Genomic DNA, 117,500 nt, shown 5'->3' on the forward strand with positions numbered 1-117,500 from the left:
TCTTTATATTCTGAAGAATTCTCTGAAGAAACTAATTTATTTGAACGTCATATTTCTCTCCTCGCTTTTTTCCTCTTTTTCCTTTTTCCAAAATAACTGACTCCAATCTTTTAATCTAAGGGCTGCATTCCCTAGTTATCAGTGTCCTTAATTTCTGGGATTACGAATCATAGTTATAGCGTATTTCAGACTGTTCATAACTCTAACAACAATAGCAGATTCTACTAGCACAATGAGTCACTATTGAGCTAGCCTAAATAGCCACGGTTTCCAGTAATCATACTGGAGTAAATGTACAATGTCGGCTTCTGAAATGTACACTTAAGTAGAAGTAAAAGTATTGAAAACTGGAACCACTCTAGTGAGATACAAAATGGGACCCTCAAAATGAACTCAAGTAGAACACTTGAGTAAATGTACTTCGTGACCTTGGCTTCCACCACCGAACCCCGTGCAGGCGGTTATCTTCCTTGTTTAAATTCCTAAGCAGGACAAAATCTCTAAACAAAATGCTTACGGAGCAGACTACACTATCCACTGACATGTACTTGGGTCAAAGTACCAAAAACAAAAATGGTATCGGAGTGGAGTGAGACACCAACGTGAGAAGTGTTTAACATGCAGCCTGTCCCCATTCACAATTTCTCAGATTTAACATGCACAAGTTTCCTTTTGAAAATAGCAGATCCACAAGCGCGAAGTGCTTGAGATGAAATATCTTGTGAGCTTGTAGATCGGCAATTTCCAAATGGCTGAGCTGTGTGCAGGGCTGAAGTGGTACTGCAGCAATTATCAACATCTGCAAAGTAAACAGTAACCAATGTTCTCAAGGTGTTTTGCAGGGGCAGAAGCACACTGTCTGCCTCTGAGATGTATGCAGTGGAAGTAAAAATACAGGTAGCTGTAAGGGCTATTTAAAGTAACAATACCTCAAGACTGTACTTAAGCACAATACTGGACCTCAGGAAGAATACTCTCCACTAAGGTGTAGACTAGTGGATGCTCCTTAAAAAACAAAACAAAAAAACAAACAGGACTTTCATTCATTCGGATGACGTACATATAACATACATAAAGACAACATATATGACACACTGTAGTACTATTTAGGGGTCATTCCTGGGCTGCAGAGCCAGCCTTTCAACGTCTAAACATACAAGACATAGTGTATAATTCATACACTATGACCCCTGAAAGGGTGTACCCTTTCAGGTCGCAGTGAATAGTTTTTGTCAAGACTGCACTGACAGTCTAAACCTTCTCGGTCGGACGTTGAAGCACAGTGTATAGTTTTTGTCAAGACTGCACTGTCAGTCTAGACCTTTCGGTCACAGTGTTAGTTTTTTTCAAGACTGCACTGACAGTCTAAACCGGTCGCAGTGTTAGTTTTTGTCAAGACTGCACTGTCAGTCTAAACCTTCTCGGTCGGACGTCGCTACATACAAGACACAGTGTAGTTTTTGTCAAGACTGCACTGTCAGTCTAAGTGTATAGTTTTTGTCAAGACCGCACTACCAGTCTAAACCTTCTCGGTCGGACGTCGGAACATACAAGACGAAACATACAAGACACATTTAGGCTAGGTGCTATCTTTTCCTATGAACCCGGCGTAGTTTGCGGATTAGAGAGCCGTGTACACACAGCTAACGTAGTGTCTCAGTAAACTATAGGATCATGAATATAGAGAGACAGTGTAGTGTCTCAATAAACTATAGGATCAAGGAATACAGAGAGACAGTGTAGTGTCTCAGTAGACTATAGGATCATGGAATACAGAGAGACAGTGTATTGTCTCAGTAAACTATAAGATCATAGAACACAGAGAGACAGTGTAGTGTCTCAGTAAACTATAGGATCATAGAATACAGAGAGACAGTTTAGTGTCTCAGTAGGCTATAGGATCATAGAATACAGAGAGACAGTGTAGTGTCTCAGTAGACTATAGGATCATAGAATACAGAGAGACAGTGTAGTGTCTCAGTAGACTATAGGATCATAGAATACAGAGAGACAGTGTAGTGTCTCAGTAGACTATAGGATCACAGAATACAGAGAGACAGTTGCTGGGAGGATCGACTCGGTCCACCCAGCCACGCTAACGGGACATCATGGGGTATAGGAAGTACAGAGCCTAAGTATTAATACACAAAGGTCATTCAATCTGCTGTTCAGGGGTGACTTCACATGCAAAAATACATTACACATTATTTTTAACAATTGACCTTAATTTGATATAATACAATTCACATATAGCACCGCGTGTACCCTTCCTGGGGCCTCAAGGAATTGTAGCACATAGTGTATGGGCGAATTGTTATTTGGATCTTATGGATCCAGCGGTCGTCTGGACTGGACAGGGTCACGGTCGGGGTCACCAGCTGATGTGCCGTGGCAGACCTGTCACTCTTGGTTCAATAAAACCCTAAAGTCCAGTTTATAGACGACATACACAGAAATTACCGTTCACATGCGCAAGGCATCTTTATTGACAAACAAGGGAGATTCCCTCTATACTATGTGAATAAAAGAACAGCAAATTAATGATATTAAAACAATACGACCTGATATATTACGAAGGCAATTCGCTCCACATCAAAGTCTGCATGCAAACAAGCGCTCGGTTGAGCGCCTGGAGAATTCTGAAGTTCTTATCTATTACATTCAGTATATCAACGCTGTGGCTATCAAGGCCTGTCTTCTGACTGCACTCTATAAAGTAAAGGTTGACGGCCCAAGGCCCCCTTATCATTCCCATTCAGGACAGGTAATAGACACATGGCTGCTACTGCTGATTAACAGCTCATTTAAAAGGGAAGCAAGCTGGTAGTAGCTTGCTTTGCCCCTTTTCCCCCTACTGTGGTTTAGGTGTGGGGGATGTAGTTGTAGGCTGGCACATATTCTGACTGCTTTTCTGATTTTGCAGGTGTTTGGCAGTGGAATTGCGCCCCCCCACCCACCTGTTGAACAGCATTTCATGCAGAGGTGTGGTGCTGTGTTCGGACGGCTCCCATTCGTTCCATAGTAGGCCGCTGGCGACATATCAAAGCCTATACCGCTTGCGCTAAAATCACGCCCTACCTCTGTGACGAACGGGGAACTGCCTCTCGTCTACCAAAAACCACGCCCGCTTCTATGACGCACACAGAACTGTCTCTCGCCTACAACAAGTTTTTGATCGCGACGGAGGGGCGCCGTCTCAAGCGAACTTGAGCCACGAGAGGCACCGCCAAGCGAGCCAAAGCGAGCGAGTCGCCGAACGTTACGAAGTTTGCTCGAGCTGACTCAGCGCCGTCCGAGTTACAGTATGTACCATAGGGACAGAATCGTAAATCATGTTTTGGGGTGAACATTTGCCTCAACTGTCACTCAAAGTGGCTACTGGCCAATCACAGCGTGTCTTTGCACAAGTGCTATAGGCTTTGGGATGAGGCAGCTCGCTGTGGTGCGGATCAGTCAATTAAAGAGCGTATGGTGGCTTCTCTTAATGCCTTCCTCCTGAGTGTGGACTCTACTGGCACACCCCGGCTGCACTGGTAAGGTAAGAGTGATCAATGCCATTTTAACCTTTTTAGCTATAGGCTACACAGATTTGAAACGTATTGTGATAATAAAGAACTACTTTTTAACTTGACTTTTACCTTGCACCTTTAAATCATTAAGTATTAGTATCTACCCTGAGCAAAAATAAAATAAAATCCTTTGAACTGGAAACACACGTCTCTGCTCCCCTTTTTACTGAACCTGATGTTGGGTCTTCTGAACTGTGACTTGATGTGGTATTCTCTGGGTGAAACTCCCAGGGTGGCATAGTCTGGTACAGTTCCGGGCTTTAGAGCCCTGGTTACAAAATTAAACTCAAATTCACTTTATAAGATTAACTATCCAGGCATTTTGGGCATTTCAGTAAAGAAAAGGTTTTCTTCAAAATGAGCAAAAAGGAAACTGACATGATAGCCTACTCAGTACCGACTAGGTCTACAAGCTAGGTATTGGACTAGGCATGTAACGATTCACTCAACTCACGATACGATTCGAATCACGATTCGAGGTTCACGATACGATTTTTCACGATTTTTAAGCACATTTATTTTCGAGACAAATTACTGGAAAACCTTGATTATTTCTCTTACAAAAATCATGTATTTTTTAACAACTGTATTTTCTCTTATCCTCTTTTCAATATATGAAATTAAGCCTTTTTTTATTATTCATGAGGTACATGCATTAACTGTAAGGTACACATTAAGACATATACTTTTTTATCTGTAAAATAATAACTTTAAATATATAAGTATTATGAAATAAATGAATTTTAAAACATATATCCCAGATGAAATAAATTATAAAGAAAACCTTCAAATAAACAAATTAAGGCTTAGCCTTTGTTCCAAGCTTGGGATTTACAAGTAATTTTTTATCTATGATATATTCAAAGCATTCTGTACACATTTATGTAATAAGGGAAACTGTTTTAAACTGCTCCAAATGAGATTAGATAAAAAATGTATTGATTAATATCAATGTAATTCGCTATATATCTGACAGACAGTGTTGAAAGGAGTTTGACGTTGTCAGCAGTCTGATACAATTGTTAAATTATTATTATTCATATAGATTATTATTCATTGTACTCTGCAGCGGCAGCCGCACCGAGGCGCTCCAGAATTAGCCGTTTTCATTAGAAGTCTATCAGTTGTATGTTTCCTACAGAGTTTAAATCAGACAGGCTAACAACAGCTAACAACATTGTCAGATGGGGGAGGGGGTAAACGGTATAGTTTGGGCTATTCATCAATCAAATAAACATGTTTACATGCGACGCACATTTCCCTCTTTATGCAGTGCGATCGCCTAGTTGTTTAGATTTCATAGCCTGAGAGGACGTGAACCCAACTCTGCCGTTCATAGCCTGCCGTTGAGTGAGTGAAGAAGAGACCGACAGGCAGCTATGGTGGCCCTGAGGGGACAAAATAGTAGGCGGATAACAAGGAATGGAGTCTGACTCCCTCTGCTGGTTGCATCGCGATGTCATATTTTATTGCATCGATTTAAATCGTCACCACTTTGAATCGATTTAAATCGATATACGATAAATCGTTACATGCCTATATTGGACACTTGGGCAGGTTATGAGACAATCGGCCCCTGCCTGTACTTCTACAGGATCAAGAGTGCACATACTGTACACACGTAAGCTTGCGGATTAGTTAATTTCGATGTGACGTGATACTGCCGTATGACGAAGTATAAATCAGGCTTAAGACACTTAAATGGTATCATGATGGTTTGTTTCTTGTGACAAATCTTCATCTTCAAAGTGAATGTTTATAGACTATTCCTTTCAGCAGGACTTTGGGGAATCTTTTAATGGCATGATTTTGTCTCAGCTCTTTGACAAGAAATGTAAATTTAATAACCACAAGCAAAGGCTTTGGCTTAGAGGCCCCCTGAGCTCTTGGGCCTGTGGGCCATGGCCCAGACCCTTCGCTAATCCAGCCCTGCCGGTAGCTAAATGCAAGAAATACATTAGCATTTTGAAGGCTAACATACAACACTTCAAAAGCAGCCAGGAATTGGCCTACTGTTCTGTGTGTTGGTGAAGTTGTCTAGTTTTGAGGCAAACACACTAAAGAACACTTCAAAACAACTAGGGGACATAACAGTATTAAAGTATGATCACAGATATTCCATGTTTGAATCCCAGACCTGCTTTTTGAGGCTAACATACAAACATCAAATAAAAAAATCACAAACACTGATGAAGGGTGACTACTGTAGCTAAAACGTGTCCGTTTGTTCTTGTCCCAGTGAGGCAAATACAATTAATAAAGGACATGGTTAAGTGCTGGCTTCTCTGTGATACTGTTTGGCCATGACCCCTAAGCCTCTTTAACCATGAGTGTTGCGTACACTGTGGTTTCTCTTATTTTGTAAGTTAGTCTCAACATTTAACAGCCAACCGGGACTTGACATGGAAACTCTGTACTGAGAAGCTGCACCCTAGACCACTGAACAGTACTAAACAGTTGTCTCCGAGTGCTTTTGAAGTGTTGTTTGCCTTCAAAATGTTGAAGTACTCCAGCATTTAGCGATAGGAGGCCTGGGACTAAAACAAGGAATCCCTGTGCTGAAAGACAGAGCACTGGACCTCTAGACCAAAGCACCGTAACACTACAAAATGTCACCTAACGTCACCTACTGTATTAGTTTTGAATTTACTTTTAAATTAAATTTAAAAATGAATTACATTTAAACAACTTTTATATGTTATAGTCTCAAAAGTCAACTGCATGAAAAGATGGACTCCTGCAATGCAAATAATGATGAGAATAAGGTGAAGATCTGTCAAATTTGTCTAAGGTTCGGGTAACTTTCTATTTACTATATATACTGACCATACAGACATACTGACATGATATTGACCACACATGCTCCACACACACGCATACAGTATACATACATACAAACAGACATGGACATAAAAACTGAACGCCCATAAATTGACTCTAAATGGCAGAATTATAGCTGTCCATCAGTATGATGTCAACTTTGAATGTCGTATAGCCAGACTCTGTCATTATGTTGTCACCCATCTCACACGCCACAACAAAACACATCACATCAGCAACACCATCTACGCACGCACACGCACACACACACACACACACACACACACACACACACACACACACACACACACACACACACACACGCACACACACACACACACACACACATGCTCGCACACACGCATGCATGCACACACACACACACACACACACACACACACACACACACACACACACACACACACACACACACACACACACACACACACACACACACACACACACACACGCACACACACACACGCACACACGCACGCAAACATGCATTGCTCGCACGCACGCACGCACGCACGCACGCACGCACGCACGCACACACACACACACACACACACACACACACACACACACACACACACACACACACACACACACACACACACACACACACACACACACACACACACACACAATACCAAGCTGATAGATAATATCCTTGTTTAACTGACTTGTAGCGGCTTTATCAGATATTCCTGTCATAATGCCCTGAGCTTTTACAGGATGGTAACACAAGCCTGTCACTCACTTCCTGATAGCCATGATTGACTGCTGAGATACACTATCAGTAGACAATTGACAGTCCCGAGACACAGCAACGCCGGACAGAGGCTCCCGGGAAACTGAGGGGGAGGAGGGTTGTCATGGCTGGGTTCATTTGAGAGAGTGCACAGGCTTCTGAATGTCCTCTGAAAAGGCACCCGTCTAAATGTGACATGTGTCGTACATTGAGCCGATCATGCAACACTGAACATAATTAGTCCTGTCAGTCAGTTGCAGAGATGCATGATCTAACAGTAGGCCTACAGGCTGCCCATTGCAGCTCTGCAAACTCTTCACGTTAAAGCCTCTGACTGCTGTTACAACGGCTCTAATTCCAGCTATAATGAAGTCCTGTCGCTTAGAGCTACAGCAATCCTAGGATCATTGTTTATGACGGCAAACCATGAATATTTCCAATCACTTTCAACATTCCTTGCATCAAATCCACAGGAAATGATCAGGAATATTATGAGGCGGGTGGACCGCCGCTCGGCTCGGCAATAATAACATAGGTGGAACACGAAGAATGATTGATGGCAGTTATGCGAGGCCCAAGGAGTGTGGGCGTTGGCTGTCTGGTTACATTAGTCTTGGTCTATGTGTGGGACAGCTAGTGCTGAGGAGAGTAGTGGAAGGTGATGGAGAGTTCTGTTGGAGCCCAGGGCCACAGACTTATAAGTTCCTTTCCCCGTCTATCTGCTCGTCAATCTGACCTGGCATGCACTCCCGGGCCAGAGATAGCCTACTTCTGCTCTAGAAAACAACGGTTCTCCTTTGTCCGTTGTGTATGTGTGTTTTTACTTCACTGTTGTTTACTTAAGCATAATGCTGGTTGGTAACAGAGAGATGTTGAAGGCAGCAGGCCACACAGTAAGGGTGCCTTCTGATTTAGGGCCTATATGTTGACAGACTAATGATGGGGAAATCACCAGCTCATGTTCACAGCTATGCCTTGTCTTGCACCTGCGACCAGGTGTGAAAACCCCACAGGCTGTGTGTGTTGTAGTCAATGATAGTATCCCCTCCAGATCAACAGTATGACAACACGCAGTGCAGTAACACTGGCAGAGCCCACAGGGGGCGACGTAGACCTCCAGTTAACCACTTTCAACCAGGGTCCCTATTTTGGGCATATCAATATGGCCTACATTTTTTGAATATTTGCCTATTAGGCAAACATTTAAATACACTTGATAATTATTACAATTTTTACCCAAATGTAATTATTTCAAAAAATGTAACCCAAAATGTTCAAAATGTTTCAATGTTTTTCCAATAATAATAATAAGCTTTAAATAGCAAATATAGGAGATCTACAAGCACAATGCAACACACTGTTTGCAGATTGGCTATTTTTTGCCACACAATAGCATGGCACGTCAAAGTATGAAATAGAGCTTAAAACTAGTCCTCCAGAAAACATGTGTGAGCATATTCTCCTCAGACTGATCTGCCCTGTGACAAAGAGAGACACGGTTCAAACTCCTTGACGTTAATGAAACAGTCAAATCCCCAAAACGTCCCTCAGATCCCCCGCAGGCATGAACTGGAGTTAAGACAACACATAATAACGACAAAAGTGATCCATCTCACTGTCTGTGGCAGGAAGGGTGAGGAGTGGAGCACCATCTATCCATCAGTACTGTGTGTGTGTGTGTGTGTGTGTGTGTGTGTGTGTGTGTGTGTGTGTGTGTGTGTGTGTGTGTGTGTGTGTGTGTGTGTGTGTGTGTGTGTGTGTGTGTGTGTGTGTGTGTGTGTGTGTGTGAAGGAAGTGACAGTTATTGCCTACATTCATCAATCTCAGTGTTGTGCCAAACTGTGACTTTCTGTTGGCTGATCCATATCGTGTCTCTGTCCATGGGTGTCCATGGGATCAGGGTGGTCTCTGGAGCATGTCATAAAGGTTAGTAGAAGAAGAAGAAACCTTTGTAATGTGTCACAAGAAATATATTTAGAAATATGCATAAACTAGAAAACTCCTCTGAGCGCAGATCCCCGCCAGGCCGGCTTGCCTACCAAGGGCCCGCCTGCAAACTTTGGAAGGCAGTCATAGCCATTGGAATGGAATCCGCTAAATATGACTGATACATCTTTATCACATGACTCCAGAGATAATGTGTACCGTTGTTGTCACAGGGCAGCCGCAGCTCGTGCCCCATAGACACTAACAGACACTGCACACACACACACAAGTTAACATGGCAGCTTCCAATTAATGAATACAAGAAGACTCACTCCAAAACCAACTCACCCCAACTCAAAAAGGAAAACTCACCCCGGGGGAGACGCACTGTGATTGGCCAGTAGTCACTTTGAGTGGCAGTTGGGGCAAACGCAGTCAGTGGGGAAAACGCAGTGAGTGGGGCAAACGCAGTCAGTGGGGCAAACGCAGTCCCCACCAAAAATATTTACTATTCTGTCCCTATCGTACATAACTCGGACGGCGCTGATTCGACTAGCAGACCATCGGCTGGTCGTTGCAGGCACTCGCGCCTGGAGGCGCTCCGGCGCAACTCCTCAGCCTCAAGGTCTGCTGAGTCGGCGCGCCTCCGTCATGGTCCAAAACTATACTTTATCGGCGAAAAAAAGAAGTCCGCGGATGACTGAAAAAGTTTTACCCCAAGCATTCTGTGAAAATGGAAAGCTCAAAGTTAAAAACCATTGGGGTGAGTTTTCCGGAGTGAGTTTTCTCAGGTCCTGGGGTGAGTTTTCCTACCCCCGAAAATCTTGGGGGTGAGTTTTCCTACCCTGTGGGGTGAGTTTTCCGGAGTGAGTTTTCCTAGCAATGGGGTGAGTTGGTTTTGGAGTGAGTCTTCTTGATACCCAATTGAATGACCAACAAGCCGGCTTGGAAGTGACTGGTTGGTGTGACTTTTGCAATATTATAAGTGTATTTTTGATATGTGAGAACAAAATGGGAGGCATTTGTGTTGTACCACTCCTGTGGTGTTTAGCTGATTAATAGGACATGTGTGTAGATTAGTTAATTGATTGCTAATCTGTGTACTGGGTGTGGCTCACCCGTTATAAAAAGAGACTCCAGATGGAGAGTCTCAGTTTAGTAACACCACCAAGGGTGGAAAGCATAGCTTGTTTGCATTTTCTTGAGTTCTTTGTTTGTTGTGTTTCCTTAGTTCATTTCTTATTTCCAATTTTTTTGGAACATTATTTTTGGCCAGCTTCATTTTTGGTCAAGTTGTCATCTCGTCTCGCTCTGTGAAGACTGCACTGATTTTTAGTGGTGTTTGTGGAGGTAAATAAATATAATAATCCCTGCATTCCTGGACTTTGACCATTCTTGGAGTCTTGACCATCCGGCCAACTGTTAGTTATCATGACAGTATCATGGTCAGTATCATGTCCGTATCATGGTCAGTATGAAGTCAGTATCATGGTTAGTATCATGGTCAGTATCATGGTCAGTATCACGTCAGTCGTCGGTATCATGGACATGGTCAGTATCATGGTCAGTGGCGATTTGAGTGAGTTTTGGACAAACCTTGTTGGAGTAGTAGCTAAAGAGGTCAAACCAAAGGTTTAATTCCTGGCAAAAGGTAGCCTGGCAGTGGCAGGCACTCCAGTGAACACTTTTACAACGTTCACGGGAGGGAATCCAGCACTGGACTGTCTTTGTTGCGGCACTAGCACACCCTACTGGTTAGTACACATTCAACAGGAGGGGGAACAGGGGGACATAGCTTGAACCTAGTCGACTCTGGGATAAACTTTTTTGTTGTTGTTGCAGTGTTGCTTTCTGATCCAGTCTAGAGATAATCAGCAGATATGGTCATGGTCTGTGCTCCCAAAAATAGTTCCCCGGAATGATGTCATAGTGGTAGGGCCTATCCCTAAACCCATGAAATTGTGAGTCAAGCAAGTTTATTCATACTTCTTGGTATGCTTCGTTTGTATGTCCATGTTTTATTCTAATTTGTGGCGACTGGCAAGACAAGGCTACTCGATTCAGCATTTATGTGGGGGAACAATAACATTGCAGCGCCCAACCATACACAGATATTAGTAGACGGTCTCTATAGCAGTAGCCTCGGGTTCCCATGTGTTAGCTCAAGACCCAAAAGAGAAACTTGACATTTCCCCAGGACCCAAACTAGTGAAAATAGCAGATCTAGCAGATGTTCTTAAACTTTCTTAAATTATTATTTATGGAAATGATTTAAATGTTTTCATTTTAATTATGAAATACTTGAAAAAATGTTGGAACACTGAAGGTTGAAAGCATAAAGCAATGCATTCCTCCACAGTGGAAAGCCTGGTGACGCGAGGTCAGCGTGAAGTGTGTGTGAAAAGGAGGCTGGTGACTCCATGTGTATTTTAGGACAGTGGTTCTCAACCTGTGGATGTTTTTGGAGGGGGGTCCCCAGATGACAGTGAAAGTTTGGGGACTTTTAAGACCTTTTTAATACCTAGAAAAAGAAAAGAAAAACTCTATTACTTCATCAAAAGTAGGGGGGGGGGGGGCACGGCCCTCTCAACCTGAAAAGGTTGAGAACCACTGCTTTGACAGGTGGACATGTGTGGGAAAAAGGCAATATATCATTATCAAAACACATACTGAACCTATATTGAAGTATTCCAGCAGGGCACTACAGCAGTACAGAGCTTGGGAGCCCCTGACAGAAAAAGTATAGTTTCTCCTCCCACTATAATCAGCAAATGATTCATCTCTGAGTTAGCAGCACACTTGTCATAAAAATGTTCATTTGTCACAGCCCTTGTCAACGCACATCTTTGTTAGCTGAACCCCCATCCACCCCTTGAAAAAGAAAAATGATAACATTTATCATGACATGTCTTGGCTGAGCTTTACAAAACAAGCCTGTTCTCATATGCAGAAAGAGAGAAAGTGAACCTCCATAATCATCCTCAGTTGAATAACACCGTCAAAGATTGTTTTGTGTGTCTTTGACAGTCACAGAAATGTTAACCAATTAAGCCCTATATGATTTAGATTGCCATATGACAAACAGTGAATATAGCCAAACCACAAGCTCACAATGCATTGTGATGTGCTATGCTATCGCCTTGCTTGTAGAACGGCTATTTTCAAAAGTTTCCAAAAAAAATAGAAAAGTTTAGATGTATTTATTTTTCTTTAGTTATGTATTTTATTATCATTTAATTGATATGCCCAAATTGGGACATCAGGTTTAATTAGGCATTGTATCCATCTTTCAAAACACCAGGGCAGTATAACATTTTACTAGTAAAGTAATGAAGGACACACAACAATAGCAGTTGAGTTATATCAACATGATCTATATTTGTTTGAACAGAAGAAGAGGAAACGGTTCCATTATTGTGTTTTCCTCTGTGCTGTAGCTATTTGCTACAGTAAATGAATGCACATGCCGCACAGGATACATTTGTTTCCTTTGTATTGAATTCCATCATTTATATGGTCCATAAATTCATAAATATTACAGAGCTGGAATGTTATCGTATCTGGTGAAAAAACTAAGATGACATGATAAAAGCAGCTAATTGAATTACATCAAAGAACATGGAAAACAGATATTTCACATCATCTGAATACAATAGAATTACAATATTATTCTCTTACAAATACAATAACAAAGAGGGGGAAATAAGAAAAGAACCCAGTCAGTTGCTTTTTAACCAGCTATGGACAGAAACAGACACAGGTTAAACGATTCTTCCGAGAAAGACAACATGTTTTGATATTATGAGACTTGACAGCTTGTCATGATAAAAGACTCATAGCTCTTCCTAAAAAGTGAATTACACGCTAATAATTCACAAATGTCTGACTGTTTTAATGCTGGGAGTATTACCCTGGAATGAACCAAGTGGGAGGACAAGTTTGCTCTAGAAAGATGAAATGATTTCAAAGGTCATTAGTCCTTCATGCGATCCCATGAATGGTTAACCCCATGAACCCTAGTGTCCCTATTCTAGGGCGAATAAGTTCAAGCTTGCAGTGAATAGCAACGCATAGCTTGTAGATCGGCTATTTTCGGTGAAGAGATTTGGTGTTGAGGGAAATACTAGCGGACCTAGTATACTGTAGAACCCTGGGGAACCCCAGTCAAGTAAGGATATGGGTTTTAAGTTGTTAATGCTCAAAAATAAATAAAGCGAAAAGCTATGACCCTAACCAACCATTGTTTGGTCAATGCAGCTATATCTGCAGCTGCAATCGGGCCATGCGTTGAGCGGTACCAGGGCAATTACACTGTGTGTATACCGAACAATTCATCTCACAATTATCCATTATGCATTCAGCCGAGCAGGATGTGCTGCCTGCGCGTTATTGTGTCTCATGGTCCTATAAATGACTGAAATCTGGGGAGCCAGATAAGACCATTGGCCGTGACTAACGGCATCGTCCATTCACAAAATGCTCTAATGAGGTCATTCAGCTGCTGGACATTAAGGGGGGAGAATCAGGAGGCTATCAGGAGAGCTCAGGATGTTGTTTTTACTCCCTGGTAGTAACGTGGTTCCTTCCTCCCCCCCCCAAAAAACAAGTGACAGGCTAAGAAAATGTCAAGGAAAAAGAGAAAGGACATGAGGAGCAGTGGGTTTGCATGCTTCTTCAGTGTGTGTGTGTGTGTGTGTGTGAGCATGCGTGCGTGCGTGCGTGCGTGCGTGCGTGCGTGCGTGCGTGTGCGCGCGCGTGTGTGTGTACTTGTATATTACTATACTTATGAGGGCCAAATGTCCCTGCACAAGTACAGTAGAATTTGAGAAATAGACATTGTCAGTACCATTTTCCTGGTTCTCATAAGATAAATGGTTGTTTGATGAGAAAGGTTTTTAGAGTTAGAGTTACAATTAGAATCAGGTTGGGGTTATGGTTAGAATCAGACATTTAGAGGTTAGGTTTAGGGGTTATGGTTGGAGTTATGCCTGATTTATACTTAGTTGGGCCCCAGTGTTATGCACCGAAAATAGCTTCTAAGATACGCTGTGAGCTTGTAAATCGGCAATTTCCAGCTTTAAGGTTAAAAACGAAAACTTTCTTTTTTTTTAATGTAATTCACAAATTTGCCTTCCTAAAACGTTGATGTCCTCAGAAGTATAGCATTACAAGTGTGTGTGTGTGTGGTGAAGGGGGGTGTTTCATGCTCAAGCACGAGTACTGCAGGTGTGTATGCGTGTGTGTCTTGTGTAAATAATTGACCACGCAGTGCGTATTGTTGTTGTGTGGCTCACAGCTGTGCAGGAAGGAGACCCTCTTTAGGTTATCAGCGGTCTGGCCGGACACTCGACTCGACACGTCACGCTGACCCAAGTACAGCACAGATGTGTAGCTGCGAGGCCGGAGTGTGTTTTCCCTGCCTCCGTAGGGAGAGCCAACAGGAAAAGGCGCCAAAAGGACAGGAACGTGACACAGTAGAGAAGAAGCAAATAAATAAAGACTCTTTCATGTGTTAACTCTGGCCTGGGAAACAATTCCTCAAAACTGCAGCTTTTAAGTGAAAACCACAAAGCGACTGAAGTTCATTTGACGGAGCAGGTCAGTGCAGTGGTGGAAAAGTAACTAAGTACATTTACTTACTTGAGTACTGTACTTAAGTACAATTTCGAGGTACTTTTGCATTACTTTTTTTAATTCATATTTTATATTTATACTCCACTACATCATAGAGGCAAATATTGTTCTACTTTTTACTCTACAATTATTTGACAGTTTCAGTTAGGCTACAATTTATTTGAAAACTTACATTAACCAATTAAGCCCTATACTTCGGCTATTTTCGAAAGATTTAGACAAATGTTGAAAAAATTATAACAACAACAATAATAATAATACTTGTGAAATGGTACATTCTGCCTACTGACTACTTTTACTTTTGGTACTTTAAGTAAATGTTGATGCTAATTCTAATATCTTGAATGTAGGCCTTTTATTTGAGGGAGTATTTCTACATTGTGGTATTGATACTTTTACTTAAGTAAAAAAGTGGAGTACTTCTTCCACCACTGCTGGATGGAGCAGGGCAGTGCAACATCCTTGTCGGCCCAGCCCTCCCTGCAGGGCAGAAAACAGAAGGTCTGTTGGGCTTTACAGTAGCAAGAGTCACTGAAGGTTGCTAGAACACACTCCAAAGCAATTACGTGTGGATAGAAAACGAGAAAGAAACTCCTAGGCACTGGCAGTTATATTGTTGAGGCAACCGTAACTAAGGGGAAGACAGAACTTGTCCTGTCAGGATTAGCCCTCAGAAAGTTTTACAAGAGTTATTTTTGTCTGCTGTAGAAGCATGGCAAAAACTAAATGCCAATTCCACTAATCATCATACAATACACAATATAACTGACCATATTAGATATTCGATTTTTATTTTGTGAATTCATCCTTAAAATATGAATACCACCCCTGAAGAGTGTGTGTGTGTGTGTGTGTGTGTGTGTGTGTGTGTGTGTGTGTGTGTGTGTGTGTGTGTGTGTGTGTGTGTGTGTGTGTGTGTGTGTGTGTGTGTGTGTGTGTGTGTGTGTGTGTGTGTGTGTGTGTGTGTGTGTGTGTGTGTGTGTGTGCATGCGTGTGCATCTGTTCATACACAACTTTTAGAGAAAGTTGTACATAAACAGCTTGGTGACTATGAAAATCAACAACCTACTTGAAAGTGACAAGTCAGGTTTTCAGCCATGCTACAGCACAGAAACAGCTCTAAAGAAAGTCAGTAATGACATTTTTTTTGCAACTGATACAGGACAATGTTCCAATTTGTTCCTCCTTGAACTTTGTGCTACAGATACAAATGATCATGCCATCCTTATTGACCACCTTAAAGGTTTTGTAGGCATATCAGGCAATTGAACAATTATCTATTTTCGGACCGATATTATTCTCACTCTACATGCATCCACTAGGCAACAGTAAACACATCAGCAATTTCCACTGTTATGCTGATGACACACAACTCTACCTGTCCATTCACTCTCAGGATTCTGGTTGCCTAACAACGCTCAAAGCCTATTTAGATTATTTACACTGTTGGATGGCTCAAAACAGTTTACAGCTAATAATAGCACATCAGAAGTCATTCTAGGCAAGAAACATCTCTAAAATGAAGTCTTTTGTAACTCCTGCTGTTCTGCAAAACGTTATCCAAGCATTTAACCCATCTACATTATTGGTACTCTATCTATATACTCTGGCTTCAAAAAGAAAAACCTATCCAGTCTTCAATTACTTCAGAACGATTACGTTTAATGCATGACTTCCTACAGCATAGACCTTTTAACCCCATAAAAGCAGGAGCACAGCCTGAGGTCCTCCGGCAGGGCCCTTCTGGTTGTTCCAAAGTCTAGACTGAAGGCAATGCGGTCAGGCCTTTTGCAACCAGGACCCCTAGACTTTGGATTGGCCTGCCTGAGGAGAACAGGCTGGCAAGTTCACAGTTCTCTTTTAAACCACTTCTCACCACATCTTTTTATGCTCTTATTATGTTTCTAACATCTTTGATGCAGTGTCAAGCGCTTTGTAACTCTGTTATAGTGCTATATAAATAAAATGTATTATTTTTTATACACACACATCATCGAGGGTTCACATTTTATCCACATTTAGATAAGGAATTAAAGTAAAATCTACAACAACAAAATGTCTTTGTGTTTGCTTTTGTGTGTGTGCTTATTTGTGAGAGAGAGAGAGAGAGAGAATGTGTTTATTTAGTTGCTGTAAACAGCAATTCATAACTCAGTTTGAAAGGGAAGTTGGAGTCACATCCTTACTCTCAAAATGCAGAATGAAGACAAAGGATGTTTGCTAGATCCTACTGGACTGGGAGAGATAACGTCTCCCTGTGCAGAATGCAAGGAGGAACATCAATCAGGAATTAGGACATGGAGAGTGAATGAAATGAAAATAAAGCGGTGTGCCTCCTCACTGTCAAAACATCAAAGAGCTTCCGTCTCTCAGTAGTGAACTTCATTTTGTGAATGTATCATTTTATTTGTGAATTCTTTAAATCAACACCTTGTGAGATGAAGGTCTTCATGCGTGAAAATGATTATAATATTTGGCAGGAAATAGCTGGCTGTGTTCAGGTGTTGAAATCTTTGAATGACAGCGCGCTATGTCCCCCGTTTACACAGCATCTTAAATACTGTCACAAGCTTGTTATTTAGTGTGAAGGAACGACAAAGCATAAACCAGGATGAAAGACAACGGTAGAATTGTGGTTGTCAAAGGCCGGAGGTACTGTATGTCTTTGGCTCAAGACCTTCAGGCGTCCTTTGAAGTTTAAACTAGCTGTTAAAACTGTGGTTACAAAGAATAACAAGTGTTATTCTACAGTGTGTAACCACAGATCTGACTGTAGGGCTGGCGGGACCGATAAAACAATAATACATAGCGCATGTTGTAGCCTACCACTGACAGTGTCACGCTATGAAACGCAAACACAGTAATCATTTTACAGCTTTGTGCGACCTGAAATAAGTTCAACAGCATGGAGAGCTGGGGTTTTGGGGGATGTCACAAAGCTCCAGCTAGTATTAACCTGAAACTCCTGCGCTGTAAGTGTCAGATCACAGAGACTCTATTAAACAAATGCATCTGGGGGGGGGTGTAAGCCATGCCCACATCAACATTAATTGTTTCACCTCCCCTATGACCTTGACCTTTCTGACCTAAAATTGAATCATCTCTTCAGGGCAGCCTACTGATCATCCCCACTAATTTTCATGGATATCTGCCCATCTGTCATCGATTTTGACCCTGAGCCTGACTGTGACCTTGACCGTTCAACTTTTTGACCCAAAAGTCTGTTTGGGGCAGCTAGTACTGATCATTCTCGGCAACTTTCACGAACATCTCCCAAGTAGTCTTATAGCACACAAACAAACACAAACATAAACAGACATACCGGTATTACAATAATATCCTGCCACACATTGCTGCATGGGCCGGACAGGCATCTCCTCGTATCTCCAGGCGCAACTACTTTGCAAGCTTCCAACACTTTGTCAACACTCTGTCCATCATTGTCATATAATATACTGCCAATAGCTTTGGTTTAAGACTGTACACTAAATCCCAAATTAATGACTTGAACCCTGACTCCCAGCAAACAGATGCACTCCTTCTGGCCATGAAAGAGCTGTAATAAAAATGTAGAATGTCCCTGGAGCAAAACAAAAAGTATGGATGAGTGTTAAAAATATTGGCCGTTCGGGCGATGCAGAGGTATGTACCTCTACATGTACCTGTCCACCACCACAGAGTTTGAATCCACCACAGTGTAAAAAAATAAAAAGAATCCATGACCCAAACATAACAAAGAACACGATGAGTTTTTATTACACACTAAACAAGGCAGATGTTGCTCCGTGGCTGATCTAACAATACAGGACCCTGCTGCTCTGTATGTGCACATATGGACTTGCTACAGGCATGTACTGTACTGTCCACATGAGCATTTAACTACGGTACGATTCAGCTCTCAGCGTGGTAACTGATGATTAGGAATATATTTCATTAAAGTTTGCTCTGAACCTTTATTCCCTCGCAAGTCAGTCTTTGATAAAGCTTTCTCATAAAGAAAAAAAGATGTTCAACACTTTAGTGAGCATCAGTAAATGTGAGAGCGATTGGTTGGTAGGATGTGTTCATATTGAAATGGTTACGCTCAGGGTGTAACCATATGTAACTAAGTAACTGTTGCTCAGAGTAGTCTTTAAAAACTACCTTTGTACTTGAAAGTACAACATATGTGATTTATTATAATTAAAGCTCTGTATTCCGATAATAATCATATAGACTGTTTGTTCAGTAACAGGGGTCTACATGTCATTCCAGCTTTTTAGTAAACAGAAAATACATTTTCAGGTCGGCACATCAATTTGATCCAATCAGGAGAGCGAACCCCACAAAGATCATTATTCCAGTTCCAATATCTTTAATTTTCTTTTTATTGTATTTGTTTCATCACTTACAATTTCACTTGTTTGACCTATATCCTGTATGAGTTCTCTCTCCTGAAAATGTTTGGTTAAGAGCTGGAGAGATGGGGAGACCCCATACTGAACAAAAACTATGCAGCAATGATTGCTATCAGAAAATAGAGCTAACATCTACAAACCAAACAAATATCACTTATCACAAGTATTCTAACTTCTACTCAGTTAACGTTTAAGTCAAATGATAATACTTCTACTTGTGAACGCCTGCTCAGTTGTTCCTCATCTTGTTTGGCTTTGTCTAAGAGGTTGGATGGACAGTCCGTGACAGGCGAGTCTATCCTTATCAGTCAACACCAACTTGTTCAGAAGTAGTCAACCCAGAGAGGCTGCCCAGAGGCTAGCATTAGCCTCTGCATGGGGCCCCATCGCTCTTCACATACTGTAGGTCACTACAAGTGCTTAAAGGGGAGATTACCGGTGATGATACTCGTCATCATTATTGTCATCACTCATCGCTCCCACCACCAAAAACAAGCACACTTCCTGCAGACTGTTAATAATACCCAAATGTTTTGACAGTGTACTAGTCGGGGGTAAAGGTTTATGAGGAAAATACTTCTCTGACACCTCTGTCTACCCCATGCCCTGTTTACCAAAGAACATGAATAATAAATGGTTTACATGCTCAGGAACCACTGCAGAAGAGGAATTCCATTTAAAAGGTGAGGGGAGAGTTTACTGCTGGGAGTGGGATGGCACAGATGTCAGCCCAGCGGCTATGTGGATTTACTATGGAGAGAATGACATGAAAACAAGCTGTCTTGTGTGACAGCGTCGGGCCAACAAACATCCTGTAGGCTAAACATAAAGGACGGCTGTTCGGAGCCCACCTCTTTTTTTTTTGTGCCAGAAATTTCCACCCATATGGAGAGATATGGATAAGAAGTGAAAGAGTTTAATTAGTTTATGCATCGAAGGATTAATTCAACCGCACAGATACATTATGTCCATGAGTCTGTCTGTGAAATGGGGTTTACAGTATGGTGAATCAATTGGCAGCTGGTCCGGTACTGTATATTGTCCGTCCAAATCCCTCAACAACCTGGTCACATTAGTCATGGGTTTCGGGTTACACATAATACTGTATGTGTGGCTGCCCCAACATGGCTGCTCAGGCCTCACACTCGTGGTTTTCCACGATGACCTCTTCAGCCCGGTCATGCATGCTCTGTGAGGCCATCTCCCCCTGTACACGTGTGTGAGTGACCAGTGTGTGTGTGTGTGTGTGTGTGTGTGTGTGTGTGTGTGTATGACACGTGTGTGTGTCCTTGTGTTACTGTACTCGTTTGGAACAAACATGGGCCACATGGACTGTTTAGCAGAATTTGAGAAATAGAGAAATTTGTGAGGAGACTTTTTTTTGTTTTGTCTTTTTGTGAGGAGACAAGAGAAATGGTTGTTTTTATGGTTAAAAAAGATTTGGGGAGCTAGGCTTACAATTAGGTAAGATTCAGACTGGGGTAAGGGTTATGCATTTTATTTAGAGGTTAGGTTTAGGGGTCGGGTTATGTATACTTAATGTATACTTAATTGCGTGGCGGTGCACCGAAATAGCCGAGCTTGTAGATCACAATTGCTGTCCTAAATAAAAATTGCTGTCCTAAAACGTTGATGTCCTCACAAATATAGTAATAAAAATGTGCACGTGCGTGTGTGTGTGTTTCTCATTTACACCATGGAAGGGGTTAAGGGACTATCAGAACCAGCTTGTATGAATTCCAGAGTTGAGTGCACACATCACTCGTGCCCTGTAAAAACACACAGCAGTGATGCCTATCGCAGCACATCAATAGACCTGAGAAATGCTGGAAGGAAAGTAAGTTATCATTCTTCAGTGTCTAAATACATTGGATTTATCACTCGCCCAGAAGTGAAAGTGCTGGATTATTCTTCAGAATTCCAAGATGATTATGTTGTTTATTCAAGCCATCAAGGCTCAGGGTTTCAAGGTTGTGCATTATTGTTATATCTTGTGTACAGGTACATAAGAGTAAAGCTTATTTTTTTGTAAGGCTTCCTTCCCTACTGAGGGAAGAAGAAGAAGAAGAACAACAACAACAACAACAACAACATGATGTTGTTTTTTATTTTTTATATATATATTTACCTATGATGGCATGCCCAAAATAGGGACACCAGGTTGAAAGTGGTTAAGGGGTGCTTTATAAATGAATAAGAACATGTGTTGAACCTTATCATAAAAGATAAACTGATGCGTGCCATATAGCTATCACCAATGATAAACCACAGCGCAGAGTGGCTAACTGTATCTAAAGGTTTTCAGGTGGAAACTGCTGAATGACCATAAATTATGTCTCAATAGTCTAAAACCGAGATAAATCTAGCTTATACTCTTCCTCCTCAACATAGGAAAGCAGGGTTTGTTTCTATACAAAAAGCCAAGTTTAGAATGTAGCCTTTAAGTAAGATTGTTAACATGAGTCTTGCCATTTGATTAGTTAGTCAGTCCACTTTCCACAGTCTGTTTGCACTCTTCAGACATTCTCCACACATTCTCCACAGACCTTTACCACTGCACAAGAACTTTTCCATATGGGCACAAAAGGGAGACAGACAGACAGACAGACAGACAGACAGACAGACAGACAGACAAGACAGACAGACAGACAGACACACAGGCGGTTACAGGCGGTTACAGGCGGTTACAGCAGGTACTCTGACAACGGGTATAACGGGTATTGCATAACAGGGTGGGGCATGCATTCGCAGCATTCCCTATTTGCATCGTTCCCAACTGGCATCGTTCCCAAGTAGGCCGGTACCCCACGGGCACCAGTGTATGCAAATGCCCAGATGCTTATGAGGGACTCTACAAATCATGATATGTACTGTAATCAATGTTCTGAGCCCTAGAGAACAGCATTCAGGTAGTCTTATCAGTATTAAACACCAATTTCAAATCCATGAGTTGCAATATTTAAAGGTAGGGTAAGTGATTTTCTTTGGTTAAAATAAGTGTTAAATAGCTCTATATTCTGATAGTACTCATTGCTATAGAGTGTTTGTTCAGTAAAAGGAGTCTCCTTGTCTCTCCAGCTCTTTATAAAACAGAAAATGCATTTTCTTTCAGTTTCAGTTTCATTTCCAATTTTATCCAATCAGGATAGAGAACTCAATCAGGATATAGATTAAACAAGTGAAATTGGAAGTGATGACACTATGAAATGAGCAGGCAAAATTGGAACTGGAACACTATAAAAATGTAGCTTAAAATGGGTACTTTCTCCTGATTGGCTGAGATTTTGACACCTACCGGAAAATGTATTTTCTGTTTATTAAAGAGCTGGAGAGACGGGGAGACTCCTGTTATTGAACAAACACTCTATAGCAATGATTACTATCAGAATATAGTGCTTTAACCTTTTAACAAAAAACTTTTTGTTTTAACCAAAAAATATCACTTACCCTACCTTTAATTGTGCAACAACAGGGGCATATCTATATAAGGTGCTGTGTAAGTCATGGGTGAAATAGTTTCTATGACATAGGATGCAACTTTTTGCTCCAAGTGTTTTTAAAGGTGCACTCTATAGAGGCCCCTCAACATCTGATTTGTGGTTGGTTGGATCATTGTCACATGACTCCTAAGATCATGTGTCCCTGATTTGGTGAAGATTGGTAAAAAAAAAAAGAGAAGAAGAAAATATATATTTCTAAAAGAACAGAAATCATGTTTCAAACAATGTCACATTTGTGCATTGGCCCTTAAGGGTCTAAGTAAAAGCTTTTGACTTTTTTTGTGGCCCCTCAAGCAGATCTACATGTATGCTCACAACGCATCATCGTGTTGTGAGCTTGTAGATCGGCTATTTTCTGCGGAAATATTTGGTGTGGAGGCAAAGAATGAGGGGACCTAACTGTATAGACTGGGAGACTCTGGTCAGTATACAGTATGGGTTTTACGCATCTTAAGTGAAGTTGTGCTCCTTTTGTTTCTAGTAAGTTTAGATCATATTTACCAGTTCCCTTTTGAAGACGATGTACATATAGGCAGTCTTCCATGTTCAGGGAATTATGCGATGTGAGAGTGCGGACTAGCCAACACCAACTCCTGGATCGCTGCCCTCCACTCCCTCTGGTCTAGCATCAGGGTCTCTGCAGTGTTGCTAGCTCCACTGTCACAGAGTGTCTACGTAGCTACTGGGAATGATATTTGATGTCATATATTAATTTAAAAAATATTTGTTTAAAATCAGAATGCCAAAGTAGTCCCAATTCCTGCTTGACAATGATCCTTGGGTATTACGCTTTACTGATATTATAATCCTGGAAGAAGAAAAATAATTGCATTTCATAAAGCTGTCATTGTGGGAACACATCCAAGAAATCAATAAGAAATGCTGACCATTTCTCCACACGTAAAGTGCATACAGGGGGATTAGTCCAGTGTTTCCTAAAGAATGGGTCGGGACCCATTTTTATGGGTCGTGACTAAATACCCCCCTTTTTTGTTTCATTAGCTTCAGAACTGAAAAATCTTCAACATGATCTAAATATATTAAAAGACATGGTGAACTGATAATGATGAATTGTACTTAAATGCAATGTTAGCCTACGGTCTGTACTTCTTAAATCACAATTTGTTTATTTTAGCTTGACCTTTACTCTTAGCTGTATACATATCCTGTGTTTCACTCTTGCTGTTGCTGCTATGACACCTGAATTCCCCCACAGGAATCAATAAAGGTTTATATTATCTAATCTTACACATGCAACCTCTAGGGCTATGCAAACTAAGGCACTTTATTTAAATGAAATGACCTTTGTTAGCAATGCATTTATCCCTAAATTGTTTGAAGGCTGATGGAATGTCCTAAACAGTATGAATTGCAGACTTTGTGCTAAAGATTGTGATCTGCGTTCCACATCCGAGGAAACTGGAGATTAAAACGAAACCGAACACCTTGTTCTTTGTGACCCCTCACACCAGCAGCTGAATCTTTGATGACTGGACAGGTGAGCCCAGTGCAACGCACAATTAGACTTTATGCGTTGCCTCACAGAGCAATGCAGAGTTTGAAAGGGCTTCATGGTTCCAAACATTTATGGATCAGTTTATTTTAATGATCAATCAATCGATCGTGTTCCGGCTTGGATCAATGGAACTATCGGTATCACAATGGAAACTTTTTTTTTTTAAAGAAAAAAATACCATGATATATTTTTTAAACATACATCTTTTAATATTAATGTTATATTAACATTAAAATAAATACAAGTTTTGCCAATTATTTGGGGGCCCACTTTCAATATCCTCCCCGGCCCACAGGTTGGGAGTTGTTGGTGTAGCCTATACGGGCTCAGTATCTCCACCCTAGCTGGGAAATAATTATTATGTAGAGTGATCTCTGCCGATACTTCCCAAAATGCTGGTATCGCTATCGGCGAGTATGTAATTTATGTAATTTACAGTAATCAATTATTTTGTATTTTGAATGGTTCAGTTAATGTTGCACTACTGTTTATACTCTTACTGTACTATTTACATTATTATTTTACTAACTTGTAGCTGCACTTTAACAATCATTAATGGAATTTGCATTTATTCCTAGATCAGTGGTTCTCAAACTTATTTTAATTTTAAAGGTTTCATGACGTTCAGTTTTACCACACATTAAAAGTCTTTGTCATGGTCCTTCAAACGTGTATAAAAAGTTTTAACAAAAAATTCCACTCCATTGATCCATGGCAGGTGTTTTTCTCTCACATTTCTAAAGCCTTTTCAACTGCAATGAAAAAATTAATCTTTGCCTGCGGGTGTCGCTGTTGAGGGATTTTGCCTGTCAATCATCGCGTCTGCTCCACCCCCCCCCCCCCAAAGGAAAGGATAAGGGAGGGGAGGGGCGAGGAGGAGAGTGGGCGGGATTAATGGCCTGTGACTTCACTGCCGAAGGGCCAAGCTCAGATTACTTTTCAGCCTAATTATTCAGAAAACCCCAGACCACAGAAAATCCACTGAATGTTCAAAGTTCAGATTTTTTGGGTGTAATTGAGGTCATAAAACCCCCCAAAAAACATTTTTTTAAAAAAAGGGAAAATGAATGTCATAGAACCTTTAAGGACCCCCATAACTCTGAGAGTGTATACTCTCAGAGTTACAGACCTGTGAGGGTCCATTTGGAACCCCCTCAAGGAACACTGAGGGTCTCTGGACCCCACTTTGAGAACCACTGTCCTAGATTGTTTTTAAATTACACACTTGTATCAGATCGGTTGTGCGCAAAGTTGTGGGCGTTGGAATCGGTATCTGGAAGGGAAAAAAAATTATCGGTACATCTCTACTTAAATATGTACGGAAGGACGTACGGACATTCCAACATTGTAAACGCAATATCTCAGGAATGCCTCGAGGGGATTTCATACCATTTGGCACAAACAGTGTTGATGTTTGACTCATAAACTTACAACTGCTCACTGTAATGTTTTGGCCCGTGAAGATGACACACGTCTCATATGAAAGAATGATGAATTACCCACCTGTCAAAACTATCACCCTGCCCGTGTTCAAGTGAGCCTTTAATCCAAGCTATGCCTCCATACTGAAATATGAAGCGATGCCAAAATACAGCTAGTCTCCAGTTTCCATGGTGCTCTGATGAGTTGAGTATGCAAATAATCTCTGTCTGTCAGAGTGCGAGGTCAGATGTGGAGCAGTGATTATTACTATAGGGCCTACATCACATATCTCCTTTCATCACTGCTAATGAAGGCTAGTGAAAACAATCCTCCTGTTAAGACTTGACACGGGAGATCAGGTCCTTGAGTCTTGCCACTATCGCTTATCCAAAACACTACGTTCCGCCGTGTGCATGAATTCAAGGTTAGGCAATTACACAACTATTTATGTAAGCTCCACAGACCACCGCAAACCACAAAGAGATCAAGCACACGGTTCTTACATTACTTCAATCCTTCGACACAATGGACTTACATTAAATTACCACTGGTATATGTACATGTCGCGTTCATGTTAAACACTGTAAAAAAAAATCACCATTGAACTGCATAAGTGACCACCAAACAGCAAACACTTAACCATTTTCAACTTGGCATCCCTATTTTGTCCCTATTTATTATGTCATTATAGGTGAAAATCTAAAATGTATTCTAAATGTATAAATTTTTTTCACAATTTAAAGAAAAGTAAAAATAGTAGATCTACAAGGTCACAACACATGCATCGTGATTTGTGACACATTGTGAACTTGTAGATCGGATATATTCGCTATTCTTCTACGAGTGTGACAACATAAGGTTACAGGTGACACCGCCACTTGGACCCTAGCATCCCTATTCAAAGGGCAAACATTCAGCGAAAATAGCCAATCTAAAAGCTCACAACGTATCCCAACTTGAAGAGATTTGGTGTAGAGGGAAAAACTAGAGGACCTAGTGTAGAGCCCTGGGGGACTCCAGTCAACTAAGAACATGGTTTAAGTAGTATTTTAACATGAAAAACATGTTATTTTCAGGATTTATAGCTCCCATGTGTCTTTCCTGCCCGAAGAATCACGAAGGGGACTCCAAAGTCGGACACAAGGACCACGCGAGGAAGTGCGTGTTCCTTTAGATAAAACGGTGCCTGTCCTTCCGCCTCGCATCCTCGGTACACCACCAACCCCTCCCCTCCCATACCCGCACCCACCGAACCCACCGCTAGCCCTGCCATCCAGTTGTGGTCTCGATATCTCTGAGCTCCTGACTGCCAGGTCGTGGTGGCGCCCCCTCTTTGGCCCCTGGGTGCACCTCGCTGCCAGCCCCCCACAAACGGGGGTGCATGCTTCCTGAGCAGCCGCTGAAGAGCAGGAAGTGGTGGTGTCCCCCGTAAACTATAGTCAATGCATGGCACCCACCTTTCAACGTCTACTGTAACTGTTTGAAAGTGAGCAGGGACTTGTACAGTAAGTGAGAACATCTCTGGTACTGTACATCTGCCACAACAAGGCACATTCTATGCACTGTTCATGTACGGTATATATGTACGATACATCATTTATGAAACGCTGTACCTGCTGAATAATTAAGCTGAGACCTAATCTAAGGTAGGGTTTACGTAGTGGTGGAATGTAACTACTTTAACAATATGGAGGTCATTTTCGTGAGTATTTCCATTTTTCAATACATTGCATTTCTACAATTCTTTTGTTTTTACTTTTGCTTCACTGCAATTATTCGACAACTTTCATTACTTTGCAGATTTTGACTATTAGCACAAAACATCCTTTAACTGATAAATAAAGATGTATTATTATTGGCTAAGCTACTCAACAGCACATATAGTCATTAAATCAGCCCGACCTTTATGATCTGCAACATACTACACTGCAAAAAATGGCCTTCCAAAAATAAGTAAGAAAATATGTAATACAAGTGTATTTTGATTGAAATAAGCAATCTAATCTGCCAATGGAACTAGTATACTTTAGCTTGTCAAGATGTCTTGAAATAAGATGTGATATGTGGGCTATCAAGATAAAAATACATCTTGGAATTAGTTGGAAAAACTAATTGTGAGCTATATTAACTAATATTAAGTTCTATAATAGATCAAATATGTCTTGAAGTTAGCTGGAAATACTCAAATTAAACAATTGTTACTAGTATTAGGAAATGCTTTTTGTGTCATAATAAGACATTTTGTCCTGTTTAGCAAGCCTATTCATTTCAAATCAAGCGTATGCATCTTATTCTAAGCTCTACAAAAGTGATATTGTTCTAGATATAAGACCCATCACCAAGTTTGGCAAGCCTATTCATTTCAATTCAAGCGTATGCATCTTATTCTAAGCTCTACAAAAGTCATATTGTTCTAGATATAAGACCCATCACCTACTTCAAATAAGACTGAAATAATTCAAATAAGTCTTGCATTAAACAAATAAAAGATTTATTTTCTCTATACCCTTATAAAATACAGCAGCACTTGCAGGGCAGTGCATCACATGGCAACTTCTTCACAGTATACATACAGTAGTGTGACTGGAGCACCAGTCACCCTCCAACCATTGACAGAGGCCTCTAGTTCACAACATCATTCACAACATAAAAAAAAAAACATAAAATATAATATTGCACTGGCATTAGATGCCTTCAATACTTTGTGGCTCACAGTGTGTACTGAATTGAAATACAAAACAATTATACTGAACAACAATGTGACAATATTGAATATTGATAAACTTTGTATAACATTGAGGTAGTACCTGAACATGTTATGACCAATGTCATGTCTCTCAATACACGTACAAAGTGCTTACTGTATATTTTAACATTTAAAAGGGCATTGTTTCAAAAGGGCGAGAACACGAGGTAGGGTTGTGCAGTTGCTATTGCCATGATGCAACTCCAAGCTGGTCAATAAACAGCTGAAAATATAACAGTTTTCCTCAAAATAATAGTGCAGTATAATAATCCAATTAAACACTGTTTGGATAAAATGTTCTGCTGGGTTAACAAGGCCCTACATAGAATTGAAGGCCGTGGATTGCAGCAGCCTAGAATGCAATATCAGACTGGATTATAGCAAGGGTGGGGAACTTCTGCACATCTGAACATTGGAAAGCTTTCATCGGCCACTAAAGCTAATCGGCATGGCCTGTATGACAGAACATATGGTGTCCCCCAATACACAAAGTGCTTACTGATATTTTAAGATTCAAAATAAAGGCATTGCTTTTTCCTCAATATAAAGTCCAGTGTATTAACATTCAAATTAAACTTCTGGGCTAACAAGGCTACATAGAATTTAAGGCTGTGGATTATAGCAGGGATGGGGAGGGGGGTACTTAAGTCCACATCTGACCATAAGCTTTAGTGGCCGATGAAAGCTTTCCAATCGGCCATGGCTTTCTTGTAAGATGGAGTGAGGTCTCCCTCATGGATTTCGTCCAAGAGGACCTCTGTTTGTATGACAGAAAGTAGAGTGGCTACACACTTGGGGTACCTAAGGTGTAGGGCATAATAGTAGGCCATGAGGTACAAAACACCCTCTGCTACCTCACATTTTGGGAGTGTAAGTATGGGCTCATCTCCTATAGCCAGGAGGCAGTCAGACTCACTCACAATCAGCACAGGAGAGGATAGAGGACGCTTCTTCAAGTACGCATTGGGGTCTTCTTTTTCCTTTAACACAAAACACACATCCATCTATCAGTTAATGCACTTTTGTTTCAATGATGTTTTTTAAACCTAAGCCAGCTAAATCCTGATGAAGTTATATGCAGGACCTTCAGCTATAACTATTTCAACACATCAGATTGTGTTGCTTTTGACATGTGAATATATACTGTAGTGTTGTACACAGCTCACCTCCAGGACATGCACCAGAGCCTCACTTGCATCTCCTAGCCTCTTCGGAGCAGCAGTCGTAGAGGGGAACAGTGATGGCAGTGCACGGAGGACCATGAGAGCCTGTTGAACTGTTGAGAAAAAGATTCATTACATTTATACTTTGTTTAAGTGCACAATAATTGATCTACAATAGATATCTTTATGAAAAAGAAAGATAAGACACTTGCACATTAACTTGATATATCCACCCAACATAAAGTGCTTACTTTTGGTCATTCCCATTGGAGGTTTCATCATCTTTTTCGACACGCCATAAAACTGCACCTTCTGGCAGAAGTCGTGCCATCTTCCTTTCAGTTCATCAATGTAGTCGCCGTTATTCCTGTCCAAGATGCGGCGAAGTTCCTCCATCACCTATGAAATATTCAATATATAACACAGACATTTGAATAGATAGAGGGCGAAATTGGCAAAACATTGGTTAATGTTTTGAATTATGCCTTGTCATCAATCACTTACATGTCCAATGACCTTGAAGCAAGGATATGCCTCTATAATTGTGTCGTATTTGTCCTCCTCGCGAACGGCATCTGAATCGATGAATGCTCTTCTGGCTTTGAATTCTGAATCCAGGAGCTGAGAAACCGACTCGTGGTTTGGATTTTTCTTGTTGAACAAAGCCTGTAGGGTTTTGTAGTGCTTGGCCATGGTTGCTGGACTGTCGGACTCGGGATCAGGACTGTCGATGTCTGCCGGCTTGTTAGCTATAAGACACAAAAATACATAATTTAAGTCAAATAGCTCTATATTCTGATAACAATCATAGTGTGTTTGTTCATTAACAAGGTTCTCCTGTGTCTCCATCTCTACTAAACATAAAATGCATTTTCAGGTTGGGATACCAATTTGATCAAATCAGGAGAGAAATCATACCGGATAGAGAATAAACACGTGAAATAGGAATTGATGACACAGTAGTGAGGAGACAATTTTAACTAGGACGCTATCAAATTCAAGCTGAAATGGGTACACACGATATTGAATGCTTCAGGTCTCTAATAACAGTCAAAGCGGAATGCACATTTGCCAATACTAACCCTTCTAGAGTGCATCATGAAAACCAAAATGTTTAAAATGTGAAATGGGTTAATTAGACCTGTAAACATCACAAAAATATGTACCCCTTACACAGGTAAATGAGTAAATATAAATTTGAAGGTCACCTCTTTCTGCGGTTGTATTCTCCTCTGAGGAGCGGTCTAGAATGATGGTCGAGTCACTCGAAGAATCGATTTCCTCTGTGTCAGGTGGCTGCTCAAGACGGGGCATCATTGGCTGCGGGCGGTGCTTCTTTGAAGGTCTCCCATCTGGAAAGATCTTTTGGGGGGATCTCACGTTCTGCAATCTTTTGAATAGCTGTCCATACACAGTGGCCTGTACAAGACAAAAGTAAAGCAGTCTAAACTCCACTTAAAATGCCAAACACTTTAGTCATCAACTGGATACATTTCACTTACCCATGTATTCTTATTGTTCAGGTCCTGCAGCATGGGGTAGTACAGGACTATTCTTTTTGCCATAGCTGTGACTTCTGGTTGTGATGGGTATCGGTCAGATTCAGCATCCCCCTTTGCCCTCAGGATTGCGATCATACTGGTCATGGTGTTACGGATGAGCCGGCATCTGAGGTCCTTGGACATTTCACAGTTCCGCTCTTCACCCTTCTTCGCCAACTCAAAGTATTGTTTTCGGACGTGCTCAAGTTCAGTGTCCGTGTGTACTACGTAGTCTGGGATGGATATCTTCACAACCATTTCAGGGGTTGTGTAGTTTGCAGCTGGACATCCTCTAACAGGTGTGGAAGTCTGTGACCGTGGTGACTTGTTAGCAGAAGTAGAACTGCCTGAGTCTTCTCGGCCAGATTCCTATAAAATAGAAGATTATGAAGTACTGGCAAAACTAACATTTCCTTTTTACTGTGTTAAACTGCACGGACAACTTAGCACAAGTATGCTACGTTTCATTTTGGAGGTTAAATCTTGCGCCAACTAACGAATCTCTGAACCAGAGGATATTGGAGTAATGAATTAACAAGCAGAACAATAAACAAACAGTTGTGTTGTATAATAAATCAATAAAAGGTAGGCTTGGAGAATGCCTAATGGTGTTACAGCCTAAACATGTACCAATGCAACAAAGTTAACTTAGTTAGTGTGAATTTAAAAACAATGTAACAACTGAACACTTCTATAAGCCATCATGACTATGCCGCTTCTAAGTTATATAGGTTGGCACTTAATGCTGTGTTATTGTAGAAACTGACCTCGACATGAACATGACCTGAAGACTGCCAGACTGCTTTTCTCCTCAAGAAGTTTTCTGGACCTGGGAAAAGATCCCGCAAGTCTGAACGAGTCAGGGTGCACATCATTGCCTCACTGATGCTTGCAGCTATAGGAACATAGGAAAAAAAAACAATGTCAAATATTGCCACCTGGTTGCTGGGCCAACTGGAGTCTGGGGACTGTTTATTGATCAATTGATTTAATTAATACAAGTGGAGCTGCAAATATAGATTATTTTCTTAGCAATAACTCTATCAAGTATTCTAATATTTTTTAGAAGTGTTTTTCTTATTATAATATCAATTAAACTGATTTGATCCAGGGGGTCATCAGCTAAATGACTGATAATTAGGAACCAAATGGACCCTTACTGGTCCATTTGTACACTAGTTAACAGGTCTGTAACCGTCTGAGTTACTGCTGCATCCATAAATACAACAACAAGCAACTAGGTAGCTTTATATCTAAGCATCTACATAAAATATATAGAATTCCAAATATTAGCCCTACAAAAGTATATCAAAATAATGTTTAACTATAACTTTGTCACATCACAATATTACAGGTTAATAGATTGAATATAATTATTTTTGTATACTAGCCTGCATGTCCCAGCTATCCAAAGGTTTTGGCATAGAGCTTATTAAATCAGCCCCACTAACTTAATTCTAAGTAAAAAAATAAAAAATAAAAAATATCATGTATTTTCCAGTGGTGTAAAGTAACTAAGTACATTCACTCAAGTACTGTACTGTACTTTTACTCCACTACATCTCAGTCAAATATTTAACTTTTACTCCACTACAATTTGAAAACTTTAGTTACTACTTACTTTGTACTTTGTAGATTGATCACAAAACAATCACAAAACAATACACATTAACCCTATATTGAAAATAGCAGATCTACAAGCTCACAATCACGACACATTGTGAGCTTGTAGATCTGCTATTTTCAAGAGATATTTATACATTTGAAAACTTGTGAAATGGGACAGTCTGCATAAAGAGTACTTTTACTTTTGGTACTTTTAGTACAATTTTATACCAATACTTTTGTACTTTTACTCAAGATTTTTTTAAATTCCAGACGTTTGCTTGCAATAGAGTATTTCTACATTGCAGTATTGATACTTTTACTCAGGGGTGGTAAAAGTACTCAATGTTTTACTTAAGTAAAAGTATCATTGCTGCAATGTAGAAATACTCTGTTACAAGTAAAAGTACCAGTATGCAAAAGTATTGGAATCAAAATATACTGAATTACTAAAAGTAAAAGTACTCATTATGTCCCACTTCACAAGTTTCCAAATGAATACAATCATTTGAAAATAGCAGATCTACAAGCTCACAAGTATCTGACATTATGTTTAGAAAATATTTGCATGCATATTACCCCTAAAAGTCGCCACAGTGAAGTCATCTAAGTCATCCATGTTGTTAGCAGAGATAGCTAGCTGGTTAGCCACTTAGCCCAGCTGCTGGCTTCGTTCTGCAAGTGTGTAAACACAAGCATTTTAGACATAAATAACGTAAAAAAAAAACGTTAACGTCATCAACTTCAAAAGTCAAATCTAATGTTGTATGTACTTACCAGCAATAACGTGTGGTTTCAAATCAGGTTCGTTGGTAAACTTTGGTAAAGTTGCAGGAAAATAAAGACAGTTTTCTCATCAACTGCCACTGGGAGCTGTAATCAAGCAGCACAGCTGTGTGGGATGAGATCAAAGGAGCCGCGTCCTGTGGCCGTGGGTTGCTACCATTTCCAAATGGAAGGGGGGTTGTGACACTAATTAATTCCTAAATCAATTGAAAACACTTATAGTTTCTTAATTTATGTGGATTTTATAACATATATGTACGTAAATATTCGTTTTTGTTCCCTACATTTTGTGCAGTGGAATTAAAATGAAAATATAAGAAAACTGAAATATCACTATACCCTACATAGTCTGGTATAGTATGGACCGGCAGTGGTGGGAAAAGTACTCATTGTTTTTTACTGAAGTAAAAGTATCAATACTGCAATGTAGAAATAAATACTCTGTTACAAGTAAAAGTCCGGAATTCAAAATTTACTTAAAAGTACAAAAGTATTGGTATCAAAATGTACTTAGAAAGTACCAAAAGTAAAAGTACTCATTATGCAGAATGTCCCAGAAAGTTTTCAAATGTATAAACTGTATACAAAATCTTTTGAAAATAGCCGATCTACAAGCTCCGACGCATTGTGAGCTTGTAGATCGGCTATTTTCAAATGGCCTAAATGTATATAGGGTTGAATGAATACAAGTCAGGTGGGTAGGCCTACTAGAGACATCAGGGCACCCATAGACTGGGCACATGGACAACTGGGCACTAGGGACATGTTGGCACCTGGACAACTGGGCACTAGAGACATGTGGGCACCTGGACAACTGGGCACCAAAACCATCTGGGCACTAGGGACTAGGGACACCTGGACAACTAAGGGGGTCCCTATTTCATCTCTCTCTCTCTCAGCTAAGGGGGGCCCTGCTTCATCTCTCTCTCAGCTAAGAGGGCCCAGGTGGTTTTGGTGCCCAGTTATCCCTAGTGCCCAGATGGTTTTGGTACCCCCATGAGCGGTTACCATTTCGAATGGCATCAGTGGTACTCCAGAGTTTGGTCTTGTGAAAAACATTTATATTGTAAATTCATCATTGTATTGTTTTGTATGCCAACCTATCTCTACTGTTGGGTGGAATGATCAGTATTTAGTGTATGAGGTAGAAGTTCCTTACCAGGCTCAAGACAATATTTTTGTTGATCCTGGAAATCTTGTTGATTATATGCCATACTACTATGTGACATTCAATAATAGAAAGTACATTCCGGTTAAGTATGATCTCACAGACGTCATTGCACATACTTAATATTGTGTGGGTAAGAAAGAAAACTGACTTTTCCAATAACGATGTCTTTTCTGGAAATCAACTAAGTCTATGTCTTGATATGAGAGGATACATCTTTTACAAATAACACAACGGCTTAAAAAATGTGTGATATGCCAAAAAAGCTTGTTTTATCCAAGACATGACTCAATACCAGATCATTTCAAGATTTTATCACTCACCAAGACATTCAAGTTACACTGTATGAAAACAAGTCCCTATATCTCACAAAAATAAGACTGGTTAGATGATTGTACTTATATTAAGTGTGATGAGGTATTTTGAATAGAAATAAGCCAGATGTACTTCATAAGATTTTGATTTTTTGCAGTGTAAGTACAGTCCAATAATATGACTGCAGATCAGCTATATTCTGAGAAAGAGATTTAGTGTCGGGGGGAAAAGGAGGGGTACAGAGTACAGACCCCTGGGGGACCACGGTCAACTAAGTACGGTGTATCGGTTTTAAGTGGTTAAAGTCAGAGCAAACTCTGAGTACTTCTTCCATGCATGGTATTGGGTACACTCCCCTGGATATTCATCAGTATAGGACAGAGCATTTATTCATTCATTCACAACTCTGAGGGGGACTGAAGGACTGGCCTTCATGGTATGTTAACAATCACAATATGTTATGGGAGCGACCTTCAGACTACAGGGCTGATCCTAATTGATTACATTGTACCAAAAAAAAAAGAAAACAAGCAAAGCATGACTCATGGCATCACATGTTACAGCATAAAACACCACTTGGTGCTGGGAAAGGACACTCTATCTGGGTTTCGTAAGGTAATGGGATAGACACCCTGAGCGCACCGTTGAGTGTTCCTTATCTCTGAAACGACGTGTGCTGTGCATGACGACCTCACGGACACACCACAGGGAATTGTGCTTGCGGTTAAGTGTGTGCTCCAATTCTTCACTTGTGAAGAATTGGAGCACACACTTAACCGCAACTTATTAATACACACTTATTTTGTTGTCTGATAAAAGTGCTTGTAAGCACTTTTATCAGACAACAAAATAAAAGGCTTCCCTTTAATCTTGATCGCAAAGCACCCTTTATTCTGCCTTTCTTCCTTGTGTGATGGAGAAAAAAAAAGAAACACTATGTTGTTTCACATGAAACTGCCAAAATCACCACAAACGCAGTGCCATAGGAAGGAAGGTACTGCCTCATGAAGGCTCATCACACTTGTAACCTCAGTCGGCTTCACCACACTGGGTTGAGCAACGGTAGACATCAAGCTCTGACACTGGTGCTGTTGCTCAAAACCAGCTTCAAATACACAGACATCAAGTAACGCTGGATATGGGTGAAACATACAGTGGATTTTAACCACTTAAGCCCCATATACTTTGTCAAATCAGAATGGTCATCAGAGAAAACGTTGTCACTGCACGTTTCAGCAAATTACACAACAAATTGACCATTGACCCTCTAAATTCTAATGAGTTCATCCTTCAGCCCAAGGGGACGTTTGTGCCAGATGTCATTCAATTCCCTCCAGGGGTTCTTTTACGTTCATGAGAATGGGACAGATGCGCCGTCACAGACACCTTGACCTTTGACCACCCAAATCTTCACTTCATCATCTTATGCCATCATGCATACATATTTCATAATAAGTGAATGTGTCTTGAGTTATGGCAAAAAAACTGTTTTGTTGTGAGGTCACCGTGACCTTGACCTTTGACCTGTTACCACCAAAATGGAATCAGTTAATCCTTGACTCAAAGTGGTTGTTTATGCCAATTTAGAAGAAATTCCCGAGGGCAGGGGGCGGAGATCTAGCGCGCAAGCGCCGAAATTGAAAAATTGCATAGTAAAACACATAGTCGACCTAACTTACCGTAATGATTCTGTAGAAAAATCATACTAGTCCCCACATTCCCATGGGTTGAATCCACACATCTCACCTGCTCTCAATCACTCCTCATCGGTGGCCTGCTCTAGAGATTGTGCTGCCTCGCCCTTCATGTCTGGCAGCAGAAACAACTTCACTTGAGAGCCCTCTGCCACGTGTGACTGATAAGACCCTTATTATCAGTCAAAATATAATACATAATAAAATATGTCTACGTTGCTGGCTTTGTTGTCTATTTTAGCAGTTATACTGTTAAATACTGCATTTTGCTGGATACATGCGCAGGACGCAAGCTATTAGACTATGTCTGCATGTAGAAGGAGCAACAACATACATGAAGGCGCCTGTGGATGTACGTATACAAAGGTGGCATACATAGCATGTTGTTACCTGACTGACGACAAGATTCTGGAAAACCGTGAATGGATTTGCACTAGCTACCCTACCTCGACAATTTTGCTTCAGTCATAATCAGATAAATCTGTAAGGCCATCATACCGAAGTACAGAGCCCCATGAAGTGAAGGATCTTGTCATCAACTTGTACCAAACACACAGTATGGCTCAATGCTTGAGAGCATTTGACTGCAAATCGAACAAAAACAACCCTTATCTAAAGACAAGACAGAAAGGGGAAACATTCGTTTGAAGTGTGTCTATAGGTACTGACTCTCAAATGTCAAATATGATATGCGCTTTCAGGCGTGTAGTATGGACAGAGATTATTTCTGCCTAAATGCTTTTGTGGATGGAGATCGTTTTAGCTGCTCAAAAAGCGGTGACACAAACTGAAAGGTATCTTGTCAACATACTTATTGTGTATGAATGAGTCTGTGGGCACTTAAAAAAAATATAAATGGGTTAGCGGTGCACTGACTTGCAATCAGCAACCATAGACTACTTGAGTAGCCTCGTTAACCCTACAAATAGGCTAACCCAGTGGTTCTCAAAGTGTGGTCCGGGGACCCCCAGGGGTCCTTGAGGATCTTCCAGGAGGTCCCCAGCTAAATTTGTAAACATAGCATCAAAATCAGTTAATCAGTTTAACCACTTTAACACGACAATTTGAAAATACCTGATCTACAAGCTCACAAGTGTGTTGCAATGTGTCGCGTTGTGAGCTAGTAGATCGGCAATTTGAAAGAAAATCTAGAAAAATGTGGAATATTTTTTTACATTGAAAAAATCTTTTCAGGTGGGGTTCCATGGTCAAAAACATATCAATTTGGGGTCCTTGATATGAAAACACTGGACTAACCTATGGGTAACCCATTATTTCTCCCTGGCTTTTTCCCTGAAGGCGTCCTACAGCACTCGGATTGACTCAAAGACCTTGCATTCAACCACTCCGCTCCGGGATTTCCTGCTGGTGTCTTATCAGTTAGATGCTGAAACAATGAACTCGGCCCACGCTAAGACACGCACCGGCCCTCACTGAGAACCGTCCTCACGGCTTTCCCCCCACATACGACCAGATGTCCCCTGGCTGGACCAGAGCCAAACGACACACAACGAAGAGGTGGGAAGTGTGACCGAAAAATCAGATAGCGAGCTTGTCCCATTATGGCACAAATGCAGACCCACCCTTGAGCCTGATTTGTACTTCATTGCACGGCGGTGTTGCGCGCCTAAAATATCCGATCTACAAGCTCACAGCGCGTCGCTAGGTAACGCGTTGTGAGCTTGTAGATCGTACATCTTCGGCGCGCGACACCGCCGTGCGACGAAGTATATCCTCGCCAAACCTCGGTACAGTGAAGGTCTGTGTGAGTGAACAGGAATCTTTCACGACAGCCGCCCGAGGGGACAGCCTAGAACACAGATGGCTGACAGTGTGCCGCTTATGAGCTATAATTGATACGTCATATGTCAGAGAAAAGTCTCCAGAAGCTGTCTGTGCATCATCAGATAGAATCAAGAGAAGGAATTATGTGATGTCATGGTGTATTAGTTCAAAACAACAGCACGATGACGAGTGTGTCAAAACAAGGAGGGAAGGAAGGTGTAATTCACTGGGAATTCCATATACTGTACACAATTTTATTTACATTGACACATGGAATAGCAACACATATCAGATTTACACAATAACACTATAGCCTCAGGTGTAATAAATATATACTTTAGCAAAATGCACAAAACAAACCTCTCTTTAGATTTAAAGGGAACATTGAAATGTCGAAATTGAAAACAGAGCCTGTATCAATGCAGAGAAAATGGTTCCAGTTCAACTTGTGACGCGGTGATACCTATATTATGTCATATGTATTAATGATCCTGTCTGGAGAACACAGCATGCGTTTGAAGGGATGAGTTTCCGAAGACATTAGCCATCGATTGGCTAATCTCTTCACGTTACGGCAGGTTACCATGGCTGCAGGAATACAAGCGACGTTTCCAGTTTCATCTAGAGAATGCAATCTGTGTGCACATCTGAAAATTACAGCATAATACAATTTCGCATCAGAGTACCATATCTTCATTAAGATAGAACACTGTCGACGGCGCCGACACTTCTTTACAACATAACGCACGCACGTACATATTTACAGTACAAACAACAAGACTGGGCTAAGAAGGCTGGGATTCGCTGTTCCGTTAGCCTATCCAATCTGATGAGTCTTTAACCACATGAACCCTAGCGTCCCTGTTCCGAACCAAAAATAGACCAACATTCGGCGTAAATGGGCGAACATGCGTCTATTTCCGCTTGACGTACAATGAAGTCTATAGGGTTTAAGTGGTTAATAGTGGCACCTCTTTATAGTATTTTGTTTTAATATACATACATGCACAGAAATGCAGGTACTGTAGACAGGCATGCGTGTGCACATGCACTCACTCACACACACACACACACACACACACACACACACACACACACACACACACACACACACACACACACACACACACACACACACACACACACACACACACACACACACACACACACACACACACACACACACACGCATGCCGAGAGACAAACAGGACACTTTCTTGGTCCTCTTCACAACAACATCCCGGTGTGGGAAGAGGGAAGTCATAATGCTGAAAGCAGTGAGTGGGAGTACTGGCTGAGAGCTACTGGAAGTCCCACGTTTGATGGAGGAAACAGCTGGAAACAAAGATGAGATGAGTGCTAGGATGGGAAGTCAGCTACTGGCCAGAGAGTGCTAGCCTTTGACCGACAGTGCAGGGAAGTGAGACACTGCACTGTTTACCCAGCATGGACACCTGGATGGCGGGCTCTTAGAGCCTTTCTTACCCTAGAAACTTTGTTTCTACTGCAGAGTTGGCCCGACAGAGCGGGGCCTTCAAAATCCCCCAACAGTCTGTCTGCAATCGCGCAACTGAGAACGACAGCGTGACCGAGGGATTCTAGCGTCGGTCAGACAAATCAGCAGGGTTCCCAACCGTCCACCGGGGGTTGTTTTTTTGGTTTATCTTATCTGTGACCAAAGGCTGTACAGCGGGTAGATCGAGTGGTGACAAGGGGCAGAGTGAGCGCTGTCCGCCGTCTGTCAGGCTAAACACCACCATTCCCGTCAACTGATCTCTAAGACAGCGGGAGAGCAGGTCAGGGCGTGGAGGAAATGTATCTCTGAAATGGCTGTACCTGTCTGATGATAGTAAACAAAGATTCCACAGCGGAGCTAGCAAGGGGCTCAAACCAGCTATTTACACATTTACACGCTGTCACGCTCCCAGCGTGACACCGTCCACCAACATTCACCTGTTTTTTGTTTTTTTTACAGCACTACTAAAACTAAAAGCTAAGGGGCTGTGTCCACAGAAGGCGCTTCGTGAGCGGAGGAGAGCTTTGGATATCATGTCCAGAGCGCTCGCGCGCAGAATTTACTGATGCCTGCAACGTTGGAACATATCAACGGTTGTTATGCTCGAACGTCCTGTCATCATGCGTTATTAGCACAAATAGCCTAGCTGAAATAACCGTGTCTGAAATAACCGTGTCAGTCTGTCAGAGCATTTGCAGCGTCCTTCAGCAATGTGTCGAAGACGCTGTCTGCCAGCTGCATCTTGACAAACAGATCATCTTTGTCGTAGTTGACTCCTCATGGAGCTCCTGAACCAGTATCGGTCTTGTTTCTTAGTTTAATTTCTTCAGACCATGAAGCTTCAGTACTTCTGTTACAACTCATTCCTGGACTTTGGATAACAGTAAACATTAGGTCATAAATGACCCGGTTGTCAGACACAGCCAGGAGGAACAAACGTGACATTTATGAGCAGTGCTTCTCAGCAAAAGTCGAACTCTTTTCTGTTCGAAGCTCACTGCACACCACCAAACACTGGATGTTGGGCGATAAGAGGAGTGATCCAGCACGTCTTTACCATAGAAATACATGGCAAGCCCATATTGCAGCTCATAAAATGCTTTCTGTGGACATGATGCCTAATTCAAGAGTTACAGATTTCAAAAGATGCCATGTCTTTAAAAATGTGTAACAATGTGGCAGTGCTACCCGTCTCGCCATAAAATTGCAGCTACCGCTAGCGTTGCTGATACTATATAGATATATACACATGTACAGTGAGCAAGCACATAAACGCAAAGCACATAAACGTAAATAAGTACCATTATCTGAGGAGAAATTCCAAAGAGACCGGCCTCTACAATACAATAATGAGTGTAGAAGAATAATGGGCTGATACACTGCATTCATTTCATAGATATGCTTGTGTGTCAAATGGATTTGGTAAAGTTATAAATTAATCTCGTGGGCACTAGTTACTTGCAACTAGAGCAGCGGACCAAAACTACTGCAGGTTTTCATTCTAACTGTCTAATCAAGGACTAATGTAGACCTTGGACACCAGGTAAACCTATTTCACTGCCTGATAGAATAGAAATCAACAGTGGTCTGGGTCTGCAGAAAACAGTTCAGCGTGTGAGTAATGTGAAGAGGAATGGTAATGGTCTCTAGTGATCTCAACATGTCGTCTAGCTTATATTTACCAGTATCCCCGTTTAAATTGGCCCCTGTGAGTTTCTCCTTCATATAACCAGAGGACCTGTACATGTGGAAATAATACTGACAGTGTAACAAAAGTGTAAAAAAAATAATCATAATAAGAACGGGCATGGAACGTTGTGAAGTTCAAGTGCCTTGAGTGCCTCTCATCAAACCTTCGCTCTGGCAGTGCTCCAAAGCGTAATAAAAATTGCTACATAACCTTTCACCAGATAGGAATGAAATGTTGAACACTAAATACATCAAATGGTAAAAACCAAAAGGGTAACAGTGACATGTCGAGCGGCAACGTTCAAGAAGGTAGTGTAGAAAAAAACGAAGAAAAACAACTGAGAAAAAAACACACATACACGAGTGTGTAGTGAATGACGGTGAGTTAATATGACTGTATGACAGTTGAAGTTGTAGCATAAAAGGTTGATGTCCCTTCACACCCCAGCGTGAGTGTGTGTGTGTGTGTGTGTGTGTGTGTGTGTGTGTGTGTGTGTGTGTGTGAGTGTGTGTGTGTGTGTGAGTCCCGTGAAAGCAAGAGGGAGAGGATTTGTCCAGTCTGTCCTCCAGTGTGGTCAGAAGCAGTCCCTCCTATTACTGGTAATAAAACAGATGGTAGCCACAGTACCACATTGTCCAAGAGCAAATCCGAACCAATCCAAGTGGTGCTGGGGCGGAGGGGCGTCGCGTTGGTGGAGGAACTTTACAGGCACTTAACGGGGCAGCCGAGCGTTAGCGGGGTGGGGTCCTTTACACCGGGTGGGCCCGGCGGCTCATGCCCTCCAGGAAGACCTCGTCGTGCGCCAACAAAGGTTGGGACGGGGTCGGCGGGCTGTTGCTGCCGGCGGAGCTGAGGCGCTGCAACGCTGCATTCTGGGGGTTGTGGTCCTCCCTGGTCCCTGCCTTCAGCTTGGTGCTGAAGTTCAAATAGATCTAGAAAGGATAGATACAGTAAATAGATGGACACACAATATGTGTGAGAGAGAGACAGTTACAGAGAGAGGGGGGGGGTTGCTTCCCTGTTCTCTTCGGTTCTATGGGAGCAAAGCCCACGTGGCGACCATTTTGCTTGTAGTTTTCTTTCAGTGAGCCAACGACTCCAACGTAAGTGAAACAAACTACACACCAGAAAAACATTGCCCACAACCCACAAGACAAGGTGGGAAATTGACGTGCCTGAAGTCTCAATTTGCTTTGGCTACAATGCTCCTCCTGACACAGATGTGTGGCTGTACTCTAACTCAGTCATTCTCAAAATGGGGTCCGGGTAAGCCCAGGGGCTCAAAAACATTTGGAAAAATCGTGAACATTTGTGCCAAATTTCTTCACTTGTGGGGGTTCCCTGGTACAAAATATTTTCAGATGGGGGGTTTGCCCAAATACATATCAATTTGGGGGTCCTTGACATGTTCGAGAACCCTACTACTCAGGCGTTTACACTCCAGTTTGCACCGGGAGCAACTGTATATGATCAAAACAGATGACAGCATTACACCCGATATGCGCGGGGGACAGGTGTGACGTGAGAGGCCCCCTGCTGTGACTGAGTCCTGGGGATGCCTTGTCACTTCCTGTCTGGTATGGAAGGGGTGACCTCTGCTACCTCGCGCCATGCTCCTTCCCCAGCAGAGAGGAAGTGACAATCCTTCCCTTTCAGAGCAACAGTATATCATATTTTACACACTCTACATTTAGTAAAGGTCTTGGTCAATTACAGTCGATATAATTAGCCTCTGAATGAAAATCAACAATGCGGTTGTCACTCACATGGACATTAACATAATAAAGAAGATTACAAAACAGTAATTACACAAACAGCCATTCCAGTGTAGAGTACCAAGTAGCCACAGGGCCACGTACGGTAGAGGCCTTCAGTACTGTATGTGAATGAGTGATTATGCTGTTGTCACTGAAAATGAGTTAGTAGCAACATTAATCAAAGGTTAACATCAACATTTTTATTATAGCGGTTCTGCGGCTGACCATGGTATACAGGACATAATTGTCTTTCTTGAGAATTTGGGGCTAGAATATTGACAATGGTAAAGTCTTTATTGACCATGGTCAACAGAGCCAGCCCCATGTGCCAAACCAACCGCACCGCTATCATGTTACCTAATCACTCTGGTGAATGGCCTGTCAATGCTGTTGTCTCTCATTCTTTGGGACGGAGAGGATAAGTGCTTTGACAGCTACATGTACAACTTATTTTCCACTGGTTTCTGAGGAGAATTAGCTGTACACAAGAGTCTTCTCTACTGTTATGTTCCACCTGAGAGAATTTATTTATATGTTGAGACATGTAAATAAATCAATCAATGAATGTAAACATTTCCAAAACTTTACAAAATAAAAATAAAAATAATCTAAACAATTCCCCCAAATTCCCCAAAAACAACACATTTACAAGCTTGTAGTTTGGCAATTTAAATTATTTTTTAAATAAGGGTTACAGTAAGTGGTTAAATATTACAGTGTACAAACCAACGTGGCCGCAACTTACGTGCTTGGTGGCGTCTGACAGCTGCTGTTCAATCCTCTCCACCACTTTCCTGAAGGGCGGTCTCTTAAAGGGGTCCGCATCCCAGCAAGACCTCATAATCTCATACCTGTACAGGAATGACATGTCAGTAGTGTCACAATTACAAACCATCACACGCATGCAATTTAAGTCTGTTATTACACAGCAGGTCTATCATTACGGTATTCTTTAATTCAACTGAGAGTTCACATCTCGTGTCACCACCTCATACACTGTGGGCCCCCCCCCCCCCCACACACACACACACCCGTTCTCCACCACAGTAACTTTTACAACATTCTCTTTTACAACTCTCAACAGTCACGCAAACAGAACAGCCCGACCGACGCCAGATTTTTTTGTCCAATTACAATATTGTGACCGATATTTTGTAAAAAACTAAAAAGTGCAACATTATAGATTTACGAACATTTAACTTATAAGCAAACAAGTAAAAACAAACACAAATACCTTCTTAATAGATTTTAAAAATATATAATAATATATTAGTATGAAAAGAGCATACATTTTAAGTTCATTAAACTTGAATTATACATTGAACAAACAAGTAAATATGAAATACACATAAACACAATATTATTTTATGTAACCACTTATTTTTTTTACAATTTTACAAATCGGGGCACATTGGCTGAATAATTGACTCACATATCACTGGGTGCGAATTCTGGAGCATCCATTCTGTTGCCCTCTTTTATGAGCTTGTAGAACTTGGAGTCCACAGGCATACCAGGATATGGACTGTTACCTACAGCGCCAAGATGGAGACCGTCAGAGAGACCAAGACACACACACAGCACATGCACAAAAGGTACACACAAACACATACCTAAATGCAAACAAGCCTACAAAACAAATATACACACACACCCACACACACCGAAACACAAACAAACCTGCCCACAAAACACACATATCTACTGAGACAAGCAAACAATCAGACAAGCAAACAAACACGGACACATGCGCGAGCGAGCACACAAACACACACACACACACACACACACACACACACACACACACACACACACACACACACACACACACACACACACACACACACACACACACACACAGTGTGGGTAAACATACCTAGAGAGAATATTTCCCAGAGTAAGATACCGTAGGACCACACATCGCTCTCAAAGGTGTACACACACTCGAAGATACTTTCTGGGGACATCCATTTGACAGGCAGACGTGCCTAAAGGAGAAAGAACACACACACGACCGCCCATCACAACCATTTCCATGAACCTGTATGCCGCACAGCACTTTGGTCAACACTGGTTGTTATTAAACATACTTCATAAATAAAATTAGCTTGACTTGGCTCAGGGAGACTTTGAGCCGCAAACCACACACAGGCGTACTGAAGTTTCCCCCGATTATGTTGATTAAGTTAACCACTTGAGCCCATATTTGATCAAATAAAAGAAATTGTCCATCCGCAGATAGGCAGGCTCTCAATGCGTCGTGAAACTTTCTGAAAAAGTATTAACAATTTTTGACAATTTTAGATTACCCGTGGATTAACTGAAAAAGAGTTTCCCCTGAGGATGTGAATAACTTTAACATTCCTGAGAACACCAGCCGATCTACACCTAAACCTGAGATGGATGAAAGTATGCACCCATGCACGCACGCACGCACGCGCACGCACACGCACACGCGCGCACACACACACACACACACACACACACACACACACACACACACACACACACACACACACACACACACACACACACACACACACACACACACACACACACACACACACAGTATGTAACCATATGACAGCGCGTCGCCTGCCAGACATATTTTTACAGAGGACACCTTGTCTTTGGAACATACCAGTGCCTACACGCCTGGGGCATCAACAGCACCTTACAGGTGTAAAATAATGAGTCCCATTGTGAGGCTTGTTATTAGTAGGACATCTCAGACAGACAACATGCTAATATTTAATTAGGCACTGCAAATGTATGCCCTTTAAGGTGCTGTAGGCTACTTAGATAAGTGGAAGGGTAGGTGAAGCAATGATGTGATTATCATTTTTGTTCTCTTTTGGCAGTTTCTCACACAGGTCTCTCTGTGCGATTATGTGGTTTACAAAACAGATTCAAGATTCAAAGTACAAAGTACTTTCTCATACAAGTGTGTGAAATGTTGCCATGACATGCTCGACTAGATAGTGCTAACAATTTAATAAACTCCCCAAAACAAGATATACGGTATTTACCACACGAACACTCATGTGGTTCTACAAGCTTATGAGCTTGTAAATCGGCTATTTTCGGTACAGAGATTTGTTGTGGAGGGGAAAAAAGAGGTTAAGTATAGACCCTTGGGGCTGGGGGACCGTGGTCAACTATAGGTTTTTACGAGAACAATAACTTGAGGAAGTCTATTAAGTATGTGTCAGTGTGGAAATTGTAGAGAATTTTGCTAACCCTTACACTTACAGGGTGTGCAAAAACATCAATACCGTACCGACACTTTAGGATTGTCAGCTGTAGAAGGAAGAATCAAAGTTTTGCCGATTGTGTGTGCGCTTTTTTACATTTGGCAAATGCGTTGTGACACTTGATAGGAAGCCTTGAGCACTTTCTCAGAAATGGTTGTACTTCGAGTCAACACAGTTGTTGCTGTTTGAGATTTGCCAATATTCATCTCAAAATATTCAACTGGTTTTCCAGCGACGCTTGAATTCTTAGTTTCTAAGTGCCGTTATAAAAGGCCAGTTTCATACATTTATTGGAAAGCTCCTCCAGGCAGATAACACACTTGGTGGTCCTAGGACCCACCGTTGAGAACCAGTGCCCGCTGAACTGCCGGTTTGCCCCTGGTCATGGCGTATAGTTTTATGTTTTTGTAAAGCTCCCATCTTTGTACCTGACCAAGTAAAACTGAGCTCTTGCTTTGATCCAGAAACAAAACAATACACGTCATGGTGAATAGCATGAAGAAGGACAGCCAGATGGCACGCACGCACGCACGCACGCACGCACGCACGCACGCACGCACGCACGCACGCACGCACGCAAAATATGTAGGAAACGGGATTCATAATAATGGTTATGTGACCCCAAAATGGGTCCTGATCCAATGTTTACAGTGTACTGTAGTGAACTGTGCTGAGCCGATCCAGATGGAAGCATGACGAAGGAATTCATAGAATGTAGGTAACTCATGTGCTGTCAGTGCATACTTACGTTGCCTTTGACCACATAGTTGGAGTCAGTGGTGATGTCCCGCGCCAGGCCAAAGTCACAGATCTTTGCCACTCTTCCTTGAGTCAGGAGGATATTTCGGGCTGCCAGGTCTCTGTGGATGCACTGAAAATGAGGGACACATGGTTATCCCGTATACATTTTCATGTGCGGGGGAAAACGTTGACATCCTTGAGCAACGCAACGTAACACACTATCAGGTTTCCTCACTGGAATCTGTAGCGCACAGACGCTGATACTGATACACAGGGCTGGCTGTGCAGCAATGTCTGCAGCTGATCAATATTTCAACAGCATTCTCCAACATACGTTTTAGGTCTGTTCACCAGGCGTGGAAACAGGATCCATGCTTTGCGCTTGAAAGAAAAAAAAGAAAACAAGAAAAAAAAAGAAAACAAGAGAAAAAGGAAAACAAGAGAAAAAGGAAAACAAGAGAAAAAGGAAAACAAGAAAAAAAGAAAACAAGAAGAGTAAAAGAGAATGGAGGAAGCGGATGGAGGTCAACCCATTCAAAGAAAGGTTGCCGTTTCGGTATCAGGTCTGTTGATCTAACATTGGTGTGTTTTGTCCATATGATATGGAATCTTAACGGTCAAATGGGATTTAATAGTAAGAGCAGGCAAATGGCTTTTACCGCCAGGGGCATAAAATGTTTACAGCATGATCAACAGAGGGAGAAGCGGGTCTTTATGGCAGATGAGTACAATCCAAACAAGGTGCTCTTTGGTGTAAGGGTGATCAAGTTGACACACAAAAAAGTTAGCGACGAAGGCACTCTGGTGGAAAAAAAAAAAGCTTAATGCATTGCGGCAAACTCATTGGCTCAGAATGCCTATAAATCTACTTGTTTCACTGCTTTGTGTGTGACTATTGCTCTTTGACAGTGAAACGAATGTATTGTCTATGTGTTGTGTTGTACTGTATTGCACATCTGCAACCCTCAAACTGTTTCAAACTGAAGTAACTGCCGTGATTGTTTTATTTTTTTCAGCTTGCGATTGTTTGAAAGGAGCACGGCTCATGCAACCTAAGCAAACTTGATTGAGCATAGAAGACTTTCTTGTTAAGCCTCATGGGTCAACTGACCACCTATGATGTGTCATAATCACATGTAGGCTGATAAACAAGCCCCGAAACAAGTTGTGTGATAATTAGGGGTGTGCCGATAATACACTAATTTCACCAAACGATACGATACGATATTTGGCTCACAACTTCGATACGATTTCGATACGATACGATACGCACTTTTTTATTATGAAAATATATGGGGGAGAAAAAATGCAAACAAATAATTCTGTTTTTGCATTATTCAGACGCAAACTTGTAGCTTTTCAGCTACAATAGCCGTTTTGAATCCAAATAGGGCAATAGTGTGACACCTGAACCAAAAAAAACAACATGTTGTCACCCTTTTCACCTCGGGGCTGTTTGCATGCCTGATTATTATTATTGTTGAAAAAAAAATAAAAAATATATATATATATATATATTTTTTCCCCCCAAAACGATACATATCGTCACGAAAACGTATCGCGATATATCGCGGGACGATATATCGGCACACCCCTAGTGATAATTGAGGATTTATGCACCACACCCTCTTGAGGGTTGCATAGCCTACATTTGACAAATCGTAGGTATTTGATAATCACTAGCAGAAAATGCACACGTGTACATTCAATTAAGAAGAGTGTATAAATCAAACCAAATGGACCCGAAATGCCTGATTTATACTTGGTTGATGAACAGGTTGGTGACTTGCATGGCTTCCTCCACCGTTGGAGTGTGAACGTGTGTGTGAATGTGTGTGTGAATGGGTGAGTGCAATGCACTTCGTAAAAGGCTTTGAATAAAGGTGCTAAATACACCATTTACCATTTACGTGTTGGTGTTTTTTAAATTATCACACAACTTGTTTCGGGGCTTGTTTATCAGCCTACATGTGATTTCCATTCAATCTGGGAACGGATCATTTTAGATTTGAGCTATAACAATTTTTTTATACTTTTCAAAAATAGCAGATATACAAGCTCATAGTGAACATTTGTGCAAATCTTTGAATATGTATTTTTTTTTTATCCCACGATTTTGTAACCCCTTTTTTCACCCAGTGCCAATTGCCTATGTAATCCTGGGCGCTACTCTCCCTCTGCCAGGCTAGGGAGAGCCCAGAACTGAGCTCATGCCGCCGTTTCTTATCACCTAACAGGGGGGAGTTTCCACAGTTGGATGTAGCGCCTGGAAGGAACACGTTATTCCAACCAGTTCCTTTACCCTCCATCAGGTGCCCCAGCTGACCAGGGGGAGGCAGTAAAGAGACCAGGATTACTGCATGTTTTTTGTGCGGGTGCAAACTCCCCTCCTGAATATGTATTTTTTAAAGCGAACGTTTGTAAAATATTTTGTTCCAGGGACCTCCAGAAGAAAAGATTTGAGATACAAATGTTTGCTTAAATATATATTATATATATATTCAAAGATTTGCACAGATTTTCACGAATAAAAAGAAAATAGCCAAAGAAATCTAAAATGACAGAGATGCGTTCCCGGTTTTAATGGGTTAATCCTTCCTATGCATTAGCCATACAAATAGAGGCTTTTGCTTTCCTTCCATAAGAGTGCCTTGGTCGCTATTGTTTTGTTTACTGCATTTGTCTGTGATGAGGGAAAAGAATGCTCACATTTTTGGAGGCCAGGAAGTCCATGCCTTTGGCCACCTGGTAGGAGAAGCTGAGAAGGTCTTCGGTGTCCAGAGAGAGGCCGTCCTCTTGAAGCATTTCACTCACAACGTCCGCGTCACCACATGAGCCACCTGACACACAAAACCAGGGCAACGTTCCCGTTTACTGGACAGTGAACTTCGACGGAAGGGCTGCAACGAGCCATTATCTTCTTAGCGATAATTCTATTCTATTCTTCGTTTATATTCCCAAAATTGACAAATCAAATACATTATCTAAAATGTACTAAATCGATAAGTCTGATCAACCACTTACGACCTATCGTTGCACAAGCAAAAACAGCGAAAGTATCCGATCTACAAGCTCACAACATTGTCGCATCACACCTGTTGTGAGCTCATCGATCTGCTATTTTTCGCTATTTTTGAAAATCGATTATTGTATTAAAAAAGTTTTTATTTCTTGCCTTGCCGGATGGAGCGTCTCTTCTCGGAGGACGAGCTGACCAGCGGGCCGCCGGCGCCAGAAGGCCTCATGGTCATGTAGCCGGTCCTGCTGTCCCTGTGGAGAGGAGAAGGAGCAGTCTGGTCTCAGAACACAGAGAGCCACACAGAGGAGCATGCTGTCCTTCCAGCACAATACTCCTACGTACTGTACAGTACGTCCTGGGCACTGAAGCTCAATTCATGCTCCTCATGTTACATTGTACTTCCTCAGGCGGTGTCGTGCAAAAATAAATAGTTAACACATCGGGTGCCGAACACGGTCTGAACCGTGTTTGGTGTCTTTTTGTTTTTTTTCGTTTTTTTCCACACGGGAGGGGCTGGAGCAGCTCTGGAATCACCCGTGGTGATTCTGAGAAGGATAGGCCAGATGGATCACCGTGTCAAAAAACATGGCTCCCATCCGCTTCCGTTCTATCGCCTTCTCTAAAACCCCTATAACTCCGGAACTTTTTACGCTGGGGAAAACAACTCATTTTGTATGCACGATCGCTCCGCCATTGTTACTCGCGTGAGAGATGTTATCATTCCAGGCGTTAGCCAGGACCATCGGGCAAAATGGAGGCATGCTTTTTTTTCACATGGAATGCACGTCGTGGAGTCTACAGCTTAAACAGCGCTGCGCAGCTCAACTGTGAGATTTCTGGCACCGAACGTAATCTGTTATTATAAAATGCTGGCACCCAATGTGTTAAAATAGCATGGGCCCTATTTTCGCCGGTGCCGTACCCATTATCCCTACACTTCTTTGCCATTTTTTACTATTTTTTAAAACATTTTCAAATAGTTCAACTAGCCGATCTACATCGACACGTTGTGAGCTTGTAGATTGGCTATTTGAACTATTTGAAAATGTTTTTAAAAATAGAAAAAATGGCAAAGAAGTTTAAGGATAATGGGTCCGACTATCCCACTATATTTTCACTGGCGAAAATAGGGCCCCAAATCTGCAAACTCACAATGCGTCACATCAGGACAATTTTTTTTAAGCTTTTCACCTATATTGACATTATTGATATTATATATATGCCAGAAATAGGGATAGGAATGTTTTATATAAACAAATAAATCGATTAGTTTGATTAGCTGTTGCACCCCTAGTTGCTTTGCCTTTTAGAACTGATCTCTAAGGTAACAACATGTCACATGCTTGTAGATTAGTTCAAGAAAGCGAGCAGCACCCTCGTACTAGAGTATAAGTTAGTTTGTAAGGCAACGATGTTGCTTTCCAGACGTTTGGGACAGCTCTCAGCTTTCACAATGACTTAACGTCAGCTGTTCTGTTAACCACTTAAGCCATAGCTTTATAGTTTCAGATCTACAAGCGTGTGAGCTAATCGATCTGCTATGATTTTCTTTAAGAAAAGAAAGAAAATGTTTTCGCCTAAAATGACATGCCAAAAAATAGGGACCGTTATTATGGTTACAGTAAGGAAAGGGAATAATAGCTCGGCACGCAACATGCTCCTAACGCATTAATTCCTACACGCACAACCTGCTCTGGCTTAATTTCTTGCAGACAGTCATCTGTGCATTGCAGGAAGAGAGATGCAATAAACACGCCTTCCATTGTCTAAAGTTTTGCCATTTAGCAGAGCGACTTCAAAGTGAAGTGTTTGTTGAACTCTAGTCAATAAACTGGTAAAATCACATACATAGAGTGCAGAGATACTAAACTCTAAACAACATCTAAGAAAAACATGAGAACAAGTAACCAAGATAATAGTCTGCATACTGCATAGTAGCCAATTCTTGGTCAATCTTTGTCTATAATCTATATTGAAAAAAGGGGACATTTACTCGCGACCCATAAAAACACAGTGTTTGGGAAACGGTGGCCTAGCTAATGCATAGTAAACTGGGTGTTGTTGAAATGAAGGAGTTTGAGAATCACTGCTATTATAAACCCAGACACTGACCCGGCAGTGTCTCGCTGCTGCAGTATATTCCTATAGTAGCAATGTTCTTCCATCTTGGAGCAGATGAAGCATTCTCTCTTCCTGCGCAGAAAGTTGAGGAGGTCACCGAAGCAGCAGTACTCAGTGATCACCAGCGTGGGGCCTGCAGACAGAGAGAAGTGTTTTAAACATTTGAAATATTCTGGAGAGTCTTTGTGTATACATTAGCATCTTTATTATTATCATCAAATTATTGGCTCAGGAATGCGACAAAAACTAAAAATCTCCATGAATTCAATGCTTCATGGGGTGTGTAATTGCTAGGAAATAAGTCTTTTTTGGGGTGAACTTTTTGGGGAACGCATCTGTGTCATTTTTAAGATTTCTGTGGGCTACCAGATACACAGGCTCATATTATAGCAACATACGGTTTTCAGAAAACGGTTAGGATTTAGAAGACATGTAGTTGCGTTCCCGGATTGACTGGGATAATGGCATCATGCCCCAGATAGGGACGCCAGCCTGAACGTGGCTAAGTCTGTTCTGTGGGTTTTAGAAATCGTTGCTGTCGGGCAGAAACCTCTTATCTCCATATTCTAACTTTTTGTGTTTTTTTTCCGTAAATGAATGCCCTACTACTACTTGATCATAGCCTGACGCTCAGCCTGAATTTTCTTTTCGTTTCACTCCATTATTCAGTCTGAAAGCCCTCTCAGTGCAGCCGTTTTCTGAGATGGGGGCGTGGCCAAAGTTGGACTCTTTGGCGATTGGTTCATACTGGATTATCCTGATCCCTGATTCGTCGTACAGATTTTCAACCGAGAAAGGTTGAAAGTGGTTAATTCAGTGGTTCTCAAATGGGAGCCCAGGGACCCTCAAGATTCCTTGAGGGGGTTCCAAATGGGGTCTATAACTCTGAGAGTGTACACAAGTACGCTGTCAAGAGTTATTGGGGTCATTGAAGTTGAAATGTTTGAGAACCACTGGTTTATATATTTCCAATGACATGCCCAAAAAAATATATGCCAGGTCAAAAGGCGTCAATTAACACATGCGAGCTCCTCTCACCTCCAACAGTACAGGCTCCCAGTAGGTTGACGATGTTCATGTGGTTTCCCAGGTAACTGAGAACTTTGAGTTCAGACATGAGTGCTTCTTTCTCGGTGGCATGGGCACTGGCTGCGGAAATGTAATTGGAGCAGAAATATTGTCAGGAAGCAACCAAAAACACACCTGGGATGAACCAAACTCAAGTCTCAATCTGCCTATTACAGTTCATTGTGCGTGGTATTTTGCTGGATAATTTGCTGGTTAATTAAAATGTCAGGGCACATTTTTACGTCTATATAACATTTTCTCAGGTCTAATGCAATCTAAAAAGAGATCTCCGCACTTAAGCTGCTAATTACACATTCACACAAGCCCTTGCCAGCGCACATCCATTCTGTACACATCACCTTGCCAAATAGATATAGTCACTGAAAGTCATTTTAATCTCTTTTTATCTTCTTTTCACTTGTGTCATATGCGTGTCATCCACGTTTATGACTTAACGTACGTTTGAGCATTTTCACGGCGACCGTCATGACCGAGTCCGCCTTGGACAGCCCGTAGGCCGTGGCCTCCACCACCTTCCCGAACGCCCCGGAGCCCAACGTCTTGCCTGTGGTGGAATGAGAAGGCACAAGGAGACAAAGACACACGGCTGTTATTCGCAGTCCTGTTTTCACTGGCGTGGGGCCAGGGCTCCTAGGGAAAACTTGAGCTTGAGCCTCGAGGGAGGCACAGGTATAGTACCTACCCGGACACGCCAGATCCTGTTGGAGAGGTGGTTAAAAATAACACCCAGTGAGTGTCAACAATAGCATGTTTGCAGTGAGGGAGTGGGGGGGGGGGGGTGGGGAGGGGGATTTCATCATTAACGGGCCATGGAAACGGCTTAGCCTGAAATGACCAGAGACAAATAGTCACCACCATGACCAGACAGCAAACACGCAGCGTCTATCAATCATCACAAAAGGCCCTCAGGCCAGTCCTCTGCGGTTGCACTGTTCCATTACCGGGACACACCACACTTGACTCTGCAACTGACTTCTAAGATCCTGCTGGGTGCAATTGTACCCTGTGTGCCAACTATTAAACGGTATACAGTTAATTCCAGGTGCTCCTGCAAAGCACACTTTGTCCTGGTGTTGCATTAATGCCCACAGCTTTGTCTTTACTCTGGCATTGGCTACTTAACCCTGCAGCAATGAACAAACGTTTAATCTTGTTTTTGACTTCATGAGCACCTCTTAAACCACTTGGACTGGAATTGTCACCTTATGAACTCTAAATGAGAGCACACAAGCACAACTTCTTTCTTTGATCTATTGAAAAGTTATATCTTATATCTTATGACAACGTAAATGAAAAATCCTTTTCAGAGCCCCAAGTCAGAATGCATAATAATTCCTGGCGTGGCCATAGCTTTATTTTGTATTTTGTAGAGAGACCATCTGGGAATCAGAAGATCCCCGGTTCAGAGCCCCGGCCTGGCCCAGTCTAAGTGTCGAGGTGTCCCTGAGCAAGGCAGTTAACCCCTAACTGTGGTGGGGGTGGTGATGGCAGGGACCGGGGGTGGGATACTCACCAAAACGCAGCTTGTCTCGAGGAAACTCCCACTGGTGATCGTACGGTAGCTGGGTGGGGTCAATATACACATAGTTGTTCCCATGGATGCCCTCGATGACCTTCCACTGAATCTGGTACTTGGGTTTCTGACAGAAAGGCAAGGGGGGACGACACAGGTCACCACAGACGCCGATGGAAGGGAGTTCCACATGGAACATGTTGATGTGCAGTGGTGTATGGTGGGAACACGTCTTACCTGCATGTACTTGTAGAACAACACGATAAGGATGAGACAGAGGAGCGCTGCTGCCGATACAGATCCAATCAGCAATGGAGTGAACAACTCATGGGTAACAGTCCTCTCTGAATGGCAGGGTAATGCAGACATAATAGAAAGAATATAAAGAAAACAACAAAATGAGGGCTCTGCATGAGGAAACGGATGATATCTTCAAGGCACCGGATAGGCACCAGATTATACTATGTGTAAATGTAGATACATTGTTGTTGTTTTTTATGTATCTTTCTCTCTCTTCCCCTTGCCCCCCCCCCCCCTTCTCTTTTTATGGAAATAACAAAAACGATGGAGCTTGCAAAAAGAAAGACTCTCACCCACTGTTTTACACCTGTAAACCAGTGATGTGATAATAAAGTTGATTCTGAAGGCACAGTGACATAAACATAAACAAGTCATCCTATCAAAGAAGGAGCGGTTTAGGCCGTTTTTATTTCCATCACCTAGGGTGCGGCTTGGAATTCCGTGTTCCATGATGATGTGTGTGTATCTCACTTGACACAGCATATTAAACCAGAATATTCTAAACCATGACTGGAAAAAACTGGTTGAGGCTACGTTCCTTTGATTAACTATGGGGATCTGCTGTACTGTACATACATGCCTCTGCCAAATGCTTGCACTGGCTGGATACTGTGTACCGCACAGGCTGCGAAGATCTCACCCGATCTGCCAGAGTTGGTTGGCCTTCACTGGGCTTGCGCAAACTCACTCATTGGCAATTGGAATTTGTAATTATTCTCACAACAGTTAAAAATGTTTTCGAAAACAGCCGATCTACATGTTTCATGGGATCTCGCCCCCCTCTCTCCACCAATCAGATTGCTCCTGCCTCCCTACCTGCCATTCATTGTAAATTAATTACTAGGCACGTAAGGTGTGAAAAGATCTTACTTCAGGTGTTGAGGGAATACCTGAGGGCCAATTTGTAGCACTTCATGTGTTTCAAGTGTTGACATGACACTTGGACAGAATACATTTTACACATTTTAAACTTTAATGGCCCTCTGCTGACTTTCGCTAATCACAACAAATCTGGTTGTTTGTGTGCAATATTTTGTTTCTGGCCTTTTTCTTCCCCACCCCTCTGTTTTGTTTATAATTTTTCCCCACACAATTAACCAATGTAATGGTTTATTCCATCCGATGACAGACTGCATTTTACTGCGGCACTGTTGCAACCTTTAGCTGTGGGCGAAGGAATAATTACATCAGCGTTGTGTCTGGCTGTATGGTGATGATGCTTTATTGTTTTGCTCCTCGGTACAGTGGGGTGATGCCTTATTGTTTTGCTCCTCGGTACAGTGGGGTCTAAATAAGCTCTTTAGCGATAAGAAGCTTTCTCTCCTCTTCAGAATGTGAGAATGCAGAGTCTGCAGGAACTAATCCCCTGTAAACCTGTCAGTGGCTCCTAAAACCCTCCCTCTCCATTCTCTCCGCTACAGCTCACTGACACCAAAGCCCCCCCACCCCGCCACCCACCCTCACCACCACCACCGCCACTCCACGGCAGCTCACGGCACGGCCCGGGGCTCCCCGCCGCGCACCGTAACTTTCTACGCCTCCTCCGCCCACTGATGGGGAAAAAAAGAAAAGAAAAAAAATCCCTGGACACTTTTTCCCACAGGCCTGCCATGCCTGGCTGTGCCCGCTCCTGGCTGTGCCCACTCTGCTTGTAACACTCGCCCACATGCCCGCTGTCCTCCCCCGCCCCCCCCCCCCCAATCCCATGCTCTACCACACACACACACACACACACACACACACACACACACACACACAAACAACTCCCCCCCCTTGTCTCCGGGCCTGGCTGCAAACATACAAAGTTTTCTCTGCCGTTTGGGTTTGTGCAGTGTGCCGGGGTGACGCGCGGCAGATGGAGGAGCCGTTGTGTTGTAATGCTGGGGAGGATTATCTTTTTTTTACTGGTCATAATGTAAACAAAGACCTGATGCTGACCCCTTTCTCTAAAGCAGCGCTACTCAACACGCGGCCCGCGGGCCGCATGCGGCCCGCACGCCGCGTCTTGGCGGCCCGATGGTCAAACCCCCCTAAAATAAAAATATACATTTTAAAAATATACATTTCCGTTCAAATGTATGGGTTGCTAAAACATTTTTCAAAAACAAACAGACAGACATACATACAGGTGCGTCAATTGTTACAGGTATAATGCATAGTTTTCTATGCATTTGGGGTTTTTGGGGGGGTTTGACCCCCACATTTTCCCGCCCAGGATAGGTGTCCCTTATTTCAATCTCTGGGAGTTGGCAACCCTAACCTTGCCATACCTTAGCTTTTGCTGAACTGATGCCACTGGACATACACACAAAATAAACTGGTACAGTGAAAAGAATATGATCAGGGGTGCACATAACTGGTGCGCAGGTGCGCATGCGCACCCAAAATAAATAATGAGCACCACATCAGACGACGCGAGGCGCTTTTGCGTACCAACAGCTGGGACCGGAATTTCCAAGCTTTTATTTTTTAGCAAAACTAAAAAATAAAAGCCTGGAGATTTACTTCCTGAAGCCACACTCACACACTCACGCTAAAGCACGTGTCGGCCCCATGTACAGCCATAGGCGCAGGGGGACGCATGCTGTGATTGTGTGAGCCTCGCATCCTGACACACAGACCTGACTCGCAGCCCGCTGCACGCAGCGGCTGTTAGAGGCACTCGTCAGTCACCGATGATGAACGTCATCATCGGTGACGTAATGGTGCAAAAATATGCCGTGAACGTCCCAAATTTGGCGGATAAAAGCAGCGCAGCACAGGGCACCAACCTTGGGGGGTTCACCAAACAGCGTGAGTGAAAAAACCCCCCCCCCCCCCCCCCCCCCGTTGACAAAACTGTCCCGGTGGGCACCGTGCTGAAACCCCCCCCCCCCCCCCCCCGTTGACAAAACGGAAAGTTATGTGCACCCCTGAATATGATGAAAATGTACATTTTATTGTGTGTTACAAAATCGAAAAATCCAAAATAGGACCGTAATTTTTATGGCGGCCCCTTGGACTTTTGGTATTTTGCTGAGTGGCCCCTTAGCCATCTTAAGTTGAGTAGCCCTGCTCTAAAGTGATAACCATCACATCCAATGAAGTTTAGTAGTATCTCTCCTGGCTCATGTGTACACAACAGATTATTTGGAATAAGCTATGCGACCTCCTCTCTATCTGGCAAGATGGAAGAAGTACTCACATGTTTGACTTAGGTAAAAGTATCATTACTGCAATGTAGATATACTCTGTTACAAGTAGGAGTCCCGTATTCAAAATGTACTTGAATAAAAGTAAGAGTACTCATTATGCAGAAAGTACAAAATGTATAAAATAATCTTTTGAATAGCCGATCTACAAGCTCACAATGTTCACATAGCTTGTATATCTGCAGCTATATTCAAATATATATCATATAGGGCTGAAGTGGTTAGTGTGTTTTGTAATAATAATCCAAATCTACAAAGTAGAGTAAAAGTACAATATTTTCCTCTGAGATGTGGTGGGGTAGAAATAAAAGTATTGAACATTTTAGATACTGAAGAAAGTAAAAATACCTCAAACTTTTACTTAAGTACAGAACTTGAGTAAATGGACTTAGTTACTTTACACCACTGCCTAAAAGTGGAACCAACAGTACTTTTCTATTATGACACTAATGGCTAATTCATACTTTGTGTCGTACGACAATGTTGGTGTTGAAAACAAAGTGTAGGCGTGAAACGTGTCAATGCTTTTTTCATTTGAGAATATGTGTGAATTTGGCCAAATACACTTACCTAGCCTAAGGCTAAATAAGAGAACACAGTGAACAAAGATCTGATTTTGTTCAACTGACAGTTGATACTCACTTAATTCTAATCCCATGATGGTGATATGTGGGGGATTAAGGTTAAAGCACGGTATATCAGCCTGGAAACAAAACTTGAGACAAGCCGACGCCAGGACACACCTGTTTACCCTATTTGTACAGTATAATAGTGTTTCCCTCTTTCTGTGTCTGCCCATGTGTGTGTGTGTGTGTGTGTGTGTGTGTGTGTGTGTGTGTGTGTGTGTGTGTGTGTGTGTGTGTGTGTGTGTGTGTGTGTGTGTGTGTGTGTGTGTGTGTGTGTGTGTGTGTGTGTGTGTGTGTGTGTGTGTGTGTGTGTGTGTGTGTGTGTGCGCGCGTGCGTGCGTGTGTGTGTGTGTGTGTGTGTGTGCATGTCTCACTCTCAAGTGGCATATGATTTAACGTGCAGGGTGTTCCCTATAGAACTCCCACAACGTGTGAAATAGAACTTGTGGGAGGCATGTGCTGTCATGTGAGTGATGAGATGACGGAATGCAGACCTAATTCAGAACCAGGCAATGTTGCCATTAAAAACATTGAAAGCAAGTTAAGACGTTAAAAAGGTAGGCAGGCAGGCGCGCCATCAGAAGCAGGCTTGAGCCTAGTGAGGCACTTTGGAGTGACGTGCTAGCCGAGCAAGTGCCCATGGCGAGTGGTGCCGTCTGAGTTGGATACCGACGGATGGGAATCTGTTATGATCATTCCGTTATGGTCAACATGGTATGTGAACGTTGCAAAACAAAATCTCGCCTGCCCTAAATGTCATTCCTGGGGACGCCACGATTTTAATATGAATGCAGTCAAAAAAACATAAACTATTTAAATGAATGCTGAAGCATATTTTCCACAAATGTCCAGAGCCTCCTTAATTTAGTTGTCTCTGCAACTATCTGTTATTTAACACACACACACACACACACACACACACACACACACACACACACACACACACACACACACACACACACACACACACACACACACACACACACACACACACACACACACACACACACACACACACACACACACACACACACACACACACACACAAGTAATTCTGTTTTCTACAAAATGTATTTGAGTTGGGTGTGGGTCATTTTACGACTGGGAGGAGAGAGAAACGTCACTCACCACTGATGGAGAACAAGGTGTAGGCCTGCTCTCCTTCCACGGTGGCCACACACTCCAGCGTATGGAACCTCCCCCTGCTGACGTTCAGTCTGCTCTCCACCTCCGTCTTCCCGAACATGGGACTGAGCACTGTGACCGTGATCACGTCCTGCTCCTCCTGGGTGGCATTCAGCTGCTGGGAGCACCTGAGCAGAGCAAACATACACTGTTACTTTAGATGTTGTCAGGTCACAATGTCCCTGGCACACCACCAGAGATTTTGTGATAGAAATGATGCATTTGATAGTGTAACTTGTCTTTTGTTGTTGTTTTACCCCCATTTCCACCCGAATTTCAGGGTTGCCAATTTCCCATTACGTACTGCGGTCCCTGTCGTTGCCAAACATGCCAAGCATTTGATTCTGTAACTTTTCTTCTTCTTTTGGGTGCATTTTTCCCGATTTCCTCCCGAATTTTTCCGTAGCCAACTCCCCATTTCGCTGCCAAGACTGCAACCCAACCCCCATTCCACTGTTTGCCTGGGGAGAGTGTAAGACAACCACATGCCTCCTCTTGATACACTTGGAATCACCAGCCGCTGACAGCGAGGAGATTCGCCGGGACAGCGTAACACACACGGAGGTTCGAGGCTACTCTATCTCCCCTGAATACCCTCCCTACTGAACAAGCGCCCCATCCAACCGCCAGGTTGCTTCCCACCACCCGTGAACACTGACAATTGTGTTTGTCAGAGCCCCCCGGCAAAGGCGGATGCTCTCCTGCCCGGAATTGAACCCCAGTTTCTGTGCGGGTGGATGAGTGTTTCACATGCAAGCCACACCGATGCCTCATCAAGTTATTCTTTAATTATCTCTTTAAGTCAATAAGTCTTTAAGTGTCAAACGACTACCTAATCTTTGGCATCAACTTGAATTTAATCAACCTACTGTAAACATTCCCTAGGTTGTGAAAACACTGTGCTAGCTGTTTACCTGTACAGACAGTCAGGTGCGGTCGTGTTCCGTCACACGTCAGTGGGTTGTCTCTTTAGACTCGACACAGATCTATTCAAGTCGCTAATGCGTGACACACAACCGGCATTCAACGCACAAAGCCGTTAACTGGTGACAATGAGTGTTTGCGTCACCTACTTTCCACTGCACTAAACAATGACACCGCTACATCTGATCTGTGAAATGCCAGTGGAATAGCAAAGCACCTCTATTCCAGCATCTTCAAGTTACAGTACAATACCATAAGTTATGCTGGTCTCGCCACAGATGTCACAAGAGCAGGGGAATTTTTACACTGACAAAGGGGGCGATGATGGGGGGGGGGGGGGGTTGATGAGTAAAATTACCCGAGAGGACCCCAGGGCTCTACATTTCACAGCACTGTACCAAGTCGTGGCCTTTCCCAGGTCACACTCTGAAGCACTCCCACAGCTGCCTCTACAGTATGTACTACACCAGATTTACAACTTAGTTACACACCAGTGTCACACACCGAAGATAGCAGATCTACAAGGTCACAAGGTGTCCCGATGTGATGCCTTGTGAGCTTGTAGATCGGCTAATTGGCGGTGTGCAACACCTGCGTGCAACCCACATATAAATCAGGCATTTCTATGCATGTAATCAGACACGTCTGGCTGCAGTACTTTGCCAAACTGATTTGTATCGTTTAACTTCCCATCGTTCTCGTGTCACAGTAGTACATCACGTCATTGTGCCATCAGGGGTAATCCGCCATGTGTTTGAGTTTGTAAGTCTCATAAGCAGTCAGATGAGTCATCCCTCACTCATCGCCAGTGCTGGCACGGGATTGGGTGTTAGTGCCGTAAGCCAACCAAGGTGCCCCTCCCACCGTATCCTTTACGTTTGACACAAGATGTACCGTGTCCGTCCGATTGCGATTGGTTCCCTCTGGGCGGTGCGTGCCACCTCCTGCGTGCCACCAAGCACAAGTCACCTCTTCTCCAATCCCTGGTCACGTGAGAGTCATCTGATCGCAGTCAGCCAATCACTTGCCAGCCCACTCAAAATCCCACAACCCATCATTCCACCCATCCTCATGGTTGCTCGTTCCAGTGTGTTCTCTCGTCAGTGTGACCTACAGTTCCTTTAGGCTGCTGTGAGAGGTTACAGTATATGTTCGCATGTAGGTTCCGCTGTGTCCTGTGACACTAGTGAAGAGAATTAGTGACAGCCTAGAAAGATGAATCACTACTTACTTTAAATGGTAAATGGTGAAAACCGTTGCAAGGCACCAACTTGCTCATGTTCAGTGTCTTGCTCAAGGACACTTCAACAGTAACACAGGGGGAGCTCAGGATCGAACAGGGAACCTTCCGATTCCCAAGCGGCCTCTCTACCTCCTGAGCCACTTTACTTAAAAAGATGAAGGTTTGTACTCAAAGTAATGTAAATTTACCGTGAGTTTTTTCACCGTGTCATTTGTCAATACACAACCTTCACTTTGGGCTCAGGGCTCAGAACGTTAAGTCAGTGCTATTGTATTGTGTCCGGGAGGCAGACTTTATGGGGCAACTCTGTGGGTGTGTTACGACCAAGCCTTAAATCAAGTCAGGTCTTTAAACTCACCTCATGTACGGCTGCTCACAGTAGTACCAGGTGATCTGGGGGGCGGGGGACCCTTCGGCTACGCAGCGCACCTGTCCGTCCACGGGACCCTCGTGGGACACGATTTCTGGTTTACCTGGCACGGGGATATGGTCAAAGTTAGCATGTGTTGACACTGCATGACAAGGGAGTACAAGGGAATGTGCCTCATTCTACTGTATATTATGCAAACAGGATCAGAATCAGAATCTATCAGAAACTATCTCAACTATGTTCAGGCACCTAATGCTAGACTTCAATGGGATGTGTGTAGACCACCACAGGGTTGGAAAGGGGGGGGGGTCGAAATCCATTTGCAAATGTCACTTAGTGAAGATTAATGATGACTTTAATGCTACAGTAGATGCTGTAATGGAATTCATTCTGTGGCTTGAGGGAACAAGGAACCTTTAACCACTTAAGCCCTGTTTTATACGTTGGCTATTCAAAAAGAACAACACAAGCTCTACAAGCTCACAAGCTCCGCGTTGTGAGCTTTTAGAGTTACTATTTGCTATGTGTTGAAGATTTCTTTTTTTAAATCGTTGTTGCCCATAATGACATGCCCAAAATAGAGACGCCAGATTGAAAGTGTCTCTCAGGACAGACTTGTTGTAATTTTCAATTACAGTCTGTAAGGAAGCTCTGAAAATTAGTAGAAAATAAAGCGGACGTCACATTATCTCCCCACTTCCATTTCGTTATTGTGAACACTGCGTCGTGATCGGTCGAATAACCTTCCGGCTTGAAGAGCTGTTCTCAACTTTTACGGGGAAGAATTACAGACTGTGTAGCATTCAAAGATTGTGACAGAGACAGTGTGGCTTGAGAGGCTAATATGTCAAAGGTTGATTCTATATTGTGACTTACTGATCACAAAGACCCTGAAGGATTGATTGACTGTTGCGTCCCCGTTGGAGGCGTGGAAGGTATAGACTCCACCCTCTGTCATTTTCAGTCGCACCAGCCTCAGCTCGCTGCTGTACCTGCGGATGGAATCAACGGAACATCTCACCAGCGATCAATAACATATATTGACCATAGATTTGTGTTGTGAAAGGGGTTTTCGACCGATTGACCTTCAGAAAATGGTCAAACGTTCAATACGGCTCTCTGCAAACCAAATAGCTTTATCAGAATGTGAAATGTCAAGTAATTGATTTCCTGTAGTTTGTAGCTCATAACAGCCCTGATGTAAATACACAAATCATAATGCCTAAAGTGTAATGTCAGTAAATGCCGATTACCAGACAATCCTCAGTTTTAATTGAACCCAAATGGACCTGTGTAAAAATGAACCCAAATGGACCTGTATTTGGGTAAATGTTTTACACACTCTGACTTAAATTAACAGAGGATCTTTCTGTGCATTATTACAGACCAAACTGACAGGGCGGCCATAGCTGAATGGGTAGAGAGGCCGTCTGGGAAACAGAGGGTCCCCTGTTCGCTTCCTGACGCCAGCCATCTGTCGAAGTGTCCCTGAGCAAGACACTTAACCCCCAACTGCCCCCCCCTCGAGTGCTCACCATAACCATCTGAGCAACTGAGCTGAGCTGGGTGAAGTTGAAACTGAATTTCCACACACACAGGTCTCCCCGTTTCTTGTCTCTCTCTCCCTTTCAATTCCTTTATCATGAAGTAATGCTACGTTAATTTATTTCACAGATTAAAAAAATGTATTACTATAACATAATCCCAAACATGTAGCGTTGGCATAATGATAATAATAATAATACAAATAAATATTGATGTGTGAGACATAGCGGCTATACTGCTGATGTTTCATGGTAATTGTAGCCCTCTGATGCAATGATAGCTTTCCATTTGGAAAAGAGCAGAAAGCCCATTTGAGTGCGAGGCCCTCGGGGCCTTAATGAATTTCCAATGAATTTCTCCAGCAGCAGATTGTGGATCATGTGATGATTGCAGCGCGGTGCGGCTGCCTGTCACACTGCTGTGTAATCACCTCCACTGACCTGGGGCCAGCTGGAAACTAAAAGTGTTACATTTCACTGAGAGGCTGTAATGAACACATTCTTCAATGTGGTAGGCTAAGGGCAAGAAGACACACACATGTGAGTGTGTGTGTGTGTGTGTGTGTGTGTGTGTGTGTGTGTGTGTGTGTGTGTGTGTGTGTGTGTGTGTGTGCGTGTGCGTGTGCGCGCGTGTGTGTGCGTGTGTGTGTGTGCAGTACATGCATGGGTGGATTACATTTCTGCTTTTGCATGAGTACATTTATGACTGTAAGTGTGAGTGTCTCTGTGTGTGCGTGTGTGTGTGTGTGTGTGTGTGTGTGCGTGTGCGTGTGTGCGTGTGTGTGTGTGTGTGTGTGTGTGTGTGTGTGTGCGTGCGTGCGGGTCTGTGTTGTGTGTGCCTGCATGCGTGAGTGTTTGTGTGCGTGTGACGTGTGTGTTTGTGTGTTTGTACATGCATGCTTGTGTGTGTGTGTGTGTGTGTGTGTGTGTGTGTGTGTGTGTGTGTGTGTGTGTGTGTGTGTGTGTGTGTGTGTGTGTGTGTGTGTGCGTGTGTGCGTGTGACGTGTGCGCGTGTGTGTTTGCCTGTGCGTGCAGACAGAGTGTGTACCTGTGTGAGCTGTTGTGTTTGGTGATGACGTGGTCCGTGGCGTTCCTCAGCTCATGGCCCATGAAGCTCCAGGTGGCGCTGTGCGGTTCGGGGTACGCCTCCATCTCCACGCTCAGAGACAGGCTCTCCCCCGAACGCACGCGGATGGTGTTGTTCTCCGGCGGGGTGAGGTGGATGAAGCCCTGGGCTGTCAAATGAAAAGGTTGACAGCTTTTTAATTAAGCGGGAAAATAGCCGATCTACAAGATCACAACACGTCATATTTGCGACATGTTTGATCTAGTATGGGCTATTTTAGCTATTTTCGACAACAAGGCTTCTAGTCCTTATAATCTTTAATCATTTTATTCAAACAAGCACACAGCAAAAGTGTGTGTCATACACAAAGTGTCTGTGTCATAAAGTCTCTGTCACACACTTAAAGGGTTATTTCACTTTCAAAAAAACTTTGGGTCATTTTATCGTCTACTCAGGCCTTTGTGAGCCCCCCAGACAGTTTTTAAGTTGCTTGATTCATTATTTAGATATTTGATATTCATTTTATCAGACACGCCCCCTTCCTATACAAACCCATTGTAACTTCAAACTTCATTTTAACCATGTTAGACTCATCAAAAACACCCGTCCTTGGTTCTGGTGACTCATCCTGCCCTCCTAATGCGTCAGATTACTTTTTTCATTTATTTTATAATTTTTTTTTATTGTATTTTATTTTTTTCATTTTCCCAAAAAAATATTAAAAATAAAAGAAAAAAGTAATTGAAAAAACACGGCCCCTCACGCATTAGAGGGCAGGATGAGAATAAAATGAATATCAAATATCTAAATAATGAATCAAGCAACTTAAAAACTGTCTGGGGGATTCACAAAGGCCTGAGTACAGTAGATGATAAAATTACCAAAAGTTTTTTTGAAAGTGAAATATCCCTTTAACATATATTTGATCTTTTTACTCTTACTTTCACTCTTATTCTTATACTGTGACTGCAGTTTGTGGGAAGCTTTCACAAAATGATTTCACCCACTCTTTTAGAACTGGTGTAAACTCGTGATGTGACAACAAACTGAAGCTGTGTTGAGTGAGTTGAGAGTTCATTGAGTTCAGAGACAGCTCAATATTATTGTACTGTATTATGTATGCACTATGTACAATATTGTACTGGCAAGTACTGTAAATGCAAATACAGCCAGCACAATAATCTTGGTGCTTGTCGACGGCTCGGGAAAAAACTGATGAGGATAACAGGAACTCATCTAGGCTGCAAACATTCCATTGCATGACAGCAATACAATACCATACGCTTCTAAACGTATACATCCATCATTCCATATCTCTGTGCATCAGGGGAGCTTGATTTCCAGGATTTGTATCTCACCGTAAACATCCAGCCACACCGACTCCACGGTGGTGCCCTTCTCGTTCTGCGCCTCGCAGCTGTAGCGGCCGGAGTCGTAGCCGATGACGGAGTCAATGTGGAGCCTGCCGCTGCGCACGTGAGTGAAGGGCTCCGTCAGGATGCGCGAGTTGCTGTCAACCTTTGCTGGTTGCTGTGGATACCAGACGGCACCCTGTCAACGCCCAGAGATCTCTAGAGATTAACCCTGTCTGCGTGCCCGCCCTCGCCAAAGTACTTTCAGCAGAACACAAACATGCTGGGGTGTGGGGGCACACACACACACACACACACATGGCATGCATACATACGGCGACAAGAACTCTGACTGAGCTATGGCAATTCTGGGTCAGGAGAGAGATAACCTTCATGCATAGCTCTGCATATGACTGCAGTGCATTCCTATAGCAGTGATTCTCAAACTGACCCCCAGTTACTGTACTTTTTTTTTTTATCTCTGGGACCCCAATCTACACTGTAACATCCTCAGTGTTAATCTGAGAGTGTACAAATGGAACCAAATGGACCCGTAACAACCTGTAACTTTTCCATTTTTCTCTCTCTACATCGTCCTCCGTCCATCGGCCTTTCCAGTCATCTCCATTCTCCATACATTTGTGCACTCTCAAGAGTTACAGACCTGTATGGGTTCATTTTGTTCCTAAATGTCAATTATTTAGCTGGGGACAACCAGGACCCCTCTCAAGGACCCCTGGGGGTCCGTGGACCCCACGTTGAGAAGCAGTGACTTACAGTACAGACAATCAGCTGTCACAGCTATGTACTGTGCTGTCGCTCCAGGTCCCTGTACTGAAGCCAAAGTACAAGTCACTCCCCTGGGAGAGGATATCAATATCTGATGTCACAATAAGAGTATCCATTAACAGCAGTTAATGGTACTTTTGTTTATTTGTTTATATGCCAAAAACCTTTGATCGAAATAAATGGATCAAAAAACTTGGCACTAGCGCTCACAAAATAATTGCAGGAAAATAATTGAAGGATATAATGCAAAATATTTGTTTGCGGCTTTGATGCAGGATTTTTTTGTAAGTATCAGTACATTAAGGCGTTATGCATATTAAGGAAAATATAGAGTATATCTGGAAATTATTTGATGGAATATAACTTATAACTTTATGCTGTGCTGAGCCACTCAAAGTGCTCGCCAGTGTGAACTTTGTGACATCTCACTTGGTCTGGAAAGTTCATGGTCATGTGAGTCTGACCACTTTAACCTTGCCATCCCAATCTTGGACATGTCATTATAGGCAAACATTTTCTTTTTAAATAGCGGAAACAGCCGTATAAGTATAAATTATAAGTATTAAATATCAGAGAATTTGGGGCTATGAAAGCTTGGGGCTTAAGTGGTTTAAGAGCAGACCAAAATGTATTTGAGTTTCAAAAGAGCTTTGATAGTTTCTCCCAGCTGGGGCTAATAGTTTGTCTCAAATGTACAACATGATTTTCCCCTTTAACCGTGACCCAATACCATGCTCCCTGCCTGGATATCTCCTAAATGCATTGGGAGTTTGATTTACATATTTGACTTTGTGTCCAGGCAAAAAGACTAGCCTGTGGATGAAATCACATGGACGAATATGCAGGTCAAAAAGTGAAAACCTTCACTTTTTGACTAATATCTCTATATCCCATAACCCCCAGGCATTCCTGTTCAAATCTTTCACAATGACTCCCACTGTAGGATTTCCCTGTGGCGTTGTTGTTTTGAAATAAAAAAATGATTCACTGTAATGTGTCCTAATCTTTCACCGGTATCTTCGAATATTGTTTATCTCTCAGCGACTAGCCTCTGACGCAGACGAACCTGGATCTCAACCCCTTAGGCCCTAGAAACTTTTCTGTACCACAAATAGCTGAATTATTTTCATGACGTTTAACCCATTAAGACCTCAAGGCTGATTCTACAAATGCCTTCTAAATCAGTAGTTCTCAAACTTTTTCATGTCAAGGACCCCCAAATTGATATATATTTGGCCACGGACCCCACCTGAATTTTTTTTCTGCCAGGGACCCCCAGATGAGAAGATTTATATTAAAAGAAAATCTAAATATGTATATATATATACATATAATAAAATAAACATTTTCTATATCTTTTGAATATTTTCAAAAGTAGCAGATGTGCAAGCTCGCAGAGCAGAACGTGTAAATGGATAAAGTGGTTAAAATGATGTTTTAACCACTATGTTAACTACTTTTGCTGGGGACCCCCTGGAACACCCCCCCCCCCCAGGACCCCACTTTGAGAACCACTGCTATAAACTTTGTTTAAACAGAGAAAAAAGCAGATCTATGTAGATGAATGTGGCTGAGGGCCAGTGTAGAGGGAAAGGAGAAAAGGTTCTCACCGAGCCAGGAGGGACAGAAAACGTCAGCTTGATTTCACCGTTGACGTTGGCGGTGCTGCAGGCAATGGAGAGTCTCTGGCCCTCCGTCAGGATCAGCCTTTTGGGGGCCTGCAACTCAAGGACAGGTGGGCCATCGGGTACTGTCGGGGGAAAATGTATATTTCCCATCAGTCCAGTGCACAGTGGGTACATCAGATGGCTAATTATACAGTATTGCCTTTATCCAAAGCGTTTTTTACAATGTGCATTATATTCACCAATTCACACACACACACACACACACACACACACACACACACACACACACACACACACACACACACACACACACACACACACACACACACACACACACACACACACACACACACACACACACACACACACACACACACACACACATTCACACACAGACGGTGGAGGAAACCATGCAAGGCACCAACCTGCTCATCAGGAGCAGTTAGGGGTTCAGTGTCTTGCTCAAGGACACTTTGACACTAACCCAGGGTGTCGGGCATCAAACCGGGAACCTTCCATTTCCCAAGCGGCCAATCTATATCCTGAGACACTGCCGCGGCCCCCAGATGCACACACACACGCACACGCACACGCACCCACACACACATGCACCCACACACACACATACAAAACATACACTTTTACCTGGTCTCACTGTCAGTTCGTAGGGGTGTGATTTGACATGGGTCCCTCCCAGCTTGGCCGTGCACACGTAACAACCCTCGTAGGACTTTCGCGTGTGGTGGATAACGATGCCTTTCTCCAGGCTGGCAGTGTACTGCAGACCGGCGGCCAGGGCTCCGCCCTTACACGGCTCCAGGCGCAGGTTGACTAGACCTGGGTCGGTTGCCAGGCATGAAATGGAAGCGCCGTCTCCTACTCGAGCCAAGATGCTGGTCACCATTGATTTTCTGAAGGCATTGTCGGGATCTGCCAAAAAATATTGTTTTTTTAACCTAACATCAGATGCTGCACGTCGTGAAGACACATAAAACACAATGTTTGCGTATAGCAGGGTAATGTTACATAATTAGCATATGAAATGGGATCATTTGCCAAAATGCAATTATTCCCTTACAGTACCGTATTTCCTTGGACATGACTTGATTTAATTTTGACTTCCAGAAAGAGAATTGTGCAAATCAGTGCTTCTCAAAGTGGGGTCTGGGGACCCCCAGGGGTACTTGAGGGGCTTCCAGGATATCAATAGCAACATTAATTTATAAAAGCATCAAAGCTAGTTTAACCACTTCAACCATATTTTGTACTTCTGCGATTTGAAAATAGCCGATCTACAAGCTCACAACGCGTCACAATTCAATGCGTTTTGAGCTTGTAGATCTGCTAGTTTAGGGGGGGGGGGAATATTTCGCAAAGATCTCACAAAATATTTTCAGAAGGGGGTTCCGTGGCCAAAATACTTTGTCCTTGACATGAAAACATTTGAGAACCATTGGTGTAAATCACAATAAAACATGGTTTACCTGGGTGCCTTTGTTAATTCTGTCTCTCTGTCTCTCTGTCTCTCTGTCTCTCATTAAGACACAGGCTAGGAGCTGTATCAACCAGTGTGCATGAATCAAGGTGGGGGTGCGGCAAGAAATCCTAGGACCCCTGAGACCTGGACTCCTGGTCCCTCTAATAATATTAGTTATTATTTCACATTAGGTGTGCCTCTTCTCTGGACACTTTAAAATCCAGACTAAAAACACACCTGTTCTCCACAGCCTTTGAAGCCTTTTAAACCATTTTCCATGCCATGCATGCATGTACAGTATTTTGGTTACATTTTAACTTCAATGTTTTAACCTGTTATTTTCTGTTATATTTCATATTTGTATACTGCACAGCACTCTGGTCAACAGAAATAAAATTGTGATATTAGTTAAACTGAAACATATAAAAATGGGGTGCACCGATAGCACGAGTACCAGCATTACCAATAGTACTGCTATGTTCTTTTCAGTTTCTAGAATGCAACAATTGCAACATTTGCATTTTAGGTTAAATGTATACTGAGCGGGATTAGCTCCTTTGAAGTGGCAGAGTCATATTATCCTAACATTATACTACTCAATCATTACTTAAGGCCTAGTAGTTGTTTAACAACCAAATAGATTACAATGCACCCATCCCTTCAGGTTATTGGAATGATGTCACTTGTAAACACAGGACTTTGCACGTTGTTTTTACTGGTGAGGCTGAATGCCTCACTGTGTGCACCTTTAAAATACTCAAATACTCTACTACAAAATCCTCAACATTTTGGACACAAGGAACTGAATGAAGGCGTGCATTCAAGACAAATAAAGTGGCTTTAGCCTGATGTCTCTGGTGTGCTCCGGGGCCAGTGTCTAGATCTTGGCACTCTGAGCCGTTCAGGGTTTTCCCCCACTTAACGGCACACCTGCAACAAGGTAGCCTACAGTTATGGCATTTGGCCAAAGACATCTGGTGACAGAGAGAAAAACATGAGGAACCTCAATCAATTATTAAGCCTATTTCAGACCAAAACATAATAAAAACGGTTTTGTCTCATTGTGAGTCACAATGAGACAACACCATTTCATGCCAGATTTAGGGCACGGTCACACGTACGATTAAGTAGCGTCAGCGCCCCGTTCACCCCCTTCCATTCTATAGGAGCAAGGGGGCACGTGGAGCGTCCGATTTCGGCATTTTGATGCGACGCTTTCAATGTGTCTGAAGTGTGGAGTTCAAAGTGCAGTTCAACAATAAGAATGAAGCGCCGTGGGGTCCTCAGTTGGACCCACTTAGCAGGCATGTCGCATGAGGTTTTCTTTCAGTCAGCCAACCAATCCAACCTAAATCAAACAAACTACACACCAGAAAACAGGCACTGCCCAAATTTCTGCAACGACACCTCAGTGGACTACAGCAGCCATTACATTTACTGCCTCTGACAAATGACAGCGCGGCTGCGTTTCCCTGCAGTCTGTTCCATCAACCTTCAATTCTTATTCTGTTTTTCTCTTGTCTCACACTCTCACACACGCACGCACGCACGCATGCACGCACGCACTATTTCACAAATAGCAAAAATAGTCAATCCACAAACTCACAGTGCCTCACGACTCGAGTGTTTCTTTTTTTTATTACCTTTTCTTCCACTAAATTTTCTGCAAGTTTTTGTATTTATTTTTAAAATTATTTCACCTACAAGGACATGCCCAAATAAATTGGGAATGTCAGGTTAAAAGTGTGGCCAGAGAAGAGCGGAGCGTACCCAGAAACAAAACGTGTCGGTTAAACTAGTGGTTCTCAAAGTGGAGTCCGGGAGCCGCCCAAGGACCCCCAGGGGTCCTTGGGGGCAGGGGCGCCGACTTATGTCCGCGATACTGGGTGCGCAGCGCGCGTGCCGTGCATGCACGGCCAATGTGGTTAATTTGGTACAAATAATGTACTCCATGAAGTGTAGATGTCAGAGGTTTTTTCTTTTTGTGCCAGGGACTTCTGGGGGTTCCTGGCACAAAACATTTTCAGATGGGGGTCCTCCTTGGCACGAAGACGTTTGAGAACCAATGGGTTAAACTGTACCTTTGACGTAGACGTAGACGGAGCTCTGCTCCCTGGAGCTCTCCTCCAGGCAGATGTAACGGCCCATGTGGACGGGCTGGGCCCGGTGGATGTGCATCACCGACAGCCCGGCGCTCCGCTGCTCCCCGCGCACCTTCAGCTTGTCCTCCCGCAGCCATTGCACCGCCTGCTGGCCCAGGCAGCGCAGGGTCACCGGGCCGTTGAGCGGGATGACCAGGTGGGGCCCGCTGGGCACGATACTGGGCCTGGTGCTGCCTGCAACGTGACCATGAATACAAAGAATACCATCAGAGCCTGTTTTGATCAGTATTTTGTAAAAGAAAAAAGAAAGAAAAAAAAAGTGTTGGAATCTATTTGAAAAACGTATGAATGAATAGCAAAAGAAAACATAAATAGATAAAATAGATAAAAAAATATAAATAAAAATAAAGTACATACAAGTAGCCTATACTGTATGTTAAACTTCATTATATGAAAATAACATTTAACTTGAATTACACAATGAACTAGCAAACAAGTAAACATGAAATACACAAACCTTTTTTTTTTTACAACCTAAGCCCTTTTTCAAAAATCTATCTGTGAACTTGTAGATTGTAAAATTGGGACATACTGTATCAGCTACATAATTGCTGATATTGATGTCGGCAAAAAGGCCAAATAATGTCCGATCTCTCAACCCAATCCATCGAGATTAGATGCTGGGAAATGGATTTCACCACAACTTCACCACAACACACTTTGCAAACGTATGGCCTTAAAGTGTGGTTCTCAAATGTGGGGTCAGGACCCAAAATCAGCCACAAAACGTTCTCACAGGGTCGCTGACGAAGGTCCACGGAGGAAACATGGTGTTTTTGATATGTTGCTTCCTGACCTCGTGGTCAACACATAACTGTGTGGCAGCTGGCCTCAACCATGACAAGCGAGTTATTGCTGGGATTTTAATAAGTAAAATATTTTTACTGCGCTGGACTTTTATGCAGCTGAATTGCTTCTGGAAAGGACAAACAATTTATCTTGGCCATGGGATAATTTAATGCGCTCTTCAAAGAAACATGTGCTGAAGCACCAAATGCTTTGGCAAACTGAGAAAATACCCAAAACTAACATTCCTTCCAGCCCCTTCGGATTCTAATCGTTCCGGTTAGTGGTTCAAGACAACGCAATGTCTTTCAGAAGCAGTGAAACCAGACCAGACAGCTTTGCAACACCGATCTGACGCTTAACAACTCTCAGTGCTCTAATGCAGTGGTTCTCAGACCTTTTCATGTCAAGGACCCCCAAATTGATTTGGCCACAGACCCCCATCTGAAACCTTAAGAGAAGGTTTGTGTTCTTAAGACTTTGCGCAATTGTTAGAAGATTTTCAAGATCGTTATTTGAATCTTTCAAAAATAACCGATCTAGAAGCTCTCAACGCCTCGCATCATGACATGTTGTGAGCTTGTAGATCGGCTATTTTCAAATAGCCAAAGTATAGAATATAGGGTCAAAGTGGTTCAACTGATGCTGTATTAACTAATTTAGCTGGGGACCCCCTGGAACCCCCTCAAGGACCCCTGGAGGTCCCCCCATTTTGAGAGCCACTGCTCTTATGAACTGCATGGTGCATAACGCTCATGCCTCACGGGTGGTTCAAACCTAGAAGGATAATTTACGATTTAGGCTTTTATTAGACGCTAAAGGACAACCCTGAACAGGACTTGAGTAGTCTAAAATTGCATTGGGTTTAAGTCTAAATGAACTTGTGACAAGCAAACTTGACACATGATCGTAATTGAACTTGGCTAACAAGCGGCCAGAGAATTCATGGAATCTTTGGGACATCAAAAATGACTAGTTCATACCTGGGGATGTGTGCAGTGCAGCCCAACTACAGTACAGACTTGGATGTGGATGCGTGCACCACAACTCTGCACAGACTTGACCATTTTTTTTAAAATAATCTGCTTACATTTGGGGAAATTCAGCTCCATCAGTCCCTGCCAATGCCAATGCTCAATGCCCATATGCAATTTGGAATCAATCGGCCAACCCATTGCGGAGGAACAATCAAAATGGATGCAGACAGATTCTTCTCTGTTTTATAGAAGGATATTTAACAAGCCAACTGGATGTTTTGTCAGTTGGCTTGCGTGTAGCAGCTATTAGCCTAGAGGCTTAGGAGGGGTTGGCTGTACCTGAGCCCCCAGGTGGGACACAGCAAACAATAACCCTCCTCCACCACTTGCTGAGGAGCTCTTTGGCAAGGCACTTAACCCCAATTACTCAACTCAGTTGCTTTATTCAGCAAACAGATTTGGTATAGAGGGAAAGGGGAGGGGGCCAAGGCAAGAATAGACCCCTGGGGACCCTGGTCAACTTAAGTATATAGGGTTTAAGTGGTTAAAACCACCATTATGTTAAAGCAGCTGCTCGTGTCAAAGAGTGCATAATGTGGTTGTACATGGGAAGTATTGGGAAGATAACAAAGATGTGAATGTCAATGTGCATAATCATGTGCAAACAAATTGTCAGTGTTGATTTGACTCTACTAGAGCAAGAATAGACCCAAAATGATTTTACTCTGCATGTGAAATGAACAGCTTGTGGTTGGAAAGAGCATGCATGATCAGTGAAGCTTCCCTGGACAGAGAAATGTGTACAAGTTCAAATTAGGTTACACATAAGTTAAATGAGATTCAAATTCCCCAAATACACAATGTTTAAATCAAGACAATCTTGATTGGGATTTAAATCTGAACTGGGTGTGACTTATACAGTTCTGGCACATAGGCTACAGTACAGTATAAGTCGAAAATATACTATACAGGCTATGAAGTTCTCAGACAGTAGCCTACAGTAGGCTATAGGGCTGAATTTTGAATCATGGATGCATGGAGTTTGACTTAAAGTGAATAGCCTATGACAACAAGAATAAATACAAATTATGGCGGAGACTTCTCAATATCTATTTGTTTTCAAATAAATATATAGGGCCACAGCTATTGCTAGGCCAACAGGCCAGTTAATAGTAGTTATAAATTACGTCTCTACATAAACAGGCTTAGGGCAAACTTCGTGAGCCTTGCTGCATCATGTGACAGAGGTAAGCCTGTGTACATAGCCTAGAGAAACACACTCAAATTACCTACTTTGGTCAACAGTCGAAAACCTCAAAAACATCAACAACCTCCATTAATATCTATATTAAAACAGGCTTTGTGTCGCATAATTGCAACAAACCATTGCGAATAATAGAAGAATAATGTCCACCTGCCGTCAAGGGACGAGAGGACCGTTTGCAACGGGGGCGCAGTGGGGCTTCATTTGGTTGGTTATGATTAGATTTGATTCGTTTCTCCTTAATAAATGCATTTCCATTCCATCCATTTAAATGGGGCAAACAAAGCAAATGCATGCTTTTAATTGCAGGCTAGTTGGAAATGGACAAAACATGCATAAAAGGCCATATGAGGACTTTAAACCTATGTGCATCGGCTGCTTGGGAAAATAGCCGATCTACAAGCTCACAACACGTCGCGATGTGATGCGTTGTGAGCTTGTAGATCTGCTATTTTCAAAAACTCTTGCAATAAAATGTGGAATATTTTTGTTTGAAACATCCCATAAGTAGACTGTAGCCCTATGCATTTAAAACATTTTGACGTTCTTAAAACAATAGCTGTACTGTCTTGTTGATGGAAAGCCATATGAATGCATTCTGTTGGTTTTGGTCTTTCCAGGTTTAGCAAGAACTTGAAGGCTGATGTTAAAAACACGAGGAAGGAAATTGTATATCTAAGATAGTTTGGCTCATTTGCATGCTTGCTTCCAGGGAACGCTCAGTATTTCCATACTGACGGTTTGGCTTATCGGCGCATCTTTGAACTGAACCTCGAGGAAAAACCGCAGGAGTTGATGCGCGTAAAAAAAACAAGTGTGGATGACTCAACGCAGTGTATAATTAATATATTTTAATGAATTGAAAGTGTTTTTTTGGATTACTTTTCGCGTATGCAAGCTCTGAAGTTGCCCTCATAAAGATGAATTATTGAGAGGAGCGCAACTGGGCGCCCGGTTCACCAAGATCCAGTTTCCTCTATTAGGTTTCACTGTGGTGGCTGAAGACTGGCTTGCATGTTAGTCTATGTAGATTAAGATAAAAACCAAATAATAATAATAATTATTAGAAATTAAACGAATTGTGCAGTGAATCCAGCGATACGTTTGCTTTAAAAAAAAAACAAGCATTGACATCCAGGTCTGTTTTGAGTCAAATTCAACGAGAAGTTTTTCAAATCAAGGAAAACACGACGAGACATAATAAATGTCTCAATACGTCTGCAAAACAACGAATTCTACAACACCGATCAGGTCCAATCAATAGCCTATTATTCCCAGGATATTAGGAAAAAGTTGAAAGCATGCAACAAGTTCCATAGCCTATTGGTACTCACGCAGCAAGTGTTTTTTTTTTAAATTCTTATTTTTATTACCTGGATGGAAGGTTAACTGCAGAAAAACAGTCAACAGTATCCAGTGGTATTCCATAGTTTATAATTCCATCGGTGTGGCTGTGATGGTGTCGCTATAGTGCCAGATCTCTCATTCATGTGACTGTTGTGAAGTTGACTGAGTGTATTCTGTGGGGCTGCGTTACATCCAAGGTCTTTAAAGGCACAGTGATGATGATGATGATGATGCTCCTCTCCCCCAGTGGTGGAAAAAGTATTCGCATTTACTGTAGGCCTACTGCAATGTACAAATAGTCAGTTACAAGTAGGCTACAAGTCCTGAATTCAACATTTACTTGAGTGAAAGTACAAAAGTATTGGTATCAAGATGTACTTTAAGGTACCAAAAAGTAAAGTAAAATAAACACACATTACCCACTTCAGCTTTAATATTTACATTTCAGCCATTTGAAAATAGCCGATCTGCAATTATCAAAAGATTTATATACATTTTATACATTTGAAAACTTGTGAAATGGGACATTCTGCATAATGAGTAGGCTACTTTTACTTACTTAGTATATTTTGATACCAATACTTTTGTACTTTTACTAGTAGTACATTTTGAATTCCGGACTTTTACTTCTAACAGAGTATTTCTACATTGCAGAATTAATATTCTTACTCAAGTAAAAAATGTGAGTAGCCTAATTTTCCCACCAAATTGGCTTCGGAGAGGGCAGTGCGCCTTAGCGCACCGCGATTGCGTCATCTCACTCAGCAATTATCATCATTAAGCCACACAAATTGACTTTCCGGCCACTTTTTAAATTGATAACTGAACATTGAGAAGTGAAGATAGAATAATTATAAACAGTTGCTCTTGTTGTTGCTCGTAAATTTACAGTTTAATTATGGGTTTACCATTTGGGTAGGAGGATAGCTGCCTATATAAACTGAAAGATAAACATATGGCTGCAGAGGCACATGCATGCTGCCTGCGAGAGTTAACTATCTCATAAACAGCAAATGTCAGATATAATAAGTCATCTGATAACACTATCTAATAGACATTTGGACGCATTGTATAAGGGTATACTGTACAGTATGCAATCTCTGGCCATTGTGACACTTTGGAGCCAAGGAAGGAATTGAATGTGCCATTCCAGATTAATCAGGGTTTTCAAAATATTGAAAATTGTCAATGGTAGGCCTAATGTGATATATATATATATATATATATATATATATATATATATATATACACACATACACACATACATTTTTTAAATAGATACAATTTTAAAAAAATCTGTGTGTGTGTGTGTGTGTGTGTGTGTGTGTGTGTGTGTGTGTGTGTGTTAAAATGGTCAGGTGGGTCAGAAGGGCAGGTGGATTTTATCACCCACATGTGTTTGCATACACGTTCTGGGTAGGCCTACTTCACAAGAATTCCAAAATGCAAATACACAAGTGAGACTGATATGTAAAGTGGACAGACTCACAGACCCTATTTTGTAAACATTTCACCATACAAATGTAAATTGAAGAGAATAATACAGGGTAAAAAGTTGGGTTCTCTTCAGGATACATGAATGCACTCTCAAACCAATGGAATGCACTCCAGGCTGAAAAATCTGTGACTCATTACTTCATCTTACAAGCAAGCAGGTTGACTCATACCTGCTGAGGGTGTGTATGTGTATGTGTGTATGTGTGTATGTGTGTGTGTGTGTGTGTGTGTGTGTGTGTGTGTGCGCGTGCGTGTGTGTGTGTGCATGTGTGTGCGCGTGTGTGTGAGTGCATGTGCGTGTGTGCGTGCACGCACGCTCGCGCGCGCGCGTGTGTGCGTGCGTGTGTGTGATTATTTTTTAAGTGTGTCAATTAACATGTTTAATTGCAAGATTTTCCATAGTACATTTTATTCAAAATGGGTCGTTTTCAAGTGTTTCATACAACATTGTTTCATACTTTGTTTTGTGCAAATGTGTTTATTATCCAAAATTAATAATCATCCCTAAACACTACACATATTGTCCAGAAACCCCCAAAAGCATAAATGTTTTTATGCACAAATCATGACATGGCAAACTCGAGCCCAACAAGCAAAAACAGATGGGCATACAGATCTGCTAAGTTTAACAATACTCAATAAACAGTTGGAACTGGAAACAGTGGAAAGGGATATTTATACCGTGTGTACCATACATTCCAATCTACTGTTAGCATTTAGCTACCTTTTGTAAGTAGCTGAAGTAAATCTCAATTGTTTCCCAGATTTCCTTTTCTTTCAATTATTGTATTTAGTTTCCCCTTATTTTTTAGAAGAGAAATATGTTTTTTGTAGTTTTTGTATGAGGGAATTTTCAGTATGCGAAACCGTCATACGTCCCCTCGCATGGGGGGAGCTGGTAGGGGTTAGGTGTCTTGCTCAGGGATACTTTAAAACGTACAGTGGGTGAGCCGGGGGGGTCGAACCGCTATCTTCCAATTGCCAGACAGACTCTACCCATGATTACCGGCATATAACGAGGCGTCCACTGCTATTTTTTACACACACACACACACACACACACACACACACACACACACACACACACACACACACACACTTTGGTGGAAGCATTCCCAGATAAATTAGATGTATCCAAAATCACACAAACCCCCTTTATATCTGTTTCACTTTGGTATGAAGCCGTCAAAATGGAAAAGTTGTTTTTCGTGCATTCTAACCAACACATGACAATGGTTAAGCGCTTGTATCCAACAAAACGGTTGTGCGTCACGATGCACAGAGAATAAATCATATTTGTCCTTCATAAAAGGCTTACTGATTGGTCAACTACAGTAGATAGATTATTACACATACTGCCAAGTTCTGTTTGGCTCATCGCCGGACATCATTGGACCATTTCTTAACCATAGCATGTTTTTCATGCATCCTAACCCACACATTACAATATTTAAATTGCTCCAACTATCAAAACTTTTGTGCGTCAGGAACACTCAAGCCCAGCTTTTAACTGACTCCAAGAAATGTGACCACATTCATCCCATTTTAGCATCCCTGCACTGGCTGCCAATCTCTTTAAGAATTGATTTTTGTGAACTACTCTCCCCTATATGAGCAAATGCGTAGCCTGAGATCTTCAGGCAAAACACTGCCGGTCATTCCAAAGTTTTCCGGTTAAAAACAAAAGGAGACCGTTCAATTAGAGCTCTTTGTGCCCTGCCTGAGGGAATCAGTCTCACTGAATCGCTTTTAAATCCCTTCTTAAATCAATGCTTAAACCTCCTAATTGTTTTTTTTTAACAACCAATTTGTATCTGTCTCCTTTGCTCTTGTCTACATGATGTGATTTTATTTCTTGTGTGAAACACTTTGCAATGCTCATTTTGAAAAGTTCTGTACAAATAAAGATTCTTATTATTATTACTATATTATTATGATGATGCACTTACTACTTACTTCCCTATTATGTCAGCTGGTGCATAGGGCAGCAATAAAGTCCCTCCACTTCTGTCTGTCTTTGGCCATCTTCTCTATGGTCCCTCAGTTCCGATAGTGTTGTTGAAGTTATCTTTATTGTCAGACAACAAGGTATCTACATATTTACACATAGCATATCCATCCAAATTACATGAGGTTTAGAAATAAGGTGTGTGAGCATAGCAGCTGGTATACTGTTCATGACATAAGTGCAAGAAGAGTATCAGTGCATTGTACATGCGATTAAGGTGCAGAGTGTCGGCAAGTGTCAAGTTCAACCACATAGTCCACAAAAGGTTGCTTTACTTTATTTATTTTCTCTATTGTTCTACGTCATTTTAGGCTTCCCTTTCCTTCTCCTGCCTTCTGGGGTCCAGTGTAATGCAACTCTTGGGATTGCGTTGATGTCCATCCTGATTACATGGCTAATCCAGGTCCACCTACATCTACTGATTATGGAGTGCATGTCATCTTGCTGAGTTAATTTGAGAAGTTTATTGTTTGAGATGTTCTTGGGCCAGAATATATGATAGCTGATAAGTAGTAGTTAGTCTATTGGTCAACTAGATAGATTATTACATGTACTGCCAGGTTCGGTTTAGCTCATCGCCGGACGTCATTGAACCATTTCTTACCCACATGGACCATACGGTGGGCAAGAACTGCTACTGAAAGTGTCTAAGAGGAAGTACAGGAAGTACCGTCCAAGGAAGTTACTTTGTTGTTGTACAGATCTGTTTACATTCCCCGGGCATTAAAAACGTCGTAATTGGTCGAAAAAGAGAGCTTCCGGAGGAACTACATACAATGGAAGTCCTGCACTAGAACTACAGCTTTCTGTTGTAGTTCTTTACCAAGCATTTCTCCTCGTGAGATGAGAAAAGGCAGTGAATGAGGTTACATGGACCTAGTATCCCTGGGGATACTAAGGTCGAAAAACTAGGCGAAAATAGCATATCAACAAGCTCACAACGTGTCGCGTTGTGGCATGTTATGTATGAGCTTTAGGCAAATTCTGTAAAAGATATTCAGTGTAGAAGTAAAAAAGGCTGGTATAGACCCTTGGGACACTCCATCGGTGGAGAGTAGAGAGGACTGTTGATTGACTTTTTCATTTCATATCCCAGTGTACTGGAAGCATACTCAGAGCGTATCAGCCTCATTTTAGACAACACTTCTCATGGACAGGTCACACCTACAGATACATGAACACCAAAAAATACTTCTGGGTAGAGACTCTATGGACGGATGCCTGATCAATGGTCCACTATACAGTATGTCCAATTGTCCATGTATGCTGACCCTGAGGAGGAGGTCTACGCAGCAGTCCTTTTGTGAACGTTCTTCCTTGTAATTTATTTGGCCAATATGCATTGGGCTTAACTGCTTCACACTGACAAATATCTCTCATAGGATCAGTGCATAATATTATTCTAACATCATTCATTATTCTTAATATTCTATATCTGTTTCAGGTCAGTTGGTATAGATTTGTTGTTGACAACTCTGCACCTTCCGCACAAGGACGTTAGTTTCTGAATAACAATTCCAAGGCTTTTCTTGCATGACACCTTTTTGCACTGAGCACAGTTCACTGCATGCTCTTAAGGCTAATGAAAGGCGATCACTTAATTGGCTATGATTGAATCCATCTGCAAGCAACACACCCACTGATAATATATTCAGTCTAATCCAACCCAGCTCACCCACATCGCCGCAGGTACTCTTCGCAGATGCCATTCGTTCATCCGGAAAATACCAAACGTCTGTCACCACATCCCAACCTGAACTGCCATGCTGTTGACTTCATGCCGGTTTGCCTGTTTCCCCAAAATAGTGCCCTAAGAAGAAGCCCAACCTGCCCCTTACACCCAACCGGACCATCGTGCTTTGAACTGACCAAAATGGGATCTTTGAAGCCCCACATTCTCACTAGTGAGGCTATGGAGTTGTTCTGTTAGCATGAATGTGCTAAGGAAATGTCATGCAATCTGCCCTTTGGATTTTGAGATACAGTACTTTCACAAACAAAGTTATTGTTTCTTTATTTTCTTTTTAACATATTGATGTTATATTATCACTAGTGTTTTTCCAATTATTATACGGGGCCCACTTGCAATTTTCTCATGGCCCACCAGTGGGCCCCGGTCCACAGGTTGGGAATCGAAGTGCTATAGGAAAGGTCACCAAAATCAGTTTGATTCATCCTCCGGGGAGCATGAAGGTGCACAGCTAATTCCATTGCAATTCAGCTAGTACTTTTTGAGATATCTTGTTAAACTTCTAATATTAAAGATATGTGTTGGACTCACCTACATTGCCATTCTTAAAGGCAGGGCTAAGAATAACCGTGCATCTGATTCTGTGCTCGTTGCAGAGTCATCAGTTGTTCTCTCCATGTACCTCCATGTTCAATGTCAGCTCATACCACTATGTGCATGATGTCACAATACAGAACAACCTTTGACCATGAAAGCCTGAAATGCCTGGAGAAACAAAAGTGAAAATGCATTTACTCTAAAGCGAAACTTGTAAACCTTGGGTTGTAAAAGGTTGGTTATCTTTATATGTTGCTTCTGTGCTCTGTGAATGCAGAAACCTGCATGGCGATAAATGTTTCAAAATTATATCTTTACATAAACAGATGCAAACAAAGCAGATTCTGCTACTATATAAAAAAAGAGTGATAAAACAGTCCTTCACAATGTACTGTGAATGTGAGGAAAAGAACACAATGATGGTGGAGGAGACCTCTACATGATGTGTTCTTTCATACTGAATGGTTCCTCTTCTGTGGAAAGCAACAGTCAGATGCAGCTGCCTGTCTCGATTGCTCAAAATCTGGCAACACTTTCTGGGTGAGCTATATATCAGCCTTTGTTGATGTTGATGTATCTGCAATATAAATAATAAATATAAAGCGGGATGAAACCCTATAGGCTGATTTTGTAATTCATTTTCCAGTTCAATAAAACAATTACAGCAGGGTAGAAACAGAAACTCCCAGGTTCAATTCCCAGCCCCGGCCACAGTATGCGTTGAGGTGTCCATGAGCAAGACACTTGAGTGCTCAACAAGACCACCTGAGCAGCGCATCAGCTGGGTGAAGCTGAAACTGAATTTTCCCCCGTGGGATACATTACACATAACATTACATTTACATTCCTTTTTTATCAGGTCAGTAGCAAACATAACTCAGTAGAGTCTCAAATCTGTCATAAGTATAACATTAAGCACCACACCCCAGCCCCCAGAACAGAGAGGGAGCAGTGAAGCGCACTGGATATGGTGGCCGATCATAGGTACTGCAGCTTATTACGGCTGGGCCAGACACATGAACGAGCGATCAATGGTTTCGATCAATGGTCGCGACTCACAAGCTTGTGCACAGGGTTGTGCACGGAGGTGACACTACTGCGCATGCAAATAGTCACATTTCCCAACCCGGAAGAAGGGGTGAAAAGGGAGTATGCGCTGGGTTAGCAACTCCGTACAAGTGAATGGGCGGGGATTTTCGTTACCTCTCTATTAGTTCTAACTCTATGACCACACACCTTATTCAAAGGCAATGGCCCGTGGCTGAAAAACATTTATCCTTCCATGTAATTCCCCATCTATTCCACAAGCAACTCTGTTGAGTTGAGCACCACAGACCACTCTTTAGACCGCTAAAACTACTTGGTTGCGCGCCAGTGTCATGTACCGAAAAACAGCAGATCTGCAAGCTCACGAGTCACACTGCAACGCGTTGTGAGCTTGTACATCAGCTATTTTCGGTGTGTTAAGTACAGTAAATCACCCTTGAGGGCTCAGATGGCTTGCACACCGTAACCAGATCGGCAATTACATACCTCAAACCATGAACTCCTGCAAAACATCCATTCATTATCACCCATTGATTTTTACATCCGGATTCATTCCCTTTAGTGTGTGAGATTTTTTTTTTTTGTCTCATATATTGTGAAAAGGTAAGATCCCATTTTGGCCTCAAATCCACTTGTGGGTTTCCAGCTGAATCAAGAAGGAGAATCAAGAATCTTAAAGGGTTAATCGAACGAATCGATAATACATCGATTAGTATAATAATTTAATAACATGATCAATTAATAATCAATCCCAACACGTGAGCATGTTGTGAGCTTGTAGATCCCTATTTTCACTACTTTTGCACAACACAGTTGTGCGACAAAGTATAAAATAATGCTTAAGTGGTTAATTGATCTTTTAATCTAAACCTCCTGCAAAATGCTAAAGGACCTTTAGTGGGGGATGTGCAACAGGGAATGTATAGAATTGGGAAGGGGGGCTTGGTATCAGATATATAGAAACCGACAAGCTGCTGTAATTGTTGTCGTGGAACACCTATAATATTTCTAGTGAGACTGCCCAAAGGAGAAACACAGAAAACTAAGAGGCAATTAGTGTCGCCCCAGAGAGTCACATTTTTAGAGGACCAACCTTCACAAGTCACAAGTATTCTCATACATAGCATAGTCCCCAAAAAAAAAGTATACGAACAAGGAGATACTATCTCCGCAGGACACGCAAGAAACCGGAGAAGCGAGACTAATGGTGTGGTGTCATGGCCCTGAGCTGTTGATTTTTAGAGCACACATAATGTTTGCCTGAACTAAAAGAATTGAAGAGCGTTAGCTGTGCTACTTTACGTGCTCTAAAAATGTCCCCTCGCTGGCAGAACATCACCCTGGGTAGTGTCAGGCACATCTTGTTGTTCTATATCTGTACTATATCAGGGTGTGGGGCGCTGGAACAGAGAATGTGTATGTTCTTCATAAATATAGGGTACCGTGTCCTAGGGCGTATCCAAGCTAAAACCTCGCGATATTCCACTTTAACTAACAATTACAATTAATGACAAAAAAAAAAGAAGTGAAAATAGTAGATCTACAAGCTCATTGCCATGCGACGGGTTGTGAGCTAATAGAACGACTATGTTTTTTTTGGAAAGCATAATACAGGGTCAAGTGGTTAATCAGACCAATCGATTTAGTTTAAAATATATATTTATAATTGTTATATCTAAAAAATCTATGAGAATTGTTCATGTCGATTTAGGATAAGAAAAGAAAATGTATTAAAATAAATAATTCTTGATTACTCAATTAACATGTGCAAGATTTAGTCGGTACTATAGTGGTTATAAATGTCTGTATATTTTTGGGTAAATTGCCCAGCCCCAAAATGCACTGTGCACTATGTAATAATTTGTCTTTTGACTTTTTGTACATGTCTGTACATGGAAACAGACATGTTTCCACTCTCATCCTCTATACAGAGCATTGACTGTGTCTCAGTCCATACAAATCAGATCAGGGTGTCATGGTGGTCATAACACAAAACTCCACTTCTGCTGGAATGAAAAACCTCTCACATGACCACTGCGTGTGTGTGTGTGTGTGTGTGTGTGTATGTGTGTGTGTGTGTGTGTGTGTGTGTGTGTGTGTGTGTGTGTGTGTGTGTGTGTGTGTGTGTGTAGGGCGGTGGGTTGTAGGGGATGGAGAGGAGGGGAGGATAGCTGTTCAGCTGCAGTGCTGCCTGCATGGTGACTATGGCTTCAGCCTTGGAATCAATTCCCGCTGTTTACAGACCATGGTGTGTAGAGCGTAGAGTGTCTTGGTGGCGGTGGTAGGGGTGTTTTGTCTGAGTTTTTTACCCTCTTCCTCGCTCACTCTGTGTGTGCGTGTGCGTGTGTGTGTGTGTGTGTGTGCGCACGTGCGTGTGTGCGTGCGTGTACGTGTACGTGTACGTGTACGTGCACACATTGCACTGCACGAAAGGAGAAGAAAGAGCGAGGCAAAATATTTTGGAGACAGTGGGAATGAGATGGACAGATGAGACAGAGACATCGTATTATATAGCACCAGTGGTCCTGCTTGTGTATATTCACCGATATAGCCATGCCACATGAGAAAAGAAGTACTTAAAGGTTCTATGACATTCATTTTCACATTTTTTTATTTTTTATGTTTTTTGGGGGGTTTTATGACTTCAATTACACCCAAAAAATCTGAACTTTGAACATTCAGTGGATGTTCTGTGGTCTGGGGTTTTCTGAATAATTAGGCTGAAAAGTAATCCGAGATTGGCCCTTGGGCAGTGAAGTCACAGGCCATTAATCCCGCCCACTTTCCTCCTCGCCCCTCCCCTCCTCTATCCTTTCCTTTGGGGGGGGGGGGTGATGATTGACAGGCAAAATCCCTCAACAGCGACACCCGCAGGCAAAGATTTCTTTTTTCATTGCAGTTGAAAAGGCTTTAGAAATGTGAGAGAAAAACACCTGCAATGGATCACTGGAGTGGAATTTTTTGTTAAAACTTTTTATACACGTTTGAAGGACCATGACAAAGACTTTTAATGTGTGGTAAAACTGAATGATAATAATAATAATAATAATAATACACTTTATTTATATAGCACCTTTCATGACATAAATGCAGCTCAAAGTGCTTTACAGAGCAAGAAAACAAAAAGCAAAAAACAAAAAATAAAAATAAAATATAGAACAATAGCAATAACGCCCGATTTATACTTAGTTGGGTGTCTGTGTTGCGCACCAAAAGAAATGAAAGAAAGAAAGATGTATATTTAAACCAAAATCCTTAGGTTTCATCCTGCAATCTGCATTGATTATAAAATATCTTTTGATCTCTTGCTCTGGGGAGCAAGTATCATGACAAGACGACTATTCAATTGTTTTTTTTTCGATAGTATAGTGGAGAAGGACAGGAAACAGGGAGAGAGACGCAGCACGACTCGCCGCCAGGCTACACCAGAGCCCATACGCGGCATGCGCCCCAACCACCAGGCCATTGGCGCCCCAGTACGCCCGTTACATTTTGAGATATCTTGTGCGTGTCGCTAGATGAAAAGATATGGGGTCACCAAGATGTTGTGTTCATCCTCTGGGGTGCATGAAAACTGCACCGCAAACTCAACAGAAATCCAGACAGAAGTTTTTGAGATATTTTGTGAGGGACGAAGTGTTGGAAGATCAATGCCTTCTACAATGGATTTCCTACGTAAAATCTGCCGCATCTTCTGGCCTGAGAAGATCTAAAATAAAGAGCTGCACAGGATGACCAGGTGCTCCAGTGTTGTGTCAGGAATCAAACACCGGCGTCTATGATGGTTGGGACATGTGCTCCGAATGGCCCAGGATCGAATCCCAAAGGTTGCACTGAGATGGACCCCAGCAGGGAAAAGGAGTCAAGGTCGACCCAAAAGCACCTGGTGACGAACCGTGACAGCTGAGCTTCAGGAGATGAACCTTACGTGGGGCGAGGCACAACATGCAGCACAAAACAGGTCCTGATGGAGGCAGTTCGTCGAAGCCTTATGTCTCACTTGGAACGAAGAGAATTAAGTAAAGTGTTGGAAGGACAGTTCGACCGACGCCACGACACCGCAGCCGGTAGTTAAGTGGGGTAGAATCTAGATACATTCAGAATCTAGATAATATGGTAGATAATTTTGTTGGCTATGTAGGTTCACATACAAGGGATGCGACTTGGAGGATTATATATAAATCACAAATCAAGTTTGATCGGAAACTGTCTCCTACTACACAACCATCCTGTTTCCTGCTCAATTACTCTCATTGACATCGGGTGCACTCAATTATACTGTATTGGATATGTCGATAGCACTAAACAACGGGACAGAAATCTACTACTCAGATACACTATAATCCCTTAACTCTGAAAGTGGCAGCGGTCCTATTTCCAAATAATGATCATTGGGTGTTATTATCTCCACCAGGCCTGGTGGGCTGGCGGCTTACCGTAGGTCATATAATCAATTGTTTTCCCCCGGATTCCTTGGATCATGATGCAACTGAGGAGTCTATTTAGTAATGGGATGTACCCCAAATTTTAATCACCTCTCAATGTTTGATTCAAATTTGGGGTAGATCCTAATCTATTCTATCCTATTCTATGATCCTATGCTACAAATGTGAGTCATGTGACCATCAAACAGGGTTTTGATATTCCATACTGTAAGTGTTTGCCTGTAACTGGCTTAAAAAAGATCTGTGGGCGGGGTCTGTTTCTTACAGAAAATGCCATATATCATGAACCTCACATCCAATCAACCCCAAATTGGAATCACAAGTTGAGGGTCCTCTATAGAGTGCACCTCCAAAAGCCCTTTCTCTTCTGCCCATAGGGGGTGCCCCAATTGAGAAATGTCATAGAAACACCATGTTCCTCCACAGCTTCCTCGCATCTTGCCAGCTGCAACCTATGACTGACACAGCTCTGGGTCGGCCACCAAGCCCGGCGAAGACCTGCGCCCAGAGGAGTGCCCTTTTCTAGTTCATATCTGCGCTACTTGCAAAAGGAACCGAGGTCCTCTGCATTTATTTTCATTTTATTTACTTAATTATTGAGTACACACATTGTTTGACATCTTCCATTTCTCTCTAGTCTTATGATTATCTAGTTTGTAACTGCAATTCGTGGGAGCTTGTAGGATATAGAAAAAAAAGTGAAGTGACAATGAACTTGAACTTCAACTTTGTAGTCTCAGCAAAGCATTGGGTTCAAGGTACTCTTGCAGTTGGGTGCAAGAGTGTCTGTGTGAGGATGACCGTTGGCAGAGAAGCTTTCAGCTTACAAAAAGAAAGTGAAAACACACAGGGAAGACATCCTCGCACATTTTAACCACACTAGGTGGTCTAGGATGACACACTGTAACTAAGATGAAAATCTATGATGTATGACTCCAAATTTGGGCAAGGTGTCAAGCCTGATCTGAGCCCCATTGACTTCCATCGTAGAATTATTAGTTATTAGTTAAATATCAATATCAGATAGCAATACATGTGAGAAAAAAATGTGGAGGTACTTCATTGGCGTACTGGCAGCATACACAAGAAATATGACTGACCTTCTTAAAGACAGCTAGCCAACAGCTAGCCATCTGGGCTGGAGAAAATAGCAATGTAAGGAATGGCGGGTCAGTCAAGGTTGACCTGTGCGAATACCTGTGTGTTCAGTATACCATATACAGTATATTGTATATTTTGATGATATGAATTGTATGCTGGAGTACACTTTATGTACAATGTACTGTAAGCTGTGATATAATACAATATACAGTATACTGTACAGGAAACAGCATGTTATGATGATATACTGTACATTAAAGGTCTGTAAACACACCAGGAGCGTTAATTTTGTGTGATTCATTCACATTAATTTAAACGTCTGTTTGTATTATGATTACATGCACACTGAGTGCTACAAGCACTGTAATTAAAGGTCATAGAGGTCATTACACACCAGGAGCCAATAAACGATAAGAAAAAGCGACGCGATTATTTCACATCAAACTTTTATGTTAGTGATGCCTCCATTCATACAGGTCGAAAAATCTACCTGGTTTCGATGCGGTGTGCATGTACTGTACTCATAACACAAACAGCAGTTTTAAATTACTGCAAATTAATTGTACAAACTAACCGCTCCCGGCGTGTACGGACTTTTAGGCTCGTAAAAAGGATTCATTACAGTGAGCTCCTGTACTTACACCCAGGCAGTAAACTAACCATTGTCAGGTTTGATAAACTAGCTCCATTGACCTCGCCTCCCCAAAAGTCCATCGGTAAAAACGTCCACATCAAAAAGAACTGGGAGTAATATAATAGCCATATTCACAGAGAGGTTAAAGGGAAGGGGTCGGTTTGGGGTACTTGCGTCTGTTCTGACTTGTGCATGTGATCCAGTCAACATGCCCTCAGGAGCCCTCCAATTGCGTACCATATCACAACAACATGGCCTTTGTTCGGTCCGGCCTGTCTAAACACTATCCAGAGTGTTTTGCACATCCAGCAAAGAGATGGATAACGGACGGCCTCGAGTTTGTTTTTACCAGAACACTTGAGACTGTGTGGTATCTGACCGAGGATCAGAGAGATGCCCTCGTTGTTGCTCCAGGCCTGTTGGACTGTGATCCGAGAAGTCCATCTCCCCGGTATGACAATTAGATGGACAGCAGAATCCTCGATGTACATTTAACTCTGTGGGGTGCACAAAATGTAACCAGATGGATTTGGTTACATTTGTACGCTCACAGACACAGAGTTACAAATGGATAACGTTACTGTGTAACTTAACCCTGCCCAGTTTTTCTGACTTTTTTACCGCTCATTCAAGGGGCAATCCGGCCTTGGGCGAGGAAGATATTGGGCTCATTAGCTTCGGGCAGTACTACTTGTCAACCAGTAGATGGCCTATACACTGAATCTAGGAATTTATAATTTCGCACATATGCTTTTCATGGCATGAAAGTTAAGTTATTTTCATATCGTCTAATTTAGGCAGCTGGAAACCGCATCTATGACTCATTCAAGAGGTAATCCCCGCTTATGAGATTCAGACCATACAACTGGTACATTTCCTATGCAGCCATACAAAGTAATAGCTGAGTGGTTAATGAGCCGGCCTAGTGATTGTAGGATGGGTAAATGCATATATATATACAGTGACAAAAAAACACCCCAAAGAGTAGAGACTAAATTATTACACTAAGGTCTAAAAGTCTCAATGGAAGAGTATAGGGAGACCACCTCAAACCACTGCAGATGTTCTAGTTATATTGTATTAACATACTACCATACAGATTGGATAACAAAAAAAACATATATATATTTTATATATATATACACATATTAAAATAAGTCCTGGATTGCAGGTTTAACTGACTTCAGAGAGGCTAAATGAAACATGAGAATTTACTACAGCAGGTTACTTGTCCTGTAACACACACTCTATGTGTTTATATTTGAAGCTTGTTGTCGTGCTGGCATTTCCCTCCATTTAATATGCATGACCTCACTTCCATCTCTCTGCCATACAGAATTGGCAACTGCCATAAAACAATCAGCACGGTTGTAATAAGCTGCCATTATCTTCATTACTATCATTATCTGATAGCGGCACAGGGGAGTGCAAAGTCTCACACTTCCACACTCCACAAAGCATTCTGTAGTGCAGTTCACAGCTATGGTTGAGAGCTCTGGCTGTCAGTGATGTATCAGCCGACACTATTAACCCTGCGTTCCCAGGGAGGGGAGAGACCATTTGAACCCAAATTTCGACATGTTTATGATTTTGATATCACTTGAAACTGTGGCCTGGAAAAGAGGAAGTCGTTTTATGATTCCAAGCTGCAATTAGTTTGACAGTTTTAAAATCTGATGGCAACAAGATCCTCACATATAAACTGAAGCAAGAGGATGATTCCCCTTCCTTGGAGCTTTGTTTTTCATTTCAGACACCCTGAGAACACACACACACACACACACACACAAACACACAGGTGAAAATAATCTTGTGAAAATAAGTGAAGCGGTGGCCCTCAAGCGTCTCCCTACTGGACTGCATCTGCCTGTATCAATATTGACTCAAACAGTTAGCGTCGAGCAGTACAATCGTCTGGGGAACGTAAACACGACGCAGTAAGTGCACTGTACGAGTGGCATCTGAGAGATTACTCTGAGGCACCGTTAAACCACTCCGTTACAGTATGAAAATGACTGTTTTGACTAGAGTGGCGTGTGGTGTGGTCACGCTGATTCTTGTCAGCTCAATGCTGAAGCATCGCCAAGGGGTTGAAGTGTTGCTGAAAGGTCGGAGCATACGGACAAATTGGCTCGCTGAAAAGTGCAGGGTAACTTCATTAGCCTTCTGCGAGGAAAAGCGTAACACTACAGTATGCTCTACTGCTCTTCATTATTCATACTTGCACAAACATCTCACCCTCAATGATGTATTAAAACTACTTTCAACCTGGCGTCCCTACAGTATTTTGGGCATGTTTTTAGAGGTGGACATTTTCGGCGGAAATAGCAGACATATAATCAAGTTTGTGTTTTATTACTTAGTGTAATTATTATTATGCTTCTTTTATTTTACATGGACATCAAAACATCACTTGAGGTTTTTCCAAAACCATGCACAAGCACCAGATGCATTATGGGCTAGTAAGTGTTTCTAGTGCTAATTACAGTAGTTAACTGTTAGTCCCCCCACCCTGACACTTGTTTTGTAGGCATTAGTTTGACTCGGTTCCACAGATAAATATTGTGAAAATAGCCGGACTACAAGATCACAGTGAGCTTGTACCGTATTTTCCGCACTATAAGGCGCACCGTCAGTGCGCCTTATAGTGCGGATGCGCCTTATAATCCGATGCGCCTTATATATGTATCAATATTGGTTCCCTTGGTTTCCGCACTATAAGCTGCACCGTCAGTGCGCCTTATAGTGCGGATGCGCCTTATAATGCGGTGCGCCCTATATATGAAAATAATACATTTATTGAAGGTGCGCCTTATACTCAGATGCGCCTTATAGTGCGGAAAATACGGTAGATCTGCAATTTCCATAATGTTTGCCTCTTTCTTACGTAATATTTCACAATTTGGCCAATTTGGTTTTAAAATGACTTAAAAGTAATTAAATTATATCGTACCTTTAGAAATGTGCAGATACCCTGTATACAAATACTGTATGTTGGTTTGTTTACTGTTGAGTGAGAAAACAATGTTGCACATTAAGCTAATCATCTGGGGACCCCCCTGGGGGTCCAGACCCCCAGTTTGGGAAGCAGTGCTCTAAGGTAGCGAGCGCTGCCTCTGGGACTGTCATGGAGCAGTGCGGGGTGGATCTCAGTTCAAACCACTTCTGTAAACTTTACCTTCGCTACATTTTCCCACGGCCCTACAGCGACTCTTAGGTCAATAAAAATAAAAAAGGCACAGGCCGACACCGAACACGCTGCATTTGGAACGGGTCCAAGTGACCTAAAATATGAGGCAGTGACATGAGATAACGGATGGAGGGATTAGCTGCCATACGGCGTCCGGGTGGGTTGTCTGGTGGGATCCCTGCAGAGCGACGTGCTCACACGTGTACCGTGCACGCAAGCACGCACATGCATGCTCGCACGTGTGCGCACACACAGCCACACACACACACACCACACACCCACGGACGTAGGTTTCACTTCTAAACATTGGGAGGGCAACGCTATGGTGCCACAGCAATCCAGGGTATGTTGTCCCTGTACCTTAAAAAAAACACACACACACACAATCAGTCACAATGAAATCTGATTTGTTTCTTTTTATTTCATGATTTATTATTGTTGTTACTTCTTTTTACAAGCATGCTATTTTCTTTTTTTGGGGGGTGGGGGGGGTGGGGGGGGGGTGTTCAATGCCAATATTCCCACCCTAAATATTTATCTGACAACAGGGATTCATGACATGGTGAATGACTGTGGCTTTTCTTAATGCAATGCATTTTGTCTGTTCCTCCACAGTGGCTCTCCTCTCAGGATCCGTTTATCTGTCGGCTTTGTTCCTCTGAACGTCTTTATTACTGTGGTTATCCAATGTAGCTGCAGCATATAGGCTGCTTTGGCTGAAGACTGTTTTCAAACCACCATAGATAAGCAATTATGTTTAAGTAACGATAGATCAAGTTCTGCTTTTCTTCTGATTGTAGATCTCAACATACCAAGGCAAAACCAATGCAATTTTCCACTTAACGACATTCATTAGGTTCAGCTTGATTGATGGGAAATATTTATGTCCCGCCCCTGTAATTGTTTTTGACTGCCAACTAATAGCCTCCACCTACCACTTATGTTGTTGAGTGACACTAAATAGTTTTGTAAGTTTTAGACTATTGCACCATACTATCCCATACGCACAGTGTTTAATTTATTCACCCAGGCTAGTTGACTAAGAACACATTTGAATTTGCCACAACAGCCTGCGGGTTGTGCAAAGGAGTGTGAGGCAGATAGCTAAGCTTTGCTAGTAAATATGTTTGGTGGGGTAGTACTATAGTACTATACTTGAGTACAGTTTTGAGGTACTTTTACTTTACTGGAGTATTTCCTTTTTTTTAATTTTATACCTCTACTCATCTCAGAGGCAAATATTGTACTTTTACTCCAATACATTTATTTGACAGCTTTAGTTAGAAGTTACTTCGCAGATTTAGATTATTAATAATTAATCAAATTATTAATCATAAATAATCAAAAGATGTAAAAAATAGCACCCCCTGCTATTTCTGAAAATATGAAGTATAAAATAGGCCTTAAGTGGTTAATGATCAGTCATTATTGTCCAATAACAATATATATGATTCTGAAATGGACATTCTGCATTATGAGTACTTTTATTTTTGCTACTTTAAAGGAGGAGTTCACCCAAAAAAATACTTATTTTCTATCAATTGCACACCCTATGAAGCCTTGAATCCATGGATTCTTTTTTGTTTTTGTCGCATTCCTAAGCTAATAATTTGATTCCCGTCTCCTACCGGCTAATGTATCCGGTAGGAGACACAAAGTAGATTATTTGTCTCCTACCGGAAATACACCCGGTCATCAAATTATTGGCTTAGGAATGCCACAAAAACAAAAATAAATCCATGAAATCAAGGCGTCATGGGGTGTGTAATTGATAGAAAATAAGTCATTTTTTGGGTGAACTCCTCCTTTAAGTATATTTTTATGCTAATACGTGTGTAAGATTTGACTGCAGGACTTTAATTGAACAAAGTATTTTACACTGTGGTATTGTTACTACTCAGTATGTCCTCCACCACTGTATGTTTAGAACTGGGAGTGACACATCGTCTGGGTGTCCATTGAAGGTACAGTATGTGGGGGGGCCCTGGGGTAGGATCTGCCCGTGGCTTGTCTGGTGCTCAGATAAAGCTGCAGGAAGGCTGTGGGGGACGGGCCATGAACAGTCTGGGATGGGTGCAGTTTGGGTAACAAGTCTTCTTGTGACAGTGACAGTGGAAAGTTTATTTCTGTCTGGTATATATGGCAGCAGACTACACACACACCCCTGCCCCCCCTTTCTGAGCCTCTTCCGAAGCCCCCCAAGACAAGACAGTCCACCACCACTCCTGATCACATGAATAGAGGACTGAAGACCCCCAGGCAATGGCAAGAGTTAGAAGAAGCACATGACCACTGCACAGTATGCACACACACATAATGAGAAACAAGCACGCAACGGCACACAAACACTCCACGAAATTGTTGCCCTAAACCACATCTTTATAAACACAAAAGCATCCAAGCGAGAGCACATGCGCGCGCACACACGCACACACGCACGCACACACACGCACACACACACACACACACACACACACACTTTTGTTTTCAGCAAACATGTCCAGATCCAGGTCAACCCCTGAGGATGCAACGATAAAGCACTGTGTTCCAAATCCTACAGCCTCAACATTGGGGAAAAACAGCGGCCTTGCTCTGCCTAGTTCCTCCCAGGATGCTGCGCCCGCTCTAAGAGGACGTTCGCAGATGAGGCTCTTGGTCTCCATATACAGGAGATAGGACAAGATACTGCAGTACTGTAGGTAACGGTAACCATAGCTGTGGAAGCAGAGGTCAGTGGATAAATGCAAGACCATCTGCTGGGATGTATTGCGGTGGACAAAGTACTCAACCCACGTACTGTACTTGAGTCAGTACAAGTACAAGGATAAAAGATATTCCTGATCAAATATTACTCAACTACAAGTGAACGTTGCTCTGTCCCAAAACATCAATTATAATGAAAATAGCAAATCTACAAGCTCTACAAGCTAGATGCAGTGAGTTGTGAGTAGTGGAGTCAAAAGAACAATATTTGTCTTTGAAATGTACTTGAGTGAAAGTCATGAGTATCCAATATATAAATAGTCAAGTAAAGTGCAGATACTCAAAAGATTTAGTTAAGTACTGTACTAAATGTACTTTGGTACCGTCCACCACTGGATGTATCCACTTGACACCTCACTGACCACTGACAGGGGTTCTTTAGCCGTTTACGCATACAAATGCAATGCTTTGTACATGCTGCCAATTTCAGTGCAACATGACATCCAGTGTTAACGTCATGGTCCGATGATGTCTAAAAGTCATTCACATCAACCCTAGTGTCCGTTTTCTGGGCATGTCATTATTAAGGCAAACATTCAGCGAAAACAGAAGATCTATAAGCTCAAAACGCATCGTTGAGATTGGCCCCGATTCACTAAGCAATTTACGACCATATTTTGATCTTACCGCGGCATTTAAGACAATTTTCTTCATGCAAAATGTTGTCTTAAATGCCGGTAAGATCAAAATATGGTCGTAAATTTCTTAGTGAATCGGGGCCAATGTTCCTATATCTTTGTGTTGGTGTGAATGTACAGTAGACTGCAGCATACCGAGACAATGCATTTGTTAAATGTGAATGTAATAGACAGTATGTTCTGGGGGAAGGTGGCTAGAAGTAGAAGGTCATAAAATATTTTAGTACAGTACTACATTAACAGCTCCAGACAGAGGGGGCAAGTTTGGTGGTGAAAGAAGTTACACTCGTTCCACGTAATTGGATTGCCACTGGGTACCGTCTCTATCTTAGAACTGCGGAAATATTATGTGAGGCTTGAAGCAAAGACGATGAATTGAAGGCTATGTGGCAGGACTTGTTTTAACCACTTAAACCCTATATATAACTGTACCGGGATCCCCCAAGGGCCTTTCCCTCTACACCAAATATCTTCCCACTACACCGAATCAAAGGCCCCTAATAGTCGACGGCTTACATTTGCGAAAATCTGCCTAAAAGCGAAAAATGTTACCCAGATGTATCCCAGGACATGATCTAATGATTTAGCGAGTGCGCCCGAGCCGGTGATCCCCAGGGTTACCATGGAATGCCCGAAAAAGGTTTCAGCTATAACATTTGAACCAGATAAGCTACAAATGCAAACTTGGGCTAGAGCTGGGCAATATTTCATGTTGTAAAAGTGACACAATTAATTCACATACAATATTATCGTTCGTCAACTTTGGTCTCTTCTCCAGCCTCCAGGGATTATGCCATAAAATCAATGTGTAATAAAAAACAGCACCGCTGAGCGTTCCCAAATACTAAGGTGTGAAGAGAGTCGTGACAGAATTCTGTCAGAGTTTTTATTGCCAGGCACACATCTCACGGAGGTTGGTGGTGCATTACACTGAAGAGTGACAATATTAAGAAATATTTCATAAATACATATGAATTATTGCACTTGTGTACACGGCAGCAATGGTATATACATCTTGTATTGTGTTACAGTATGTACTGTACACAGGAGGTCAAAGTGGCAACGACAGAGAAGTGTCGCAGCTTGTTGGTGCATCATTGTGTGTGTTTGTGCGCGTGCGTGCGTGTGTGTTTTCTAGAGGCCAGTTTCCCTCTGACTCCTGACATTACACCAGTGGAGTCTACCTGTGTAATCTGAAGCCATCATTACTTTCTGCAAAAGAAGCGTGCTGTCGTTAGTTTGTCAAAACAGCGTAATGCCAGTAATCAGCATAACAAATGCGTTCACATTTACCTCATAAACTGCAGATAAGCGATGACATTTACGATGTGATTAGGGTGGAGGAATCCTTATCAGTCTGTAAATCGCGGCTGAAATGGACTCGGCTTGCTGTAATATACAGTTACTTTCTCAATATGTTCAATAGAGCTCAAATGAAATGTCATGGTGTTTGCCTGATGAATTTAGCGATCAATGAGAGATCACATTTTTATTTGTCTACACAAAACCAGAGTTAGCTTATACAGTAGCTCATTGTCATATGCAGTCCCTTCTGTCGGAAATAATTTTCCACTTCAACCCTGTATACGTCATCCTACGACAAGTGGTGAAATTGCCGATCTGCAGTACAAGCTCTAATTGTTAAGAATAAGTGAATTTCTTTGAACATTTTGTCAATTGTTCGCTGTGTAATGACAGGGCCAAAATAGTTAAAGGGGAATACTAGCAATTAATGGCATTAAACAATGCCATTACTATACCTTTGAGTGTGGAAATTCAAAAAATTATCAAAAAAGGCTCAAACAAGTCTTTTATATTCAAGTCGTGCTGTTTCAGCTAGAGCTAAGAATCCCCATTCAGGTCTGGCTGCCTAGAGGACGGTTCAGAAGGTAGCCTACAACACTATCACATGACCCCAAAAATCGATTCTCCTTTTCTAGGCAATGGAGAAGAGTGGAAATGTATGTAACTAGCCATTAATATACATCAAAGGCTTAAAACAGTGATGTTTGGAGGGCTGAGACACTTCTGCCCTGCAGCAGTCTCATATGATATAGAAAGATCACCTTGTGCAAGTCATAAGTTGTCAGCTTCTCATAAATTCCCACCCCATCTCTGTGTGTGTGTGTGTGTGTGTGTGTGTGTGTGTGTGTGTGTGTGTGTGTGTGTGTGTGTGTGTGTGTGTGAGAGAGAGAGAGAGTGAGTGTGTTGGTGGAGGCGATGGCGGTTGTTTTTGTCTGTCTGTCTGTCTGTCTGTCTGCCTGCCTGCAGCAAATCTGACAAATTACTGCATCTATCAGCATCATATTACATGTGCACGATGCCAGCATGCTAAGGAACTTAATTCCTGAATATCTGTTATTTTTGGCTATGGGATACTTGTCCTGACGCTATGGAGTGCAGCTAGTCAATCGCACGCAAGCTGTCCTTGTTTTACCAGTAGCCAATTACAACACTCCTTCCGGCAAAAGCCAGCTGGTTACTAAAATGGCAACACTTGATTATCCATGCATGTAAAAATATATTTTCCATCTATTAGTTACAGACAGTGCTGAAGTAGTGTTGGTCTCACTGGTGAAGTTTATAAAGATCACTGTGTCTGTAGGAGAGAGAGAGAGAGAGTCCGAAAGAGAGAGAAAGAGACAGAGGCGAGAGGGACAATGAGCAATTTGGTTACACTGGCCCTCATTTATCAACGCGGTGTAGACAAAATAATGGGCGTACTGCGAGATCACCGCAACTTTCGGCTTTTATCAATATATCCTGACTTTGACTTTAGCGTACGGCCCGCAGAGATCAGGGTTGGAGGCATGACTTTGGCTACACCCGTTTGTTCCATTCTAGACCTGCGGAGCAGCATTGTCTGTCTGACCGCCTGACAGGCATCTGGACACATCCACTCCAAAATGTATATCTAACACACTAATAAATAATCCCTGTGAAAATATAACATTTTATAAACTCATTTAAACAAACTGCTTTAACAGTCATTCAGATAAGATTGCAGATCTGGCTGCATTGGCCATTTGAAAATAGCAGATATACAAGCTCACAACAACGCGTCGTTGCGATGCGTTGTGAGTGTGTAGATCCGCTATTTTCAAAATATACGAGCGCTTATTTTCGGGAGTCGGGACTGGCGCGACCGCGTCGCTGTAATCTTTTCATGGACAGTGAGTTATGTACTACCTGGGTTGAGGATATAAACCTGACGCTCCAAACCTTTGCCAGTATTCTTCATGCTGTGGATTCATTTGGGCCACCGCAGGAGATCTGACATTTAACCCTCCCAACACACACCAGCCTTCATCCATTAATGTTTATGCATTCATTCATCAATCACTCCATAAACGTTCAGATTATGAGTGCCTCGCTGCAGCCCGCCCGAGTCTCACAGGGAATAGCCTACATGACTGCTTTATTTTAGTGTAACTCAAACGCGCGCTGCTCGGTATGGGTTAAATAAATTAATATACAAACGTATTCCATTTATGCCGATGTGATTGGTATCATAATCTGTCATTCATGTAGGCTACTAGCCTACTTGACAAAGATTGTACCGTTACATGAAGTATTCGTGTAGATAAGTGCGTGCGTGCGTGTGTGTGTGTGTGAGTGAGAGAGAGACGTGTGTGACTTGACAGGCAGGCAGTGAGGCGGGCAGGGGAAACTCTTCTCCATGCTTTTCTGGACGTATTCCGGTTCTTCATGTCGTAAAATCAGGCGAATTTAAGGCAAGAAATACGCAGTTTTTTACACTGCATTGATAAATGAGGGCCACTGTTCCTATGGTGTATGACATGTGCATGTTCACACGCACAGGAGAGATACAACATTCAGTTAAATCTTCCTGACCTGATTAACACCAAAATACTAAACATGACATCATTACACATGCACCAATGACGCACGTATGTGTGCACACACTCTGGACACAGACAGAGAGAGAGAAAGAGACACACAGAGACCGTTGACCTATGACATGCATGCGCACGGGAGAGAGAAGCTGTTCAGATGAAATCTCACGTCTCACATGCGGGCACATACAGACAGAGAGTGAGACAGAGAGTGGCGGGAGAGACACACAGTTTAATTTAACTGTGTCAGACAGCAAACTAATATTATTAGCATATCATAGAGAGACATGTATTAGCATATTGAGTGAGTTCAACAGTGCAGCGGTGCATTGTAGTGCAATTTAGAATATAGGCCTTGCTTGCATTTTAATCACATATGCTTAAGAAGTTTGTGGTGTTCAGATGGGTTCAGCCTACTGTAAATAGAGTTCCCTCCACAAACAGCTCAGCTAATACAAAACATGTAGCCGACAGCCAGGTAGTTAATGAGTATCCCGGGTTAAGAGTGTGAAAGCACAGTTTCCCTAACCTCGCTTGTTGTGACTGGTGTTTATTTCCATGATAAATCAATGTGGGTATCACTTACAGAGATGGTGTTTTAATCTGGATATGATGCCTGCCTGTGTTCAACACAAACCTGCTCCAGCGCTGGTCCACGGAGAGGAGGCTGAAAGGGGATACGGGCCTCCAGGACACACGGCGGGGGCCAGGAGACACGTCCATTTATCAGCACGGCCCTCGGAACACTGCAGAATCTGTCCCAGCGGGCCTGGGGCATGGACGCATGACGACGGTTAGCTCAGCCGAGCGGCGTCGAGTTTCACCGCAGAGACTGATGTTACATATCAAACAAACCAAAGAGATCACTAATCCAATTGTCCTACACTCACTCATACAGGCAAATACATCAAAATCAGATTCCCCCTCACTCTCATAAAGTAAAACAAGATACAATCAAATTTCGCTCAATTTCTTCCCCTCTTTCACCCACTTGGGCCCATGAGTTATGATCTGGTAAGGGTCTATTTCAGCCTTTGCAAGACATCTTTATTTCCCTTCGGTTAGACTTGGAAACCATCAACTAAATAAATGTACCACAGGTTATTTATTTATTTACTTACTTACTCTTGCCTTTTCAGCTTGTAAAGAAGTGCATGCCGTTCGTAGCCTACTGTCCTCAGCATTTAACCACTTACACCTTATATACTTAGTTGACAGGGGTCCCCCCCAAGGCTCTATACTAGGTCCTCTCCTGTTTTTACCCGCTACATTTCTTCACTGAAAATAGCAGATCTACAAGCTCACAACGTGTCACGGTGTGACACGTTGTGAGCTTGTAGATGTGCTATCTTTTGCCAAATGCTATAGGGTTCATGTGGTTAAGGACTGGGTTGCACAGAAAGCCAGAGACAACCAGAGTGTCATCCATTATTTGTACATTTCACGTACACACGTTTCTTTGAGTGTTTTACCCTTAGAATCCTTTTGGCATCCAATAAATTCCCAGAGCCATATCAGAATTAATAATGTGTATTTGTGTGTTTGTCCCTCTCCCCTCTCCTCAAAGAAGGTATAGCTCTTTGGGGAGATACTAGGTTACATTAACGATACATTATATTAAGTGTGTCTAGCTTTTTCAAAATAAGTGCCGGTAGTCAACAAAACGTCAATAACAATTGTCTCAGTTTCCACTATTATTCACGTTTCCCAGAAAACGCTGGTAGCCATTTTGCCAAATGCCTACAATTCCATGTTTGACATGTGGGAGCATCGCCTTAACATCAAGCATGTGACTGTATAGCCACAAAAATCTAATTTAGGAAATAAAACCTGATGGATGGATGGACAGACACACAGTCCATGCTGGAATAAACACCATAAATACAACAACCCATCCCTGTAACAGTCCAATGGATTGCTGTTCTATCTGCACGCCTCCATGCAAAGTGCCAAGTTTTGCATGCTTGTCTTCACTGAGCACGGCTGTTGACGTGACACATTTATTATCAAGGTTCGTATGCCCCCCCACCCCCGCCAAAACAGGACAGTTTCTTGGAAGCTTCCCAGTGAGCAGTTCAGTTCTTGTTTTACACACGAGAACTTATTTTTTAAATCTCTGTAGACGTTCTACAGGGTGTGTGTTGTAATGTTCAAGGCTTGGCCCATGTCCCTGTAGGCTTCCCTTAAGATGTGTCGTCATCAGATGCTGTGCTCTTTATAATGTACCATCTGCATCTTGACATCGGTATGATGTATGGCTATTCCTATTTATCTTGCCTATTTAAGTAGCAGTTAATAACCATCTTCATGCTCTCTGCAGGTTCCTACAGGCTGGTTGGAATTACTAGACCGGTGGGCATATAGAGAGTATGCACATGCGTCACTTGTCCACCGGGGACACACCCGCCTCATCTAGACTGAGTGGCAAAACATTGAGCAGCATCGAGCATTGGAGTTTGGAAGTGCTCGTTGGAAATCACTCAACAATCCTGCGTACCACCTGTTTCTAAATTGCACATGATGCAGGAGGAGGCAGCAGGATGTTGCGTTTTTCAAAACGGGCACTTCCAAACTCTGACAGAAAAATAATCACCTGCACGGAATTTATAGACAGAAAGTAGCCCATAACATGTCTACGATGGATTTTTAGAAACACAAACTTTGCAAATAGAAAGACGATAATTCAAGCTTTCCGTACAGTTGCCATGTTGGTGAGTTTAACGTCATTTAAAACAATCAGATAGGACTTTTCTGTTTGGATGTATGGGCTGTCAAGGCCATGTCACACGCATAGCCTCTATTGGCCCCACCCGGTTATGCAATACCCGTTGTACCCATTGTACCCGTCTGTCTGTCTGTGATTTCTGTGTCCCTTTTCTGTCCATATATGGAGATCTCTGTATCTGTCTGATGTCCCTGATGTCACTCAGTATATGCACATATATGGGAATGCCCATATATGGGCATAACGGTTGGATCAATGGTTCTGGACAACAGGATCTCCATATATGCCACACAGACAGACGGACAGAAATTCTGCGCATTTATCGTAGGATTATGTTATTCAGTTAACCACATTAACCCTTAAACCCTGGCGTCCCTATTTTGGGCAATTCATTATAGGAAAACCTTTTTTTTTAAAGAAGATTTCTAGCCGATCATAAAATATCAGCAGATATGGCTTCATTGGCTTGTGGTTAAATGAAGTTGCTTTAAATGAGGCTACTCATTAACTACTACAGGCTACAATTAAATAATCTTCCTCAATTATATTGCTCCAAGAGCCTATAAACAATTGTATTATTGGCCCAAGTGCAATTTCCTCTCTGCAACATGTGGAAACACAGACCTGACTAGGTTGAGTGGAATTAGATCACAAATAAAATGTGAACATTCAACTGTGGTTCTTGTAGGCCTAGCTACTAATCTCCTTTGGGCGCACCCCACAGCTAAGATTTGCATCAGATCCCCATTATTTTACAAAAGGTGTGACCTAAGGGTTTAACAGGCTAGAGTAGACAAATACAAAGCAAAGGAAAACCTGTAAAGCAAGCCTGTAAATTGAGTCCAAGTTGTGTTTATGTCATTCATTCAAATGCAATGGTACACCTTTGTAGATGACGAAATGATACGGTTGGTAGTGTGCAGTATGCCATGTCCAAAGTGGGGTCCAGGGACTCTCAGGGTTCCTTGAGGGGGTTCCAGATGGGTCTGTAACTCTGAAAGTGTACAAATTGAACCAAATAGACCTAGGGTTCATTTGGTTCCATTTGTACACTCTCATAGTTACGGGGGTCCTTGAAATTAAAACCTTTGAGAACCACTGTTTTAGGTCCTCTGCCTGGTAGACCATGATCTGCCACCTATCTCACAATATACTGATATAAGGGCTCCCTCTGCTGGACAGTCTTACACATTACACATGGTTTGTGGGATTTTCAATAGGTTTGCTTTTAATTGCCTCACCACTTCCATACAGCACATTGTAGTGACATACCTCTCAGATAATGTGTGTTTTATTGTTTTATTTAACTTATATGTGGTGACACACACTGTTATGTGGCAGACATTAGTGATTTGGGGGCCATGGGCAGATTTTGTTATTTAAACCAGTGGTTCTCAAAGTGGGGTCCAGGGCCCCTCAGGGTTCTTTGAGGGGGTTTCTTCACTCTCAGAGTTACAGGGGTCTTTAAACTTGAAATTAAAAAGTTTGAACCACTCATTTAAAAAAGGTAGGGTAAGTGATATGTTATATTTAAAGGTTAAAGCACTATATTCCAATCAGAATAGAAAACTCAGACAGGATACAGATTAAACAAGTGAAATTGGAAGTGATGACACAAAGAAATTAGCAGACAAAATTGGAACTGGAACACAAATTGAAGCTAATACACTCCTGATTGGCTGAAAGTTTGCAACCCACCTGAACATGTATGACATTGAGACTCCTGTTAGTGAACAAACACTCTGTAGCAATGATTACTATCAGAATATAGAGCTATTGAACACTAACTCTAAGCAAATAAAATCACGTACCCTACCTTTAAGCCAATGAATGCAGATGATGTGGCAATTATTTACCATGTCTTTCCATGGCAGGAAGTGCTGCTGACTGGACCAGATTATTAGACTGCATTAAATGATCTTTCTGGACCGTCTTGTCTTCTAAAATGGAGAAAAGAATGCTACAGGTCAACAATGGAAACACAATGACGTGGGGGGAAAAACCCTATCTACTGTAAAGCATAATATTTAATTACCTACTACTCTCTCTTTCTCTCTGAATGGTTGAATCTGTCAATGGCATTGCCACTAGAAGCACACATTCATTATCGTTGCTTGATACGGCGGCATTATCAGCAGTGGCGGTGAAAAGCAGTTCATTTCTCAATTTCATTAACTTTACTTTCCACGTTTCGTTCTCGTGTTTGTGCATTGCTTTCGTAGCTAAATGTGTATTCTCAAGATTCAAACAGTGCGCTGTTTACTTCCTGGAATGTGACGTCAGCCTCAGGCAGCAGCAGTACGTTGATCAGTCAGTGGTTAAATGCAGTGCCATCTATTAGAGAGTTACGCCAACTCCGTCCACTTCTTCGGGCCAGGTCTTCTACATACACATACATTGGCGAATAGTGACAAATCCCTGAACCGGAAGTACATCGGAATGCATTGAAGTGGACGGCTCCTTGTCACTATTTCCAGCTACAAGAACCACGTGACCGACGCTGTTTCTGACCCCTCATTGGCGCAACTCTCTAATAGAAGGCTCTGGTTAAATGCAGTGCAGCGGTGTAAAGTAATAAGTGCATTTACTCAAGAACTATACTTAAAGGTAGGGCAAGTGATTTCCTTTGGTTAAAATAAGTGTTAAATAGCTCTATATTCTGATAGTACTCATTGCTTTAGAGTGTTTGTTCAGTAAAAGGAGTCTCCTTGTCTCTCCAGCTCTTTATAAAACAGAAAATGCATTTTCGTTTCAGTTTCAGTTTGATTTCCAATTTTATCCAATCAGGATAGAGAACTCAATCAGGATATAGATTAAACAAGTGAAATTGGAAGTGATGACACTAAGAAATGAGCAGGCAAAATTGGAACTGGAACACACATTTTGACACCTACTGGAAAATGTATTTTCTGTTTTTGGGCGGTGAAACCGCCCCTATAAGTGAGATTTGGAAAAATGTACTAACTCCTGCGCTGTGATCTGGGCCCAGGAAATTAGTAGAATTATCCTGCGCTGTGATTGGCCAATCACAGCCTATTCAGGACTGTGATTGGCCAGTGTCACATGACACATGTGCATAGCCCTATATAAGCAACCATAACTTGAAAAAAACCAAACATTGTTTTTTTCAAGTTATGGTTTTGTCCATCATAAAGAGTGTTTCAATAAATGTATTTATCCTTTGTACATGATTGATCGACTCCATTCAGTATTGTGATTAGCTAGCAAGACACCGCCCACTTCACACAGGGTGTGATTTTTTTAAGAGCTGGACAGACATGGAGACTCCTGTTACTGAACAAACACTATAGCAATGATTACTATCAGAATATAGAGCTTTAACCTTTTAACAAAATAGTTTTTGTTTTAACCAAAAAATATCACTTACCCTACCTTTAAGTAAAATGTTGAGGTATTTTTTACTTTACTGGAGTATTTCCAATTTTCAATACTTTTACTCCACTTACATCTCAGAGGCAAATACTATACTTTTACTCCACTACGATTATTTGAAAATGTTAGTTACTAGTTACTTTGTAGATTTTGATTTAATATAACAAAACATACATTAACCACTTCAACCCTATATACAGTTTGGCCATTTGAAAATAACCGATCTACAAGCTCACAATGCATTGAGCTTGTAGATCTACTATTTTCAAAAGATTTTCATACAATTTATACATTTGAAAACTTGTAAAATGGGACATTCTGCATAATGAGTATACTTTCTACTTTTGGTGCTTTAAGTACATTTTGACACCAATACTTTTGTACTTTTACTCAAGTAAACTTTGAATTCCGGACTTGTACTTGTAACTAAGTATTTCTACATTGCAGTATTGATACTTTTACTTAAGTAAAAAAAATTACTTTTTCCACCACTGGTTAAATGGAATACACTCTGTCTAGTGGGGACCTAGGTGGTCGCCCCTCACTGCCCTCTATTGGAAATCAATTAGATTGCATAGTGCAAGTAAAGAATGCAGGATATTGTTGACATTTTATTTTAAAATCTAGGCACGACACTTTTTTGTTTGTGTTGCATTTAGTATCAATTATTTGTTTGTAAATATGGAAGTGTCTGATGTAGGCAAGGTGTGTGCGTTTACATTGCTTTGGCAATGTAAACTTATGTTTTCTCATGCCAATAAAGGCATGAATTTTGAATCGTGTGTGTGTGTGTGTGTGTGTGTGTGTGTGTGTGTGTGTGTGTGTGTGTGTGTGTGTGTGTGTGTGTGTGTGTGTGTGTGTGTGTGTGTGTGTGTGTGTGTGTGTGTGTGTGTGTGTGTGTACGCGCGCGCGCTCGCTCGCATGCATGGACTGTGGCTGTGAAGGCTCTTAGTTATGGCTTGAACGTCATTGGGAAAGGCGAAAGGGAGACCTTTGTTAGTTCAGTTTCAGCTTCACCCAGCTGATGGCTGCTCAGATGATGCGCACATAGACCAGGACCAGGAGGCGAACCTTCTGATTACCAGAGACGGCCTCTCTTAAACATCTGGGATCATGAGATATCGTTAGTGATAAGTGTCATGCATCTGTGTTTTTCTCATTATCATTTATCATTACAGGATGTCCTGTAAGTGGATGTGTGGTAAATACAGGTAGATGTTCTTAAGTTCCCTTCGTGTCTGAGCATGCATTCACATCTGCCTGTGCTCAATGCAAACAAGATTAAAGGCATCCATTACATTATAAATCATTTATTGAAATATAAATCTTCTGAATGTACATAATGCATATTGAGACATAAAGATAACATTGGGGTATTGGGTGTTAACTACCTCTTAAGTACAGACACGGTACCATGGATGACACCTGCCTTCCTCTCCGCAGCACGTCACTGCCGCCGTAGACAGGGAATCTTCTACTAACTAGAGCCAAATCTAACCTGTCTTTGCTCCATGTGGAGTTCAATCCGTGACAAGATCCAAAAAGGGTAAAGTAAGAAAAATAAAAGTGCAACAGTTTTAACAATGATAACAGAAGACATCAGCCCACAGTGAAAGTGAGTGAGACAGTAACAAGACTGGTAGAGTAGCTAGGAGATACTGCAGGTTCATATATAATTGGAGTACAGTATCAGATCTACATGATTGTCTAGTCTATGGTGTCTTAACCACTTGAACCGTATCATTTTCGTAGACCGGGGTCCCCCAGGGATCTATACTTGGTCCCCTCCTTTTTTCCCTCAACACCAAATCATAGGTACGCTAGGGTTCATGTGGTTAAATGTCTCTGTCAATGGGACAGGCATGAAGATTGACGTAGGAGAACTCTGTGTTCTCTGTGATTTGGAGGCTCTTTTTGGAAGGCTTTGTTTTTTTTGGAAGGTCTTGCGTTAGTGACACAAGAGAGCTATCAAGTTGTACCAATTATTTATGAAGACTTTGGCAAAGACATAATATAGTGTGTTATGTTTCTGATTCCGTGCTTCAACTGCAAGTTCCCCTGGTGAAAGACTTGCTAAATCCAGTATTATTATTATTAATGTTCATATGTGTGCTAAGCAAATAAGGTCAGGTCAGGTTATTTTGTGTTTTGCTGATCCACAAATCTCTGGAACTTTGGCCATTAGGGGTTCTTGTTGGTCACCGTTACAAACAGTGGACGAGGATTGGGCTTGATTAGCATTAAGCAGAGAGGAGATTCACAGGGCAGAATACAGGTGCAGAAGCTTAAACATGTGCTTGCTATATAAAATACTTTTATCCCAATAATTCTCTCATATAAAAACACTCTACATCTATTTACATTACAATCACACTGGGAACTTTCCTATGACGAAGGCATGTGACAGGATTTGGTCAAGGTCAATTGAAGGAACAAATTTGGTGACGACAGCCATAACTGTACTTGAGATAAGAAGTCACAAAGAAGCATGCAGCTTGAAAGACACTCTCTGATATCCGTACTCTTCGCTTAACCCTCTACGGTCACTCTACCTTTACCAAATATTCACAAATAATACATGTTTACATATAGACGAAGTACAAAAATAGATTTGGACCGCTGCTCTTATGTAGCCACTGACGACATAATATGGTCATGTACAAAAAAACAATATTATACATAGTCCAGGATTTGTGCTTTTTAAATCAAAGTATTGCTACTGATTGTACCAGCATCAGGTGCTTATACTGTAGGTACTCTGTAGGTGTGTGTGATGTGTGAATGGCAGTGATCTCCTGTCCAGTTCTCTTTGCTAGAACTGGATACGTACAGCTTGGAGAGCCTATCTGTAGTGGTTCAACATGGCCGAGTGACAGACTGTGGCGTTCTTTCATGACCGATGTGTCCCTCCTTGCTTATTTTGCTGTCATAAAAATGCCCTATAGAATAATGCTCTACACAAATTACAAAGACAAAGTCTCTCTCCGTTCTCCCTCTTCGTGTGCACTCGTTCCCGTCCGACACTTGCGTACAGTTCGCAGGGAACGGCGTCTTCTGACGGTCCTCAATGTCTCCATTTCATCGCCGCTGACTCCTCCCTCTGTGCCACCACAGGGGGGGGGGGGGTCGGGGGTGGCAGTGTCCTAGGTAAGGTTAAAGGGACGTACCGATAGTCTCACCACAGACTCATCCAAGCAGTCAAGCAAGTGGTTTAGTTCTGTCCCCCGCCAGGGACAGGGCAGTCTCGGTTCAGAGGTGTGGTGTGAGGGGGCTTCAAGGAGGGAGGGGTATTGGTTGTGACGAGGGTCTTTGGTTGATCTGTGGGTCTATCATCCTAGCTGACCCCCTCCCCCCACACTTACAGCCCTCTTCCTTGTGTCCACAGGTATAGGGGAGGGATGGGGGGGTGGGAGATCATCACAGGAAGCTGTCCTCTACCAGGTCACTAGAGTCCAGACACATCTCATCCAGCAACGTGATGTCCTCCAGAGTCTCACCCTCGCGTTTGGCAAGCGTGGAGCTGCTGGAGCCCGTCTCGATGGCGCTCTCCTCAGACGTCTGCGAGCTGCAGGAGACACAGATGCAAACTGGGTTAGTGGCTACTATATACTTCTATACATAACAGGCTGCATATCTGTGCAGTGTGGCTGTGTCTCAGCCACATAGTTTGTTTTGGCTTCCAGCGCCCCCTGGTGGACAAAGTTACACACAGCATTACATGCAGACAGCCTCATTACAAGAGTTTCACATTCGAGCTTTGCCTGGCTCAAGTAAATGTTATTTTGGACATTCAAAATGTTTAAAAAATATTTAATATCTTATAATATTGTCTATTATTCTCCTCTACTTTCCAATTGGCTCCACTGGCGGCAGTGGGGCCATGGCCCCAACTTTGATCTAAGGTGCATTTAGTGGCGTTGCCTTGCCTGTGTCGGTTCCTCTTTCCGTACTCGTCGTCGGACATGGGGTCCAGGTCGGGGAGGGGAATGATATATCCGCTGTCGGAGCTGAGGCGCTGCTCGTCGAAGCCGCTCTCCCGGTCCTTCAGCTTGCCGTGGTTCTTGTAGGCGATGCCGATGTAAGCGTCGTCGTTGTCTGCGCACACACGGGTCACAGCGGGGTGGTCACTCTTCAGGAAGTCGTGGTTCACCCTCTCGTAGCACTGCACAAGAGAAGAGGAGGACATATTAGTGATCACAGAACCAATGATGTTACGCTACAGTGGACAATACCTGGCTTGCAAACACACTGTTTATTATTAAATACTTTATCCCTGTTGTCATCAGCTGATGACTTTAAGAAAACACAAAAAAATGTCAAAAGATTTTGTAAAAGAGTTGACTAAAGGCCTATGCACACCTAAAAATGTTGACGACAGGTGCATAGGACAAAAAGAAGATCCAAGCACAAGAAGAAATGATCCTGCACGGAGTGCACGCTGTCTGAAACTTGCAAAAATAGTCTTTATTTAATAACAAAGTTTCGGTCCTTAGACCTTCATCAGGACAAACATGTAAGTTATTATTTTGCACGTTTCAGACAGTGTGGGAGATCATTCCCTTTGGCACATTTCAAAACAAAGGTTTGTGAAATGTAAACTGATGTCTTAACGCTGCAGCAGAGTTACAAGAGAGCTTGAACATCACGTTTCTTCTTCAGAAAATAGTAATAAATCACCTCAGTTCATAAATGACAAAAACACAAAATGATTTCCCCATCAACTGGAACAGCTGTGTGTGCGTGTGTGTGTGCGTGTGCGTGTGCGTGTGCGTGTGCGTGTGCGTGTGCGTGTGCGTGCGTGCGTGCGTGCGTGCGTGCGTGCGTGCGTGTGTGTGCGTGTGCGTGCGTGCGTGTGTGTGTGTGTGTGTTTGTGTGTACACGTTCTGCCTAGCTGCGACCATCAGCTGGGCGCTGAGTCTGAAACCGAACCGCATTGTCCCGTCACAGGCTGAGGTGCTAAAACAGGAGCACGGTCCCTCCTCTCTGCCTAACCAACATTAAGCCTCAGTGGGTGGAGGGGTTTGATGTGCCATGTGTGTGCGGTGCTGTGTTCAACAGGATAATTATGGTAGAGAGCCGTGGGGCTGCGTCACTCCCCGTGCTGAAGGCCAGCCGCTATAACCTTCCAGCTGTTGCATTAGCACCATAACACACCGTATCGCTCTGCAGCGGAAACGCAGGGCGCTGAGAAAACCCGCACAAACACAGGCTCTGAACGCACAGTTACAGGAAGTGGCTAGAGATTTGTGTGGCTTTTTTCTTTTCCTTTTTTTTTTTACCGAACTACCATCCTCTTTTAATAGTTTACTCTTTTCTCAACCTGTATTTATCGACCAGTCAAAGTAATTAAAAAACAAGTTGCTTTGTAGGACTGTTGTCGTTGGCACAAGTCAGGAAGACATTTTGGACGAATCACAGAGACGGAGGTCTGGGGAAAAGGCCAAAAGGCCAAAAGGCTAAAAGGTTGTCCGTAAACATAAAAGCAGAGGGGGTGGAACAGACAGGAGTTTTAGGACAGAAGAGAGGTGTTCAAGTGCAAAGCAGGTGTGAGGTTCAGAGAGATTTGCTGGGGGGGGGGGGGGGGGGGTATGCCTCTGCTCTGATACCCCCTCTGGTCTTTCATATGTGATATGTTTTATCACTGCTTCTCTTGTATGTGTTAGAGAATTAAATACATGCATTTCCTTTGGGGAAATGTAGACTGACTGATTTGTGTGATATTTACGTTTCATAATATCACAATTTTACAAATGTGGAGACACTCACCCTCTTGTAGGTGGAGGGCAGCAGCGAGGCCACGACGTCACTCAGCCCCTGGAAGGTAGGCCTTTTCTCTTGCTCACTGTTCCAGCACTTCATCATCATCTCATACCTGGAAGAAAAACAAATACAAGCCGTGTTATCACAGGGAGGGGAACGGATGGACAGAACAACCTGTCAACAACTGTCCTGAGGCAATTGGCATGCTGTCATTTAGCGGTGACTCATGACACGCGTTGTACATCACTGCTTGCTAACAACTGGCTCCAAAGTTACAGTTGCATCTGAATACAGAATTACACAGGATTACACACATGGATAACAGGCAGGACAAATGATTTGTGCCGCATGTTATCTATGCAATCATAGTACACAACAACACCACGCACACAAAACATAACGGCGACGAAAGCTTACACGTCATCGGGCGCATGCTCCGGTTTGGCCATCCTGTATCCACTTTTGATCTTGTTGTAGAAGCTGGAGTCTACCACCATGCCTGGATATGGGGTGCCGCCTGGAAGACAAACCCAATGCACTCTCATCACTAATGCTACCTCTTCATTCAACACCTTTCTGTTGAAAATGCATAAAAAAAAATAACTATAAATATATATATATATATATATATATATCAGATAGTGAAGAGAGACGGACAGAGAGAGGAGAGACATGTAAGACAAGACGAGGCTGATCCACAAAACACCCCTGAAAGATCACTTTTGTCAGTATAATTTAGCGTTAGGCCCACTCTAGTCTTAATCTCACTTCTGTGTAGAATCTAAACTTCTAATCTGTAGATGCTGTTCACCTATGTACAGAGAATCGGCTCAAATCTTTCCAGCCACCTCATGGTGAATTCTTCCCTCCTCTCTTCTTAAGAGCTGACATGTGCATGATAGACACTCACCTAATGAGAAGATCTCCCACAGGAGAATGCCGTAGGACCAGACGTCGCTCAGAGTGGTGTACATGTTGTCAAAGATGCTCTCCGGTGCCATCCACTTCACCGGTAGGAAGGTCTGTGGGGGGAAATCAAACATAAGGGGGGACTTTCAAAACACACTGGTGATGTTCAGTAAATAGCCAGCAAACAGCTGTAGAAGAAAACTGTAAAGGTAACACATAAGCTCGAGCACTGGGAAAAGCAGTGGGTTGTTGGATGTCCCAACAGTAAAACTGAAAATCTTCTATCAGTAAAAACTGTAAAAAAAAAAGCTTGCAGCATGGGCAGAGACTTACGCTGCCTTTGGAAACGTAGTTGTTGTCGTGCATGATGTCTCTTGCCAGGCCGAAGTCGCAGATCTTCACTATCTTGCCCTGGGAGAGGAGGACATTCCTGGCAGCCAGGTCTCTGTGTACACACTGAATGGAGAAAAGAATGGTATTAACGTATATCATTGCACCGTATGCTATACAGTGTTCTCTGCGACTAGAATACACTCATTCCCATTCACAAAGCGTTAAGTTTCAATTCCAGTCATTTTCCCCCATACAGTCCGGTACATCTATTCCTGTTCCATTTAATTTGAGCTCATTCTTAATTCCCATTTCATATTTCCCTACAAAAGTGCTGCCTTTGTGTAAACATGCCAGTTAGAGGGACAGCCATGACCGCTAATAGCTATGAAGCTGAACGAGGTGGCTTCTGGCTCCAAGCTCGTCTCTCTTGCCTGGCAGATCCAGACTGCCCTGCGCTGCTATATTCGGCGCCTGGCCGCTCTCCATGAGCACGCTCTGGCCGCTTATCGCCCAAACCCCTGATTTACTGGGCCCGCTTGGCGCTGGACGGCTGTCATCATGCAGGACCAGAGCATGGAGCCAGAGCCCACCATCAGAGTGCCGCGAGTCAGGCGGGAAGACTCATGTGGTGGACACGCCCCCATCTAATGCGAACCAACATGGAGGTCAGACCAGCCCAGGCCTCACCAACGCCAGTGTCTTCGGATATAGAATAACGGAAGCCACCGACATCGTCCGGCAGTTTTTTAAGGTCACTGTGGATGTTATGCACAATCGGCAGGAGGCACTGTGCCTGTGTTTTGATTCTGATGAATTTGTCTGAAACCTCAACATCTGAAATGTCAACAATTCAACTACTATGTTCATATAACATGGTATCTCAAAGAATTCCAAAAATCTTTTATGTATTCTTAGATTCTAAGATTACCTTTTTGGCATTTCTGCTTTATTTCGATAGCGACCTTAAAGTTGGACAGAGAGCAGGGCAAACAGTCCAGCTGGCCGGGACTCAAACCGAGGACATGCTGAAAAGGGTATTTTGCCATTCAGCTCTCGGGTCTCCCCACTCAGCAAACACCTCACTGAGTGTTGGACCCTTACGGGTCAGTCTCTACACTCTCTAGAGTTGAACTAACACTCAAGAGTTTGCTTTGTTTAAGGATCTGAGGGTATTCCGCAGCCTGGGGTCTAACGTACGTTTTTGGAGGACAGGAACTCCATGCCTCTGGCCACTTGATAGGTGAAGCTGAGCAGGTCGGTGGTGCTGAGGCCCTCGTCGTTGTCATCTGATAGCAGGTTGTCCATCTCGTTGTCTGGGATTAGGGGAACACAGAAACACAAACAAGATATCACCACGGGCAGCCGGTGAGCGCCGTGTAGTCCACCCACTGCAAATATAGAAGTGGCTGCCTCTAAACCTGCCTTTTCCTAATGGCAGGGAGAAACCGGGCATTATTATGTGTGCACTGCAATTATCCTCTCTGTGTAATTACAGGGCTGTGAACGGGCCTAAATATTGTCGAGGGTGTACCCGGTCAACCGGAGCTGAGGCAAACATGGGCTCTAAGACTGTTGAGACGGAGGGTGAAATGGAGAGGAACACAAAAAGGGGAACGGGGTGTCTACTAGGGGGTGCTTACCACCGTTCTGTGAGGGCGGTTGGTCGTAGTGGGACCTGATGTCCGAGTACTTGGAGCCGTTGCTCATCTCCAGCATGGGGACGTACTGGGTGCTGTCCGCTTGCTTCATGTCCATGTAATCCCCCCCTTTGCCCCTGAAGGCTTTTCCCTCGAAAGACAGGATCACGTAGCTGCAAGCGAAAGAGAAAAGAGAGACAGTTAAGCGAAGCAGAGCATTGACTCTTCTCTTCTCTTCTCTCAACCCATGTTAGTGTCCCTGGCACCAGGGGTCAGGGTATGGGCGTGGTTGAAGCTGGCATGGTGGCCGGGGCTGGTTCACTTTGAGGTGCGGTCACACCGTGAGTCATATCCGTCAGACAAATGGACTACAAGAACTAAGCAAAGCGAGCCGTGAAACGTATTTCACGGGTTCTGGATTTATTTCCATATGCTCTGCTTCAGATAAGGTTCTCAGAACCTACAGTAGATTGGGTCCTGCACAGGAGGAGGTAGTACTACCCTCTGAGTTGTATGGAACCCAGAACTCGGGAGTTATACTTCCAAAATGTTTTCTAAAATAGCAGATCTACAAGCTCACAACATGTCACGATGTGAAGCGTTGTGAGCTTGTAGATCTGCTATTTTCGCTGTTTCAATTACTTTTTCTTTTTGTTTTACTTATAATGGAAGCGTAAACAAAAAGCTATCACAGAACTTCAGGGGTTCTGGAAGGTTTCAGGTTACAGGAGGTTCTGGGTTACCGTTTGTAGTCTAAAAGAGCCAAAAGATGAGCGGCCCGAGGGAAAGAGTGGGCCACAGCTTATTTACAGGGACAGCCTGGAACAGACACGATTAACAGGTAACCCCCCCAACCCCCCCCCCACCACCGCACAGTAATGGAATCAGGCTGAAAGCTGAGAGCCCTTCAGACTGAGATTTGATTAGAAGACGCCAGACAATCTCCTCAACCACGGGGAAGATGGGAGGGTTGCCGATTAGACGTTACCAAGTGAGGGAGCTTGTTTGTGTGTGTCTGTGTTTGCATCTGCGTGTGTGTGTGTGTGTGTGTGTGTGTGTGTGTGTGTGTGTGTGTGTGTGTGTGTGTGTGTGTGTGTGTGTGTGTGTGTGTGTGTGTGTGTGTGTGTGTGTGTGTGTGTGTGTGTGTGTGTGTGTGTGTGTGTGTGTGTGTCCAGATTGTGTTAATGGCTGTAAAACCGAGGCGAGGAGGCGGGGGTGAAATGAATGAGAGACAAATAACCGCTGTATGTGTGTCCATATGGCGTTATCTTTAATGTACTTAAGCCATACATTTACGGTCATCCAACCGTTGTAATTATTCTGGGAATTCCGTGGATGAACATAATGTATTTCAAATGTGTCTGCAAGTGCACGTGTGCGGGCACACTTTCTTTTGTATGTAGTATGGGTGTGCATGTGAGTGAAGGCACTGAATGCGCGCATGCCTGTATTCTCCTGGCATTTTCCTGGCATACCTTCGATTGCTCTCGTCCGCAGGGTTGATGCCAGGGTTGATGCCAAAGATGTCCAGTTCCTTTTCCTTCTTGTTCTTCTCTGGGTGCAGAGTGACGAAGTTCTCCCTGTTTTTGTGCAGGTAGTTCACCAGGTCTCCATGGAAGCAATACTCTGTGATGATGTAGATGGGGCCTGCACACACACACACACACACACACATACGTTGATAATGATGATTTTCGGTGCGTGACACCCATGCGCAACTAAGTATAAATCAGGAATAATACCAACCCCAACCCCTAAACCTAACCTAACCTAAATGTCTAATCCTAACCCTAACCTGATCGAAAATGTTTCACAAATATTTGATTGAAACTTTTATTTATTCTCGAAAAGAGCAATGAAGTTTAGCCTCATTTCACATCAAACTATTAATTTTGGTGATGCCATATTCATACAACCTGTGCTTTGTTCGTGGTGAAAGATCAATCTTAATCGCTGTGTAATATTTGCGTTCAGTGTGGATGTACTCATGACACAAAGTTTAGT

At 42.5% G+C, this 117,500-nt stretch overlaps 2 protein-coding genes across 4 annotated transcripts in view; both read right to left on the reverse strand.

Moving 5' to 3' along the window:
* Positions 1 to 38,581: 38,581 nt before the first annotated feature.
* kita (KIT proto-oncogene, receptor tyrosine kinase a) lies at positions 38,582 to 77,434 on the reverse strand. Of its 2 annotated transcripts, none has more exons than XM_080431787.1 (21): positions 77,299 to 77,434; positions 72,818 to 73,072; positions 69,905 to 70,189; positions 69,242 to 69,381; positions 66,849 to 67,020; positions 65,473 to 65,659; positions 63,757 to 63,872; positions 62,869 to 62,983; positions 60,287 to 60,471; positions 55,279 to 55,385; positions 55,042 to 55,168; positions 53,968 to 54,072; positions 53,478 to 53,588; positions 52,431 to 52,572; positions 50,475 to 50,569; positions 50,009 to 50,139; positions 47,307 to 47,429; positions 45,181 to 45,292; positions 44,737 to 44,836; positions 44,050 to 44,155; positions 38,582 to 42,479 (listed from the first exon to the last, which is right to left on the reverse strand). In XM_080431787.1, exons 1-21 carry the CDS (start codon positions 77,351 to 77,353, stop codon positions 42,297 to 42,299), a joined length of 2,952 nt encoding a protein of 983 aa, XP_080287913.1. In that variant the 5' UTR covers positions 77,354 to 77,434; the 3' UTR covers positions 38,582 to 42,296. The 2 variants fall into 2 exon arrangements, with proteins under 2 accessions (XP_080287913.1, XP_080287912.1); XM_080431786.1 differs by having other exon boundaries at positions 66,849 to 67,041.
* Positions 77,435 to 108,151: 30,717 nt separating this feature from the next.
* Positions 108,152 to 117,500, reverse strand: part of pdgfra (platelet-derived growth factor receptor, alpha polypeptide) — a 29,291-nt gene continuing 19,942 nt past the window's right edge. For both annotated transcript variants that reach the window (XM_080430268.1, XM_080430267.1), the window contains exons 21-29: positions 116,972 to 117,143; positions 115,500 to 115,669; positions 115,057 to 115,172; positions 113,860 to 113,982; positions 113,528 to 113,639; positions 113,035 to 113,134; positions 112,624 to 112,729; positions 110,784 to 111,019; positions 108,152 to 110,422 (exon numbers count right to left, since the gene is read on the reverse strand). In XM_080430268.1, coding sequence (XP_080286394.1) covers positions 110,275 to 110,422; positions 110,784 to 111,019; positions 112,624 to 112,729; positions 113,035 to 113,134; positions 113,528 to 113,639; positions 113,860 to 113,982; positions 115,057 to 115,172; positions 115,500 to 115,669; positions 116,972 to 117,143 — 1,283 coding nt within the window. In that variant the 3' untranslated portion in view covers positions 108,152 to 110,274. The remainder of the gene's footprint in view (positions 110,423 to 110,783; positions 111,020 to 112,623; positions 112,730 to 113,034; positions 113,135 to 113,527; positions 113,640 to 113,859; positions 113,983 to 115,056; positions 115,173 to 115,499; positions 115,670 to 116,971; positions 117,144 to 117,500) is intronic.

Source organism: Gymnoscopelus braueri (assembly GCF_963280865.1).
Source record: "Gymnoscopelus braueri genome assembly, chromosome: 6".
Lineage (NCBI taxonomy): Eukaryota > Metazoa > Chordata > Actinopteri > Myctophiformes > Myctophidae > Gymnoscopelus > Gymnoscopelus braueri.

What these genes read in the sequence shown, in the direction of transcription:
- kita (XM_080431786.1), bottom strand. Translation starts at nt 77,353, where the DNA reads ATGGAATACCACTGGATACTGTTGACTGTTTTTCTGCAGTTAACCTTC. An exon ending in GCAGTTAACCTTCCATCCAG is followed by an intron (nt 73,073 to 77,298) that starts GTAATAAAAATA and finishes GTCACGTTGCAG; the next exon opens with GCAGCACCAGGCCCAGTATC. An exon ending in GAGACGCTCCATCCGGCAAG is followed by an intron (nt 50,140 to 50,474) that starts GCAAGAAATAAA and finishes TTTGTGTGTCAG; the next exon opens with GTGGCTCATGTGGTGACGCG.